Source organism: Ascaphus truei, chromosome 19, assembly GCF_040206685.1.
Source record: "Ascaphus truei isolate aAscTru1 chromosome 19, aAscTru1.hap1, whole genome shotgun sequence".
NCBI lineage: Eukaryota > Metazoa > Chordata > Amphibia > Anura > Ascaphidae > Ascaphus > Ascaphus truei.
The window spans coordinates 13,732,388-13,850,437 of NC_134501.1; the positions used below are offsets into that span (position 1 = coordinate 13,732,388).

General features: G+C 44.0%; 2 protein-coding genes across 8 annotated transcripts; one reads left to right on the forward strand and one right to left on the reverse strand.

Annotated features, from left to right (window-relative positions):
* The first annotated feature begins 31,015 nt into the window (after positions 1 to 31,015).
* On the forward strand, positions 31,016 to 45,122 carry MEAK7 (MTOR associated protein MEAK7). Of its 7 annotated transcripts, none has more exons than XM_075576682.1 (9): positions 31,016 to 31,115; positions 31,585 to 31,650; positions 33,844 to 34,095; positions 35,862 to 36,092; positions 36,986 to 37,130; positions 37,452 to 37,895; positions 42,284 to 42,402; positions 43,623 to 43,802; positions 44,705 to 45,122. In XM_075576682.1, exons 3-9 carry the CDS (start codon positions 33,952 to 33,954, stop codon positions 44,816 to 44,818), a joined length of 1,377 nt encoding a protein of 458 aa, XP_075432797.1. In that variant the 5' UTR covers positions 31,016 to 31,115; positions 31,585 to 31,650; positions 33,844 to 33,951; the 3' UTR covers positions 44,819 to 45,122. The 7 variants fall into 7 exon arrangements, with proteins under 7 accessions (XP_075432797.1, XP_075432796.1, XP_075432798.1 ...); XM_075576681.1 differs by having other exon boundaries at positions 31,017 to 31,115; positions 31,585 to 31,643; XM_075576683.1 differs by lacking the exon at positions 31,585 to 31,650 and having other exon boundaries at positions 31,024 to 31,115.
* Positions 45,123 to 47,713: 2,591 nt separating this feature from the next.
* Positions 47,714 to 109,005, reverse strand: ATP2C2 (ATPase secretory pathway Ca2+ transporting 2). Its single transcript, XM_075577216.1, has 27 exons — positions 108,016 to 109,005; positions 87,806 to 87,916; positions 84,914 to 85,030; positions 79,977 to 80,066; positions 79,268 to 79,303; positions 77,252 to 77,313; positions 76,597 to 76,705; positions 71,363 to 71,512; positions 71,060 to 71,128; positions 70,672 to 70,747; positions 69,590 to 69,656; positions 68,149 to 68,273; positions 67,228 to 67,325; positions 66,850 to 66,951; positions 65,843 to 65,932; positions 64,590 to 64,691; positions 63,839 to 63,995; positions 63,075 to 63,245; positions 61,895 to 61,992; positions 61,756 to 61,806; positions 61,075 to 61,241; positions 60,231 to 60,299; positions 57,600 to 57,716; positions 55,120 to 55,267; positions 54,440 to 54,535; positions 52,040 to 52,181; positions 47,714 to 48,111 (listed from the first exon to the last, which is right to left on the reverse strand). The coding sequence occupies exons 1-27, from the start codon at positions 109,003 to 109,005 to the stop codon at positions 47,993 to 47,995; spliced, it is 3,729 nt and encodes a 1,242-aa protein (XP_075433331.1). The 3' UTR covers positions 47,714 to 47,992.
* Between the last annotated feature and the right edge of the window lie 9,045 nt (positions 109,006 to 118,050).

Genomic DNA, 118,050 nt, shown 5'->3' on the forward strand with positions numbered 1-118,050 from the left:
CTGCCCTAGAGAAACAGCGAGAATGAGACAACTAGGGAATTCTGGGAAAGAAAGTATAATTCTCCCTAATACAATGGCAATCCTTAAAACCTTTTCACAAGTTAGTAGCTTTTGTGATTCTTTGAATACAGCATAGGCTCTTCCTCTCATATGATTTAAGTTGAATTTGGATAAGATCCACATTGAATTGTCTTCTATGTTGTCAAAAAGAATTTGCGGTGAGTAGTTGGTCAATAAATGGGAATGTTTTGTAATAGTGCATCACCCCATTGTTTTGCGTTAAATGCATAAACATGATTAATGTAGTATGTAGGTATACCTTTTATTTATATAGCGCCCAGTGTATTCAGCACTTTACAAAAGACACAATACAGTATAGAGAATTATAATAAATTAAGTACAACAAACAAAATCACACAATAGGATAGGAAATCCCTGCCCCTCCTTACCTTGTCTCCAGCATTTCTGAAGTCACAACGTCATTTGAAGCCACGTTGCCATGGTGACGCGTCCCCAGAAGCTGCCGGAGACAAGGTAAGGGAACTTACAGAGGCCTTGCACGATCCCCTGGCATTTAATATAAATGCTTTGGGGAAGAGCATGGGGCCTCTGTAAGCACTGGGGCTCCCCCCCAGAAAATCTGCCCACCCACCCACCCCCCTTTTTTCACATCCCTGGCCTAACAGAGCATAGTGTATCTGGGCGTGTGTCTGATGTCTCGGTGGCAGCAAAGAGTGTAACTGGCTCATGCTTTATTAGATGTCTTTCTAGAAAAGAATCACAGGCTGCAAACTGATGTCCCCATAATCTTCTCATCTTGTTGCTGAATTGGTCAGCAAACCAAGTTACATATTGTGCTGCGTATGAGGAGGTTAATTGGTTCATTGGATCATGCTTGCAATGTATTGTAAAGTTCAAGCTAAATGCCACCTGTTCATCCACCCGAGAAGTATATCATTTTGCCAATTCACTAGGAGCTGCAAAGTGTTTTTATTAACATTGGATTATCTATACAGCTGCCTTGAGCCCTAATGCAAGGACACCATGACCGTGGGGGGCCAGGCTCCCCTCTTACCTCCTTCTTTGTTCCCTGGCCTCTCCCACCTCCTCTAACTTCGGTGGCGGGGGTGATGTGGTCAGGAGGTGGGGGGGTGGGGATGAAGGGGGAGGTGGGGGGGGGGGATGAAGGGGGAGGAGGTGGGGGGGGGGGGAGAAGGAGGAAGGAGGAGGGGGAGTAGGGGGGAGGAGGCAGGGGAGTTTAGTTCAGCTGGCAGGGGAGTTTAGTTCAGCTGTCAGGGTGCATGGTCAGCCCGCGCCCTGCCAGCAATTCCCACCCATCACTGTGTTGTGTATGTTGCTGATTGATTGTGGTTGTTACCGTTTGAAGTTTATTATTATATATTTAAAAAAACAAAAACAAATAAGAAATATGAGAATAAGGACTGAAGTTCCTTGAAGGACGGGAGATAAGTCTCGGTTGTGTTACTCTTACGGGGTCAACGTTTTGTGATGGTTGTTGCTTCTGTCACTGCGGCAGTTGGGGGATAAGTGTGCTTATCCTTGCCAGTCGGGCTCCGTACTTGGTACAGCCCAGTGGGGCAGGGAGGGGCGAGTGGGCATCGCTCATTTAAACGTGAGTCCACCTCACGTTAACGGCCGGATCACGTGGGTCCGGCTTGGGTGTCACAGGTCATCGGTTCAAGGACCTTTGACCTTGAAGCCCTTGAGTGGAGCTCTCTGGCAGGGGTAGCACTGACCAATTATTTAATGGTTAAATAAAAAGCTGCGGCCTAATCCCTCCAGACCTTGTCTTGTCGTTATTTGTGTGTTTATTTATGTGGGGTTCGGCGTACTTGGGGCAGAGGGGAGGGGAGTCTCCCAGGTCATGCATTCGGAAATTGGTAGCTGCTGGGATGATACATCAAGATTTTTTTCTCTCTATTTATCTAAACAATACAAATCCCACAGGCGTGATTTATTAAAGTCTCCAGCTGTAAAACTGGGGAAAAACAATGCATGAAATTTATCAAGAAAAACATTCTGTGATAAATGGGGTATGGTCATTTTACCCCATACGTGTTGTCGGAAGACCTTAGTGAATAACCCCCAGTGTCTCTGTATTACCACTGTGCTGTATACTACATTGACTAATTCATCTAGATTACGAGTCTTCCTGTCTGCAGGGGGATCAGAGACCTTCACCCCAAAACTGAAACAGACTACCGGAGACTCTCACAGCCGCCACCAGTCTAAGTTCTTTCCAAACTAAAGCTGTCTCACATTTTAATCTGGTCGGTAACTGTTACATACGCCTGTAATATATATTATCTTTAACTGTGCATGCAATGTCTTGTATATAATGTGCTCACTTAATGTAACTATGTATTTGTAACCATGTATTTGTCATCTTAACTGTGTGCCCAGGACATGCTTGAAAACGAGAGGTAACTCTCAATGTATTACTTCCTGGTAAAACATTTTATAAATAAAAATAAATAAATATTCAATATGCTCTGAAGCTGCTTTGCTGTGTTGAAGAATTTAGCTCTTTTCAAATGGATTGAACTACAATCTTCTTTAGTATATAATAATAATAGCATGTTCTTGTATAGCGCTGCTAGTTATACGCAGCGCTTTACAGAGACATTTTTCAGGCACAGGTCCCTGCCCTGTGGAACTTACAATCTATGTAGAGTATATGAAAGCGACTGCATACTGTAGCATATTGAATAAGGGTGATTGAGAGGGAAGGGTCAGTTAGGGTAAGATGAGAGAGAAACTGACTAGTGGTGGAGTAATTGTATGCTACACGTTTCTTTATCCTAAACCGATCTGTCCTCACTTTCTAAAGGAGAATCTAAATACAGCTGAACCCCCTCATAACGCTGTGCTTGGGGTCCAAAGAATCACATCGCGCTATAAGCGGATCACGTTAGAAATAATGTACAATTGTATAATAAAGTATTTAAGATACCAATAATCGTGTTGTAAAGTATTCATAAATAAGAAAAGTGGGAGCCACGCTTCACATCGCGTTATATGCGGATTCGCGTTGTAACGGATCGCGTTACAAAGGGGCTGAGCTGTATACTCTTTCCCTTTCACTTTCTACAGCACAAGCCTTTTAAAATGAGTTACAAATAAATAAATACACAGCTTTAATATGAACCAAGGCAACCCTTTCAGTGCCACAGTGGACTGAAATACCTTCAGTAAAATAGTACTTTAGTATTAGGTGGTACTTTTTTTTTTATTTGGACTAACAATGGATATTATGACAAGCTTTCAATAGCTCTCCGGACTAAACAGACAGGGCTATAAATGGATGAAAGGGACAGTGAGACACAGGACCATCCATCCATCAGCAGTGTGCAGGGGGGAGGGGAGTGTAGGGGGGGGAGGGGAGTGTAGGGGGGGAGGGGGTAAGAGACAGTGAGACACAGGACCATCCATCCCTCAGCAGTGTGCAGGGGGGTGGGGAGTGCAGGGGGGGAGAAGGGGTAAGAGACAGTGAGACACATGACCATCCATCAGCAGTGTGCAGGGGGGTGGGGAGTGCAGAGGGGGAGAGGGGGTAGGGGACAGCGAGACACAGGACCATACAACCAAAATATAAATGCATATAACTCACAGAGTAATGCATTGCACCAGAAGCAAATGAGTTACGTTTTCCTATGTGTTCTGAGCTGTGCAGTGATGAGAATTCAGATGGTTCAGAATAATAGAGCTTAATTAACCTACTTAATCAGAAGCTCATTTCATAACGGAATCATTAAGCACCTGACTATGTCCCTTGATTAAAATACTTAATACAAAGTGAACACGTGTTATATATTAATGAGAATTATTGCTGGGATTATTACTTGCCCTTGCATATGGATGACACTATAATACAATAATACAAGGTAAACTTAAGGGTTAAACATTCTCACTTTTAAAAGTTAACATCATTGCAAATATTTAGTTATTTTTCTGTAGGGTATTTTTGGGGTTGCCAGGTGTCCAGTATTGAACTGGACTATCCTATATTTGGACACTCATAGGGGTACAGGCGGGCTTGACCTTTATTAAAAGCAGCCAAATCTACCCCTACTGTCACAACCAGCCTTACAAAATCCTCAGTGGGGAAATGCAAAGCGAAGCCCATTTTCTTGCACGCATTCTCCATCACTTTGTTCCCCTTTGGGTGTGAAGTCATGTACATGGAAGCTGGCTCTTCAGTTGTTATGTTGTGCAGCAACACTCTCAGAGACAAACGTCCGGTGCTCCATCTCAGAGGTCACTTTGAATCACAGCTACCAACTTCTAGAAAGTCACTTTGAACAAATGTTATCGGTGGGGAATACATGTAGCATTGTGATGGACTTCTGAATATGGTATACTGGCAATGGCAGCATTGTTTTGCATATGTAACCTTCCTTTTGGAATTACTATATTCATGTAAGGAGTTAATGGGAACTAGAAGGGTTAATTGTATGGGTAGCTACAGTGTAACCGTCTCTCATCACATGGTGTAGAGTTGCTGGGCAGAAACCTTAACCACGCCCACTTTCTGGAAGGTGTTTGTCCTGCCCCCTAGTGTAGGATATTATGTATAATTATAGCCACTGCAGGCATGGTGACCTGTGATGTTATCAGTGGGTATATCTGGAACTGTAGAAGCTTCTAGTTGCAGGTTCCCAGTAGTGACAGCTGGGGGGGTTCTCATTGTGTATAGAGTATGTCTAGTGTATATGTGAAACTATATGTGTAGGGATGTAGCGTACCCTTTTATTTTCTTACAGTGAGGGAATGTGTCCCTTAGTAAAGATAGGGCCACATTATGTAGGGTGAGGCGTGTCCTACCCAATACAGGGGATGTGTGTGATACTCAGCGACAGGTCACTTGAATAGGGCCTCAGCGTGTCATTAGGGAGTTGCTTCAAATACAAGTCTTACAAGTAGACTGGCATCTAAGGTAAGGACGGAGGGTCCTGCACAGGGTGACAGCAGGGTTGCCACCTACCCGGGTTTGACACGGAGACTCCGGGTTTCGGGCACTTATCTCCGGGCTACGGGTTGCCGTTGTCAATCTCTGGGGTGCGGTGGGGTACGGTGTGGTGCAGCGGCGTCTCCGGCATTCTCCAGCATCCTGCTGCAATTTCCCCCTCCAACTGCAGTTAGGATGGCTACCGCGGCGCCACGTAGTGTCATGACGGCACGTAGCGTCCGGTTACCATGGCAACGCGGCGTCATTTGACGCCGTGCAGCCATCTTCACTGCAGTTGGAGGGGGAAATTGCAGTAGGATGCCGGGAGACACCACCGCACCACCACGCCACACAAGTAAGGGATTTTTTTTCTCCGGGGGTGTTCGGGGGGGAAGGGAGAGCGCGGCGGTTTCAGAGGCCCCGCTTTCTTCCCCAAGGCATTTAAATGAAATGCCGGGGGATCGCGCGAGGCCTCTGTAAATTCCCTTACCTTGGCTTCGGGCGACGCCATCGCAAAGTGGCGTCAAATGACGTTGCGGGATCGCGTGATTTCGCGTTGCCATGGCGACATGATGTCATATGACCCAGCGGCGTCATTTTTTCTCCGGAGCCAAGGTAAGGGGGTGGGGGGCATGAGCAGGAAGGGAGAGCAGGCCGGGGGTGTGGGGGGGGGCGCAGGGGAAAAGTTTGCACACCCCTGGTATATGTGAAGGAGAGAGAAATGCAGAACATGATGCAAATACAGCTTTATGTAAAAATACACAGGAAGAGCAGTGAAAGGACGCACTCACAGGCTCCCAAACTAATAAAAGCAACTTGACCACTCTGGGTCTGAGGGTACGCCGACGGAGACTCCTTCACTCGTCTAGCACTGGACTCCAGAAACCTTCTACAAAGAAATATAAATAATAAAATAAATTAGAGACGGGCGAATCCGTTTTCTGGATTTTCTCACATTTTCCACCCAAAAAAATTGTTTTGCGGTGTAAAATCTGCAAACGGATTCATCAAAACCCGCCATTGGATACAACCAGTGGTCGGATTGGTAGAATCCAATCCGTGGATTCAACAATTCCATTGGTGGATTCTTAAGATTGTACAAATCCGTCCACGGGTGATCGGAATCCGCGACATGTATTGGTAATAATAATTTTAAAATCCGCCAAACGCGAAATGCGCTTTTTGCAATTGACCCGCTTTAATCAGCGGACCAAAGGAACCGGGCGATCCACTGCGGATCCAAATGCACCAAAACAAATTGCCCATCTCTACTCCTATTGTCCATCTTCTCTCTTCTTTGTTTCTCTTAATTGGTTTCTGCGCTTGTTGAACTCTTTCTCCCCAGGAGGTAGGATGTGGTCCCTGGCTCTTATTTCGCAAGCTCAGGTGTTTGGTGGGTTCCTTTGGGACTCTAATTGATGTTGCTCTGTGGTGCCAGCTACCAGTGGGATGGGTTTGGCTGACTAATGCACTAAACATATGTTGCGTGAAATTACCAGACTCTCCAGCTGAGAAAATTGCCGTGTAGTTTATAGGCGGAAGTTGAAGGGGGGGGTTCTTGTAGGAAGATGGGGCATTACTGATTCTATGAAAAAGGATGCAAGCCCCTCATACATGTCCCCACAGAGCGTTCGGGCACACGACAGCTGCCAGCAATTCTAATTAGAGTGATTAAAACAGTGACAAGTGACAGGCGTCTTCTGGAATAACACTATGGGTTCATGTTGCAGAACATCACAAGTACTATTGTTTGATTTCATTTATTAAAAGATCAGAGTCATCATTTCTTATTTTCACTGGTGGCCGGAAATACCAAAGAACAGCCAAGGTCATTTGACGCCGTTGCCATGGAGACGTTGCCATGTTTGAACCAAGGTAAGTAAAGACGTTACGGAGGCCTCACGCGATCCCCGGCATTTATTTTAAATGCCTTCGGGGGAAGCGCAGGACCTCTGTAACAGCCGCGCCCACCCCACAGAAAATGTAGCGCCCCCCTGAGTTAAACAGTGCAAATCCAACCAATAGTGAATAATGATCTAATCAGACATTAATGTGAATTGTGAAGTGCCAAAAAAAATAAAAAGTAATCAAAAAAAAATATATATATATATATATCCTAGCTGATATACCCAGCGTTGCCCGGAGGCAGGGAGGGGACGGGGGGCGAGAAAGGCAGGGAGGGGGCGTGAAAGGCAGAGAGGGGGCGTGAAAGGCAGGGGGGGGCGTGAAAGGCAGGGGGGGGCGTGAAAGGCAGGGGGGGGCGTGAAAGGCAGGGGGGGGCGTGAAAGGCAGGGGGGGGGGCTTCAAAGGCAGGGGGGGGCATCAAGGAAGGGGGGGGCGTCAAAGGCAGGGGGGCATCAAAGGCAGTGGGGGGCATCAAAGGCAGGGGGGGCGTCAAAGGCAGGGGGGGCATCAAAGGCAGGGGGGCGTCAAAGGCAGGGAGGGCATCAAAGGCAGGGGGGGGCATCAAAGGCAGGGGGGGCGTCAAAGGCAGGGGGGCGCGTCAAAGCCAGGGGGGGTGCATCAATGGCAGGTGGGCGCGAGAAAGGCAGGGGGGGCTCGTCAAAGGCAGGGGGGGGGCGCGTCAAAGGCAGGAGGGAAGCGTCAAAGGTAGGGGGAAGCGTCAAAGGCAGGGGGGAAGCGTCAAAGGCAGGGGGGCGTCAAAGGCAGGGGGGGCGTCAAAGGCAGGGGGGGGCGTCAAAGGCATGGATTCCTCCCCCTGCATTTCCTCACCTGGCAGCATGCCGCGCTCCTCGGGCTGCCACTGGTTCTCTCCCCCCTCATGGCCTCCGCCAACTCCGGGTGACACAAAGGAGCTATTGCGCGGCCGCAACTCACTGCCGCCCTCCTCCTGCTCCTTGGGGATGTTGAGACGGGGTAGCGGCGTGTGGGGGTGGGGGGTGAGCCGTCGAGAGCGTGCTCTGGGGGGTGGGGGGAAGTGGGAGAGCGGGCTTACGCATGTCACCCCCCGGCCACGCGTGCGCCGCCATCTTACCCACTCTGGCGCCATTTTCGTGATCTCCTCAGCACACAAAAAGGCGCCAAAAAAAAACATCTCCTAGTGACGCACTTTCAACCGGAGCCGCAGATTTCAACCGGAGCCGCCAGGGATGGGGATGTGCCGGTGCGAACGTGCAGAGCTGGCTTTGGAGTGACAGGAACAAAGGGAGAGAGAGGGGTGAGCGGTATAGGCGAAGGAGACACCGGGGAGCGGTATAGGAGGGTGGGGGGGGGGGGTCCTTCCGGAGGCTGCCTGAGGGAAGTGAGTGCCGGGGAGGGAGGGAAGTGAGTGCCGGGGAGGGAGGGAAGTGAGCGCCGGTGAGGGAGGGAATTAAGCGCCGGGGAGGGAGGGAAGTGAGCGCCGGGGAGGGAGGGAAGTGAGCGCCGGGGAGGTAGGGAAGTGAGCGTTGGCGGCTGGGGCAGGAGGGCCGCGCCGCGCTTCCCCTCCTTCCGGGAGCCAGTGCAGGGCGCCCGTGAGGGTGAGTGTGATGGGGGGTGGGAGGGGGGGGGACAGAGAGAGTGTGTGTGTGTGTGTGTGTGGCCGAGGGGGAAGAGAGTAGCAGTTGGGTGACGTCAGACCCACCAATCTGATTGGCCAGAGGCTGAGGACCAATCACATTCACCGCAGATAGCACTAACCTTTCGATTTTATATATTAAGATATATATATATATATGTCTTGTGCAATAACAAATAAAGTGAAAAAGGGATCAATGGGCCAAAATGATATGTAAGAAACCTCCACTCAAACCCTTGAACAAGGAATTGTTTCACAAGTTGCTAGGTGTATGCCGTTATCTTCCAAGAGATCGGGGCAGAAAATAACACAACAATGTAACAACACGTTAGCTGTAGAAACCTGTAGGATCTTGTAACTGCTCACATTTCAAAAGATAAAAATCAGGCACAAATATGGAATTAATCCTTGTCAATCCAGGTGGATAGGGAGAATCTCAGAAGAGATGGAAGGAGAGACGAAATAATGTGATTGCATAACACATTTATATATAACTAAGATAAAACCTAAAGATTTCACACTCACAATAAGTGTATTCTTTAACGCAGTGATAACAAAAAACTTTAACAGTGAGTTGGATCTCATGAATCGGGGTCTTTCTGCAGCCTCACCATCTCCATGAATGTCAGCGTTGGTGTATGTATGTATGTATGTACAGGCATACCCCGCATTAACGTACGCAATGGGACCGGAGCATGTATGTAAAGCGAAAATGTACTTAAAGTGAAGCTCTACCTTTTCCCCACTTATCGATGCATGTACTGTACTGCAATCGCCATATACGCGCATAACTGATGTAAATAACACATGTGTAACAGGCTCTAGTCTCCCTGCTTGCGCACAGCTTCGGTACAGGTAGGGAGCCGGTATTGCTGTTCAGGACGTGCTGACAGGCGCATGCGTGAGCTGCCGTTTGCCTATTGGGCGATATGTACTTACTCGCGAGTGTACTTAAAGTGAGTGTCCTTAAAGCGGGGTATGCCTGTATGTATGTCTTTATTTATATAGCGCCATTAATGTACTTACTGCTTCACAGCAGTAATACACGTGACAATCATATAAATAACAAATACTACAAATAACAGATCATGGGAATAAGTGCTTTAGACTTAAAAATGAACATTTAGGAAAAGGAGTCCGTGCTCCGAAGAGCTTACAATCTAATTGGTAGGTAGGAAGGACGTACAGAGACAGTAGGAGGGCATTCTGGTAAGTGCGTCTGCAGGGGGCCAAGGTTAATGTATGAGGTATATAGTATTTGTTATGCAATCTACACTATTGTTTCTCTCCTTCGATTCTCCCTAACAACATGGATTGACTATGTATGTATGTATGTATGTATGTATGTATGTATGTATGTATGTATGTCTTTATTGATATAGCGCCATTAATGTACGTAGCGCTTCACAGCAGTAATACACGTTACATAATAATATAAATAACAAATAATACAAATAACACATAATGGGAAGAAGCGCTTCAGACATAAAAGTAACATTAGGAAAAGAAGCCCCTGCCCCGAAGAGCTTACAATCTAATTGGTAAGTAGGAAAAATGGTCAGAGACAGTAGGAGGGCGTGCTGGTAAGTGCATCTGCAAGGGGGCAAGGTCGGTGTATGAGGTGTATAGTATCAGCCACGGAGCTGCTCATATGCTTTGTTAAAGAGGTGTGTTTTAAGCTGGTTCTTAAAAGTGGATAGAGAGGGTACTAGTCACGTATTGAGGGGAAGGCATTCCAGAGGTGTGGGGCAGTCAGTGAGAAGGGTTTAAGGCAGGAGAGGGCTTTAGATACAAAGGGGGTAGAGAGAAGACATCATTGAGCGGAACGCAAGAGTTGGGATGGTGCATAGTGAGAAATTAGGGCAGAGATGTAAGGAGGGGGAGAAGAGTGTAAAGCTTTAAAAGTGAGGAGGAGAATTGAGTGTGAGATACGGGATTTGATCGGAAGCCAGGAGAGGGATTTCAGCAGTAGAGAAGCTAATATAGATTTAGGAAAGAGTAGAGTGATTCTGGCAGCAACGTTTAGAATAGATTGTAGGGGAGACAGGCTAGAGGCAGGAAGGCCGGACAGCAGGAGGTTACAATAGTGGAGACGGGAGAGAATGAGGGCCTGTGTCAGAGTTTTAGCAGTAGAGCAACAGAGGAAAGGGCGTATCTTTGCAATATTGCGGAGGAAAAAACAACAGGTTTTAAATACATTGTGAATGTGAGAGAGGAGTCGAGTGTGACCCCTAGGCAGCGTGCTTGGGCTACTGGGTGTATGATGGTGCTTCCAACAGTAATGTGGAAGGAGGTAGTAGGGCCAGGTTTGGGAGGAAGTATGAGGAGCTCTGTTTTTGACATGTTCAGTTTGAGTTGGCGGGCGCCACCCAGGATGATCTAGTGGAGAGACATTCAGAGACTTTGGTCTCTAGAGCAGGTGTAAGGTCAGGGGTTGAAAAGTAAAACAACAGTTGGCAAGGATGAATTCCATATTTGTTATATGCCTGATTTTATCTTTGAAATGTGAGCAGTCACTACAAGATCCTGCAAGTTTCTACAGCTAACATGTTGGTACATTATTGCGCTATTTTCTGCAGTTGCTTTTTTATGGTGTGGTCCTACGCTCCCCTGATCTCTTGGAACACAACTGCAACATTGTAGCAAATTTGAACAACTGGTCTATATTCATTCAGCCAATGTACATAGCATGGTTGGGGTGTATGCAAATCTGTGGGTTTGGTATTACCGTTCTGCCTGCGAGCTGTCGGACATGCAGGGCGAGAGTTCTGGGTCTCACACAGATCATTTGGGGGTGGCAGCCGATAATTCAGATAATAAGTAGCCAGATATTGAAACAGTCTCTAAACTGTTAATACTAAGCATCCTCAACACCAGTTTTACTTCTACACTACCAGAAGGGCCCCCATGTATTGCATAGCAAATGCAGTGTCTTTTCTGGTCCTTCTAACAAAGAAAAACTATGATAATACAGAAAGCATTTTCCTCAAACATGAGCATGTTGGTTGGCACAAAAAAAAAATTAATGAAATTTAATTTGTAAAAAAAAAACAAGAATGTTATTTTAATCTATTATAACTTAAGCTATAAAAGGTCAATTATTTACATTTATGTTTCTGTTTATGCATTGATATTTATCTAATGACATACTTTCTGTTATTTGTCCAATAAAATTATATTTAAAAAAAATGTATATGTAGCAGTTTATTTATGTGTTTAATTTTCTGGAACACTCGGTAAAATGGTACATTAAAAAATGAAGGAACCATAGACGGTCTAGGAGATTTGTTGTGGCCGTTCCACCGTGACCAAATAACCGCTGGTGTTTAGCTGCAACTCACCTCACCGCCGGGACACTCAGCCGCCAGATGCTTTGCCACTAAGGTAAGTCCCTTACCCTAACCCTAACCCTTACCTCAACCATTACCCTAACCCTTACCTCAACCATTACCCTAACCCTTACCTCAACCATTACCCTAATCCTTACCTTAGCCCTTACCATAATCCTTACCCTAAAATTTACCTCAACCCTTACCCCAAAATCCCTAATGTTAACACCTAATACCAACGCTACCCCCTACACTAAATATCTTAACCCTTTACCCTAAAACCCCCTAAGTTAGCACCTACCCTAACCATTTAAACCTCTTAGGTAAGTCCCCTACCCTAACCACTAAAGCCCCCTAGGTAAGCCCCCTACCCTAACCACTAAAGCCCCTTAACTTAGCCCCCTACCCTAACCACTAAAGCCCCTTACGTTAGCCCATACCCAGTAAGGCCTCGTCCATGGTTCCGGCGGGCGTGCTGAGGCGGGAGGCGGGAGGCGGGAGCGGGCCAGTGACGTCATGGAGCTCTAATTGCAGCTGTAGGGGCTCACTGCTGAGCGGAAGCGCGCCTCCGCCAGCAAGCAGTAACCCTGGACGAGGCCTAAGACCTACCCTGTTGAAGAAGCGGCCGGTGGTGGAGTTTCCAGCTGCGGATCGGCTGCAGGTCCATCTGCGGCCAAAAGCTGGTGGACATTTGGTCATGGCGGACAGACCGTGACCAAATGGCCTATTCCGCCTTAAGGTGTCTTACAGGATAGCACGGCTTAGTAAATATGGGCTAGTGGTAAATTTAAAAAAAGCATCTAAATGTTCCCATTAGCTTCTGTTTGTATACACATTGAGTTAACCCACTGCAGGTATTCCTCCTTAGCATTCTCGTGTTACATTATTTGTAATATTCGTCTTTGTTACCAAATTCCGCGATCCACACAAATCCGATTCATATAAAATAAACCCTTATTTCCAGAATGGTCACTAATCATCCCTCAAATAGAGAATTCGTCACCAAATGAAATCCTTTGCAGAAGCATTGGAAACTCGAGTAATTGTTTAGTGCTTGTTATTTTAATGAAACAGGTTTCTTGATCAATGCGGTATACACGAGACATTTATCTGCTGGGCTGTCTGAAGCGTTTGCACTGACCTCAGCATGACAGTTATTGCAAATGAAATGTCAGAGTTTGTGTTTTACGTTTATGGGGAAATTGTTTATTCATTTTTATCTCCTCTTCATTTTCTGAATAGAAACCGCGCCTTAACCCCGTGGCTGCCAGTAGGAGATGCAAAGCATTGCAGACGAATGCACTGCAAGACATTCTGGCAGCAGGGTTGTTAATTTCACAAGGCTTAATGATATATAGACCAATAGCTGGCTATGGGTCTGTCCTGTCCAATATTACAGCAATAAAAACAAAGTACAAGCCGCAGCTCTGTTAAAATGGAAATGTCATTGAGCACATTTTGTCCACTGGCCCATGAGCTAAATTTGGTCAGTCCCAATTAAAAAGAGACAGTCACAGATTTGATTGAGACAGCTCGATATAAAAATTAAGAATCAAACAATACTTGCAAAAGAAATCCAAGTGCGAACTGTACACAACAAGAACAGAAACATTGTGTATCCCCAAAAAGTTTGTACAAATGTAATCCAGTCTAGAAGTTGGAAGTGAATGAAATGTAAAGGTGTCTTCCAACGCCGTGAGGAGACTGCCAAGCAAATATGGGACTAAATGCTTAGGGCTTTATTCTATATCTACCAAAGCAGCCGTTCGGACCGTTTTCAGCGGAAAATCCATGCTGAAGTCTATCTATGGGGATGTTTATCTGAAAACGGTGACGGTGGGCATAGAATAAGGCACTTAAAATATGAAACAGAACAAAAAGTCTTTGCAATAAAGTGCTGATCCCATCCATTGGCACTGAAATGGTTAAATACCACTTGTGATTCCTGCATTCGTGGTATTGAGCTAAGCACATGCAGTACAACAGGAGCACAGCACTTCTGTTAGAAAATTCTCTTTCCCTGTTATTTCTGACCGCGGTTCATTCATTTGAAAGTAATTTTTTTTTCTTCTTCGACGAATCTGGTGTTGTTTTTTGTGCCAGTTTTACATCTCATAAACGTTCACCTTGTATGTATGTCATGTACAGAATCTATATGTGTTTGGGTTTGCCAGTGTCCTCATCAGGTTGTCCAGTAACAACATTATAGCCTAACACACATATACAGTATGGTCCTGCACCAATATCTTGATGTTGCAGAGTATTGCTGTAATGTAGGCAGATTTTAGGGCATGTATTGGGAACTAAAAGAAAATATTGGGTACTAATCATTAAAAAGCTGTTAGTATCACAGATAATAAATATGATGCTGGTTGACTCATGTTTATATTATGCATTACTAATTAGATCAGAGGCACATGGTTTATTAACATGACACATCCATGCTAAATCTTTTTAATATGACACAAATAGTTGTAGATGCAGAGAACTGCATGCCCAAGTCACATCCTCACCTTTCATAAATGTTCTGTGTCCCTATTTCCCATATAGGCTTGGTAAGATATATGACACATGCATTTGCTTTGACCGGTCTCCTTATTGCGAGAATAATAGCCTTCGGGACATGGTAATTGAATCAGTAATAAAATCTGTGTTTCAGTGCTGGACAGATGCTCACACGCTTCTGATAAATGACCACTTAAAGTAACTGTAGATTGGAAAATATTAATTAAAGTCAAGAGCCTCTCCAGATGGCCACCAAGCATACCCTTCTAAATTCTACAGAATAAGAAGTGTTTCTGTATATGATGGGGTGTCATGATTTATTCAACTTAGTATGTTTACAGTTTTGTGTTTTGAAATCTGTCATTTACTTTCATTTATCTGCCACCTGCATTGTATATTTCCACTGAAATGATATCATGGTCATCATGAATCATAACTTTCTTACCAGGCTGCAAAGTCTCACCCATTGGATGGAGGCCTTACTCGTTCTCCCACATTGGATAGAGACCTCACTCATTCTGACTCATTGGATGGAGGAAACTAGAAAAAGCAATCCCTATTACAAGCACTCGGTGTATTACGGTTGATATGATTATATGTTTAAAATCAAATTTTAATGATATTTTTTACTTTAATATGTACAACAGAGTGAATAAATCACTATGGTGACCAAACACATACAACAAGGCAAACACTGTGTACATAAATATCAAAAACAAAAACCCAGGGTGTAACTAAATATTGAGTACAAATACTCTTGCTGGTGTGTAGGACAAAAATAGGTCACAGTAAGTTATTACTAGCCCTTGGGTACAGCACTAATAGTGTGAGTTAAACGAAACCTGTATATAGTGAAGACTGAAAATATATATATTTTATTATAAGTCAAATAATTGTTCCTCCAAAAAATCTATCATTACTAAATGTAATAGCTACTCTATAAGGCACACAAAATAGTGTATAATGCCTAGAAGCGCGGATCGGAGTCCGTATCAATTTATAGCCCCTTGTAACACCTAAATTATCAAAATACTAAATTGAGAATGTACCTGTAGAATGACTAAAAGAGAGCCCACGAAATGTGTTTAAGTAGCTCAGAGGCACGGATCGAATCCGTATCAAATTATAGCCTCCTAAATAAACATATAATCATTAACAAGCAGGTAAGTAGCTATCACACATAATATAAGTGTAATCAGGAACAGGGGTATCGCAAGCAGGTAGGGTAGCTTGTGCAGGTAGCCGAGAGTGTGTAAATCAGCACACAATAGCTGCATATAATGCCAAATACAAAGGTAAAACAACACTCTGCAATAAGTGTAAAATAGACAGCCTAACATGTTACCACTGACAACCTTGTGCAGTGGTGTTAGGCATATCCCTTAACGAAATGCGTGGATAGTGCAGCATCAGTGCACCAAAGTAAAAACTTATAGCGAGTTAATCGTCTCAGACCTGCATCTCGGCGACTTGTACGTCCTACCAGCACTCTGATGTGATCAGCCCCTTGCTGCTGCGTACCAACGTCATGACGTCAGTCTAGTCCTGCCTCTACAGGTTTCTTATAACTCACACTATTAGTGCTGTACCCAAGGGCTAGTAATAACTTACTGTGACCCATTTTTGTCCTACACACCAGCAAGAGTATTTGTACTCAATATTTAGTTACACCCTGGGTTTCAGTTTTTGATATTTATGTACACAGTGTTTGTCTTGTTGTGTTTGGTCACCATAGTGATTTATTCGCTCTGTTATACATATTGTTTACTTTAGTATCATTAAAATTTGATTTTAAACATATAATCATATCAACCGTAATACACTGAGTGCTTGTAATAGGGATTGCTTTTTCTAGTTTCTACCATTACCCCTTACTCCCTTTTGCACCTTTGTGTTAAAATATCTATATTTTCATTAGGCTGAAGCGAGAGTTTTTCCCTTCCCTCCTTTCCCCCTCCCCACCCTTTCTCCCCCTACCCTTTCTCCCCCTACCCTTTCTCCCCCTACCCCCCTCCAATTTTCTCATTGGATGGAGGCCTTTCCCATTCTCCCTCATTGGATAGAGATCAAACTCATTCTGACTCATTGGATGGAGGCCTTACTCGTTCTCCCTCATTGGATAGAAATCTCACTCATTCTGACTCATTGGATGGAGACCTCACTCATTCTGACTCATTGGATGGAGGCCTTACTCATTCTCCCTTATTGGATAGAAATCTCACTCATTCTGACTCATTGGATGCAGACGTCACTCATTCTGACTGATTTTGATTTTTGTTTTAGTGGTGTACAGATGTCCAGAGCTAATATGTGGTCCTCTGACCTCCGGTGACCCCCTGGTTCCTGAGCGACAAAAGGCTTTGTCCACCAAGCAAGAATACTTTCCTGGAGCGCACAAAATAGTCTCTGTGACACAGCTCACTCCATCGACCAATAAAAAGCTGCATCTTCATCGGGAGATAATACTGCTGCTTTGTTTTGGTGACGCCCATGTTTCTAGTATTTTTTCAGAAACTATATATTATATATATATATATATATTTAAATTTAAATCCCTTTCAAACCAGAACCAGGGGGCGAAGGGAGGGGGGGGGGGCTCCAGAGATCGGGGGACAGCAGATCAACAGATCAACTCCAGGGGACCCCTGGTTCAGTTAAGGTAAATACAAAATCATTTTGAGGGAGTTGCTGCTTTAAGGTCTCCTAGACTTCAATGTCTTCTCACTCGCAGGTCAAATTATTCATATTAAAAATGTCCCCTTATTGATCCATAATCTCCTAATCTTACTAACCTGGGTTCTTCGATTTTAACTGTGATGCCTCATATGTGTTTTAATATCTGACCTTTTAAAGGTATTTTGAATATCCTTGATGGACTTGTTGCCTTTTATTATTAGTATAAAGCTCATATCTCATCCATTATGATGTCGTTCTGATAGAGGTCTCAGTGTGAGATGGAAATGTTTTTTGATAAATATGTAAATAATGTTTGTATTTATTTTGGTGTCTTTGGCTCTTTAAGTAGTCATTTATCAGAAGCGTAAGAGTGAGCATCTGTCCAGCAATACCTTTATGGTGTGAGTGTATCACTATGGGATCCTTCTGTAAATATATTCTTTACCAGGGGCCTGACTTTAAAGGAAACTTCCCTTCTCTGGAAAAACAATACAGGGGACTCCTACCCCAACTTAACTATTTACAATTGAGATCTCTCCCTGGTGTCTCCTCCAAAGGTCTAACCACTGGAATCCTTCTCCTCTTCTATTTGTCAACTCTCTCCCACCCCCTGCCGCTACTTAGAAAAAGGGGCGGAGCTAGTCCTCACTTTGGAAACACGCTATTTAAAGGGGCAGGTGCTCAATATCTAACTTCTTTAACCCATTACGCCCATATGGTAACCCTAAAAGGGGGTTAAACACAGAAACTCACTGGACTTATATTAGTACTAATATTCATATTTTTGTCACTGCACAGTACCTTATACTTTTCCTTTTTACGCTGTAGCACTCTTGCTGGTAGTTGTTACATTTTGGAAATATGCCACTGACAACACTGGAAATAATGTGATTTCATGTATAAACCAAGTTCCAAGTACAAATGCGAAAATGTTAAAAGGCTGCTGAAAACATTTAGATTATTTTAGACTTTGTTTCCTTTTAAAAATGTTTTGGGAGGAATTGCACTTTTAATTTTGACGGTTTCAGTAATATATTTATTTTTGCTGACATTGCTGGTCATTCTAATTTAACCTCATTCGTTTCTATGATAGTTTTGCAAGTAAACTATTTTTTTTTTTTTTGTAAACAAAAGACATCAGTTACTTAGTTTAAAGGAACTAGAAGGTAATCTACACGAACACAATTGTTCAAGGCCAGCACATATTTATCATGACAATGGTACTAGCAACAATTAGCCTTTGCAGGATATGACATCCTGTATGTGAGTCATAACAGCTGACGGCTTTTATAGCACTTTATGGTCTGTTTCAATATATGTTGGTACTTGAGAAAGTGACTTAGGTCGCATGGAACCAAGGATCTTCCAATTCAATGGCCAGCAAATCTGCTACAAGATTAATATTATTATTATTATTATGTAATATATTTGTTAACAACACTACCATTTTGGGTGTTAGCTCCAATTATTGCCATGGAAATTTTTATTTTTTTGTCTGTTAAAAAGGCCCACATTTAAGGGTAAGCAATGAGGGGTTGAAGGTGGGTATCTGCAGAGCAAAGTAGCTCAGGGCGGCAGAATGGGGAACCAATGTAGCATTTAATATCCAATTCCTCCTTTTATAATATAAATTAATTATTGGATAGGAAGGGTAACCCAATGTCAATATCAAACACAACCAGTTTGGGTTCTAGGTCGCCATCTTCTCTTGGTTTTATTACTGCTCCTTATCCTCCTATCGTGTTGGAGTGTAAGGGGAGAAGGGAGAGGGGGAGTGTAAGGGGGAAAGAGAGGGGGAGAGTGTAAGGGGGAGGGGAAGAGTGTAAGGGGGAGACTGTAAGGGGAGTAGAGAGACGGGGAGAGTAAGGGGGGGGAGAGTGTGAGGGGAGAAGAGAGAGGGGGAGTGTAAGGGGAGAAGAGAGGGGGAGAAGAGAGGGATAAAAGAGAGAGGGGGAGAGTGTAAGGGCGGAGAAGAGAGAGGGGAGAGTGTAAGGGGGCAAGAGAGAGGGGGGGAGTGTAAGGGAGGGATAGTGTGAGGGGGAAGAGATTGTAAAGGGGAAGAGATGGGGAAGACTGTAAGGGGGAGGGAAGGGAGAGGGATAGTGTAAGGGGAGGAAGAGACTGTAAGGGGAGAAGAGGGTGAAAAGGGAAGGGGAGAGTGTAAAGGGAGAAGAGAGAGGAGGGAGAGTGTAAAGGAAAAAGAGAGAGGAGGGAGAGTGTAAGGGGCAAGAGAGAGGGGCGAAGTGTGAGGGGAGGAGAGTGTAAGGGGAAGAGAGAGCGGGAGAGAGTATAAGGGAAGAAGAGAGAGGAGGAGGGTTTAAAGGAAGAAGACAGGAGGAAGAAGAGAGAGGGGAGAGTAAGGGGAGAAGAGAGGGGGAGAGTGTGAGGGGAGGAGAGAGAAGGACTGTAAAGGAGAAGAGGGGTAGAGAGCGAGGGAGAGAGCGTAAGGGGGAGAGAGCGTAAAGGGGGAGAGGGAGAGAGCATAAGGGGGGAGAACATAAGGGGGAGGGAAAAAGCATAAGGGAGGAAGAGGGAGGGAGTGTAAGGGGGGAACGAAGACGGGGGAGTGTGAGAGGGGGAAGAGACACAGACGGGGAGAGAGGAATGGATAGAGGGGAGTGGGAGGGGTGGGGGGGAAGTGATGGACGGAGGGGGAGAGAGGGACGGGGGTGAGAAGAAGGTTGGCGTTCACCGGAATTTCACAATCTAATTCTAGGGTTCCTTAACAACAAAAAAAAAGGTTGAGAACCCGCGCTCTGCATGTTGCATTACGGCATTTCTTTTAATACCGTGTATATTTTAACTCCACTGCTATAAAAAAAAACTACAACACTTTGTAAAGAGGCTACAAATCAATTTTGTATTACGCTACGATGAAAAAAAGAGGTAAAAAGAAATGCCACGCTGTGCACAAAAAGAAAACTTAATGCAAAATACGCCTTTATCACATATGTTGGAAGCGACATGAGCAGACGATGCAAATATAACTGAAAAATAGAGGAAGAAACTATGAATAAAGACCACATGTTGTTTCCCCTTAGCAACATGAGAACAAATACAGTAGGCTTTTTTAAATATATATTATTTCTTTTTTTATATCTATGTTGTTTAACAATTGAAACTGCTATACCGAAAACTGTACGGTTCATTTTATTTATTTAGGAATTTATTTACTTAGCCAGAACACAGGCAACATCAAAGTACAGGCATACCCCACATTAACGTACGCAATGGGACCGGAGCATGTATGTAAAGCAAAAATGTACTTAAAGTGAAGCACTATCTTTTTCCACTTATCGATGCATTTACTGTACAGCAATCGTCATATACGTGCAGAACTGATATAAATAACGCATGTGTAACAGGCTCTATAGTCTCCCCGCTTGCGCACAGCTTCGGTACAGGTAGGGAGCCAATATTACTGTTCAGGACATGTTGACAGGCGCATGCGTGAGCCGCCGTTTGCCTATTGGGCGTTGTGTACTTACTCGCGAGTGTACTTAAAGCGAGTGTCCTTAAACCGGGGTATGCCTGTATTACATTTTAAAGCAATGTTAGTTCTTTCTACGTTCTCCTTTTAATAAATATGAATTCCTTCTGACAAGGTGCGTTCTTACTAAACTGATGCTGTATCTTTTCAACATGAGCTCAAAGGACATCATCAAATTAGCCCTACTACCTCAATAACTGAAGGGGTTAAGAGTGATTAGTAATCGGCAGGAAACCGTTCCAAAATAGGTCATCCCACAGCTGTATATTTAGAGCCAAAAAAGGCAAGAGCTTGGTCTGTATATGATCCATCTGGGATATTATGAGGGGCGTGTGCTGTAACTCAGACTCAGCACTCTGCGTGCCTATGTTCTAGCTTCATGGTGACCTCAGGGCATCTCATGCATGACTCCCCCAGGTGCAGCAGAAAGGCCAGTGAGGCGTATCCTCTTCTAAACTCTGAAGGGTCTGTATCAGACTATGAAAAGTCCTGGGATATTGATTTGCTATGATCAATGTAAAACACAAAGGTCTAATGTCTAGGTCTCCGGGTGCGCTGATTTAATTGGCGCAATCAGGAAAGAAATCCTTGTACTGATAATTACTTGAAGCGAGATAGGAGAGATGAGGGAAAAGTCAGGGACGTGGTTCATGTTTGAGTTGCAGTGTAAAGTGGTGTTGGGTATGATTACACACTCCAAAGCTCCCATATACTTATTGGTCCCAAGGTTCAACAAAATATGCGGCCGCTCCTCCTTCTCTTATCGTGCACCGCACAACTGGAACAGTCTACCAGAGACTCACAGTCACCACCAGTCTAAGGCCGAGTCCATAGAAGGACAGGCCGTGCTGAGCCCCTGCATCCTCAATGAGGATGCCTTGAGAGGGGGCTCACGCGAGCGTCCGCAGGCGTGCTGACGAGTTGGAGTTTTCATCCGAGCGCCAAGCTGTTTTTCAGCACGCTGTCGGCTGAAAACCTCCAATCACAGCACAGCAGTGTCAACGTCAGTGCGTCGCGGGCGATTGGCCCAGCGACGTCACTGTCCCGCCTCCCTCAGTCTCCCCCCACCTCTGATCGCGCCCGCTGGCTCGCCTGCATGGGCATGAAATCGCGCAGATTTCAGCAGGCGAGCCTCAGCGTCAGTGCGGCTCGAATCTCCTCACCCCTCTATGGCCCGGGCCTAAGTTATTTCAAAACTAAAGCTGTCTCACATTTTAATCTGGTCTGTAACTGTTACATACGCATATAACATATCTCTTACTGTGCATGCAATGTCTTGGCCTGTTCACTTAATGTAACTATGTATTTGTAACCATGTATCTGTCATCATAACTCTATGCCCAGGACATGCTTGAAAATGAGAGGTAACTCCCAATACATTACTTCCTGGTAACACATTAAATAAATCTACTGAAAATCACATCTATTTTCCAAACCACTGAGACAAATACAGGGGGTGCAAACCCATTATATAATGGAACATATTAATCCCAAATGGGATGGGGGGAAGGTAGGATGGGATGTGTACTATGATTTCTTAATTCTAAAAACACTGTGTTATCCAGCAGGCAGAAGTTTATAGGGGTCCATGTTAAAATGGACAAGAAGCAAAAAGTGACACTGTGCGCATTTGCATTATTTATGTATGTATATCTTTATTTATATAGCGCCATTAATGTACATAGCGCTTTACAACAGTACTACACGTGACATAATATAAATAACAAACAATACACATAACCCTTAATGGGAAGAAGTGCTACAGTCATAAAAGTAACATTTAGGAAAAGGAGTCCCTGCTCCGAAGAGCTTACAATCTAATTGTTTTACCAGGAATTAATACATAAACACATTGCATGAACAGTTACAGATAATATGCTATAGGTGTACGTAATAGTTACAGACCAGATTAAAATGTGAGACAGCTTTAATTTTGAAAGAATTTAGACTGGTGGCGGCTGTGAGAGTCTCCGGTAGACTGTTCCAGTTGTGAGGTGCACGGTAAGAGAAGGAGCGGCCGGATTCTATGTTGAACCAAGGGACCGTGCACTGTTGGCGTCAGATCTCAGGTCATAAGTGCTGCATGTGTTAGGGGTGAGGAGCTTGTTCAGATAGCCTGGTAGCTTGCCCAGAAAGTATTTGAAAGAAAGACAGGAAAAGTGAACTTTGCGCCTAGACTCAATTGATGACTAATCTAGTCCTTGAAGCATTTTGCCGTGATGTGTGTTTTAGTTACATTGGAGAACAAAGCGGCATATTGAGTTGTAGAGGGTGCCTAGTTTGCCAAGGTGAGTGTGCGATGCTGTACTATATACTATGTCCCCATAGTCTATAATGGGCATTAGCATCTGCTGTGTGATACGCTTTCTGACCCGCTGGCTTTGGCTGCGTCCATAGACACTGCAGCTGTGCGGAGGCGCGTGAAGGCTTCCCTGGCCTTAGTACGCGCGCCATCCGGGGGGCGTGTCTATGGGCGGGCCAGTGACGTCAGGGAGCTGGTTCGCCCTCATTGGGCGAACCGCTCACATGACCGCCCTATCGCGCAAGAAATCAGTTTTGACTGATTTCACGCGCATCGCGCGCCCCCTCCCACTTCGGCGCGCACGCACGCTGTATAAACGCAATCACTGCCTTTAGGCAGTCTGATCGCTCAGCGTGTGGACGCATCCGCGCGGTCTGCCCCTGTATGGACGCAGCCTTAGGGAGTATTTGTTCCTATAAAATAGCAGAGGGAAGCAGGGAGCAGAGGGAAGGAGAGAGCAGAGGGAAGGAGAGAGCAGAGGGAAGGAGAGAGCAGAGGGAAGGAGAGAGCAGAGGGAAGGAGGGAGCAAAGAGAAGCCGGGAGCAGAGGGAAAGAAGGAGCAGAGGGAAGCAAAGAGCAGAGAGAAACAGGAAGCAGAGATAAGCAGAGGGAAGCAGGGAGCAGAGGGAAGCAGGGAGCAGAGGGAAGGAGAGAGCAGGGGGAAGGAGAGAGCAGAGGGAAGGAGGGAGCTAAGAGAAGCCGGGAGCAGAGGGAAAGAGGGAGCAGAGGGAAGCAAAGAGGAGAGAGAAACAGGAAGCAGAGACAAGCAGAGGGAAGCAGGGAGCAGAGGGAAGCAGGGAGCAGAGGGAAAAAGAGAGCAGAGGGAAAAAGAGAGCAGAGGGAAGGAGAGAGCAGGGGGAAGGAGAGAGCAGAGGGAAGGAGGGAGCTAAGAGAAGCCGGGAGCAGAGGGAAAGAGGGAGCAGAGAGAAACAGGAAGCAGAGATAAGCAGAGGGAAGCAGGGAGCAGGAGGAAGCAGGGAGCAGGGAGAAAGAGCAAGAAGAGGGAAAGCAGATGACAAACAGCTAAATATGTGTCATAAAAACCACGCACCCAACACATACGTTTAGAACGCCAGTCACTGATATCACACTGTGTGAGCTGATAGATACATAAAAGCACAGGAAGGTGAGAACTGATGTAACTGGCAGGAAATCAGTGAGGGAACAGGGCAATGTGAGCCGAAGATAACAAGAAGGAAGAAAGCAAGGGGTGAGAGAGAATGAGAACGCGAGGATCCCACTGTGATTCCAGCTGTTCATTCTGTGGTGCTGGGCGTTAAATAAAATCAGACCTATTCCACCCCAAAATGTAAGGCCTGAGGTACAGAGAGAGTGAAATAAAATCCCCACATCAAACTCTGTGTCCTATCAGAGACCAGCATATTTATCATTAGCCTCTGCCCCTCATATTCTTCCATCTCAGCTCAGGCACAGTGGACCATTTCTTTGTCTCATTTGGAAAGGAATGTAAAACACAGGAGTCACAGAATTTTCAGGGAAGTTTGCAATTTTAGAAACCGTTTCAGGGCATCCCCCAAGAGGAACTGTAGTTTTTTTTCCTCTCTGCATTATCTGTACTGACGAGTACAAAGGGTGTTGCAACAATCAAACCATGTGCTTCCTTTACCAGGAAGCTTGTATGGAAATGAGCTGCTGAATCACTGTAATCATTTTGTTACCATATATGGTAATTCCTCAAAATTGCAGCATATTACGTATGTCTCCCCAGTGACCAAGCAAAGGTGTACAGCAAAAAAGCAGAGGAGGTTGAATAAACTGGTGCACAGGATGTGGAATCTTGTTTGACAATAGCTGATACATTTATACCTTATATGGTAAAAAAAAAAAGAGGCCTAGTTCCTATACAAACACTTTACAATACATTCAATACAATACCAGCAGATGGACAACGTCACACAATGATGCGCAGTTTTGTAATGCAATGTATAAGTACTTGTGTTGCACGTGTTTCTTGTGAATATCAACACAACAGAAGTCTATTAGGAGATACGATTACTTCTATAAAACCCTCAATACTATTTCATTTATATAGTACTGTCTGAAATGCATTCCAGAGCACGACGTATTTTAATCTGTTCACTTCAATGCAATATGTCTTTTATATAATGTATATAATGTATAACCCTGTTCACTTGATGTAACTATGTATTTGTAACCATGTATTATTTGTCATCATAGCTCTATGCCCAGGACATGCTTGAAAAAGAGGTGCATGCCACATAGCATAAATCTGTGTTGACATTTATTATCAAAAGTAAAAGCTCTAAAATACCACACTTAGAAGTGTAGCTAGAAATTGGGTATTTAGAGATGTATTATCTCAACAGGATGGTTCTCATCCGGGGCTTCTCACACTCCATAGTAGAGAATAATCAAGTGGAATCCTGGCACCATAATGAGAGCAACAGAGTCCAACAGGAGAGAATGGGTTGAAAATATGTTAGAGACAATCTCTATAAGGGTAACGTCACCAGGTACTGGTCACGGTCCAGAACTGGACAGCTGGGCCCTTGGGGAACCGACTGGTGTCATCCATTGGTTCCTGCCTCAGGTTGATGTGCCTTCCAAGTAGAATCGCGGCTGTGTAGACGGCTCTCTCACTCCTGCAGCAGACAAAGTGTATAAAGCAGCTCGGCGATCCGCTGCTAGCATGCAGGGAGAGGTCAGACCTCCACAACGCGATGACATCACCTCGTCAGCAGCGACCCCCAATTTGCGCCCCAATGGCATACACAGTAGCCGTATGAAAAAGGTGGGGATACGGCGTATCCCTGCGCACCCTCAGAAAAAAGGGGGTGTATATATAGCACTCCAGCTGATTGTTCGTTGTACACAGGCAAGTTTAACTATCAATGCAGAAGTGGGGTAGAAAACAGGCACGCACAGGTCTTGTAGATATTTAATAAGGTCATTTATTAATAGTGATGTTTCGTTCCCCCTTGATAAAGATCCCGGGAGGAACGAAACATCGGTACTAATACATTTCCTTATTATCATCTACAAGCCCTGTGAGTGCCTGTTTTTTTACTCCACTTCTATATACAATATATATGATAGAAGTTGTATTATTCATTTCAGGTGGTTCAAATAGTGTAGATAATTATCTAGCAGTTTCATGCTCTGAATGCAGAATACCCACCCAGTCAGTAACCCACCCACCCAGTCAGTAACCCACCCATCCAGTCAGTAACCTACCCACTCAGTCAGTAACCCACCCACCCAGTCAGTAACCCACCCAACCAGTCAGTAACCCACCCAACCAGTCAGTAACCCACCCAGTCAGTAACCCACCCACCCAGTCAGTAACCCACCCACTCAGTCAGTAACCCACTAGTCAGTAAACCCAGTCAGTAACCCACCCACCCACCAACATTCACACCCCCACCCAATAATTATTAGGGATTCACATCCCCGGCACCGCCGGGTCACTTAGCTAGTTTTTAATAAATAAGCAAACCGTATATTAGGAAAATGCACCAAATGTTTCTGAAAATCTAACTGCTATTAATATGACTATTAAATAATAAATTACCTTACCGATCATGTATTACAGAGAGTAATATGCACTACTGCAATAATACGCTATAACATTGCTCCATCACATACTGAGAAAATATGGTACCAGAATATAACTATTATTTGAATGAGCAATAAAGGCATTAGCACATTTTATTAAAGAGCCGTGAATGGGAAATGCTGTCATGGTTAACAATGGGAAATGTTTGACAGGCTTGTTAAGTGCTTTAAGAAAGAAAAATTTACCACTAAGCTCATATGATCCTGTGGGAGACTGACATGGCTCTTTATAATACCTTCAGGAGGAACAAGCACAGATGACTTGTGTGATGTTGGTGATGAAGGAGCGGGGTAGTTTAAATACATTCTCAAGCAGAAGCAGAAGTGGCATTCATCAGTCTGCTGGCTGCAAAACATCTGGACCTCTTCTGTTAACCCACACATAAAAGGGACAAAGAGAATAGGCTCTCCACTGTTGCCAGAGAAACAACACCAGATGGAACAATAAACAACCCAAGGGCTTTTTTTTGCACCAGTGTTGCAGTCTGGGATCTTTGAGAAATAAAACCCAATAGCACTTTGACATCACACAGTGATTATATATATATATATATATATATATATATATATATATATATATATATATATATATATATATATAAAAATATATATAATCAAAAAATAAATAGATGATACCGTTCTGTGGCTAACGAAATGCTTTTATTTGTGCGAGCTTTCGAGATACACTGATCTCTTCTTCCGGCGGTGTTACATGTATATATATATATATATATATATATATACACACACTGATGAGACCCATCAAGGTCGAAACAGCTGTCTGTGGGTGGTTTTCTGGGTATGCACCTTAACCCTGGCTGCGCTCAAAGCTGTGACCATGCAGCAAGCTTAAGCCTATAGGGAACCATGTTAAAAATGGTTATTGAGGCAAAAAGTGACACTGTGTGCTCATTTGCATGTCATTTCCCAGAATCCCTTGCTGCAGTGGAAGCGCTGTATGCTGGGTTATAATGGGGAAAGGTGGGGTTGCAGACCTGCCTAAGATATGCAGATGAGCATACAGCTATATTTGCATATTTGCTTTCCTGTGGAGGGTTTTTGTCACTTTTTTTACTCACCATAACTTAACTCAGTATTATGGTTTAGCCTATCCCATAGCCTCTCTTGCATTCCCAGTAAAATCAACCCCACACTGATGAGACCCATCAAGGTCGAAACAGCTGTTTGTGGGTGGTTTTCTGGGTATGCACCTTAACCCTGGCTGCGCTCAAAGCTGTGACCATGCAGCAAGCTTAAGCCTATAGGGAACCATGTTAAAAATGGTTATTGAGGCAAAAAGTGACACTGTGTGCTCATTTGCACGTCATTTCCCAGAATCCCTTGCTGCAGTGGAAGTGCTGTATGCTGGGTGATAATGGGGAAAGGCGGGGTTGCAGATCTGCCTAAGACATGCAGATGAGCATACAGCTATATTTGCATATATATATATATATATATATATATATATATATATATATATATATATATATATATATATATATATATATATATATATATAATGCCAGATGCACGATGTGTAAGGCACCTCCACTTTTTCTTAATTCAGAATAAAGTGTGTGGGAATCAAACTAATGAGGTTAAAAACAATGTCATACACTGCAGTAATTTATATTAACTGATTACAACGTTTATAATGCGCATAAGAGCAGGGACTAATTGTATATACAATCTGGGTTATCAGCCTCCGAGGTGCAGGAGTGCAGAGAAAAGCAGTCTCAAGTAACGTAAAAACACTGCTAACTAACATCAACTGATTTGTTCTTTGGCTCGCATGCTGTATTCAACGAGCAGTATCCATAAGGAAAAGGGGATTGTTTTGTATTTACATAGTTATTTCCATCGTTTTACAGTGGTTAAAGCAGCAACCCCCCCTAAATCCTAAAGGAGTTTAAACTCATATAATGTTAATATCTTGCCTCCTAACCATGGTCTTTACAAAAAAATAAAAAATAGAAACAATTAAGAAAAAATGAGTGTTAAAAATCCTGATTTCCTTAATCTCTAGTTTCTGAGATTATGGTGGTGATTTCTAGACTGCTCTGTGCTCTGGATCCATTTTAACCTCCCGGACACTTAATATTTCAGATGCTTATATCTCCTGAACGGAGCATCAGATTAAAAAAAATAAAAACAGCTTTGGAAAGGGCAACAAAAGATCTCTTAGCCCCCTCAATTAGACATACCGGTACGTCTTGAAGGGCAGCACACTCTCCCCTTCTGTGTACATCAATGAAAGCAGGTAGCGATCGCGAGAGCACTAAGGTGAGGAGAGTCATTTTTTGATCGCTAGTGCAGGAGTGTCCTTGGCACCGAAGGGGTTAAATCTCAGTCAGTCATACTGAGCCACTAATTGAGCCAGCTGTGCTGAAGTAGGGATATCCTGAAAACCTGGCCTGTTTGCGGCCCTCGAGGACTGGAGTTGTGCAGGCCTGGGTTAAATGAAAGTAAAAAGAATTAGATAAAATAAATGGCGATTAGCGCGGGCTGCTGCTTTTAATGTATTACTGACCCCTGTCCTGTTGTATTTTTCGGTTAATATATGAACCTGTTTAATGAGCACAGCAATCTGGGTTTCTTTCACGTTTACATTTCAAATTTAAAATGTGTCATAGCAATAGCGGCACCTAGTGGCTAGAACGATGTCACATTTCCGGGGGGTTAACTGGTCAACCTTTTGTATTAAAATAAAACAAAACTTGTTTTTCCTGAGCAAACAATACGTGGGAGAGAAAATGTGACAGGCCGCTATAGAGCAGTGCTTTTCCACCCGGAAATACCTAAAGGGTTCCCTGCAATTTTCTGGTCATTTGAACATTGTATCAAGTACAGAAGAATTTACAATACTTCTGTTCTCAGACTTGCTATTAGAGAGGGTTGGGGTTCCTTATAATGTATCTGATCTCAGACGCGCTATTAGAGAGGGTTGGGGTTCCTTACAATGCATCTGATCTCAGACTTGCTATTAGAGAGGGTTGGGGTTCCTTACAATGCATCTGATCTCAGACACGCTATTAGAGAGGGTTGGGGTTCCTTACAATGCGTCTGATCTCAGACACGCTATTAGAGAGGGTTGGGGTTCCTTACAATGCATCAGATCTCAGACGCGCTATTAGAGAGGGTTGGGGTTCCTTACAATGCGTCTGATCTCAGACGCGCTATTAGAGAGGGTTGGGGTTCCTTACAATGCATCTGATCTCAGACGCGCTATTAGAGAGGGTTGGGGTTCCTTACAATGCATCTGATATCAGACGCACTATTAGAGAGGGTTGGAGGTCCCTAAAAATTTCAGTTGGGGTTCCTTAACCAAAAAAAGGTTGGAAACCACTGGTATAGAGAGAGATTTTATTTCTTGATTTCATTATTAGAAACAGGGCAACTGCTACAGAACTGGCATGTTTCATAACTATGCAATCCTGACGGTTTCCGTGAAATTTCACGAGGGAACCGAGTTTATGCTTTAAAATGCACGAAATTCCACTTTTTTTTTCTTTTCAATGTCACAATTTGAACACAATTTTTTTTCATACATTGCATAAAACAAAACAAAGTCACATGACTAATATGACCTTACATTAGTCATGTGACCCCTGCTCCCAAAATAGTTCAACCTTTTTTTCGCAAAAACGACAAGAGTTCGCACACCTCTCTATTTGTAACAGTATAAATCTAACAACCAAAACGGTGAGATATGGGGGTTCTGGACAAAAAAAGTATTTTCTTTTATAGTCTGATTTATAAATAAGAGTTAAACTCAACTGAATGCCCATTGATAGAAGACACGAGAACGACTATACTGCCTTCCAATGATTTAGGCTGGGGCCATGTAACCGCAGAACGTATGGACGCTAACAGACTGCCTTAAGGCAATGTTCGCATCCATGCGGTGTGCGTGCGCGCTGCCGGGGGCGCGTGTTGTGCAAGAAAACAGTTCAAACTGATTTTTTTCGTCACGGCCGCGCACGCCTCCGCACGGGCGAAGGCGCCATGGACCTTAGTGAAACTGTCCTGAATAATAAATAACACTGCATTATAGTGAATGGTGTAACTGTCCAAAAGTTCTAAATTATGAGAAAAAGTCACTAATATTTAGCTGAAATGTATATATTTTTAATTTTGTTTTCTTTAATCCTGATTTTTTTTTTTTAAATCTTAACCCAATTGCAAACCCATTAATCTTCCTGATGAGAATTTTCATATGTTTCTAATAATAATAATAATAATAATAATAATAATAATAATAATAATAATAATAATTCACTCACATGTGTATGATGTTCTTGATAATTCACTCACATGTGTATGATGTTCTTGATAATTCACTCACATGTGTATGATGTTCTTGAGAGGGAAACATTTAAATGATTTGAGTAAAAGGGAAAGCCTTTAAATGATTTGTTTTTATGCTAGTTTGACAGCTGGTTTATTTCAGCTTGCTATTTTTTTTGTCATACTAATTAACCTGCTACATAGCCATATTGGTATAGCACTAGGACCCATCAACTCGCGACTCGCCGGGACGGGCACGCGACTCCCCGGAACGGGCGCGCGCCCCTCCCCCCCCCCCACAAAGTCACGCCCACTCTCTCTCCCACCCCCTGCTGATTGGCGATGTGTTGTGGGCGTGGTTAAGGGAGATGTTGGTGGGTGCGATTTGGTGACGTCACTCGGAGTGGGCGGTTTCAAGTGTCGGTTACCCGGCCTGTGGTCAGGTGAGTGAGGCTGCAGGGGGTCTGCGGGGTAACCTCTAGGACTATGACATGGGCTATAAACGGGGGACAGGAATAACCTCTAGGGCTATGACATGGGATAGAAACAGGAATTAATTACCTCCAGGACTGTGAAATGGGTTATAAGCAGAGGCATTACTTACCTCTAGGACTGTGACATGGGTTATAAGCAGAGGCATTCATTACCTCTAGGACTGTGACATGGGTTATAAGCAGAGGCATTCATTACCTCTAGGACTGTGACATGGGTTATAAGCAGAGGCATTCATTACCTCTAGGACTGAGACATGGGTTATAAGCAGAGGCATTCATTACCTCTAGGACTATGACATGGGGTTTACACAGGGGCATTATTTACCTCTAGGACTGTGACATGGGGTATAAACAGGGACATTTAAGTTACTCAGGGACTATAACATGGAGTATTAACACGGGCATTATTTACCTCTAGGACTATAACATGGTGTACAAGCTCTGACCTAGCAGGATATCTGATGAGCAGCAGGAAAGGTTGGTAGTAAGTAGAAAGCGCCTGGCAGAGAACGCGGCTCTGTCACCACAATGGCCGCAGCTAGCTGTGTGAAAACTGTCCCTTGTTATTCAAGATTAAAATCCCAAAGCGCTGTTCACATTAGGACTAACCCTATAAAGCACACACCCAGGAGACTTTAATGACAGTAAATATTTATGGATGGAAGTCCTTGAGTGGCCTCTGCACTTTCCATTGAATGACTTATGTGAGGCTGCTTTGTCACCTGTAAATAAAGGTGAATAAAGGCACGTTTTTGCTCCGTCCTGTTCTTTCAGGGCTCATTATGCAAAGTCCATAAATGCAGAAATACTGCTGGGAGTTCAACATTTCCCAACCATTGTGCACACTTCCTAAGTACCAGAGGAGATCCAAAGATATAGTGTGTGACACGTGGCTGTGCTCTGTCACACACTATGGGGGTCATGCACTAAGCAGTGATAAGTGGGTTTTCTAGGTGCTATGCACAAAGCAGTGATAAGTGCTTTTAAGTGAGATACATGCCTTTATAGCGTGATACTGCCTGCTGTGAGATTCACAAAGCAGTGATAACCGTGCATTATCGTGCTATAATGGCTTTTTTTCCCACTTAAAAGCACTTATCACTGCTTTGTGAATCTCATAGCAGACAGTATCACGCTATAAAGGCATTTATCTCACTTAAAAGCACTTATCACTGCTTAGTGCATGACCCCTATATCTTTGGATCTCCTTATATGTCAGACTGCACGGCTTGGATGGTTATGGAAGCTGGCAGGTAACGGGCCATAGTTATATATCCTGTTAACAGCTTCAAATTGTTCTAGATATTGCCTGTCTATGATTGGGTGTTTATTGGTGTCTCAATTTGTGGTTGTCAGGTGGACACCACTCAGCACATATCCCTCTCAGGCCAACACTAATTATTATATATACTGGACATTTTGATAGCATCTGGACATTTATATATTATATCAACAAGTTGCTTATAGAGCCTCGTGATTTTTTTTTGAGCACAACTCTTCACGTTATACATCTAACTACCAGAGGATTCTTCAGTGTATTACATAACCATGTAACCCCCTGAAGCCTGTTAGTAATTTGCCCTTTGAGCATGTCCTGCTCTTTTTATGCCTCTTGTTTATTAACCGTTTGAGATCTGGGGGCCCCTCGGGGTCAGAGTACCACGGCCCCTCTTGCACTCCGATCATGCGATTGCTCCATCACTGATGACGAAACGAAATTGCAGGGAACCTTTTAGCAATGCCCGTGGAACCCCGGTTGAAAAACACTGACCTATTATGATGAAGTCAGCGGCCTAAAATAAGTATTGCCATAGGGTGGCATTTCAATTTTAACGAAGTATTTTGATTTGAAGTAGGGTTAGGGTGAGGGCTGCTAATAGTTTGAAGATTGCCTAGCACAGCAGTACACAAACTGCGGGCACGAAATTTTCTGGAGGGGTGTCGCGGCACTTAGATTTAAATAAAATGCCGGGGGAACGCGCGGGGCCTGTATATGTCTCTTACCTGCTCTCCGGCGTGGAGTCAAATGGCAACGTGATGTCAAATGATGCTGCCACTGCCAGAGGAACGGTAAGGGGGGGGGGGGGAAGAGCAGGGGGTGGAGGGAGGGGCGGGGAGGGTGCAAACAATAAAGTTTGGGCACCCCTGGCCTAGCATATGTCATATTGATGTCTCATTCATTCTGCCTGTTGGCTTTAAAGTCCAGGTTGCATGTCTTCCTTTTTTGTTTGTTGTAGGATTGAAGCAGGAGGATCTCTAGAGCTAAACACCATTCATTTCAGCTCCAGGAACCCCCTGCTTGCAGAGATACTTACCTCTGTAGGGGGTGCTGGTATCTCTGTGCTGTTTATAGGTCCTGTTCACGCTAGCCAATAGGAAGCCGCAAGGGATGACGTCACGTCTTACTATTGACCAGCGTGACATCTAACCCACCGTTTCATTAGGCACACACTGCTTAGCCGGAGCTGCTACCGACGTCCTTACAGAGGTAAGTATCTTGGGAAGCAAGGGGTCCATGGAGATGAAATTAATTGGGATGACACCCCCGGAGACCGCTTGCTTCAATCCTACAAAAAAATAAATAAAAAAAATGCAGGAAATGCAACCTGGACTGCTGCTCCAATGCTTCCCCTCTTGTATTAATGCTTTGTACTTTTGTCTCTAAATATAATTTCAGGCAATACAAGGTCTTGCAGACGGGTCAGATCTTGCAGTTTCCATCCGAAGCAGTTGTAACATTTTTTCATTGGCCTTTACGTCCGGCTTGTTTCCCGCATGAGCAGACATGGGAAACACAGAGAGCACATCCTACCAGAAACGGCTGTCAAGGATCCTTCCTGAAGAACAGTCCGAGTTTGAGCAAGCCTTTGAGAACTTGTGTCGGGCAAAGGATACATCCAAGAATTCTGTGGGCCTACAGGCTTTCAAGGCAAGAGATACGGTTTATTAAGAGGTTAAAGAAGGCTGAATGAATGTAGAATAATAATTGTATGCTATTTTCTTGGAGTTTGGTTACAGTAAAAGCTGAATATATTATCTGTTGCGCATGGTGACAGGTAAATTCTCCTTTGCTGTTCTGTACCCCTGCAGTAGTAGCAGAAGATGGGTCGTACACTGGAGATAGTTACAGGCTGCTTAGCCACTGAATTGCTTACACTGCATCTTCAACGCCCCCTCCCCACTGTCCAAGTAAGCAGGTTTTCTTTTCAAGCAGCTGGTTGTGACGGGTTCAATGCCAGGACCATCCTTCCTCTAATTATAGAGGTAAATAAGGATTTTAATCAGTTATTGTTAGGACCTGCGATATTATGGTCATGCCTTGAAAGTGGCTCGCAGGCTTATACGCTTTGGCCAAATGGTTAACTAAATTACCCCTTTTTCAAGAGATATATACTGTGTATTTTTTTCACATTGGATGTTGTTCTGGACTTCTTTGTTACTTGTTTTATACAATTAGCCGTGCCCAGTAGCACTCCTTTTGACACTTATACATATATATTGTTGTAATTTTGGGGAGTTTGTGAGAGCTTGCTGGGTATCTGTGTGTTTGTTATCTTGAACATTGCCCAGTTTACAATAGATGATATATTTTTCTTTATAATTATATATTTTTTTACTGTCCCAGGCAATTGACTTTTATCAAATATGAGCCTTTTTTCTTTAGATACCCTGTCTGAGTGTTATATACCCGCTTACAGGATTGCTATACTCTAAGGAAGCCACATTCCTAATAAGGAGGGCAAGTAGACAAAATTACACCCAATCCATGGTATTCTGTTTTCAAACACATTTCAATAAAATATACACTATTAAAGTAGAAATGCAAACGATGTAAAGAGAAGCAAGGCGCTGAACAGTTTAACAGTATTTTCTTTTCCTGTGCCTTTCTTAACTTTGGGGGGTGGGGGGGGTTGGGGGTAATGTGGATTTGTACTTTGAAAGTTATTATTTTAATTCAAATTTCTGATAAGATTATTTTAAAAATGTAATTAAAAAGAATAACAATTTCGCCGTTTTTTTGTGTGCAGATTATATATATATATATATATATATATATATATATATATATATATATATATATATAATATATATATATATATATATATATATATATATATAATATATATATTATATATATATATATATATTTAATGTGGTGCTCCGTTCAGGAGATACAAGCGTTTTCAAAATGAAGTGTCTGAAAGTGAATTGAAGCTCTCCCCAGAGCACAGTGCAGTGTAAACATAGAGAGAGAAAATGACAAAACAAATGAACTTAGGGGGCAAGATGCTAACATTTATGGGTTAACTGTTACAGTGCCGGGCTTTCAGCGATCACATGATGTGATTGGCGCCCATATGCCGGAAACAGAAGTGGAGGGTGCTTCACTTCCATGGGGCTGGCGGCTTCATTGGAAGTCACCCCTATTATCCACTGGCAAACTAGCTCGTTCCCATGACTTACCTGGTACATCATAAGGGCCCTGTGAGGTGCCAGATAACCAGGTATGTCATGATGGCACTGCAAGGGTTAAACTCTGAGCCTGGAGGAGATTTGCTGCTTTAAAGTACAGCGGAAATAATGATCTCCTTTTATTAGGGGATACATTTGCCTGCAGGACTCTGGTTATTTAACTGTCTCTTTGCTAAATTCCCTTTACCTGCATTGAAACCTACGAATTTACCTCTGCCCTAGGAGTACCTTGGGAATTCCTTACCAGAGAGTATGACCATGCGGATTTTCAGCAGCATACAAAGTGTTAATGTGAATGGAAAGGGCTCTGCCCCTCCTGAAGAGATCAATAAGGAGCAATTTGGCCTGTTCCTCGCAGATCTACTAAGGGGAACGGCAGAAGAAAAAAGTTGTATTATCTTTCAAATGCTGAATTCTGAGAGCGAGCAAGTGAAAGGGAGTCAGCTCCAGCAGGTGAATTTTGGATGGTTTGTTTTATTCTTATTGTTTTTATTCTGGGTTTTCTCTGTACTGAATATTTGTAGTACAGTATCAGGATTGCACATTTGGAACCCGGGAACGTTTGCTCAGTCTTTGAGCTATTCCACTAGCAGGAGACTCCCTCTGCCCAGTTTTCATTCATTTGAATGGGTCCTAAAACTTCCCAAGGCAAATGGAAGATGGCTTTGCAGCATACAGTGTGTGTTCTCCGTTATCCTGTCTTCACATTCTATGAATCAAGTCCTTTTTAGAATATACTCAAAATACGTTTATCCTCAAATCCTAAAATAGATTTTTTTTTCTAAAGACTTCTTGCATGTATAAAGCATCCCTCAAAATTTCTGTTCAGGTTTTTTTCCAACAACATATATTTTTTAATAAAGTGTGTGTGTGTGTGTGTGTGTGTGTGTGTGTGTGTGTGTGTGTGTGTGTGTGTGTGTGTGTGTGTGTGTGTGTGTGTGTGTGTGTGTGTGTGTGTGTGTGTGTGTGTGTGTGTGTGTGTGTGTGTAATAGTGAAAGGCAGGGGTACAGACAATGTGAATGTGCTCACAAGTGATCTTTTTATTTGATATATATATATATTACACACGCGCACACACACTTTGTAAAGAGATTGAGAATAGTATTTTACCATGTTACAGTTATTTATTATTATTTTTTTTTAATCCGTATGCCTGTGTGAAATCAGAATCACATTCCTTCTGTAGTGTAATTATTGAATGAACTAGCTGGACTCTTGCTCTTCCATATTTACTATCTAGACTCGCACACATCAAAATCCTTCTTTAAAGCAGCTTACTTTCCCTCTCCATTTCTGTATATACTGAGCGTAAGAGACCATTTCTGCCTTTCATTTCCTATGCCAGTTTTCAGAGGATCTGATAGCTTCAGTGGTGCATGTGGTGAAGAACAGAAACCTCCTGAATGGCTGGGCCTTGGAGAACATGCAAGCCAGTGATTCAGGAGCTAGGACCCTGGCCTCACAGTTACTGTCACAGTTAAAACCTACAGGTAACTTTCTGCACATCAAAACTGCTCCTTTAGAGGGGTCTCAGTAACACTGTGTTAATGTCTTGGATGTGCGTCTGGCAGTTAAGTGGTTAATTGGCAGACCAGAGACACGACCAGTATTTCTTTGTTCACTGTTTATCCACAATTCATTGCAATTCGACTTCTAAATAAGACCCCTATTCAGTATGTGAAGTTGCTTCCCAGGACTGGAAGATTTCGGCTCTATTCAAATGAATGGGACTTAAATCTTCTCCACCACAGGGAAGTGACGTCTCAGCTTATTGAATACTATTGTTTGTATTGTTTTTGCTCCTTTTTCAGATGGGCAAAGCCTTGAAGAACCTGAGTTTATAGATTCTTCCTGGTCAAGAGCATCCATTGAAGATTGGTTGTATAAAGTCCCAATTATATCCACATTTGTCAGGGTCGTGGTGATTTTGGGCTTATCCATCATAAAACACCAAACAGAGCTTCAAAAAGACATCAGCCATTTGGTCCCAAAATGCAAGAGGATGGCCAAGAAGACATCCTTTGTCACTCTTTTAGATCTTCCATCGGTCATGTACCTGAACTCTCACCTCCCCTTCGAGATGCAGCACATGTGGCGCCTCCTCTTCTCCTCCCAGGTTCATGGGGAGAGCTTCTCACAGCTATGTGGGCACATAGAGGCGCAGGGTCAATGTGTGTTGGTCTTAAAGGACTCTGATGGGTTTATTTTTGGAGGTTTTGCATCGCAGACTTGGGAGGTGAAACCACAGTTTCAAGGTAAGCGTTTTTTTCCCCCTTGTTTCCCAACCTCTGGAAAGCAATAGTCTGAGGTCAGTTTGGTTTCTGAAATGAAAGAGCTTGTTCATGCGTTGGTGGTAACATCAAGGCTTGCTGTTAGGACATACTATTCCTTACAGTTGGCATGGACGTGAGCTACTTCTGTCTGTTTTAGCAGGAAATAGGTTATGAACCCGTCCGTGTGAAGAGCTTGTGTGTAGGTGGTGTGGGATTACTAAAAATGCTTTATCACTACAAAAAAAATTCTCTTTTTTTAAAACGCTTGTATCTCCCGAATCGAGCATCACATAGAAAAATTAAAAACAGTGTTGCAAAAGGCAAGAAAAGATATATAAAAAAATAATGTGCAAAAACAAAAATCAGCCCAGATTGCTGCTTTCAAGTTTTATTTGATTACAAGTGTGTGTGTGTGTGTGTGTGTGTGTGTGTGTGTGTGTGTATGTGTGATATATATATATATATATATATATATGCATCTACTATATATTTTTGAAAGCTTTGTATGTATGTATGTTTCCCTGGTGTGTTCCCTGTCCCTAGCGGCAATCTCATTGGTCCTTTGCCCCGCCCGCCCCCACACACCTCTCATTGGCCTCACACACTCACACCACTGTTTCAAGGCCCCCTTGGCCCGCCCCCGCACACCTCACCACTGCCTCACTCTCCCAGCCCTCACTGAGCTTTGGGAACGCACCTAACTCTCACTGCTCTGGGAGACGACGCTTCACAGTTCTCATCTCTGAACGCACTTAAACCCTCTCACCTCCCAACACACTAAACCCTCACCGGCTGCTACCACCAAAAGGAATCTCTATATATATATTGTGTAAGTACCTGAAAACCGCAGGACACAACACAACTCACCTTCAGCCTCATGCGACACACTGCTTCACCGGAAAAATAAAGCCTTCCTGTCTGCACCAAATTAATTCATATACCTTGCAACACAACACTCCAAAAACACTCCGGTGCCACACAAACCCACCCCACCCCCCCACAAACCCCCCCCCCACAAACCCACCCCCCACAAACACCCCCCCCCGACAAACACCCCCCCCCCGACTCACCTTCAGCCTCATGCGACACACTGCTTAACCGTTAAAATAAAGCCTTCCTGTCGTAAACCCCGTTATAACGCGGTCGCGGAAAATACAAAATGGCCGCTGCATCAGCGCATCTTCACCCCTTCACCCCGCGGGACAGGAGATGGGAGGGGGGATGCCCCTCCGGTCCCGGCTACCCCCTGTCACCGCGTGACAGCCCGCGGGACAGGAGATGGGAGGGGGGATGCCCCTCCGTTCCCGGCTTCCCCCTGTCACCGCGTGACAGCCCGCGGGACAGGAGATGGGAGGGGGGATGCCCCGGTCCCGGCTTCCCCCTGTCACCGCGGGACAGCCCGCGGGACAGGAGATGGGAGGGGGGATGCCCCGGTCCCGGCTTCCCCCTGTCACCGCGGGACAGCCCGCGGGACAGGAGATGGGAGGGGGGATGCCCCTCCGGTCCCGGCTTCCCCCTGTCAGCCTGCGCAGGAGGAGGGGGGGGGGAGCGGGTGTTGGTGCTGGTGTGTGACAGTGTGTGACAGTGTGTGACAGTGTGTGACAGTGTGTGACAGTGTGTGACAGTGTGTGGGAGTGTGTGGGAGTGTGTGGGAGTGTGTGGGTGTGTAAGTGTGTAAGTGTCTGTGACTGTCATAACATTCACATGACATTAATAGTTTACAATACAACATTTACACATACTTATTCACGGTTCACATCCCGGGCAACGCCGGGTCTCTCAGCTAGTATATATATATATATATATACAGGCATACCCCGCATTAACGTACGCAATGGGACCGGAGCATGTATGTAAAGCGAAAATGTACTTAAAGTGAAGCACTCCCTTTTTCCCACTTATCGATGCATGTTCTGTACTGCAATCGTCATATACGTGCATTACTGATGTAAATAACGCATGTGTAACAGGCTCTATAGTCTCCCCGCTTGCGCACAGCTTCAGTACTGGTAGGGAGCTGGTATTGCTGTTCAGGACGTGCTGACAGGCGCATGCGCGAGCTGCCGTTTGCCTATTGAGCGATATGTACTTACTCGCGAGTGTACTTAAAGTGAGTGTCCTTAAACTGGGGTATTCCTGTATATATGTATGTGTATATATATAAATATATATGTGTACACATACACATTCACATACAGTTCCACGTGCGCTAGACTACTTTTATATGAGAAATATTAATGTTCCAACACCGTTTTTTAGGGAAAAAACTTGCCCCAATCTGCTGCAAGTGTTTTTGTGCGAGTGCTCCGCTCACTCACCAAGGAGAACCAGCTGGATCTGAAGACATCAAGAAGAAAAGAGAAATTGCACCAAGGGTAAGTAGGAGTCATTGTAATATGAAACACAAAGTATCTTAAAAGTATCTAAAACTTACAATTCCGAACTTGACAAGCCGCTCGACACCAAAGAGGTTACTGGCCCGAATAATGTCTGCCACAGCTTCAATTGCTAAAATTGCAAAGCTTGCGGATCACAATTATGAATTCTAAGGAAATGTTCACGCAAATAGATAAGGGGGTTTACCCTTCTCCACAAAATTCTTTTTGATGTTTTTAATGTTTCTATGATGCCCGAAAATCCTAATCTTAAGACCTTCTAATGGGTTTATCAATATACTGCAAGAAGTAGTCAAATTGAAGTAAATTAAACAACCAGTTTGGTATTGCAATTGATAAATGTGTTAATCTCCAATGTGTCAGCAGTAACCTGTTCGAAACTTTTTGGGAGTATTTATAAATCCGCAAGCTGTACAATGTGAACACTTCTAGCATTCCTTAGGTCTAACAGAAACCAATGGATGCAGACGTGGATTCCAATGCTTCCCCGGAACCTCCAACCGTACTACTGTAGGTGTCTACTGTGCAAACAATTACTGTGGCAGACAATATTCGGGCCAATGACAAAGAGGTGAGGTTATTGTAGCGAAAACAGTGTTGTATCTTCAGGTTGCAAACTAAGCCCCCTGAAGGTTTCAATGATCTTGTAGACGTCACCTCTTTTCTTTAAATCCATCAATATGGGAGTTCATTCCTTGCATCATTTTGTTGTCTTTAATTTGTTTGTGTTTTTAGACAACTGTTTAATCTTGTTTATCATGGTTTTTATTTAGACTTGTTTTTTTGTTTTGTTTTTTTTTTTTAAATCTTTTGACTTTTTTTTTTTTCATTGTGATTTGTTGTGTACATCATCACACTTGACCTATGGATCTGAATTGGACCTTATGTATACGTATATTTTCCAGTCCGTATGCCTCCTCACTTATCTATATTCATCACCCGATTTACACTGATCACAATTTATTCTCTCTCCTTAGAGTGAAGTATCTATTACATCTATTTATTTCTCACAATTAATCACTGACTTATGATTCCATAATTTAATCATACACCTTACACATTTCTTATTATTTTTACAGATTAATACATTACTCATCACTTTATTATCAGTGGTTTATTGTGTCTGCTCTGTCACTTGGTCTGTATGTCCATTCATATGCATTGCCATGATGTTAAGTGTAATGAAATTATTAGGAGTATGTGTGGTTTTCAATTAAGTAATGAAACAATTGTGGGTATATAGAGGGGCGGGATATCATGTTTGACGTTACGTCCCTCACGTCTTGCATCAGAACTGACGTAATCCACATAAGACCAGAGGCACACGTGGGTTTCCCGGTGACCCAGTGCACAGGGTCTCCGTTGTATCACCTTACATACAGTGGAACCTCTTGTGTCGAGTGGCTTGTCAAGTTATGAATTATAAGTGTTAGATACTTTGTTTTTCATATTACAATTACGCCTACTTACCGTTGGTACGCTGTCTCCCTTCTACTCGATAGATATAGCTGTACATACGTACACATTTGTACAAATAAAGAATTGGTCAGATCCTGGAGTTTGTTTTCGTGTTTTGGTCCCACCTAGTAATTACAGCAGTTTGGTATCATATATGTTCGTTTCCCTTAATAGATAGCTTGGAGTTGTCTGTTCTGGTCTTTGCACGTGTCCTTATGAAACAAACCTTGCCAAAACAATAGATAATGGAATGAAACACTTAATGGCTTCAGGATTATATATGAATCCCTGCAACAAAGGTGTTAGAAGTGTACGGAAGAGATGCTGCCTAATTACTAAGGCGATACTTTGTGATTTCCGATTGGCAGAGGAGCTCAGCGTTGCTTTGCTTCTCCCACCCATCACATGCCTGTTTCCTAACGCCTTTAGTTTTATAATCTCGCCCTTTGCAGAGTAAAGGGATTGTGTTTTCTTTGCATGTGGGACATCTATTTATTTCACTGTTGTAATTAACAGGAGACAGCAGATGCTTCTTGTTCTCCATCTCGCCGCGTCTTGATGTGCACACGTACACGGGGTACAACGATCACTACATGTACCTGAACTACGGCCAGCAAACTATGCCAAACGGACTGGTGAGTACGTAGATGTGTATGTAAGAATGTCGTTTTGGTAAATATGATGCGGAGGCAAAGTGTTTACATTGTGTGCGGTATACATGCTCAGACCTATTGGTAGAACATGTTGATAAACCCATGAGCCCTCTCAGTAATAGAAACATTGTCATTATCTGAGCACAATGACACACTGGTGTAAGAAGCCTCCAGAATGGATAGTTTGACACATAAGTATGCAGATATATTTGCCCTTCATTGCCAAGGTCAGGAAGCTCAAGGAGTTTTATTGAGCTCCTAGTTGATGTTTTTGTTTTGTAATAAAATTGTAATAAAGCGGCAATTACGCGTCAACGATGATTTTTTCCAGCATTGGAACAGGAGGGGCCTCTGCAGGGGAACTGTTCTGTTTTTAAGTCCAGGGCCCCATGGTTTCTGAGATACTTACAGTGTAATTACAGGCGTCTCTGTTCCCTTCAGGGGAAACAAGATGGCTGCCAAATCTTACGGGCCAATAGGAAACCGCAACATCAGCTCTTGTAGCTTCCTATTGGACGGCCATTTAAATCCTCTCAGGAAACACCAGTAATTACACCGGTAAGTGTCTCCGGAACCAGCGGGTCCTAAAAAATAGTCCATTTTAGACTTTTGTCGCTCCATTGTCACTCATTCAATAACGAACTTGTTGATATTAATACCCTATCGGTGTGATGATATAGGGAAATAGCTGCCCTTTGCTTATATTTCCTTAAAGGCGTGAAACATTTGCAACACACTCAATCCATGAAGTTTGATGCCAAATTACTGTACATACCCCAGCGTCTCTATGCTTTCTTATCTTTGCTAATAATCTAGTGATTTCATTGATCTGAAAATGTGGAGACCACAAGTATTATTGTTTGAATGTGTTTAAAAATATAGGTCTAGAATTGTGAAATGTGAACAAAGCGCAGAATAACACTCTACTGCAAGATCGGTTTAGTCACAGAAAAAGTATTTCTATGCCCCACAAAATAGCCAATGCTGGTACCAATTACTGGCAATGAATTTAGAATGGGAGAACATTCACTTTGCACAACAGTCAGAATCATGAGAACAGCAATCTGTGCTGCTGTACATAGGTCCTTCCACATATCTGCTACATTAGATGCAGTGCTTATAATGTGGATGGCGATGGTGCGAGTTACTGTTATAACATTATATATGTAATGTTGATGATCTCATAGACTACTAATTTGCAGGGAATGGGAGGTCAGCATGATTACTTTGGACTTTGGATAGACAGTGACTTTGGAAGAGGACATAGCAAGGCCAAACCCAGGTGTACTACATACAATAGTCCCCAGCTCTCAGCCAAAGAGGACTTCACCATAGATGCCATAGAAGTCTGGGCAGTTGGAGACCTCCCAGAACATCTGCTGGTAAGTGGGAAGCAATGTCAGCATTGCTACTGGAAATATTCTTATTGCCCAAACCTACTTTCACTGTGTATTGTACATGCAGATGGGGTTCACACTTTGCAGGTCCTTGCAGTGTTGACAGAATTTACCTGGCTACAAGTAGTTCGTCCTGATGTTTCTTCTTTGCCTGCCACCTTCCAATCATGATCTTATGTTATCCCACTCCTCCTGTACCTTGCTGAGAATACATTTTATTGATATACCTACTCTTTCTTGGATGGCTAAGAAAAGGTCTTTTCCATAATAAAATATTTACTGCTCCTGGAACGGTCTAAGGTGGTGCAAGGAACATTCAGTAGCACATGTAAGTAGAATCGGAATGGGTAAAGTCATGGGCTAGGTCAGGGGTGCGCGCGCATGATTTTGCAGGGGGGGGGGGGGGCGGGCGCGGTGGTTGCAGAGGCACCGCGCTCTTCCCCAAGTCATTGTTAATTAATGTCGGTGGATCACGTGAGGCCTCTGCAACTTCACTTACCTTGTCTTCGTTGACGCGGCGTCATTTGACGCAGAGAACCGGAGACAAGGTAAGGGAGGGCGGCGCGAGAAGGGAGGGAAGCAGGCAGGGAAAGATTGCACACCCCTGGGCTAGGTGACCCATGGTTGAAAAGATGCCCCAAAATATTCCTGCCTAGATCTGTTGTAGACACCAATAATCAAGCTTGGCTTCTCTAGGTATGTAAAAGAGCACACCGTATACATGTAGACTTAGTGGCAGAGCTAGTGGATACTATATCGGGTGTATTTCTGCTGCCTACAATTAGTCATTTATCTCCATATGTCTCAGCTACCAGAGTCAGATTGAGCAAGTGCGCCTGTTCTCTCTAAAAACAGTTTTTACTTAATGAGGTTTTTTTTTTTTTCAGTCCACAAATAAAAAAAGCGTCTTGGATGCAGACCCTGAGGCCACGGCATTGCTTGAAATGATGGGCAGAACACGCCAGAGCGAAGGACTGAGAGATAAAGATGAAGATGATTAAAATATAGTTGCGCGTTTCGCACACACCGAAAACATGCAAGGCGCAGACTTTACAGTACGCTCGTTTTATTGTAACCCCTCCAGAGTTATGGATCTTACATTTTCTTACATTAAGTAACCCCGACTAGGTTTTAGTTGTTGAACATGAATGAAAAAAGTCAGTTCCATGCAGTTTTTTAATGCCTTTTTATTGCACCAGCACAAAAACTACCGACCTTGCAATTAACCTTCAATAAGCTGTGTTTAAGAGTTAATTCTGGCAAGTGCCTCCCCAGTTTAAATAAACAGCTGACCAAATAATGAAATCTTCATTGCTCACTTACTTGATAATTCACTTTTAAATAGTGGTACCTGATCTCTGGTGCTTCTGGGTCTTAGGCCGCGTATATACTCCTCGCGTTGTTGCTCGCGGGTGCGACAAGGATATACTTGCCAATCCCTATGAGAGCTCCCCTGGTGCGCGCACGACGCAGAGCGATGGCACGAGCGTGTTTTGAAAAGACCAAGCATTTTCTTTTCAAGCGACGGCTGCGCCACGTGAGCAGTTCAGCCAATGAGATGTGACCCGCTAACATGATGCCACGCCTGAACATTGCTGAAACCACAGCTCACACATCGTGGCAGCGGCAGGAGTGCGCCATGTGCACGCACGCTGTGAGTAATCTCAGCCTTACAGCTGTCCTCTTACTCTCTCACGATTGTAATCCCAAATTTACCAGCAGGAGATGCTCTGAGGACCTTCTACTGAGTAATTGCGCTAAACAGTTGCTGGATGTGTTGAAGTCTCTCTCCATCAGACTAAAGATTAGGAGCGTATGACCACCGGTATACACCGATAGTTGGAAGCTACCAGTATTGTTGGCATCTATAGATCCACCAACTCGGCCACTTACCTGGAGTAAGCGGCGTCATTGGCACAAGCACACTTTGTCTAATCCCTGTGCATTATATACACTGATGAACAGTTAGCTGCATTCAGAACAGTGACATAAGTATTCATGATTCAACAAAAGCAGCATTGGTATTGTATTTAAAATACGTCACTGTCCTGCATAATAGGCAGCCTCATGACTTATTGCTAACATTATACTTTAGAATATCTGTTTTGCGTAATAGTTGTACAGATATTGTATTAACGTAGTACTCATTCAAAAATAGACTCTTAAGAATTGGGTTGAGAAATACTTCCAAATATTTAACAAATAATGCCATATACTGTATATATTTATTTAATAGTAACTGGTATACATGATCCAGGAAGATAGTTGCTGAATGTTTTGGAAACAAAATTCCATTTGTTGTATATTGACATTTGGTGAAAATCTGCCGTCTCATGTGGCAAAGTGATTTTTCTGACATTTTTGCTCGTTAACTCTTGCTGTTGCAGGACTTTGATATTAGAGCAGCACGCTGTGTTTTAGGAATAGAAATAACAGCCAGTAGCGGATTGTTGCTTTTCTAGAACTCTAAGATATCGTCCATACTGCCTGCTGTCCATTCGATCAATTAGGATCCTCCACCCCTCCCCCGCTCTGAATTCTCAATGATTATGGGGGTTTGGGTACTGGTGTTACTCTGAAAGATTTGGTGTTTGTTCTCTTAGAACCCACGTAAGCCAGGACAGGACATACTGTACGGGGTATATAGTGCACCAGCAGAATCTATTTACTTGTCAATTAAAGTGATATAAGCAAAGTGCACCAAAGTTACTAAATGGTGCTATTCTCCCTGTGGAAAGAACATTTTTCAATGATTAATGGCACATTTTGATGGCGCAAAGTGCTTCTAAGTATATTTTTGTTTGCTCACTGCGGAGCAGGTGTCATCCAGGGAACATAGCCTCGCCCAACAGAAAATGCACATAGGCAGAAAAAGATAACATTTGAAGCATTTTTAAACTTTAACCCTTCGGCTTTCCCCAGGATTGACCCAAAATCTAACCCGATAAAGGTCTTAGCGGACTGAAACGTTTGTCCATGAGTTTGCCTGAATTCATTTCAAATGGACAATTTTTGCTTATTGTGAGTACTCAGGATTTTAGTATTGATACATTTTGGGGGTAGGCTGATGACACCTCCATGAAGCATCTAGAGGTACAGTAACCCCTACTTTTTTCTTTATTTAAGCTGTTTGAATGACATGCATACACGGTGTGCTTTGCTACACAAATGGTGCCCCAGGGCTGTCTGTACGCCAGGTGGTTTGGCAATCTAGGGGCCCCATCGGTGTATTGGCTGCTGCATGCCCATCCTGGACGCATTTCCCAGGGACATCAGGTTCTGCGCTTCATTTGACACGCAGGAAAATGGAAGCGGAGAACTTCCGTTTCCAGATGAAGCGATATCACGATTGCTCTGAGGAGTGGCCACGTGATTTGTTGGAGGGGTAGTTGCCACGGCCCCTCCATCACCCAAAAGGTTGAACTTAAAAGGGGCCCTCCCATTTTTTTTTTACATGGATGAGGAGCAGAATCCCTGGAACTGAGCAGCATTAATTTCAGCCCCTGGGAACCCTTAGATCCCGATATACAGAACTGTAAAGGTAGCTCTGGTGCCGTTCCCATCTGGGGAAACAAAATGGGAGTTTTAAATCTCACGCTTCACACTGGGCATTAGGAAATCACAATGTCATCCGTTGTGGCTTCCTATTGACCTGCATAACCAGGGTGATTGTAATATGCGGAAATACCGGTGCTACCTTTCCCGGCATGTATTGCGTTAACCAGGGCGTCTTCTGAGATAAAATCAGCACGATCCTGCTCCCGGGACCCTCTGCTTTCCTTTTACAGGGAGGGGAAAGCAGGTGGGGGTAGCTCCTGCCTCTTCTGAACATGGTATCCTGTTCTGTGTTGCAGGGACTTTGAAGCACACTTGCACAATAAGCTCCAGAGTAGATATTATTATTTAAAAAATAAATGATTAGTCTTTATTTTTAAGTGAATTATGTAAAGTACAAAAAAAAAAAGAATGTTTTCGTGAGTGATCAAAAAATGCTGCATCTCGCAGGTCTTTCCGATGATCATGCCAGGTAATGTTTTTTTTTCCCTTCCATAAAACACAACGTCAACTTTAACATAAATAAGAAACGTGGCATTTGCCGAGTGACACATTAGAAATCACGTCGTGGGGTCACAGTGTCGGGAAGAACAGGTGCCAAGGATACACCAGTAGCTCGTTTATATTTCTTCCTCGAGAACTTTCACAGTCTTTTTTCTGCAGCAGTGCCTCTCACAGACTTTTATTAGTTCTGACACTACGAAGACCGAAGATGCAAGTCCAGTTAAAAACAGCAGGTCTGCAGAGAGAGAGAGAGAGAGACACAATGCATGTGTGAGTAGACTTTTATCTCGTCAGAGATCCTATTTACAATTAGGATTTCTTAGCCCTCTTACACCAACAACTTTTGCTGGCTTCTCTAGCACTGAAAAGGCGAAAAGGTACAGGAAGGAGTTGTGATCATTGAGCGGAGTATATAAGCTTGTGAGAACAGTCCCCGTCTTGCACACAAAATCGCTATCACCTTTTCTTTTTTGTCCTAATCATATACATTAAAAAAAAAAGTGTTAACATCCACCAGCAGCCTCCTGTTCAAAAGAACTATTTCTCCAAAATATGATGGAAGTGTTTTGAAATTAGAGAAGGTATGAAATGCCTTTCCTTGTTATATACACATCTTACTTTTTTTTTTTTAAAGAATGGAGTTGCATTAAAGGATCAATCCTTTTCTGTTCCTACATCTTGGATTCAGAATATTCAAGTTCTGGCTCAGCGCTATGTACCTTGTATTTAGGAGAATCAGGCAATCATTCAATTAGACACAGGATTACTACTTTTTTGTTTCCCTAACAGTGCAAATCAAAGTAATTAGTGTGAAGGCTTCTTAAACGTTGTGACATTTCCAATAGCCGGTCCATCTGGCAGTCCTGGTTCACTGCATCTTTGTAAATATCAGAATGGAACGCAAGTAAACTACACATACTATGAGCTTTAGCCTGAAGTTGGGAGAATTTAATATGACTCATAACCAAAATCGAACTTATGTACAAGACTTTGAGAGGGATAAAGGAATAAATGATATGGGGAGAGTGGAAACTATGACCGCACTAAAGGATGATGTAGGCACTCAATCAAAAAGGGATCAGAGAGCGCAAACATACTGGTGCTTCATACTATAAGCGATATCTAGCAGAGTGTCTCCCTCCCTACCAAAAAAAAACAAATAACCAGTGAGTATAACTACAGGCTCAATGGACTTCCAAATCGGAATATATTTAATAAGCATAGAAGATCCAACATTTCGGCTGCTGTAATCGGCCTTTGTGAAGATGAGCTACATGCACGATGGGTGACGCCTCGCGTTTGCTCCGGTCGCCATGTCAACCACAAACTGATGCCTTCACCACGTGTGAGGCAGCGCTTTCATTCTGACATCATACTCGATGGCCTCTGGAGGCAAATACTGGTGGCATGGCAGGTAATTAGGTTGTGTATTGGTGTTTATTATGTAGTTATGGGGTGCGCAAAATTTCCTGGGGGGGGGGAGGCGGTGCGGAGCTTAAAGGCCTTGCGCTCTTCCCCACAACATTTAAATTAAATGCCGGGGGAGTGTGCGAGGTCTCTGTAAGTCCCTGGTCTCCGGCGGCGCGTCACATGGCAACGCAGCAGGACGTCAGAACACACCAGAGAAAAGGTAAGGGGGGAGAGCAGGCAGGGGGCACACAAAAGTTTGGGCACACAAAAGTTTGCGCACCCCTGATATAGTTCACTTTGACAAAGGCTGATTATAGCAGCCAAAAGTGTTGGATCTTCTTGGCTCATTACATTTATTCTGATTTGGAAGACCATTGTGCCTGCACGTTATCTACTTCGAGTGGAAACTAAAACATGTTTTGGCAAAGTTTCAGGGTCAAAATTCTCAAATCCAACAATTTTTTTATCTGAAAAGAACTCTTAAGAGTTTTCAATCTATGTATAACATGACTAAGTAACAAAGCAGTTATAGGATATTTATTTATTTATAAAACATTTTACCAGGAAGTAATACATTGAGAGTTACCTCTCGTTTTCAAGTATGTCCTGGGCACAGAGTTAAGACAAATAATACATGGTTACAAATAGTTACATAAATGAACAGGGTATACATTATATACAAGACATTGCATGCACAGTTAAAGATAATAAATATTATGGGCGTATGAAAGTTACAGACCAGATTAAAATGTGTGACAGCCTTAGATTTGAAAGAACGTAAACTGGTTGTGGATGAGAGTCTCTGGTAGGTCGTTCCAGTTTTGGGGTGCACGGTAAGAGAAGGAGGAACGTCCGGATACTTTGTTGAGCCTTGGGACCATGAACAGTCTTTTGGAGTCTGCTCTCAGATGATAGGTGCTGCATGTGGTAGGGGTGAGGAGCTTGTTCAGGTAGCTGGGTAGCTTGCCCATAAAGAATTTGAAGGCAAGACAGGAAAGGTGAACTTTGCGCCTAGACTCAAGTGATGACCAATCTAGTTCTTTGAGCATTTCGCAGTGATGTGTGTTATAGTTGCATTGGAGAACAAAACGACAAATTGAATTGTAGAGGGTGTCAAGTTTGCGAAGGTGGGTTTGAGGTGCCGAGCCATATACTATGTCTCCATAGTCAATAATTGGCATTAACATCTCCTGTGCGATACGCTTTCTGACCAGGAGACTTAGGGAGGATTTGTTCCTGTAAAGTACCCCTAGTTTGGCATAGGTCTTGGTTGCCAGGGTATCAATGTGCATTCCAAATGTTAAGTGGGAGTCCAACCACATGCCCAGGTATTTAAAACTAGTACCAGGAGTTAGGGTGGTGTTAGTGTTGGTTCTAATCTGGAGCTCAGTCGCTGGAAGCTTTAAAAATTTAGTCTTGGTCCCAAATACCATTGTTACAGTCTTGTCAGTGTTTAAAAACAGTTTGTTTTGGGAAACCCAGTTTTCGAGTTTCAAAAAGTCAGACTGAAGTACGTGTTCAAGGTCGGAGAGGCTATGGCTGTGTGCATATAGGATTGTGTCATCTGCATACATGTGTATTGAAGCTTCCTTACAAGCTGTGGGAAGATCATTGATGAACACTGAGAAGAGTAGGGGCCCCAGAACAGAGTCTTGCGGGACGCCACAGGTGATATCCAGGGGGTTGGAGTTAGAGCCTGAGATGGACACATGCTGGGATCTACCTGATAGGTAGGACTGAAACCAGTTTAAAGCATGCTTCCCTATTCCAGAGCTCTGGAGTTTGTTAAGCAGGATAGCATGATCAACTGTGTCAAAAGCCTTTGCAAAATCTAGGAATATTGCACCAGTGAGTTGTCCCCGTTCCATTCCACACTGGATTTCATTGCAAACTTTTAGCAGGGTAGTTACGGCGGAGTGTTTGGGGCGAAAGCCAGATTGGAATTGGCTAGGGAAATTTGTCTTGATATAGCGTGATGACACCTGTGAATTATGTGTGTAAAGATTCTACCTTATTTTCTATATTATTTATGATCTGGCAACTATTCCTTAAAGGAAACTGTATTGTACGTGTCGCTGGACTTGAACCCTGGTCCCCGTTGCTCCCAGCTTGGAGTTCTCCCCGTCTATTACCAGGGCTGCTGTTACGTGCTGCTGATTCCTGCACACAACACTCCGAGGATTCTGATTACTTCCCTACCAGAACCTATTCCTCATCAGCAGACAGCCCTTTGTAAACCTCCCCTTCCTGTTCCTCTGTGCCTGTTTATTGTGCTTATCCCAGTACTCGAGCTTGCTGCATCTTGCCTAGTCTATTTTGCTATTGCTGTGTACCAGACCCTGCTCTGAGCCTTCCTCGCATGCCTCTCTCCAGTCCTGACATCTGCCTGTAGCTGACCACCGTTGGCTGCTTGCCTCGACCACTCTGACTGATTCTCTGCCGCTTACCTTTGTCTTCGGCCTGTTCACGGACTCTCGCTACCCGCCTGCTGGTCTGTCCCAGCAACAGGACCTCCAACCCCACAGAGGCTCCCCGTGACAGTATGATTGAACGTGGTTGAGCTTATGAAGCAAAATTCAAACAGTTGCATGCAATTATATGGTTGGGTTACTGATACATTCTTCGGACTAAAATGTCGGCTAGGACTGCTTCCTACTAGAAAACGTAAATGATCAATATGTAGAGATTTGTGAACACCCATTATGTGAACACCCACAGTGTTTGTGCTTCTATGAAGGTGTTCAGAAGCTTACCTAATGCATGTAGATTCTGCGTTAGGAAAACTTTCTGTAAAGGAGGAATGTATATTACAGCCATCTGTCCCAGGATGGATCCCAGCACCGAATACCAGAACATGCGGTTCTTGAAAATGCCGATCTCAAATATAGTTTTATTCTGAAAGGCAATAAGAGCTGCATAAAGGTTGTGTTCAGATTAGTACTTGGCTGGTTGTACTGTGTGTGGATTACAGTCGTTTCTAGCAGCAAAGGAGTTTAAATCTGTAGGGAGGAAAAAAAAGCGTCTCTCAAATATAGAAATATTTATTTGCCAAAAAATTAGACGGAGCCTTAAATGCTTGTAATGTTCCTGGTCCCACTGGAAGCTCTGAATTATTACAGGGAAAAAATCTTATAGAATCTTTTCTGGGGGCAAAAACAAACGTAAGCATAGAATTGCTTTTTCGGGTCATGCTAAAATAAAATATTTTGCCTTATAATTTGAAATCTTGGAACGTGTGTGTGTGTGTGTATACAGAGGCAAGAAAAACTTTGAACCATAATGATAATTACAGAAATTCCATAGTTTTACCATGATAACCTTCTTGAATCAAAACAAGTCTTTTCTTAAATATCCAATAGGGTTTATATTAACCAATTCCATGTTTTTTACAATAAAATTATGGATGAATTAGACAAACAATGAGTAATGAAGAGTCCGGGCATGTGAAAAATGAAGTGAAACGCTGGTTTAATCTGCTAAATTAAAGGGGATAATTAGAATCAGGTGTTTAAATAATTAGGTAGATATTCAGGTGTGAGTTTGGGAGGCCCCACGCTACACAAAGATCAGAAACTTTGTGAGTTTGGTCTTCACTATATCGGTGTGTGGAAACATGTCATGCCACGATCAAAAGAAATCTCTGTGTGTGTGTGGTGTAAGAGAAGCAGTTATTGATGCTCGCCAATCTAGAATGGGTTACAAAACCATTTCTAAGAATTTGGGGCTCTACCAATTCACTGTTAGCCTACAAATGGAGAAAGTTGAAGACCACAGTCACTCTAACCAGGAGTGGTCGTCTTATCAAAATTTCTCCAAGAACAAACCAGCAAATCATCCAGGAAGTCACAAAGAACCCCAGAGTAACATCCAAGGATCTGCAGGCCACTCTCGCTTTGGCTAATGTGAGTGTTCATGACTCAACTATCGGAAAAAACTAAACAAGAATGGTGTTCATGGAAAGATAGCCAGGAGGAAACTACTGCTCTCTAAAAAGAACATTGCTGCCCGTCTGAAGTTCGCCAAAGAGCATAAGATTTCTGCAACAATGTTCTGTGGACAGATGAGTCAAATGTAGAACTTTTTGGCCTCAATGAGAAATGTTATGTTTGGCGAAAACCAAAACTGCAGAAGAACCTCATCCCTACTGTGAGTCTAATGGTTTTGGTCTGCTTTGTTGCCTCATGACATGGATGACTTGACATCATTGACACAAACATGAATTCTGCATTTTATCAGAAGATTCTAGGGGAGAAGGTCAGGCCGTCTGTCCTGCAGCTGAAGCGAAACTGGGTCACTCAGCAAGACGATGATCCTAAACACACAAGCAGATCTACAAAAGAATGGCTGCAGAAGAAGAAATTCCACGTTTTAGAATGACCTAGTAAAAGTCTGGACCTAAATCCCATCAAAAACGTTGTGGCAGGACCTGAAGCGAGCTGTCAATGCAAGGAAGCCCTCAAATATGACTGAGTTGGAGCAGTTTTGTAAGGAGGAATGGGACAAAATTCCTCACACCCGATGTGAGAGACTGACCAGCAGTTACAGGACATGCGCAGTTGAAGTAACTGCTGCTCAAGGGGGCGCCACCAGCTACTGAATCTAAAGGTTCACATACTTTTTCACACATGGATAGTGAATGTATAATCGTGTGGATCAAGAAATGTTGAAAAAGTATCATATTTTTGTGTCATTTGATTGACCATGTTATCTGCATCCATTATTAGGACTTAGATGAAGATCTAATAACATTTTAGGTTTGAAATATGTGAAAATAATAAGGGGTTCACAAACTTTTTCTCGCCCCTGTGTGGTGTGTGTGGTGTGTGTGGTGTGTGGTGTGTGGTGTGTGGTGTGTGGTGTGTGGTGTGTGGTGTGTGGTGGTGTGGGGGTGTGTGTGGGTGTGTGGTGTGTGTGGTGTGTGTGTGTGTGGTGTGTGTGTGTGTGGTGTGTGTGTGTGTGGTGTGTGTGTGTGTGTGGTGTGTGTGTGTGTGTGGTGTGTGTGTGTGTGGTGTGTGTGTGTGTGGTGTGTGTGTGTGTGGTGTGTGTGTGTGTGGTGTGTGTGTGTGTGGTGTGTGTGTGTGTGGTGTGTGTGGTGTGTGTGTGTGTATTTAGTTTGTATGTAACATTATAGCCAAACCCAGGGGTTCTCTTACCAAAGACCGACACGACAATGCGTTGAACATGTCAAAAAACACAAAGCAGGTGAACGTCATTGTTGTGGTCCTTGGGGTTACTTTTCCATCAGGAATCTGTATGTTTGCAAAAGAAACAATGCATTATTTTCTTCTTGTTACATAATGACCAGTGTTTTATGATATGTCTACATCTAATGTTAAATACACAGGTACTAGATACAATACACGAATATGAGCCAAAGACATGAAAAGTAAACTGCAGGAAAGCAGAGCAGTCCAACCTTGCAATCTTTATAGAAGTCAAGAACAAAGCAATCTTGAGTGCACTATCCCTCTTACAAGATGAGAATGTAGGGCAACAGTTTACTGTACTGCTAAGAATGTACTACACATTTTTCTATCCCTCCGTTGCGATATACAAAAGGTCCAAGCTCTAAACTGTAGCCTTTGCCAGAACAATCCTATATGTTTTGGAAGCATCAATGAGCAAATCTGTTGGGTTTAATATCTTCATCCTAGAGTGGTGATGGGTTGTTGAGCCCCTAATTGCTTTTAACCACAGAATTTAGTGTTTCTAGTTTGATGGCCTGCTTTGTTTCCCGTGACCTGCATTGTAAGGTTCAGTCACTATACAGATGCACACATCATTATCCCCCAGCTTTTCCCTCGGAAATAATTAGGTATAACTGATATCTGACCTCCTTCCAGAAAACAAAGAGGGTGCCACTAATGATAATAGCAGCTGAGAGTAAGATCTTCAGAATCAAGGCTTTGCTGAGAATTGCTTCCTTGGCATTCCTGGGTGGTTGTTTGATGGCATCTTTATCAACGGGTTCGACTCCCAAACTGGGGAAAGGAAAATGGCAGGTGTTGCAAAAAAAACAAACAGAACAGCTCATAAGATATGACATTTACATCAGAACTGGCAAAGCAGAAACAAGTTTGAACTCCTGTGTGTGAAATCACTGATGTATTAGCACAAGCATAATCAGTTCTACTTGTATAGCATTAAAAGCACAGTATAACACAGTATGCTGTTCTCCTGTACGAAGACACTGAACGATGCATTCAAAACAACGGCTGTGCTGTGTTGTAAGGAATTGCTTGACACGCAAAAAAAAGAAACAATTCCTATGCAGTGGAATATGGGCTAGAAGGTACCTTTTCTTTTTCTAAATATAATTTTTATACTTTTGTTGACAAATAAGAGTTCCAGCTTTGATGAACGAATACGTCAAAAAAATGAGAGAGACGAGCGCAACCTCAATGCAGAGAACGGGGAGAGAAAAAGGAAAAAAACTACAGTATAGTGAAGTAAGTTTAAACAAAAATAGAACTCAAAGAGATGGGGGCTACGAGAGGCACTCACAGTGTGGTTATCCGTTAAAGCTTTTTGTTTAAAACGTAGGAGCCAACTGGAACAGCAAAATTCTCCCATCTCACATATAGCTGCCTCCAAGTTGACAGTCTCTGCGGGAGTGCGGCCTCTTCCGGTCTGTCCCTGGCTCTTATCCTCCATCACCCGATGCGTTTCACAGGCAGTTCCTGCTTCCTCAGGGGTTCAATGTTCTCTTGTTCTTCAACCAGCTTTAAATAGCTCTATTAATTAACCCTATCGTTCCTAACATGACATCTTTAAACCTAAAAAAAATCCTTAATGTGACTATATCACATGGATCTTGACAAATTCTACAAACAATACAAATGTTTATTTAAAGACATTTAATTATTTAAAAAAAAATGTCTTTAAACATTTATGAAACGCGTAGGGTGACGGAGGATAGGAGACGGAAAGGATAGACCGGTAGTGACATCAGACACCGGCACTCCCGCAGAGGTTTTAGCTTGGAGGCAGCTATATGTGGGACGAGAGAATTTTGCTGTGCCAGTTGGCTCCTAAACAAAAAGCTATAAAGAATCACAAAATCCTAAACCCAATGGCAACTTCTAAAGGAAGCACATTTAACACCTATGAATACCTTTTTATGTTACAGACGTGCAAACCTTTTGCTGAAGTTCGCGAACCAGTTGTGATTTTTTTTTTTTTCCTATTAAAAAATTTGCAAGATTTTTCAAAGTTTGTAAAAATAAAACAAAAATTGAACTGGCAAATGGCATTAACAGTCAATGTACAGGTCACAGGACCTACATTCAAATCACACGATACTTTGGCTAAAAAAAAGTGTAGAAATTGGCAACATTTATCCGAAAAGGAGAAATTCACACACAAAAATTGCGATCCACATTTGAAGACATTCGCCCATGTCAAGACTATATATATTTGTTAGAAATGTATTTTTTAATTGCAATATTATCACACTTTGACTTTGACAAGAGTCATTTTCTTTGCATCTGTCATGCGGACACTTTTTGTGTCACGGACAAACCTGATACTGCAACACTGGGCAGGGCCACCTGCAGAAATGGTTTAGCCCAGGACAAATTTAAGAAGCAGACCCCCTCCCCTACCCCTTTTCCCCCCACCCTACCCTTTGTCTTCCCCCTTGGGGAGGAGGAAAAAGCAGGTATAAGCAGCATGGGGGGGGGGGGGAGGGGTTATAAGGAGGTAATGAACCTGGGGGGGATATAAGGAAGTAACGGGCCTGAGGAATGTTGAGAGGTCCTGGAGAAGTGATGGGGGGGGGGGGGTATAGGGAGTTAATGGGCTAGGGAGGGTATCAGGAGGTCTTAGATGGTATATAAGGGTTAATGGTCCTGAAGGGGGGTTAAGAGGGTAATGCGCCTGGGAAGGTATAAGGGGATAATTGGCCCGGGGGAAGGAAGGCGGGTGTAAGAGGGCAATGGGCCTGGGGGGAGGTAAGCAGGTAATGGGCCTTGGAATCAGGGAGCATAGTGGACAGAGACTTGTGGGCTTACCTGGGGCCCCCAGATGGGCCTGCTGGAGGAACGATAGCCAATGAACAGAAGAGCTGAGTCCCGCAGCAGGAGGGCCTGGGGTAGCCCCCCTTCCAGAAGGGCATCGGCCAGCAAAGGGGAGGGCTCGTGAGGCCTGCCGATTGTCCCGCAGAGGGATGGCCGGGTGGAGGTGCAAGCCATAAACTGTAAGGGCCTCAATTCACAGGGCCCGGGACAGTAGTCTCGTTCCTCCCGCCCACCCCCCATGTCGGTGGCTGATTCAGTGCCTCTGGTACTAAAATAAATGCTCTTATCTGATTACCTCTGAGCTGGGGGCCCATCCATAATGATGTTGATCCAGAGAATCTGCATGGCATTCAGGGGGTTTGGCAAGTTCAGGACCGTTGATAAAGTGATTAGACTCAAGGCAGAAATGCTCCTGTAAAGGCATCAAGTAGCACAATTCAATGTAACAATGGGTGTGTTATTGGTAGTCATTGTCATTAAAACCGTACAGCCCAATTTTCCATTAATTTTTTCATTTAGATATTTGAACAAGAAAGGTGCAGTGAGATAACATACATCCCATCACTGATATAAATGAATGTTCCCAGGAAGTATGTGTATTGTAAACCAATACCTTAACCACTACACTACATCTACTGAACAATTGTCCTAAAAATTAACATGTATGTATATCTTTATTTATATAGCGCTTTACAATACACGTGACATAATATTAGAACACAAATGGGAATAAGTGCTTCAGACAAAACAAAAAGAGGGGTCTCTGCCTGAAGAGCTTACAATCCAAGTGGTAAGTGGGGAGAACTTACAGAGGCATTAGGAGGGTGTTCTGGTAAGTGCGTCTGCAAGGGGCCACGGTCAGTACATATGAAATGTACAGTATCAGCCACCGCAGCTGCCCAGATGCTTTGTTAAAGAGGTGTGTTTTAAGAAAGGTTCTAAAGGGGGAGAGAGAGGGTGCTAGTCGGATATTGAGGGGAAGGGCATTCCAGAGGTGTGGAGGAGCGAGTGAGAAGGGTTTTAGGCGGGAGTTGGCTTTAGCTACAAAAGGGGGTAGAGAGAAGACATCTTTGAGCAGAACGCAAACGTCGACCACGCGTATAGCGAGAAATTAGGGCTGAGATGTAAGGAGGAGCAGAACAGTGTATAGCCTTAAAAGAGAGGAGACTTTTGTAAGTAACACAGAGTTTAATAGGAAGCCAGAAGAGGGATTTTGCCAGGAGAAATGCTGGGACAGATGTAGGAAAGTCAAGTGATTCTAGCAGCAGCATTTAGGATAGATTGTAGGGGAGACAAGAGGCAAGAATGCCGGTCAGTAGAAGGTTACAATAGTTGAGACGGGAAAGAATAATGTCCTGCGTTAACATTTTAGCAGTAGAATAACAGAAAATGGCGTATCTTTGCAATGATACGGGAGGAAAAAACGACAGGTTTTAGCATCATTGTGAATGTGAGAGGAGAATGGGGGGGTAGGGGGAGTCAAATGTGACACCTTGGCAGCTTGTTTGTGATACCGGGTGTATGATAGTGCTGCCAACAGTAATGTAGAAGAGGCTAGTAGGGCCAGGCTTGGGAGGTAGTATGAGGAGCTCTGTATTTGACATGTTAAGTTTGAGTCAGCGGACGCCATCCAGGATGCTATAGCGGAGAGACATTCAGACTTTGGTTTATACAGCAGGTCTAAGGTCAGGGGATGAAAGGTAAATTTGTGTGTCATCAAAATAGAGGTGATATTTGAACCCAAGAGATGTAATAAGGTCACCTAGAGAGAGTGTGCAAAGAGAGAAACGAGAAGAGATTAGACTTGTGAGTGTTGATTAGTGCCGAAAAGTAGTTTTGTTTAGCCTGAGAGAGGGCAGAAGTGAAACAGAATAGGATAGATTTGTAGTGTATGAAGTCATTGAGAGTATGAGATTTCCTCCAGAGGAGCTTGTGCAGGAACGCAGCATGCGTGTGTGGCAGTTTAACCAGGGGCTGGGGTTAGAAGGGCGAGAACGGCAGAGAAAATGAGGGGCATGTAAATCAAGAGAGGAAATAGGGCAGAGTTGTAGTTCATGACCAGGTTGTCAGAGTCTGGAGTAGAGCAGAGGGAGGAGCGCAAATCAAGAGCCGGTAGATTAATAGGCCACAGGTCTCAGCAGATCCAAGGGGTAGATGGAGGTGGAGAAGGGGAAAAGTAAGAGAGAATATGAGATGATGGTCACAGAAAGGAAAGCGTGAAATGGAGAAATCAGAGAGAGAGGTTTTTAATGAAAACCAGGTCTAGGTAGTGGCCATCCTTGTGGGTGCTGGCTGCAGTCCACTGTTGAAGGCCAAAAGAAGAGGTTAGAGAGAGAGAAAGCTGCAAGCCCAAGGGAGAGAGGGGTCATCAATGTGGCAGTTGAAGTTCCTAAGGAGAAGAACAGGGGCGTCTGAGGAGAGAAAGAAGGAGAGCCAGGGTTCAAAGTGAGAGAGAAAACCAGAAGGCTACAAAATAACTTTTTGTTCAGCAAACAAAGGGTTAGTTTGCAAACATTACATACTCCATGCAACCACATCTGTGTGAATCTGTTAGGTGATTAAAATGAATGTGCAGGTTGACAACAGGATGTTTCAGGTGACAAAGAGAACTTTGACATGATCCCATAAACCCAGTTAGAAAAATTCCTCTTCTTGTTCTGTGTCAGCCATAGTCACATTCTCTGACAATAGACTCTTCGTCATTTTCCTCTCTCTCATCTTAGAAGGTTTCAAGGTAAGAACAGGGGTACGCTACCAGAACTACAAACGGATTTACTTTCTGTCTCAGACATCAGGCTGAATTACCTGTTTATACTGTGTTCTACCCAGATCTAGCTTACAAAGAGATCATGTTGGCTGGTTTCCTGGTCTGACACTGCCAAGAAGTAATAATTAGGAGAGAGTCTGATATTTCATCCACACTTACGTGCTTAGTTGGAATCGGACAAAGTTTTTGATATTGTAAAATATCCCTTTTCCTTCCTCAATGGCATTCCTAAAATAGGAAATATTATTATTTGTTTACTCTTGTATTCACATGAAGAATTAAGTATTAATGCAGTATTATGCCTTCATTCTTACATAGAGCAAAAAGGTGTACAGGCATACCCCGCATTAACGTACGCAATGGGACCGGAGCATGTATGTAAAGCGAAAATGTACTTAAACTGAAGCACTACCTTTTTCTCACTTATCGATGCATGTTCTGTACAGCAATCATCATATACGTGCATAACTGATGTAAAAAACACATTTGTAACAGGATCTATAGTCTCCCCGCTTACGCACAGCTTGTGCACAGCTTCGGTACAGGTAGGGAGCCAGTATTGCTGTTCAGGACGTGCTGACAGGCGCATGCGTGAGCTGCCGTTTTCCTATTGAGCGATATGTACTTACTCGCGAGTGTACTTAAAGTGAGTGTCCTTAAACCGGGGTATGCCTGTACTTGGTGTTCTATAAAGTGTAAATATTCCTTTTATAGGGATCCAAAATAAATAACATGCTGGCTTCAAATTGCATCTTGAAATGTTTATTAATGGCATAGAAATGTAACTTTTTGCAATAGTGCTACATTCTGAAATATAGCCAAGTAAGAAGATCAACATAGAGGTTGGTGCTTCAGACATAAATGCAAACAGTATGAAAGGGTTATACCTGCAGTGAGGATGCTGTAATAACAAGAACAGGTCTCACTAACATGAAACAAACAGAAAATATTATAGATCAGTAGTTTTGTGCCATTTATTGTCATTATCCTATTAGAAACTTACATAATTGTAGAGAAATCATCATCCACCAAAATCATGTCTGCCGCCTCTTTGCTGACGTCTGTGCCGGATTTCCCCATCGCCACACCAATATCTGCCGATTTCAGAGCGACTGCGTCGTTCACACCATCCCCTGTCATTCCTACTATGGCCCCGGTACGCTGCAAAGCCTGCACGTGGCGGAGATATACGTTTGTAGTTACACAACTCATGTCTTTTCAACTCCTTGGGTAACAGAAGGGCCAGCAACGCATTGCCCTGGCCCTCAAGGAGTTAAAATGTAAGGTGTAGCATTAAAAAGTAACTCTTTAAAAAAAAAAAAAAAGGCGTTTAAATAATGTGTAAGTACGTGTGTGTGTGTGTGTGTGTGTGTGTGTGTGTGTGTGTGTGTGTGTGTGTGTGTGTGTGTGTGTGTGTGTGTGTGTGTGTGTGCGTCTGTGTAGAAATATCTGAATGTGTGCTTAAGTTCTTGGTCTTACAGATCCTCTCTCAAGTGTTGGTGTGTTTAATATTAAAGATGTAACATCCATTAAACAATATAATACAATTTGTAGTCTCGGATGGTTAACAAAAAAAAATCTTGCTTTAAGACTTAAGTTCTGATGCTTAACTTCCTTACTGTTAGAAGTACACAGTGTTTGTAACATTCTTGGTAAGAGTTTATAGGTGTACAAAAGTAAATACCTTAATGATTTTCAGTTTATGCTTTGGGCTTGTGCGGTAGAACACAGACACCTGGGAAACGTATCAGAAAAACAAACGTCAGTCTGTAGCACACCAAAAAACGCAATCGCATGAATGGGATCATTAGCAATATAGGAACCTTTGTGACAACCGATGTCAATGTGGATTCATCCATCCGATCCAGCTCTTCCCCTGACATGGCTTTCAGGTGTCCATTGGAAAGGCCGATGCTCCTTCCTGAAAGGGAAATGTGATACGAGGTTAGCAGACCGCAAAGATCCAGAACACATTATAGGAGACCCCCCCCCCCCGCCCGAATGTATCACTCATTATGGGCGTCCCTAAATGGTGATTACTACAAACCCTACCCAACCATATTCAAACCGTAATCTACATTTGAGACATGTTAGTGCCCCAGTGGTGGATTTTTGTTTACACTAGCAAAAGAAGTGCAAAGATGATGCATTCTGATACAGAATTTGATGTATCTTATAACTGGCATGTAACTTGTCTCCAACTTCTGTTGACGCTCCAAATCATAAGATAACACCCTGGGCAAAAAGGAAACAAAAGTACTTTGATACCTGGAGCGTAAGGGACACAAGATAAGAATCATGCTACTTGCATCAATTTTGCTTCAAAGTTGTCTTGACACATCTTTGTTTTTTCATTTTTCGCAATTTTACACTACAGTTGCATTTACAATTATTAGTTACAATAAAACGAGCAAGATTAAGTACAAGTACAACTAAGGTTCTCATAGGTAAAGTGTAATTGTAAATTCCTATGTCAGATATTATTCATGTAGGTTGGACATCTTTTTAGGAAGGAAAGGTATACAGGGATATACCAAATAAGTAAACATGAGAAGGATGTTGATCCAGGGATTAATCTGATTGCCAATTCTTGGAGTTGGGAAGGAATGTATTTTCCCCTTATGAGATATCATTGCATGATATGACTCAGAGGTTTTTTGTTTGTCTTCCTCTGGATCAATAAGTATAGATATAAGATAAAGTATCTGTTGTCTAAATTTAGCATAGGTTGAACTTGATGGACGTACGTCTTTTTTCAACCTCATCTACTATGTAACTATGTATGTAGAGTAAAATAATTTGTCAATATTAAAATCACATCACAATTTCTCACTCTGGATTGACACAGACACCTTCTTGAGAACCAATATTCATGAAAGCATAACCCCTTCGCAGGCAGAGGGGCCAGCAATGCTCGCTCTGGGAGCAATTTGGTTCAGTTTGATTGTTTGTTTCTCTTTGGTGATGGGAGAGGACTCGCAGAACAGGCAGTGTTTTCCTTACCAATAGCCTGTGCTGTCTCCAAAGCATCTCCAGTGATCATTTTCACGGCCACACCAGATTCCAGGAGTATCTGGACTGCTTCGCTCACACCACTTCGTGGAGGGTCAATTATACCAACCAGGCCCAGGAACATGAGTTTGCCCAGCTCCGTGCCAGAGGCCAGAGCAAGAACTGGAAGAATTGGGAAGAGGAAAGCATGTCATATCTTGCATGGGACTCTTTACGGAGGGGAGGGAGGGGGGATTTGGGAAGGGGAAGGGGGGGTTGGCAGACTAGCAATAAAGGCATGATGAATCTCTGGGCTATAAGGATCAATCTAAGGGAGATAGCACGAGTACAAAGAATCTCAGAGCACCAGCACTAGGTATCAAACAGTGGCCTCTGGATGAGCTGATCACCTTATCCACACTTATTCTTGCTACAAACTATTCAAGATGTATCCATAGTTTGAGAACTCTAATCGTTACAATTGTTTATTCCCACAACGCGCCCCCCATGTATGACACATAAGTACAGCAGGTGAAGCAAAACACCAGAAATACTGTAGTTTGTTTTGCGATTCATAGGTGAGGAGTATCTGCCAGAAATGTCACGGTAACTCCGCAGTTCATTCCGCCGCTAACAATGTGTTCTAGGCCAGTTTCCCCTACCGAGAAATCGCACGACATCTCAGACGGCAAAGAAAAGAATCTCACAGGGTTCAGCATCAGAGAAAGAGAATAGTCCTACCATACAGGTGTCTATAAATAGCTGTTTTAATATACCTCTTAACCCTTGGGATCCCATGCCTTTCTCTTCCTGAACATACACAGATTTCAGCTGTGGAGTGAGTGGCACAGACATCCCGCCGCTGTTATATGTGGTGCAATACTGAATAACTTCCTCTAAGGCTCCTTTCATAAAGTAAACTTCTTCTGGTTTCTTCAACAATAAAAACAACATGCGCAAAACAGTATGTTAGGGTTGTGTATACAAGACTGTATAATTATGATTTATTAAATGTATTCATTACACTATTCATCCCTTGAGTAATTTTGTACTTCAGGAGTTTGGTTACCATCAGGCAGTCTATTTTTTTTTTAACACAGCTCAACCCCCTTGTAACGCGGTGCTTGGGGCCCAGAGAATCACATCGCGCTATAAGCGGATCGCGTTAGAAATAATGTACAATTGTATGCATTGTACAATAAAGTATTTAAGATACCAATAAACATGTTGTAAAGGATTCATAAATACAAAAATTGGGAGCCGCTCTTGCATCGCGTTATAAGCGGATTCGCGTTGTAACGGGGCTGAGCTGTATTTATCCATTGAGCGATTTTCAGGAGCTGTGTGTCCATCTTCCGGTTCCTACAGGCGAATGCTTGCCGTACACTGATCGGTTGTGCCATTTATCGGTTTTAAAATAGATAGATTTCTTCCTCCAATGAAGTATTAGGTACAATAGATGCTACGCGTTGCCTGCCGACCGGTTTTACTTTTCCCTTCTACGAGTACAGAAGAAGCAGTTTTTACCTCGGTTTTCTCCACGCACTTTACCGCCATCCACCTTTGTTCTGAACTAAACGGAATTTCTTTCTTCCTTATGTAGCTCTCGCTTGCATTGCCCAACCCCATCTGGAATATAAAAGAAGTGGCATCTTTTACCAGGTCACATTGGCAGAAGACAGGGGGGAAAGTGCTCTGTGGCGGTGCCCTGCTGAAAAACAGGGCTGGACTGTCGGTGTATTGAACACACAAAATATTAATGGCACATACAGGAACAAACAAAGAGTCACCAACGCGTTTCACGCTACCAAAATAGCGCTTTGTCAAAGACTATGTCAAAGAGTCAACACAGTATTCATCATTGAAAGGCAACATTTCAATATTATATGCTTGCCTTTTATCTTGATACATTGTTGTGGAGTTTCTCCAATACTTTTGTACATTTGCAGAAGAGACTTTGCAGGTTTCAAACGCTCAAATAAAACAACATTTAGGAGGAATGTGTGTTTGGCTTAATACAATAAGCTACTTTTGTCCAGAACCAGTTGTTCTGCTAGAACCCTCTATTCCAATGTACGTCACACTATGTGCGCAGTTTGAAGGTTTGTTAACAGTCACCACGCACCTATAGAAAGGCCCAAGGAATCTGTGGTCTTGTTCCATTGTTGCATGTGGTTCTACAGAACAATGACTCGCTTAATGAAAGGGACAGGTAAGAAAGGTTTCCGGTCTCTTGGCACTGTGTGCAATTCTAGGATAGTTTGTGTCTCAGCTCTCTGCTGATGTGTTAACTGTGCTACATCAAAGGCCTCCGCAATGCTGCAGGGCGTACAGCGACAAAACGGACAAAGAACAAAAAGACATTCTGACTGTCAAGAGGTCAGTTTACATCAAGTTTCCGTGACGTTTTTACAGCTCTCATAAAGAAAAGGCCCTGCCTTTAAAATATTTGATGACTGATTCATATCTAAACATACAGTATGTATACGTGCACTCACCACATTCAGACAAAACATGGTATACAGTAGGTAATGGTGGACTATGGAATTAGTAAACAGTGCTATTTTATTGTGGAAAATGTCATTCTGGGCTAGACAGGGCAAACAAAAAACACCCAGATTTGTCCTTCCTCCCCTCCCACAGTGAGATAACATCTAATGTATATATTTGTTGATACAAGAAAATATACATCTTGTTTTCAAGTATCCTGGGACGGTAAAGAGAAATAGTCATTTTCTGCAGATTGCATGGAGTGTAAAAACACTTCTAAGAAGCCTTACCTTCATTGCCAGGACAATTAATGCTCCCTCGGTTGGCTGACCCACAAGTGTACTCTTCCTAACGACTGCATTGTTGGCTACACATCCAGCCTACATGGTAATAAAATAGCATTCGTTACATCCTTCAGACTAGCATACAATGTATAGACTTAGTTTCATCACATTACTTTACTTCTCCAAATAAATGTGCTGTAGGCCCCTTGGGCAGAAAAGTAGTTAATTTACCTGTGCTGAATATGCAAAGAATTTCAAACAACAGAGAAGGGCACCCAGTTGCTAATATAATTCAGGATGGACAGGGAATAGTTCCGTGGGCGCCTATAAAATTTTACCGCCTATAAAATTTTTACCACTATAAAGGATATACGAAAACCAAGCCTGTTGGTTGTGAAGATTGTTGATCCTCACGGTGGGCTTGAAAACAAAGAGAAATCAACAATCTTCACAACCAACAGGCTTGGTTTTCGTATATCCTTTATAGTGGTAAAATTTTATAGGCGCCCACGGAACTATTCCCTGTCCATACTGTTTTCCTGACCAGGGGGTCAGGCTTTGTGTCCTAGGCAGCCCCTTATGTATAGTTTTAATTAATATATAAGGTAATAGTTACTACACCACACACATTGCGGTTAGCGCTACCTGTTTTGTTGTTAATATAATTCAGGAGTTATTGCTATGCTACAGCCAGAAGCTCAGAATTTCCAGCCACTGCACCCTTGAACTTGATGGGATTAGAGCAGACCTGCACAACTCCATTCCTCGAAGGCCGCAAACAGGCCAGGTTTTCAGGATATCCCTAAATCAGCACAGCTGACTCAATTAGTGGCTCAGTCATACTGAGCCACTAATTGAGCCAGCTGTACTGAAGTAGGGATATCCTAAAAACCGGCCTGTTTGCGGCCCTCGAGGACTGGAGTTGTGCAGGCCTGGATTAGAGTCTCTCTCCTCTGAATTGTGAAAGGTTTGAGGGTTAAGTACACAACTTTTTTGTACTCGGTTGTCCTTACCTCCACTAGTTTTCCTACAGACACATTGGAGAACTCCTGGATCTCTTCATTTGATGGCAACAGGTTGACGGTTCCTTTTCCATCATAGCCGATGCCTGTCACCTAAGGTGCAACCAGACATTATTCATTCACTGGGTGAGTTCTGATGGTAATGGGGATGTAGTGTTTGCTAAATTGGTGATTCTGTATTGAAAATACAAAGTACCGCTAGATCCTGGATCTTTAAATTCATATAAAATAGATGCGTGTGCAAATATATATATGCATATATATGTGTAGGATCTATACCTATAGATAAACAGACAGAGGGAGAATAAAATTGAGAGGAAGGGAGAGACTAATGGGTGTAAAGTAAGACAGACCAACCAAAGGATATACCTCTGCGTGAAAGCCATCTGAAGTTACTAATTTTGTGGCTGTCATCTCATTGGCGGTCAGAGTCCCCGTCTTATCCGAACAGATGACATTGCAGCAACCTGTCACCAAAACCAAAACCATTTATGTGATCTAAAGAGTTACCTAGGGTGAAGGTCTTTCTGATCCCGCTCTATCCTTACACCATGAAATCCAGGTGATTAGTCTGGGCACAGGTCTTTGGTTACCCATAATATTGTATTTTTCATGTCATAATAATTATTTAAGGCTGGTGGTAAGCGTCATTGTAACTAAATTTGGGCTGTAAAACGTGTCCCAAAAACTCCCACTAAACAGGATGCTTGAAGGCCTTAAATGACCTCTTACTTTGACATATTTTTATTGTTAACGCAGCATTCCTCCCCAAAAGCCTATAGGAGTTTAACACACACATACACAAACACACACACACACACAGTTAGCATTTTGCCCTCTGACCATGTCCTGCTCTAAACACACACAAACAAACAAACGTAATGTTAAAAATCATGATTTTCTTCATTTCTAACTTCTGAGGTTACCATAGTAAACTTCAGACTGGACGGGGCTCTGGGGAGAGCTGCATTTTACCCTTCCGGACACGTAATATTTCAAACGCTTACATCTCCCAAACAAAGCATCAGATTTAAAAAAAAAAAAAAATTAAAACAGCATTGGAAAGTGCAAGAAGACACGTCAAAGTAAGTAAGGGGGGGGGTGATCAATGCGACTGCTGTGCAAACGTAGGCTTGTTAGAAAAACTGATGCAAAAACAGCCCCAGATTTATCGGAAGGATAAAAATCCCCACAGAGAGAATTATAAACCTGATGTTTTTTTGCTCCTGTTTTATGATCCGGAGACTTTGATAAATCCCACCAAATCTTCTAATGCTCTCCGGGTCTTACCCAAGGTCTCAACTATTGGCAGCTTCTTAACTATGACTCTTTTTTTGGCCATCCTCATTACACCCAGGGCGAGGGTGACAGTGACAACAATGGGAAGACCTTCTGGAATCGCAGCTACTGCCAAGCTGAAAGGAGAACACAAGGCTGGTATTAACGCTGGTAACATGTAGGATTTCACCGAGAACACAAGCTGGTATTAACGCTGGTAACATGTAGGATTTCACCGAGAACACAGGGCTGGTATTAACGCTGGTAACATGTAGGATTTCACCGAGAACACAGGGCTGGTATTAGTGCTGGTAACATGTAGGACAGTGTTTTTCAAACAGGGTTCCCAGGAACCCTTGGGTTCCCCGGGCGTCCCTAAAGGAATCCCTGCAAAATATTATCAAATATAGAAGAATTTACAATGCATTTGATCACAGAGTTGCTATTAGAGAGGGTCGGGGTTCCTTACAATGCATTTGATCACAGGGTTGGTATTAGAGAGGGTCGGGAGTTCCTCAGAATTTCACTTAGGGTTCCTTAACCAAAAAAAGGTTGGAAACCACTGATACAGTATAAGGTTTCACCGAGAACACGAGGCTGGTATTAGGGTTGGTAATATGTATGGGTTTCACTGAACACGAGGCTGGTATTAGGGTTGGTAATATGTATGGGTTTCACTGAGAACACGAGGCTGGTATTAGTACTGTATTGGTAATATGTAGGGTTTCCCCCATTTTTTACTATTTGGCCATTAACCTGTTACTCTGTTGCTGCTAATAGGCCTCCATCCCCCACCCCAGCAGTGAAGGGTTAAAAGCTTCATTTATTTATCACAATGAGGATTGACATAAAAACAATGTATATTTCAACGGTGTCTCCATTTTCATGTTCCTTTCCCCCAACAAAATGACTAGGAACAAATAGGAGCATTCTGGCAGTCAGTATTTAAAATATATCACTAATATTTGTAATATAAGCACTGAAAGATGCAGAGAATGGGTTAAGTTTGGTCAAATTAGCATTGCCGTTTCCACAGTACTAATTATGCAAATCAGCTCTTGTATCAAACCATCAGGTCAAAGGGTCACTGGGTTATCTTTTCCCTGGATTCATGGCCAATAAAGGTATAATGAGATTATTATATAAACGGCCTGCATTTATAAAGCTTGTATAATAAGAAAAGTGCCCTTAAGGCTGAAAGGCTAGATGTTTATTATCTTAATAGTAAATGACAGAGACTTTAAAGAGAGCGGCAGCATGTAGAACCAGAAGCTCACAGAAATAGTCCTACGAGGATTAAATATAGTGAGAAGCAGGTTGATGTACAGCCAGTGTTGTGTACACTTGCAGTACACTTGCAGCCAGTGATGTGTACAGGGATTCGTTATGGCTGTAAATTGTGTTACCTGCATAACCCGTGAGTGTTATATAAGATAGTGAGATAGAAACTTACCTTACTCCGATAGTAAACATGCTAAGAATTGGCTTTCCCTGGAGCCAGCCAATTAGCATAATTAAACCTAGAAAGACAGACGAACAGCTAAATGTTTTTATCTCAGAACCTTGATATAACACCATCACTGTCACTTTGGGATGGGTCTGGCAATTAGTAGAGATTATTAGGCAGACATCCTGTACGTCCCGATTCCAAATAACATATACCACCCAGTGATCTGGTTCCAGAAGGAACACAGAAAGACTGGCACATCACAGGGATGGGAGTTCAGAGTATGTTGGATGTATTTACTCAGTTGAGATCTAAGGCTGTGCCTATAGTGCCGTCGATGGCGACACGACGGGTGACGTCGCCGTCGCCACCGGCGAAAGTTATGTTTCGCCGGGTGTCGACGTCGCGGGATTCCGGCAATTTGATTTGTTCAAGGGCCGTCACGTGACACGACGGCCTTTGAAAAATCAAATTTTGCCGGCTTCAGGTTTTCGCACTATCAGCGCACGCGGCGGCGGCAATGTATTTATTTTCGGGTGACGTCGCCGGCACTATAAGCGCGGCCTAAGCTTCAGTCCTTAGTTGGAGTACAATTTTTGTGAATATGTTATACATTGTTTGAGGTTGGAAAGCTTGCACACAGTTAACTTTTGTTGGTTCAATAAAAGGTATCATACTACCTATTTCTTCCCCCCCCCCCCCTTTTCTTAATATATAGTAATCTTCCAATTGCCACAATGTTCACAGAGTCTCAAAACAAGCATTTACAGTTCAATAACTTTATTTGCAGAGTTTAGAACGCCCTAGGAGCTCTGCATGGGTGCGTTTTAAACTCTGCAAATAAAGTTATTCAACTGTAAATGTCTTCTTATGAGACTTAGTGAACAGTGCAGCAATTAAAAGATCACTATCGCTCAGAACTTCCATATATGACAGATGTGAGATTCTGACCATTCTTCAAACGCGGCACCCACAGAAAAAATACATCTACTCAGCCCTACGGAAAGTAGTGGGGCAAGACCACCAATAACTTCACAGATCAACACCACCACAATGAGTATCTAAAGAACATTATTCCGTAACCTCACCTATGATCCCAAATGAGAATAGGGACAGCTGTTTTCCCAGTTTATCCATACTTTTCTGCAAGGGAGTTTTTGGAGTCTGCACGAGAAAAAGAAAAGTTTATTTTTATGATGGGAGGTTGTGGAGGTGTCCAACAAACTGTACTCTGCAGTGAGAAATGACATGGCATACAAAGCTTTACAATAGGTAGCTACATGGGAAGATTTTCTGGCCGAGCTGGTTCTTATTTACCCACTGTTTATAACTTTATAATCCTGGTTGAGAGAAAATAACAATAGTGTATTATGCTGAAGAGAATGGGTATGCGCTGGATATTGCACAAGTTCTTCAGAACATACCATTATGCAATCACTTCTACAGAACGTTTCATACGGCAGCGTGGTTACACACCTCTTCTGCTTGCATCATCTTGAACACCTCTCCAAACTGAGAATTTTCGCCAACTCCAATGACTAGTCCCTACATTTACCAAAAACAGATGGAGGTTGTCAGTGTATTGTTTCAATCTTCAGAGAATTGCACTCATAGGAAGAACTAGACATTAATTGGGCTGTTTTAACACTATGCAGCCTACTGCTTAAAGTTTGCTGCACTGTCATACAAAGCTGCTCAATTGAGGCCCAATTGTACAATCAATGCTTCCCCTTGTGCTGCTACATTACAGCTACTGTTATTCTTTTATACTGGACATACCTTCCCTTTCCCATATCGAACCAGCGTCCCCATGAACACAATGTTGCTGAGTGTCGTAATGCCACTAGCTTCATCCACAGGACTGTGACTCTTGATGCATGGCTCAGTTTCACCCGTAAAGCTGGATTCATCCACCAATAGATCTGTCGTCTAACATGGGGACACAGTTTGTTTTTAATGTGAATCAATGTGACAAACCACTATCTTTTGAATAACAAATCGGAACACAGTGATTCTCTGCATCATAGAGCCTGTACAGGTGGTCCTCGCTATCCAACGTTTCACTTTACAACAAATTGTCATATCCAACGCTTTACAATGCAACCCTATGGGCCGTTATTCGGCGCCGGAATGCGTTACCCAACGCTCACCGCCACTGATTAACATGGGACTCACTTTACAGCGGTTTCACTATCCAACGCTACTTCCAGAACGGGTTCCGGTGGATAACCGACGACTGCCTGTTATGCGATATTTTCTAGGGAGATTAAGTTATTTGTCCATGGCCTTAAAGAGCTCTCAATGGTTCCACTTCAAATACAGAGCCTTTTAGGGGTTTCCCGTACAGAGACAGTAGGAGGGCGTTCTGGTAAGTGTATCTTTTTTTTTTTTCACAACATTTTTTATTAGGCATTAATACATTAATACAGTTTATATGGTTACATACATATCTTGGCCTAATACAGATTTTTCTTTTGTTTACACCTTTCTTCCCTTGTGTTGCAAGCGGGGGAAGAAACAGATAGAGAGAGGGGGGGATAGAGAGAGAGGAGTGGAGGGGGGGAAAGGGGGGGAGTCCCGTCTGACTCAGTTTCCCATGGGGGGGAGGGGAGGGGGGGCGAGGGGGTATTTTGATCTTTGTCTCCTCTTTCGGTAAGGGCCATTTTATTCTACCATTTGTGTCAGCCAAGGTTCCCATGTCTTATAGAAGGTTGCTGTCGTCCTTTTCAGAAAGGCTGATAGTTGCTCCATCAGCATTACTTCCTGTATTATTTTCTTAACCGTTTGCTTGGGGGGGGGGGAGAGACACCTTCTTCCACGCAGCAGCCACCGCACATCTGGCCGCCGTGAGTATGGTAAGTGTATGTTTAAGGGGCCAAGGTTTATGTATCAGGTGTGAATTATCAGCCATGGAGCTACTCCGTAAGCAGTTGTGTTTTGAGGTGGGTCTAATGGTGGGTTTTGAGGTGGGTCTAATGCAGGAATATGCAAGTAAAGGGGGTGTTGAAGGGGAAAAGAAAAACGAGGAAACAAGACAGAACTGAAAAAAAGGTTTGGCATGAGAGTGTTAAAGATAAGAAGTGGGAGGAGGGGGAGGATCCTGATGGTCTTGTAAAACAAGGACTCCGTCAGCGGCGATAACTGAACAGTAACAGCGATAGATCTGTCTCCTTAACGTTCACGTGGGGATAAAGACATAGCAAGCACCGATCATATCATCATTCTTACACATACTGTAACCATGGAACACACAAAACACATACATATTCAGGAAAGCTGAAGGAAAATGCACAAAGATTATAGCAGAGTCTTGTTTTAGTATGTTCTGAGCTAAGCAAGTCTGTATTCTCAGGTTTGCTGTGTCCTTGGGGGTTATTCATTAAACTGCAATAGTGCCGAATGGGCCACAACTGCACTGCAACGGCACACAAACTCAATGTAACTGCACACAAACTCAATGTAACTGCACACAAACTGCACTGCAACTGCACACAAACTGCACTGCAACGGCACACAAACTCAATGTAACTGCACACAAACTGCACTGCAACGGCACACAAACTCAATGTAACTGCACACAAACTGCACTGCAACGGCACACAAACTCAATGTAACTGTACACAAACTGCACTGCAACTGTACACAAACTCAATGTAACTTCAAAGTGAGTTTCTATGCGATAATGCCTCGATCTGCATTATTATTTTTCACACACACGCGCACGCACACACACGCACACGCGTTTTGCTTTTGCAAAACAAGTGTTAGTACTGCCTCTTAAAAGTACCCAGCAGCTACCATTAGATGTACAATAGGAGCAGAGAGAAGAAGCAGATGTCAGGACAGTTGTTTAATTTATCTAGGCTTGAGAACTGTTGGCATATACTTTTTGAATGTTACGTTCTATAAAATAAAACAATTTGAAGTTGAAAGAGAGGAGAATTAAGTGCCGTGGGAGAATGATAATGATTGTAGCACTGCTTCCCAATCCTTTCTAAACTGCTCCTCTCAGCAACCGTCTTGGCTGTGGGTCACTCATTCTATATTCGGTGCCCATTGGAACTAATAATTATTCCACACAGTGGAATATATTAGCTTGGGTTATGGATGCAAAGGATCTGCCTCTGTCTCTCAATCTCCCCATGGGAATGTCCCACCTGTCCCATGTAGCGTCTCCTGGCCAGAACCCTCCAGGTCGGGAAATCCGGCACTATTTGATGTGTAGCTCGTTTTCTGCCTAGTCGGTCCTTGCCACCTACTGTTACAAACTTTAAATTCTATAAAGACGGAGGAGCACGTGACTTTCTGCGTGATTTGTGATGTTAACCCTTTCACTGCTGAACAATGTGACCCTGGCCCACCTGGAAGAAAAATGATTAATCCCTCTTTAACCCCTTTACTTCCAGAATGGTTTGCACATAGAAAAAGGTGATTATGTTTACTTCCCTTCCATCCATTGCCCGTTTAATTCAAGATAAGATCTTGTTTGCCTTTGCAGCTACTGCCTGACTTTGGGTACTATTGAAATAACTTTTTAGGGTTGATCTTACTTTCTATTGCAATCCTTTTTTCATTATCCATTTTTGCTAATTTGATTGCCCTTTTGCAATTTTTGTTACATTCCTTATAATTCTGATACGATGTCTCTGTCCGTTCTGAGTTAAAGAATCTAAACGCCTTCCTCTTCTTGTCCATTTCCTCCCCTACCTGTTTATTTAGCCACATTGGTTTTGACTTATTTATTTTATATTTATTATTTATAAGTGTGCTTTTCTAACAATGTTTTAAAGACTGGCCATTTATCTTCTACATTTTTCCCTGCAAAAGCATCGTCCCAATGTATTCCTTGTAGATTAGTCCTCAGTTTATTATTAAAATCTGCCGTTCTAAAGTTTAAGGTCTTTGTTGAACCCAAGTATCTGTTTTTTTGATAATTTATTTCAAATGAGACCATGTTATGATCCCTGTTACCCAAATGTTACAGGACTTGAATATTTGCTATTACTTCTACATTGTTTGATATGACCAAATCCAGTATAGCCCCTCTCCTGGTTGGTTCCTCAGAAATTTGGGTCATGTAATTATCTTTAAGCACCCCTCAAAAACCTGTTTCCTTTTGTTGTAATGCTAATCTCTTGGCCACAGTCAATGGCTGGATAATTAAAATCACCCATTATGCAAACATGACCTAGTTTTGATGCCTTCTCTATTTGCAAAAGTTTTTTAGCTTCCTCAATCTCACAGATATTTGGTGGCTTATAACCTATCCCTACAAACATTTTCTTTATACTTTTACCTCCACTGCTAATTTATATCCACAAGGTCTCTACATTTTCATCATTCCCTTCATAAACATCATCCCGTATACTAGGTTTTAGATCCGGTTTAACATATAAACATACTCCACCTCCCCTTCTATTTGGCCGATCCTTCCGAAAAAGGGAATAACCCTCTAACTAAACTGCGCAGTCATGAGCTTCATCCCACCATGTTTCAGTAATGCCTATGATATCATACTGCTCCCTTGCAGCTATTAATTCAAGCTCCCCCATTTTATCTGTCAGGCTTCTTGCATTAGCAAGCATTTAAGTTTTTTTCAGCCTGCACTATTATCTTATCTGCTCCTTCCTTTCTGCGCCAACTTGGTTCAGTCTTTAGAAGTTATTTTTAGTATTATCTGTATTTACTATGGGTGTCTCGCTACTTGTCAAACCCGCACTTGCCCCCATTCTACCTCCCCATACCCACTTGTTTCCTCCTCTAGCCTGTTTAGTTCGTTATCTGTTTCATTCCCCTCCCCCCTCCATCCTAGTTTAAAATCTCCTCCAACCTTTTTAACATTCTCCCCCCTAAATTATTTTGGGACGTGTATATAGGCGCCCTGCCTTGATCCTGGAATTGTTTAGGATCTGCTCTGTTTGTGATTACTATGAAAGTGCTTTTCAGCATGTCCAAAGATGGATGATCTTCAAGCACAAAAAGGGGAAGGGTGTTCAAGTCATTCCACAAATAGTTGTGTGCTGTAGCGGAGAGTCCGCTTCTGAGCTGAAGGCATTCTGCTTTGTTTCACATCTCATAATTGTTTGTGACCACAGGAGCTGAGCTTCACTCTCCAGGTAAAATCGGGTCACTTTGGCATATCCCATTGATTGATACATTTGACACTGTAATTGGATCCACGGAGCGTCAGACACAAACTGTACTGTAGCTAGGTGACTGATCGAAGAGAAGTGGTAGGAATGGAATTAAAAAGAAGTGGTAATGGAGGCGCATGCGTGGTGTCATCGGGTATGGCGGCTTAGGCTACGCTTATAATGCCGGCGACGTCAGGCTACGGTTGCTGAAAAAAATCAAATTGACATGACTTCCAGCGATCGCACCAAGCCGTCGCTCTATCACGTTGCGCTTACTATAAGCGCACGCAATGGCGTCAATGCATTTGTTTTGACACGACGTTGCGTCGCTGTGGGTGAAGGCTCCAGGACACCCGGACTATTTGCTCTTTTTAGCCGACTTCACGACAACCCAGGAGAAACAGACGCGCTATTGGAGAGGGTTGGGGTTCCTTACAATGCATCTGATCTCAGACGCGCTATTAAAGAGGGTTGGGGTTCCTTACAATGCATCTGATCTCAGACGCGCTATTAAAGAGGGTTGGGGTTCCTTACAATGCATCTGATCTCAGACGCGCTATTAAAGAGGGTTGGGGTTCCTTACAATGCATCTGATCTCAGATGCGCTATTAGAGAGGGTTGGGGTTCCTTACAATGCATCTGATCTCAGACGCGCTATTAAAGAGGGTTGGGGTTCCTTACAATGCATCTGATCTCAGATGCGCTATTAGAGAGGGTTGGGGTTTCCGTTGAATTTCACAATATAATTAAAGGGTTCCTTAACCGAAAAAGATTGGAAACACTGTTCTAGACCTTGGACATAAGCAACAATTAGATTGATTTTGATCGTCAACCGTTGACATTGATTGCGTACATATAAGTTATGTATCCACTGATTACCTCGATTAGTCTGATGTCTGCAGGGACCCGGTCACCGACTGACAAACACACCAAGTCCCCGGGAACCAGCTCCCGTGCCAGGAGGTGCTGGAGGTTTCCATCCCGGACACTGTTACGCGTGGAAGAGAATCATTCATGTAGCGTCAGGTATTCAGATAACACGGGACAGAAATATCCCCCCCGAGGGAGGGCAAACAAGAGGAAATGTGACAAGAACAGCTAGACTAACCCCTCGAGTTCCACAAGGGCCTGCCACACATGGATTTGCTGCGGTGAGTGAGCCCATTAAAACTAAAAAGAGGATTGCAGCCGGTTACAGAAAACTGGGAAAGTAGCATCTGCGGGAAATATTGTTGCTACTGCGTCATGTATTTAAGGAAAAGAAATGGAAATAAGATGAGAAGTAGAGCAAAATAGATTTTTACAAAGGGATAAGCCAATGCTTCAAAACGCCCACTGACAATTGTTTGAACCTATCAATCTCACCCGATAACATGGACAATCTGGAGACAAACTCTCCCACGTTCGCTGCTTCAACTGTGTAAGGGTTCATTGTAAATAGGAGCTGCGGCATCTTGAAGCTGTTTTGACATTACTGCTGCTTGTCACTATTCCTTGCTGAAAAGATGGTGCAGGATATTAAATGTATATTTACCAGTTACATTCTGGAGGCACCAACTTATTCAGCTCTTCCAGAGACTTTTCTGAGCGATATTCCTGGTAAACAAGACAGATGAATGCCGTTAGAACGCTGTAATCCGAGTAGCAACTTTCAGATCCCTACCTGAGTTTCCCCCCTATGAGTAGTGACATCCGAAACTGTCCAAGACGCGTTCACAACAGTTTCATTGGTTTTAATTTCTATTTTGCGTTATTGTGAAATGTTTCGCCAAGACTCAACGCCCTAATGTCACAAAATGAGTCTTCGGTTTTGCAATTTTTGCCAGCGTTCAGTGAGAAAATGGTCAAGAAGTATATAATGGGTCACGTGACCGGCTGCAGTTACTTAGCAAAGCAACGCAAACGCTGATTTTTCACGGAAAGAAAAAAGCACATTTGACATGGTTCGCAAACTCCTGGTAACGTTTTGCACAACTCTGCCTAGGAGATCACATAATTTCTGTACACAAATGTAATCTTTCTCAAAGGGAAAATGTTAATTTTCAGTGGGATCCCCTTATTCTGCCTTCGTCAATCTCTTCATTCCTCCACCCTTGGCCCGTTTGGCTAAGCACTGAAACGATGTCTTCAGAAGATGTATCTTAACAGACATATCGCTGCCATAAATTGTATCTGGTGTGAGGTTGGACAGCACCTTAAAATAATTTTGACCAAAAAACCCCAATTCTCCATAAATTATTCCTTTATGGGTCAAAATGAAAGAACAGATCAATCAAACACTAAGGATTGATATCCTGAGTGACCCTTTAATAATGGTCCTGGGTAAACCAATACCAGATATCCCACCCAACACTAATACATTAGTTGCACGATGTACTACAGCGTTTCAGTGGAAGCAAACAAACCCGCCATCGCCTCAACATTTCATGGAGAAGGCGAGACATGGTTTAGACATGGAAAAACTCACTGCAACATTAAACAATTCCATGACCAAGTTTGAGAGGATAGGGTTCCCCTGGGTAGCAGCCTTCCCTGCAGACATTTCATCCATGTAGGATATATGAGTTTAGCCCTGTATAACAGCAGTTTTAAGGTTACCCCTGCTTAAGCACAGGTGACTCAATCATTATGACTGAACCACCTGTGCTCAAGCAGGGGTATCCTTAAAACCGGCACTGTTAGTGGTCCTTGAAGACTGGGGACCACTGCTGTATAAGGTGCCTCTCAGTCCAGGTCCTGACTACTGATTTCTTAATAGATTTGTAGCAAGAATCTTGTTTGATTGAACTATTCTGTACATTCAAATGTAATTCCTCTGGTCTTCACCCCTACATTATTTGCTTCTCAATTCGCCTGAAAAAAATAAAAGAGCTAAAAAGGCAGCATTCAATACACAAAATTCCCCCGTTTTAGAGTACATCCGTGCAAGGAACAATGTGACCTCACGCACCGGCGCAGAAACACTGCATTCCCTGCATGCTTCTTGACAAATAAAAAGCAGAACCTGCATTGAAATTATCTCAGTTTGCTTAGCTTTATTCCTAGCAAGGATCTGCTCTAAAGCAGTGAGTTTGGGGGATTGAGCGATGCCATTTTTCATGTAATATTTTTGTGTGGCCACACATTTTGAGGGGCAAGCACATAACTGTTCTACATGTTACCATTTAATCAGCATCTCTTCTCTTTCCCAATTCTCCCCAAGCCTCCCCCGCCCCCTTTTCTTATTTCTGTTCCCATATAACACACTATGAAAGCTAAGAGCAGCTGCTTTTACATCTGACCAATCACAAATTCAAGTCTCTGGATTACAGGATAACAACGAAAGGTTCAAATCTATTCACCAAGCCAAAAATTAAAAGGTTAAATCAACAAAACAAATGTTTATGTCAAAATCGAGTAGATGGGCTTTTAAAATAAATGACACTTTATTCCTGTAAGAAAATGTCAATTCTTTGAAAACCTCCTCTTGTCATCCAACCCAAAATTCCTTTTAGACAGCTGCACCCTTGTCTTGCACCTTGAGCTATGTAGACATTTGGTGATGACATACCTGCACAAAGGCCACTGTAACCACGATTAGTATGGCCTAAAAAAAAAAAAGGCAGAAAAAAAACAGATTAACAGTTTGCATGAATGCAACGTTACCTCAGCGACAGATAATTACTACTGATATTTTAACAGGTATATTTAGAACAATGGGTGGGTGGGTGAGTGGGTGGGTGCGGGGTGTATGTGGAATGAAAGGCATGTAAGGTGCCTTTGGGTGAAATCTGGGAGTGACCTAAGTGAATTGACTATAGGAGAGGAGAGAGCCATCCCAAAGCAGTGATATTGCAGAAACACCACCATCAGAGTCCTCTCTGGTGGATCTAGAACTTGGCTCCATTTCAGTATTGCATTTTGGTTCATGATAGGCCTGGATCTCTATGGATAAAGGAGACTTGTTAAAACCAGAACTGTCTCATGATAACGCGGACCTTACTGTGAATGTGGAGGCGCATGTAACATATTGTATAGCCTCACTGAAGGAATTAACTTTCGCTGCCCAAGATGCTTGCAAACACTGCATTGCTGGCAGTGAAGATGTTAAGTGAGCATGCCGTCCACTTCTGCCTGGAAATCTTTTAACAGATTACGATCACGGCGACTCTCAAACGTTGTATTTCAGTGGTAAATATGAAAATATCAACATAACATGAGAACCCACAAACACAGCTTACTCTTACAGCTCAAAACGTGTTTTAGCGACTTGCCCTTACCACAGTAATGCTCACTGCGTCTTCGTACTCCTTGGTTAGGACGCTGACCAGCGCTGACCCGAGAAGCAACAAAATTAGGGGATTTGTAAACTAAAGATAAATAAAAAAGTTGTCACTGAAATTCCAGATACATACTGTATGAAACAATAAACATAGATTGATCTTGTCTCAGGTCTCCTGCACTCTGGGTTCTACACACAACCCGTGGTGGATTTCCCATTAGGCCCAGGCCGGCAAAATTTTGGGGCGGCAAAAATGTCCACCCCCGTATACTTTTGCCGTGCTCACGGGCCTATCGGGCCTGACGGGAAGTAATTTTATCTGTTGCGGTCAGCTCCTTACCTGCCGCCCCGATTCTCCTGAACCGCAGCGTCAAATGACGCCGTGGATGTCACGCCATGAGATGTCAAATTACGTCATGGTGTCGCATCATTTGATGCTGCGGTTCAGAAGGGGGAGGGGGGCGGCAGGTAAGGAAGCGGCTGCAACAGATGTTACTACGGGCAGCGCTGCACATAACCCATCAACCAACTCATACAACGTCTAGGTGAGGAGCCGATCAACTTGGGTTTTGCCTGCCTGCACTACACTCACACCGCCTGCCTACACTACACTCACACCGCCTGCCAACACTACAATCCCTCACACCGCCTGCCTGCACTACACTCCCTCACACTGCCTGCCTGCACTACACTCCCTCACACCGCCTGCCTGCACTACACTCCCTCACACCGCCTGCCTGCACTACACTCCCTCACACCGCCTGCCTGCACTACACTCCCTCACACCGCCTGCCTGCACTACACTCACACCGCCTGCCTACACTACACTCACACTGCCTGCCAACACTACAATCCCTCACACCGCCTGCCTGCACTACACTCCCTCACACCACCTGCCTGCACTACACTCCCTCACACCACCTGCCTGCATTACACTCCCTCACACCGCCTGCCTGCACTACACTCCCTCACACCACCTGCCTGCACTACACTCCCTCACACCACCTGCCTGCACTACACTCACACCGCTGCCTGCACTACACTCACACGGCTGCCTGCACTACACTCACACCACCTGCCTGCATTACACTCCCTCACACCGCCTGCCTGCACTACACTCCCTCACACCACCTGCCTGCACTACACTCACACCGCTGCCTGCACTACACTCACACCGCTGCCTGCACTACACTCACACCGCTGCCTGCACTACACTCACACCGCTGCCTGCACTACACTCACACTGCCTGCACTACACTCACACCGCCTGCCTGCACTACACTCAACGCCTGTCTGCACTACACTCACACCGAATACCTACGCTGCACTCCCCCACACTGCCTGCCTGCACTACACATTCATACCCCCTGCCTGCACTACACTCACACCGCCTGCCTGCACTACACTCACACCGCCTGCCTGCACTACACTCATTCATACCCCCTGCCTGCACTACACTCCCTCACACCGCCTGCCTCCACTACACTCCCTCACACCGCCTGCCTGCACTACACTCCCTCACACCGCCTGCCTGCACTACACTCCCTCACACCGCCTGCCTACACTACACTCCCTCACACCGCCTGCCTGCACTCCTTCACACTGCCTGCCTGCACTACACTCCACTCCACTCCCTCACACCTCCTGCCTGCACTAAACTCCCTCACACCGCCTGCCTGCACTACACTCCCTCACACCACCTGCCTCCACTACACTCATTCATACCCCCTGCCTGCACTACACTCCCTCACACCGCCTGCCTGCACTACACTCCCTCACACCACCTGCCTGCACTACACTCACACCGCCTGCCTGCACTACACTCCCTCACACCGCCTGCCTGCACTACACTCCCTCACACCACCTGCCTGCACTACTCTCACACCACCTGCCTGCACTACACTCCCTCACACCGCCTGCCTGCACTACACTCATTCATACCCCCTGCCTGCACTACACTCCCTCACACCACCTGCCTGCACTACACTCATTCATACCCCCTGCCTACACTATACTCACTGTAAATACAAGCTGTGTGCAATTATGTATGTTCAAAGAGAAACCAGATACCTGAAAGTAATCTTGGCAGTCACATCCTGCAGCTATGAGTCTGCAACTAATCTCAGCGCTATACACTGACAATTATTTATAATAGATTTAGAAATTAATCTTTAGGGTAAATGTCGATTAGGTTTCTAATTTGTCACGAGTCTCTGGCTTCTAAGCGTGAAGCATTTTTCAGCAGCATCAGGTCATACACACAAAGGTTCTTAGCATGTAGCATTGTCAGCAGCATCATGTAATGCACACAGGTTCTCGTGTGTAGTATTGTCAGCAGAACCATGGAATGCATACATAGGCTCTTAACGTGTAGCATTGCCAGCAGCATCATGTAATACACACAAAGCTTCTTAGCGTGTAGCATTGCCAGCAGCAGCAGCATATAATACACACAAAGCTTCTTAGCGTGTAGCATTGCCAGCAGCATCATGTAATACACACAAAGCTTCTTAGCGTGTAGCATTTCCAGCAGCATCATGTAATGCACACATATGTTCTTAGCGTGTAGCATTGCCAGCAGCATTCCTGCTGTGTACCAGAAACATGGAAAAATTCAAAGCCACCAAAACTAGATAAATATGAAATCCGTACAAACGTATTGTTGTCACAATCAGGAGATTCTCTTTTACGATATTGTCACAAGAATAATAAATATGCATGTTTTTGAGATTTTTTCAAATGTTGGTTTGACTTGACTTCTTGTATATTACACCCTGCTGTGTATTGGGCAGTATACACAGGACTAAACACCCTTCTTGTATATTACACTTGGCTGTGTACTGGGCAATATACACAGGACTAAACACCCTTCTTGTATATTCCATCCTGCTGTGTACTGGGCAGTATACACAGGACTAAACACCCTTCTTGTATATTGCATCCTGCTGTGTACTGGGCAGTATACACAGGACTAAACACCCTTCTTGTATATTACACCCGGCTGTGTACTGGGCAATATACACAGGACTAAACACCCTTCTTGTATATTCCATCCTGCTGTGTACTGGGCAGTATACACAGGACTAAACACCCTTCTTGTATATTACACCCTGCTGTGTACTGGGCAGTATACACAGGACTAAACACCCTTCTTGTATATTGCATCCTGCTGTGTACTGGGCAGTATACACAGGACTAAACACCCTTCTTGTATATTACACCCGGCTGTGTACTGGGCAGTATACACAGGACTAAACACCCTTCTTGTATATTACACCCGCTGTGTACTGGGCAGTATACACAGGACTAAACACCCTTTCTATCTTTTCTTTCTCTTTGTTGATTTTTCACCTCCATTTTTTGATTAGCGTGCTGGATTTTTTCCTTTACACACATTATATGGCCATTAATATGACTACCTATTCAACTACTTATCCAATAGGGGATCCAATAGGGAACACTATTGTTTTAACCCTTTCACTACCAGGAGGGCTCACCTCCCACGATGCATTGGCTGCAGGTACCCCCGCCGATGCATTGGCTGCAGGTACCCCCGCCGATGCATTGGCTGCAGGTACCCCCGCCGATGCATTGGCTGCAGGTATCCCCGCTGATGCATTGGCTGCAGGTACCCCCGCCGATGCATTGGCTGCAGGTACCTTCCCCAATACATTGGCTGCAGGTGCCCCCGCCAATGCATTGGCTGTAGGTACCCCCGCCGATGCATCGGCTGCAGGTACCCCCGCCGATGCATTGGCTGCAGGTACCCCCGCCGATGCATTGGCTGCAGGTACCCCCGCCGATGCATTGGCTGCAGGTGCCCCCGCCGATGCATTGGCTGCAGGTACCCCCGCCGATGCATTGGCTGCAGGTACCCCCGCCGATGCATTGGCTGCAGGTACCCCCGCCGATGCATTGGCTGCAGGTACCCCCGCCGATGCATTGGCTGCAGGTACCCCCACCGATGCATTGGCTGCATGTACCCCCGCCGATGCATTGGCTGTAGGTACCCCCGCCGATGCATTGGCTGTAGGTACCCCCGCCGATGCATTGGCTGCAGGTACCCCCGCCGATGCATTGGCTGTAGGTACCCCCGCCGATGCATTGGCAGCAGGTACCCCCGCCGATGCATTGGCTGCAGGTACCCCCGCCGATGCATTGGCTGTAGGTACCCCCGCCGATGCATTGGCTGCAGGTACCCCCACCGATGCATTGGCTGCAGGTACCCCCGCCGATGCATTGGCTGCAGGTACCCCCGCCGATGCATTGGCTGTAGGTACCCCCGCCGATGCATTGGCTGCAGGTACCCCCGCCGATGCATTGGCTGCAGGTATCCCCGCCGATGCATTGCCTGCAGGTACCCCCGCCGGTGCATTGGCTGCAGGTATCCCCGCCGATGCATTGGCTGCAGGTACCCCCGCCGATGCATTGGCTGCAGGTATCCCCGCCGATGCATTGGCTGCAGGTACCCCCGCCGGTGCATTGGCTGCAGGTATCCCCGCCGATGCATTCGCAGCTCTGCCCTGGCCTGTTTTTTTTTTTTGCTGTTTCGTGTGACTCACAGACACTGATGTTATTCCCTTTGGAAGATTGTAAGTGTTTTCTCCTCTGATTTACCAGGAGCTTTTTGTAATTTGGCAGTGTTCACTTCATTTATATTTTAACACATTCACAGCTTCCTGTAGTGCCGGGGGTTACGCATCCTGCCTGCAAGGATTAACCCTGTCGGTGCCATTATAGGCCCCTCTGCCACCGCTGGGGCACTGCCAATGGGACAATCTTTCAGGAATAGTGCAATTTGTGAACTATTTAAGACACACACACACACACACACACACACACACACACACACACACACACACTTGTCTGTTTCTAAATTAAAGCAACAAACCTAGAGGGTTTCTAAGTAGCTGTACATATAATATAATCTCTTACCTGTCCCAGGTACTTCTTCCACACTGGGTCTGCGTTATCCACTTTAAACTCGTTCCAGCCATGTTTTACTCTACGCTGAAGCACGGAGCACTCCGAAAGGCCACTTTGTACGTCCACCTAGAGAGTTGATACAATGTTGTCAGTCTCCTACTTGGAGCTGTTTTAAATGTAGTGTCAGCAGTCTCCTGGTTCAGTGTGCATAGACCTTAGTATTTGGTTACTTATTCCAGTTTCTACAGTCAGTGAGCTTGCCATCCCTGCTATCCGTGACATGTGTCTTCACAGAGCTTATGCTGTGAACTCACCAACAATATTGCTGTGAGTGTCAGTTGACCACTCACAGTACTTGCACCTCACTATACTGACATTCACTACTGAAGTGCTCAATGGTAGAAATTCTAGCAGGCAGGTTGGATATTCATTCCTTTATTTGTTCGCTGACCTGTATATATATATATATATATATACCTACCATCGGGTCTCACAGTTGTTCCAGAGGGGTTAATACCCTGACTTACAGCATCTTATGTCTTCTATACCCCACCAACATTAGGTTGTCAATTGGGGTAGCATAATCATATATTTGTTGACATGGATGCTTGATAGTGTTGATTTAATTCATTTTTAATTCACGTTACACAATTCTTTGGTAATATATGTTTTAAGTAAATCTATTAAAAGTTAATTTTTACACTTAGTGGTGTGCAGTTTAGTGAATTCTTTTAGGGGCACAATCATTTCGTGTTTCCCTTCCCCTTTTTGCCGATTCACTTTTCAGTTCACAGTTTGCACCCACAATTTGATTACCTCATACACGTATTTAATTACATTATTCAATTAGTATGGTCCTGTGATCACTCCCTATCCCTTTCCTGGTGTTTCTCAATTTTACAATACAGCTGTAAATGCAACGCATCCATATATACAGGGTGTGCTTGTGTCAAACTGTGTACTGAGCGTCCTGTTAGTGAAGCCGCTTATGACGCATTCGTGAGAGAGCACACAGCTGAACAGCATGCCAAAGCAGGAGGCCAGGAGCAATTATTTTGTTAGCTCAAATCTGTACTTTGGTTTTAAATTACAAACACCAATTTGGCAGAAGAGATTGCACACGTCTTTCTGCGACGTTCCTATTTGGATAAGATGCTGAGAATGTGATATATATTGGTCTAAAACATTGGCGTCGTGCATCTAAAAAGATTGTAACACAAAGTTACTAAATGGTGCCTTTTAGAGATGTGCAAAACCGTACAAAATGTTCCTTTTTTGAGTCCCGAAAAAAGCCGCAGCCGAGTCAGAATTTGCCAGCGATTCGCCAAGTATTAAGCCAACGTACATTGCAATTTAGTTAAATACGCTACCTTGCAAAATTCACTAAAATTCGCCAGATTCACTTAATTCTGGGATTTTAATAGGGCGCGCACACACCGTGTGGCCGGCGATACTGCGCTGAAAGATGACTCATTTGGCGACATTACTAGCCCTTTGAGGCTCGGCAAAACTTTTTGCAAGGAATCCAATTTGGGTATATTTTGGCCAATTTTATACATCTTTGGTGCCTTCGTGTTCCTGAAGTTCTGTTAATCTGAATGGGACCCAAGGGGCACAAAGGCTTAGCATCACCCAGCACATTTAGGAATTGCTTTCTTACTGTGCAAGTTGGCAGATGGATCCCTTGAAATGCAGTTTGAATCACATGACAGTAGCTGATTTACGACGGGGGCGGGACTTGTGTGTGTTTCAATGCAAAAAGGTCTGGGCATAAATGATGGCATGTTTGGATAGAAAATCAGAATTCAACAAGGTGTGTTTTGGGATCAGACACGTGTGATCTTATTTTTCCTACGCCTGTGACCACTCTGGGAAAAGCCTGTGACATATGGTAATGCAGGGGCGCGCAAACGTCTTGTGCTGCGCCCCCCCTTCTTGCTCTCCCGTGTCGCGTCCCCCTTGTGGCGTCAAATGAAGCTTCGGGGTCTCGTGACAGCATGTCACATGACCCACAGCGTCATTTGACGCCACGTCTCCATGGCAACGGGCATCAAACGACGCCACGGGTAATGTGACGTCACATGGCCCCACGGCGTCATTTGACGCCACGTTGTCATGGAAGCTGGGTAAGTGAGCCTTGCCCCCCCAAAAAAGTCTCGCACCCCCAGTTTGCACACGGCTGTGGTAATGAACTGTATAGGGATTTCTGTTTGTTTTATCCTTTTATTTTAAGAAACTGTTCTGCATTTATGTAACTGTATGTTCTTGTAATAATCTTTCTCTGTAATCAAGAGCACTGTATTTTTTATATATATATTAAAACCATCTTTAATAATTAATGCTTTCGACTCCGAAGGAATTGTTCCAAGGTTTGTAGAGAGCAACTTCCATTTTTTGACACATTTTGCTACAACAGGTTTTTGTGTGTTAAGTGCGTAGTTTTTCATTAATAAACAGGGACCTGAGACTCTGGCAGATATATATAATTACATATTTTATCTGCATATTTCTTTGGTGGAGGCAGTGGATAGATCTGATTGCAATCGAGTAAGGGGTTAATATTTACTCATTGAAAGTACCTTGTGCAGGCGAAAAGTGAGTTGGCTAGAGTAGCCGTGTGTATTAACCCTTGTTGCATATCTAAGTCACGTGCTCACAAGTGTGCTGTTCGTGACAGGTGGTATATGGGGACGGAGTGAGGGGAGATATTAATCATTTGAGGGACCTTTGCGGAATGTGAAAAGTGGGTCCTCTAGGTAGCTTTGTATTGACCCTCGTCCCATATGTAGGTAATGTTTTTATACATCTACAGTACAATGTACCCCAAAAATTGCTATAAAGGGTTCTCAAATTGGCACAAAGAGGCAACGCTTATCAATGTACTGCTACAGAAATGCTCACGTGTAAGTATTTTATCAGCTCTTCTTCTCTTAGCCTGCTGGCTTCCTTGGCAGGTAAAGTTGTGGCATCTTCTTCATGTTCCACGGATTTCAGTTCACAATGTTCATCTGCCTGTTTTATTGGAAAAGAGGAATGATCTTTATGGAGAAAAGTATACAGTTTATTCCCCGCCTCCCCCCCCCTAATCCTGAGCAACAGGTGAGTCATGCCATGTGGTACAGCATGGAACGTGGTGCCTACAAGTGCATGTGGTACAGCATGGAACGTGGTGCCTACAAGTGCATGTGGTGCAGCATGGAACGTGGTGCCTACAAGTGCATGTGGTACAGCATGGAACGTGGTGCAGCATGGAACGTGGTGCCTACAAGTGCATGTGGTACAGCATGGAACGTGGTGCCTACAAGTGCATGTGATACAGAATGGAACGTGGTGCCTACAAGTGCATGTGGTACAGCATGGAACGTGGTGCATACAAGTGCATGTGGTACAGCATGGAACGTGATGCATACAAGTGCATGTGGTACAGCATGGAACGTGGTGCATACAAGTGCATGTGGTACAGCATGGAACGTGATGCATACAAGTGCATGTGGTACAGCATGGAACGTGATGCATACAAGTGCATGTGGTACAGCATGGAACGTGATGCATACAAGTGCATGTGGTACAGCATGGAACGTGGTGCCTACAAGTGCATGTGGTACAGCATGGAACGTGGTGCATACAAGTGCATGTGGTACAGCATGGAACGTGATGCATACAAGTGCATGTGGTACAGCATGGAACGTGGTGCCTACAAGTGCATGTGGTACAGCATGGAACGTGATGCATACAAGTGCATGTGGTACAGCATGGAACGTGATGCATACAAGTGCATGTGGTACAGCATGGAACGTGGTGCATACAAGTGCATGTGATACAGAATGGAACGTGATGCATACAAGTGCATGTGGTACAGCATGGAACGTGGAGCATACAAGTGCATGTGGTACAGCATGGAACGTGGTGCCTACAAGTGCATGTGATACAGAATGGAACGTGGTGCCTACAAGTACATGTGGTGCAGCATGGAACGTGGTGCATACAAGTGCATGTGGTACAGCATGGAACGTGATGCATACAAGTGCATGTGGTACAGCATGGAACGTGGTGCCTACAAGTGCATGTGGTACAGCATGAAACGTGGAGCATACAAGTGCATGTGGTACAGCTTGGAACGTGGTGCAGCATGGAACGTGGTGCATACAAGTGCATGTGGTACATCTTGGAACGTGGTGCATACAAGTGCATGTGGTACAGCATGGAACGTGGTGCATACAAGTGCATGTGGTACAGCATGGAACGTGGTGCATACAAGTGCATGTGGTACAGCTTGGAACGTGGTGCATACAAGTGCATGTGGTACAGCTTGGAACGTGGTGCATACAAGTGCATGTGGTACAGCATGGAACGTGGTGCATACAAGTGCATGTGGTACAGCATGGAACGTGGTGCATACAAGTGCATGTGGTACAGCATGGAACGTGGTGCATACAAGTGCATGTGGTACAGCTTGGAACGTGGTGCAGCATGGAACGTGGTGCATACAAGTGCATGTGGTACAGCATGGAACGTGGTGCCTACACTTGTATGTAAGAGAGAAGAAATATGTTCAATGCAAAACACGGCAGTACCATTATTAGACTATTAAAAATCACAAACATTTTCTTCACTCCTGCTCCACCATTCGGCACACCACTGTGGAACCCCAATCCCCTCTAAATAGCATGTCTGCGATCAGATACATTGTAAGGAACCCCAACCCTCTCTAATAGCGCATCTGAGATCAGATGCATTGTAAGGAACCCCAACCCTCTCTAATAGCGTGTCTGAGATCAGATGCATTGTAAGGAACCCCAACCCTCTCTAATAGCGTGTCTGAGATCAGATGCATTGTAAGGAACCCCAACCCTCTCTAATAGCGTGTCTGAGATCAGATGCATTGTAAGGAACCCCAACCCTCTCTAATAGCGCATCTGAGATCAGATGCATTGTAAATTCGTCTGTATTTAGTACAATTGTCTAATGACCTGAAAATTTCATGGAGTCCTTTTAGGGATGCCCGGGTAATCCAATGTTCCCCAAGAACCCCTGTTCAAAAACACTGACCATGCAGTATGACGGACAACTTGTATTTATACTATGCAGTATGAAGGACACCTTGCTCATACCATATGCCTGGATTTATTTATTTTATTTATTATTTATTTATAAAATATTTTACCAGGAAGTAATACATTGAGAGTTACCTCTCGTTTTCAAGTATGTCCTGGGCACAGAGTTAAGACAAATAATACATGGTTACAAGTACAGTTACATAAATGAACAGGGTATACATTATATACAAGACATTGCATGCACAGTTAAAGATAATTTGTATTATGGGCGTATGAAACAGTTACAGACCACATTAAAATGTGTGACAGCCTTAGATTTGAAAGAACTTAAACTGGTGGTGGATGTGAGAGTCTCTGGTAGGTTATTCCAGTTTTGGGGTGCACGGTAGGAGAAGGAGGAACGGCCGGATACATTGTTGAGCCTTGGGACCATGAACAGTCTTTTAGAGTCAGATCTCAGGTGATAGGTGCTGCATGTGGTAGGGGTGAGGAGCTTGTTCAGGTAGCTGGGTACTCGGCCCATAAAGAATTTAAAGGCAAGACAGGAAAGGTGAACTTTGCGCCTAGACTCTAGTGATGACCAATCTAGTTCTTTGAGCATTTCGCAGTGATGTGTGTTGTAGTTGCATTGGAGAACAAAACGACAAATTGAATTGTAGAGGGTGTCAAGTTTGCTAAGGTGGGTTTGAGGTGCCGTGCCATATACTATGTCTCCATAGTCAATAATTGGCATTAGCATCTGCTGTGCGATACGCTTTCTGACCAGGAGACTTAGGGAGGATTTGTTCCTGTAAAGTACCCCTAGTTTGGCATAGGTCCTGGTTGTCAGGGTATCAATGTGCATTCCGAATGTTAAGTGGGAGTCAAACCATAAGCCCAGGTATTTAAAACTAGTGACAGGGGTTAGGGTGGTGTTAGTTCTAATATGGAGCTCAGTCGCTGGAAGCTTTAAGAATTTAGTCTTGGTCCCAAATACCATTGTTACCGTCTTGTCAGTGGATGGAACACAAGCACTTAATAACATACTCTAACTGCAATTAATCTGTAGAACAAACTGTAATTGCCCTTTACAGGTAACTAGTTAATCTCCCCATTAATGTTAAAGCTTATAAGAGAATGGCTGGTGACTCGGCCTTAAAGTTATGACCTGTTACAGGCGTGAGGAGAATAAACTGAGAGAATGTGTGGAGTTTATTTAAGGTGTGTGGGACACGATTCAGAAAACCTTGATAAAGACCGTCAACTTTGAATATAAATAAGACACTATAACCATTTTATCTCCAGATGGTCTGTTGGGGGTTCAAAATAAAGTACAGTATCTGTTATTTTGAACTGGTTGTTTATAATATGATTTACTGTTAAATTATTTTTAATACTATTATTAGTGGACATGGTACTGTTGACAGAGCTACAAATGTTACACATTCCCTAGTATATTGCATTATTGTATTGTATGTCTTTATTTATATAGCGCCAAAAGTGTACACAGCGCTATACAAAGAATACAGTACAGGGAATAATAATAATAATACAGTAAGTGCAGTAAAATCAGACAATAAGAAAGGAAATCCCTGCCCCGAAGAGCTTACAATCTGTTTGATGGGAGACTTACAGCGACAGCAGGTGAGGAAATAAGTGCTGTGTATGGCAGTGCTGGGTCACAATGGGTGGTAGGAGTGGCCGAATATGGGATAGTAACCATGAGTGCAGGCTGTTGGGATGCGTAACTTGTGGGGTGAGTTTTAAGGTTAGTGAGTATTAGATCAGAAGGTTAACACTGTCCTCAACGTGGTGTGTGAATTTCTATCAAATGTATGAAACTTATTTGAGTTTCTTACACCGTACACTTATCTCTTATGCCCAGTGGTTAACAGCACCTCAGACTATAACATAAAACTAATTTATAGGCACAATCTTCAATACGTTCCATTATAATATTGCACCTCCTCCCCTAGATGCTTTTATACCTAAACTGAGAATCCCGCAATAACGTTCATGCAAATTATTTCTATACATTGATGCGAGGACGATAAAGCCCGAAACTGCCGCTCTTAGCATGAAATGAATGTGGGGATGTGCGTTTGAGACCTCTGATACAATCTACCTTTGTGTTCCCAAGAAAACATGTCTTAAATTACAAAACAGGTGTGTAACACTAGTGAATGTTGGTGGAGAACTCAGAAAACCAGTACACCAACTACCACTCATTATAATGGCAAACATCACAAATGTACAACTTGCAAACAGCTTCTCGGATTTCTATTTATACGGTTGCTCTCTTTAGCAGGTGATACTGAATTTAACCTGGGCCCTCCCTTTTCAACTATGTCCCATACCCCTGAGAATACCCTTTTCAAATTCAAAAACAGTCTATTGCCCATATAAATATCCAGAGCCTGGTGCAAAAACTGGATGAACTAAGGGTATGGTGCCTTGGGCATTAACCGAAAGCCATCATTCTCACAGAAACATGGCTAGCTCCTAAAACTCTCGATGCAACTATCGCCATTCAGGGATACTCCATTTCCAGGAGAGATAGGTCAAAGAGAGGAGGAGGGGTGTTATTTTATATTGCAGACACCTTACAATTTTAATTAAATTGTCCCCCCAAGCCCACCCTCTTTTGAAATCCTAGTTGGCGAAATCTGCCTCCCCTTTTCTAAGCCCATTCTTATTGCTGGCATCTACCGCCCCCCCCCCCCCCCTAAAGCTGCTCTACAGTCTCTAACTGAGATCGCCCATTTCTTGGCCCAATTTCCTCTCTTAATTAGAAGAGAGAGATGCTAGTTCTTAGGAATTTCAACTACAATTGGCTGAACCCTAAAAACAAGAACATCCAGATACAACTCAAGTCACTTAAGCAAACGCAACTAATTTCCCTACCCACACGGACAAACCTGAAATCTCGCAACCATTCCTTGTTAGACTGGATCCTCTCCTCTAGTCCCAGCAGAATCCAGTCCTCTGGCATCATACCTGACATTTTCAGTGACCATGCAATAGTGTACTGTGTAAGGAAAATCAGAACACCTCAATCAAGCCCTAAAGTTCTCCTCACTAGAACATTTAGAAACTTTAACCCACAACAGTTTTTGGCTAATCTTACCAGCTGCCCTTGGTACAGAATCGACTTAATTCCCGACCTCGATTCCGCACACGACTATTTCCAATCCGAGTTCTTAAATCTCTGTGATACCCATGCTCCACAACGTAGAATAAGAGTACGGGGGAGGGGGGGGGGTCACCTTCCGTGGGTAACAACCAACCTTATATTGCTCTAACATCTTAGGGATGCCTTGTAGAAAAGCTACAAAGTAACTGGCACTACTAAGGATCTTAATAACTACAGAGGCGTGTGGACTATGTGCACAAGGCAAAGAAGACACGCAAAAGAACAATATTATGCTGACAATCTTCACCATAATACATCCAATCCAGCTAACTTCTGGATGGTAATCAACAATATATTCCAGCCTTCTAGCCACCAACAAGCATGTAATATCATTAAGGAGGATATGACCCTGGCAAATCTCACTGACATTGCAAATGCATTCAATGAATACTTTGTGGGGTGTGCAACTAACTTATTAGCGAAACGCAAGCAGAACTACAAACATGAAGCTCATTCTGGGGGTACCCTCTCCCAAAACTGGTCACAATTTTCAATTTCTCCCAGTATCTGAGGAGGAGATTACACAAATCCTGACCTACTGCAATCTAAGTTCCTAAAACTTGGTGCCCCAGCCTTTGCCAAACCGCTTGCCTCTCTAATCAACTCTATTCTATCTGCAGGCCATATCCCCAAGACCTGGAAAACTGCCAGAGTTGTCCCAATCTTCAAAAGTGGGGACAAAAACACTGTCTTAAACTAAAGGCCAATCTCTCTTCTCTCAATACTATCCAAAGTCATGGAAAAATGTGTTCACTACCAATTAAGCGATTACTATACCAAGACAAATTTCCCTAGCCAATTCCAATCTGGCTTTCGCCCCAAACACTCCACAGTAACTACCCTCCTAAAAGTTTGCAACGAGATCCAGTGTGGAATGGAACTGGGACAACATACTAGTGCAGTATTCCTGGATTTTGCAAAGGCTTTTGATACTGTTGATCTTGTTATCTTGCTAAACAAACTCCAGTGCTCTGGAATAGGGAAGCGTGCTTTAGTTTCATTACTACCTATCAGGTAGATCCCAACATGTGTCTATCTCGGGCACTAACTCTAACCCCTTGGATATCACCTGTGGTGTCTCGCAAGGCTCTGTTCTGGGGCCCCTACTCTTCTCAGTGTTCATCAATGATCTTCCTACAGCTTGCAAGGGAGCTTCAATACACATATATGCGGATGAGACTCATATGCACACAGCCCTAGCCTCTCCAACGTTGGACATGTACTTCAATCTGACCTTTTGAGACTTGAAAATTGAATTTTCCAAACCAAACTGTTTTTAAACACTGACAAGACTGTAAAAATGGTATCTAGGACCAAGGCTACATTTCTAAAACTACCAATGAATGAACTCCAGATCAGAACCAACTCGAATACCATCCTAGTCACTGTTACTAGTTTCAAATATTTGGGCATATGGTTTGACTCATTTAACATTTGGGTTGCATATTGATACCCCGACATCCAAAACCTATGCCAAACTAGGTGTAATTTAGAGGAACAAATCCTCCCTAATTCTGCAGGTCAGAAAGCGTATCACACAGCAGATGCTAATGTCAATTATAGGCTATGGGGACGTAGTATATGGCACGGCAACCCAAACTCATATTAGCAAACTTGATATCCTCTACAATTCAATATGCCGCTTTGTCCCCAATGCAACTACAACACACATCACTGCGAAATGCTCAAGGATCTAGATTGGCCATCACTTGAGTCTTGCGCAAAGTTCACCTTTCCTGTCTTGCCTTCAAATACTTTCTGGACAAGCTACCCAGCTATCTGAACAAGCTCCTCACCCCTACCACATGCAGCACTTATCATCTGAGATCAGACTCCAAAAGACTGTTCAAGGTCCCAAGGTTCAACAAAGTATCCGACCGCTCCTCCTTCTCTTACCATGCACCCCACAACTGGAACAACCTACCGGAGACTCTCACAGCCGCTAGCAGTCTAAGTTCTTTCAAAACTAAAGCCATCTCACATTATAACCTGGTCTGTAACTGTTACATACGTCTATAACATATATTATCTTTAACTTGTATTTAATGTATAACCCTGTTCACTTAATGTAACTAAGTATTTGTAACCATGTAGCCGTCATCATAACTCTATGCCCAGGACATACTTGAAAACGAGAGGTAACTCTCAATGTATTACTTCCTGGTAACACATTTGATAAATAAATATAGGAGAAGGAGCGGCTCTGAGTAAAGACACGGACTGGCACTGAGTTTGAAGCAGGGGGACTTGGTTCAATTCCTGGTGTCGGCTCCTTGTGACCTTGGGCAAGTCACTTTATCTCCCTGTGCCTCAGGCACCAAAAACATAGATTGTAAGCTCCACGGGGCAGGGACCTGTGCCTGCAAAATGTCTCTGTAAAGCGCTATGTAAAACTAGCAGCGCTATACAAGAACATGCTATTATTATTAAATGTCCATTTTCCTTTCACTGCTCAGTGAGCACCCAGATCTGTTAATGATTTGCAATACCCTGCAGGACCTGTATGACTGTGTGGGTTAAATATGTAAAGTCATAGGCACTGCCTTAAGTTTTCTGAGTCACTATTTTAAGGCAAAGTTTCTGCTTTCTTCCTCCTGGCCGCAGGCTAAGCAACTGTACAAAGAGATTTTTTTCGAAAGGAAGGTTTGCTATGTAATGATTTATTTTTTGTGATTTACATTTGTTTGATTCTTATAATAGAAACAGTAGATAAAATCAGCGTCAATCTTTTTTCTTCTGTCTTATGGACAGCTGCTGATGAACACTACCTGTTATTAACCCCTTTTTTGCTCTTTATCTTATGCCAAGATTTGCTAAGTTTATATTCAGCTTTTCATCTTTAAGTGACACACAAGAAATAGAGGATTTTGGTTGATGCATTTCTACAATAATGTTCACATCTTTAGTAACTCCATTTATATCATAAAACAGGTGCAAACGCCATTTTTCCTGGAAATGTACAACTTCTGATAAATGCTACCTGTGATTACACACTTTTTTTGCTCTTTAACTTATGCCAAGTTGCAGCGTCGGCATTAAAAATTGGCTGCCCCATGGCCCTTAGCTGTTGCAGCCGCCCTCTTTGCTGCCGCCCTCCTCCTTCCTCCTCCTGAACCGCAGCATCAAATGACACCGAGGAAGCCATGCGATGACGCATTGGTGACGTCACGTTGCCATGGTAGCGTGACGTCATGACAGGAGGGAGGCAGCAAGGAGGCGACCGCTACAGCGAAGTGCCTTCCCATCAGGCCCGATACGCCCGAGAGCGCGGCAAATGTACTGTATATGTGGGCGGGCTTTTTTGACGCCCCCCAAATTTTGCCGCCCTAGGCCTAATGGAAAGTCCATCACTGCCAAAATGGATTAAATAGAAGTAGCCATGTTAGTCCAGTTGCGATAGTGACAAATAAGTGAGTACTTCAGTATTAGGTGATACCTTTTTTATTGGGACTAACAAGACAGAGACATTCATCTAGTGGCAAAAAAACATTGGACAAAAGGGCCCGAAGTGACACAATCGCTCACATTTAAGCAGTTACCCTAGGAAAACAGAATATTAGGTGTCAGCTGTGTGCAGAGGGGGTGCCGGCACAAAACTCTATTAGGGGGTCAAGTGTTTCAAAGCCAGGTTTGCACTAAAATCTCCGAATGATGCGCCTGAAAGGGGAGTTGCGAGACACACAACGGAAGGAACCACAGCCCCATTGCATACTGCAGGCTGATCTACTTAAAGCTTTTTGCACATTGACAGCTGTATCTGTTTTCGGACTCAAGGGACCAGGAATGCAAATATATTTGTAGCACTCTCCAGCCTGTGATTGCACAAACTTTCAGCCATCACCATGGTCTTCAACCTTATCCCCTCACAGAGGGGCCGGGCACACACTGCATTGTAATGAGTGGCTGTGCGCATGTGGCAGAGTATAGAAAAATATATCACCACTGTACAGTGCAACGTGTACATTTTCAAGGTGAATGTGTTAAACGTTGGTCCCCCAAACAAGCGCCTCAACCTTAATCTCTATGCTACTTCCACCCCCCAAATCTTTCCCTTTCCTTCCAGAAGGCTTTTTCCTCCTTCCCCCAATTGACCTACTTCTCTACAGTTATACAATGTAACAACATCCTTGTGTAAAGACAGGATGCGTGACGGTGTGAATGGCAGCCTTGGTTAGGCAGCCAGACACATGTAATTCTCCCCACTCGGAGGCGAAGTCGGATTCCCAAAACAAAATGACTGGCATTGAACGCTATGGGGCTTATGTATTGAGATCAAATGTGAATTGTTATTGTTCGTCCAGTGTATGAAGATTGCTAGTTGACTTCGTACATATGACGCTGAAGGAGTGCACAGGGCATATAGGAGAATAGGTGGTGACAGGGTTAATCCCTTTCACTTTTGTGAGGCCCAGGAAACCACACCCAAGTCTCAGGTTCTGCCTAGAATGCAAGGATTGCTCCCAATCAAGTCCTGATTAGGACTTGGGTTTAGGACTTGGGTTTAAAAAGGCAGCAAGCAGACAACGTGGAAAAGAGATCTGCAGCCTGCAACAGAGCAGGTGCCAAAAGGGCTTATCTGGGGGGAGGAAAAGCGGAGGACGTTTCGTTAGTTTGGCAGAGTTTTGATGCTGTTTTTGTTTGCTTGTATTGCACTGATGATATAACTGTATTGCAGCCTACTTTCCCCCATCTGGGAAATAAAGAACGATCTTTAAACAGAAGTGTGGAACTCCTTACTGACCTAGGGGGTCGCTCCACCACAGTTCAGGGGTCTCCAAACTCAGTCCTCAAGCCGCCAACAGGCTGGCTTTAATGGATATCCCTGTTTCAGCGCAGGTGGCTCAGTCTTTGAGCCAATGATTGAGCCACCTGTGCTGAAACAGGGATATCCATAAAAGCTGGCCTGTTGGCGGCTCTTGAAGACTGAGTTTGGAGACCCCTGGCATAGTTCATTGTTTGAAATAAAGTTTGCCCCATTGCGTCACGTTAAATAACTGATTAATACAATTTAAACTAAAACAGAATTGGGTGTAATTTTTTTTATTTATAACTGGTGTTAGTAAATATAAATTATTTAGTGTAATATGATTTGTAATAGCCAAATAATATATTTTGTTAAGTAGTATAATGAAACATCCGTGCTGCATCAAATTATTTTTGGTTGATACAATAGCAACTTAATTCTGCGTAACTATATAAACAGACATTTTAGGGTTTACACCAGGTTCAAGTTAGCGGTCAATTTTGACGCACTTTCTACTTTTTTTTTGCGGGTGCACAGAAAGATTCTTTTTAGTACATACCATTTACATCAGTAACCCCCGACGCAGAATATCTCTGCGCGCCAAGACAAAATGAAAAAACATGTTTTGATGCTGAAGGTGCAGATTAAGAAATTTCAGATTAGTACAAAAAACATGATGTTTCTGTGCACCAATTTTGCACCGAAAAAAAGCCATTTGCGTGGCTTAGAACATAAACCTCTTTATGTTAGCAAGAGAGATCTCTATACACTGTTAGTTGCAGGTATAAAGTGCTGAGTCACAGTTCGAGATTGTTCCTCCACCTGCAAAATTTGACAAGAAGTTTCACTTTGGCTGAGTCCCTGGTGACTGCAGCCGTGCGGAGGCGCGCGGAGGCTGAGGGAAAGCGGGTGCTTTCCCTGGCCTTAGAGCGCGCGCCGTCCGGGGGCGTGTCGGGGAGCGGGCCAGTGACGTCACGGAGCTGGTTTGCCCTCATTGGGCGAACCGCTCCCGTGAGCGCCAAAACTAAAAAAAATTTAAGTGGTACGCCTCCGCACGCCTGCGGAAGCGTGCGCGAGCCCCTGCTAAAGCCGCTTTCATTGCGGTTGCAGGGGCTCACTGACAAGCGTCAGCGCGCCTCAGCACGGGTCAGCGCCTCAGCGCCTAAGCGCTGACCATGGACTCAGCCTAAGGCATTTAATCTACTTCTGCCTTCTGGAATATACCTCATTTATTCTGCTTTATGATGGATTTAGAAGTGAAATCCCTTCAAACAGTTCTCTGGGAAAGTCCCTATTAAAAAGAATTAGCACCCTATTTTTTATTTTATTTTTTTTCCAAAGGAAACTCTACTATATTATTACCGCCTTAAACTATATCCGCCCATGAAATGTCTGTGAATTGACTGTATAACCTCTGTTCATTTAATGTAACCATGTATTTTGTATAACTCTCTGCCCAGGACATACTTGAAAACGAGAGGTTACTCTCAATGTATTACTTCCTGGTAAAACATTTGTAACAATAAAAAATTAAATCTAGTCTAGCACTCTCTGGGGGGGTTATTTATTAAACCCTGACATTTATGGTCATTAACAAATATTAAAGGTGATCATCAATAAATGCATAATCCCCTCGTCTTTAAAGTGTAACCCCATTATCTGGGGGTCCACGTGTTCATTGCATTAAACATACTGTCAGAATGGCAAGTTCCAGTATTTGACTTTCCAAGTAGAAAAATACTGTGAAGCAGCTGTCAGGGAATCCTGCTGTCATTGCTGATATATAAAGAGAAATGATATGTAATCTACAGAACCCATAAAACTGGCAAACATGGGCGGAATAACAGGATGCCGTTTACAATATAGTAGAGCCAAGTCATCCATCTGTGATCTGTGTCATTATCCAAAGAGTATGTAGGAATAAAGTCATTTCCACAAACTAACTATATGGCCTTTTACCTTTTTTCACTTTGGTATTCACACTTTTGTAACATTAAAAATCGGGACAAATGGTGCAGATTTCATTCATAGAAAGCGTAAAACTTTAGCACACATGTAACCCTTACTTAAACCACATTTGCCTAGAAATATGAGATATAAAATCAGATAAAAAACATATTTTTCATGCTTTTCCAATTTTGGAAGCCGGGAGTAATAGCCCATATTCACTAAATCGTGCTGTCCCATAAAACCACTTCATGCACCAGAAGACTCCTAAATAGATAGGTACATGATACTATTACAATGTTATCAAGAGGCTAAATATCACAGGGTTATGCCCATGCGCTAACATTAACTGAGGTCTGGGGATCTGCGTTGTTGGGTAAGCTGCTCATCACCATATGATTTGTATATGAGCAAGCCAGCTGCCTGTTAAAAATGTAAGGATCCATTATTTCTTTTAGGAAAGTTCCAGGATCTCGTTGTGCTAAGCACCATTTGTGATACGCGTTACGGAAATGGATACATTAAATTAAGATAACGGAACGATAAGAAATCAGCGACCTCCTAAGGATCCCCCCCCCTCCCCGGTCTCTAAACCCATTGTCGGAAGCTTCCACGTTTACAAAGACCAAAATCTGGTAGAAAAAGGTCTAATGAAACAACAAAACCACTGGGTTACTTATCTGTACTTAAGCCTAATTGTTTAGTTACATGGCCTGAAAAACTGTATTCATCTTAAATAATTTAGGTATTAGTTCTACTTGGTTCCTTCACTGCCAGTAACATGTTGGAAAAAGACCAAGGGATACATGAATCCAATAACCCAACTCAATACTAAAGTTCCTATTTATTTATTTTTAAATCTTTTTATCTGTTACGTTTTCCATATTTAAATGGCTACAACATCATATTTATGACACATCATGTCAGAAGAACATTTAGTATCAGTACCCGAAATGTGACACACAGTGTGGTGGGAAAACAAGGGCGGTAGGGGGTTATTGCTGTAATACAGCATTTTTTATCATATAGGCTCTCCATCAGCATTACCTGGGTTGACCTGCCTCCAACATCTGGCAACATTAAGGATACGCACAATCAATTTTGGCTCACCTTTATTTGTGTACCTTTGAGTGGCTTGTTCAGGAGTAAGAACCATGGGTCTCCTGGCACTTTGAGCACAGTTGAATCTAATGCTGCGCTTATAGTGCCGGCGACGGCGACAAAACAAATGCATTGCCGTCATCGCGGGCGCTTATAGCAAGCGTGACGCGACGGAGCGACGGGAGCGACGTGAATTTCTGAAGCCTGTCAAATTTGATTTTTCAGAGGCTGTCGCCGCCACATGTGACAGCCTCTGAACCAATCAAAGACTTGGTTGCCTGCGACGTCGCCGGAAAGTGAATTACAACTTTTGCTAGTGGCGACAGGTGACGTCATCCGTCGCGCACACTAGAAGCGCGGCCTAAGGTAAAATTAGAAAGTTGTTCTCTCCCTTGAGAGAACAATTTTTGATATTTACCTTACTTACAAAGGCCCTTTTAGGTCTAAATAAAGACCTCTGTCAACATACATACATACATACAGGCATACCCCGCATTAACGTACGCAATGGGACCGGAGCATGTATGGAAAGCGAAAATGTACTTAAAGTGAAGCACTGCCTTTATCCCACTTATCGATGCATGTTCTGTACTGCAATCGTCTTATACGTGCATAACTGATGTAAATAACGCATGTGTAACAGGCTCTATAGTCTCCCCGCTTGCGCACAGCTTCGTTACAGGTAGGGAGCCAGTATTGCTGTTCAGGACGTGCTGACAGGCGCATGCGTGAGCTGCCGTTTGCCTATTGGGCGCTATGTCCTTACTCGCGAGTGTACTTAAAGTGAGTGTCCTTAAACCGGGGTATGCCTGTACACCTTTATTGTAGATTGATATATACAATGAAACAATGCAGCATGTTAACGAGACACGTGTTTACAGCATATACATGGAAAGCTATTCAATATATTGAGTCCAAATGTTTAGACCAGTTGTCAGATCTGTGAGATCCTGTGTCCCTATGTAATAGAATCTGCTGCTTGTTCATGACCATTTCAGCCACATTCATAGGAGATTATCTTAAATATTCCCAAGCAAGGGAAATATGAATTTAAAACATATTAAAAGGGCCTTAGAAGCTAAAATACTAGTAAGAGGTTATGTACGACGGTGCTGTAAAGTGTAAGGAACATATTATAGAACTATAGGATGCTGATGTGCACCACTAAAGGATTCAAAGGTGTTTCCAGTGAAAAGTTCACCAACCCTAGCATTTAGCTTGTAATAAAACTTATTGTACTACTATTTAAAAAGATGAGAATGGAGCTTTTTTGTGAACCTCCAGGAATATCTCAAGCTCAATAATGCAGAAAAAAATACAAATTTTTGGCAGTGAATTTGAACTTTGGTGAACAATATGCCCATCTCTAGAAACTAGAGTCGTTATTCAATAGGTTTCCATATGCTGGAGAATATTTCAGCTCTGTTAATTTGAATACGAGTGGGAAGTGGCTGCACAGTACATCGAGTGGGGGTAGGAAAAGATTCCCTTCCTATTATCTATAGGCAAGACAACTAAAATGTATTTTGGGTGACTTTGAGAGTACGGTACATATTCAGCCCCATTATACACAAAACAATCTGTTTAGTTTTTCCTGGTCAGCCACCTCACACAACCACATTATCTTATAACACCTATTTTGACTTGGCAGGGAAAAAAACCTATTTAACAACCACTTAGCCACTGCAATTTCAATCACACGTCTTTCACATTGCCTAATAATGCACTGCCAGATGCAAACATCTGTAACATGTTCTGGCATAGTAGCAGGTCCATGTGAAGCTGGCGAGCTACAAAGACAACAAATGGTGCATTAGCACAAGTACTTCCACTTTATCGCCTTATAAATATAACAACATGTGATTGGAAGACAGCTGGGAAGACCAGCTTGTTGTACCTGTAATATGCTACCATACATTACTCTCCAATACATTTTGGCCCCTCTGCCAGCTAAGGGGTAAAGTCTGATAGTAAATGTACAGTATATTTCAAGTTAATCCGTGGGATACTTTGTTGCCTTCATGTGTAACCTGGTTTTAGTCAGCCTGTGGTTTTGAAAGTTACTGATGTTCTGACCCCTTTTCAGCAGCATTTAGTAGTCCCTTAGTGCTTTTGACCCAGCTGTATTTAGAGTCCCTTTTAAAAGCGCCTCCTAACCAGACCATTTTAGATGAGTGGCCAAGTAAATAGCATTATAGCAGTGCCATTACACCCATGGGAACATGGGCATATTATCTGCAGACTTGGGGTCTTGCAGTTTGGGGACTCTGTCAGACTCCTTGTTGTTACTACAATATGTTTCCTACATACTCTACATACTAACTGCTCTTTCCTCTTCAAAGCCTTCATCTCATTTCTCTGCAACGCACCACTGGTCCTTCGGGCAGGTGATTAAAAAGGTTGAATATCACATCTTCATAGTTAGGAGAGATTTCTAAAGGTTCAAAAACCCTACGGTAATTACAGATCATTTCTAAAACGGACAAATACTCTTGGGACATTTAGTGATTAACCACGATTCCCCATTTGTAGCAATCAGGGTTATCTGGCCCTCATTGTACTTTTGAAATGTATCCGCTAGTGAGGGTGAGATGGAATTTAAAAGAAATGCCCTGCTTATATATGCAATGACAGGAGCAAAGACTGGGCAGGATGGAGAGGACACAATGATTTAGGAGCCTTGTTTCCAGGGGAAATCACTCTAGCAATAAAGCAGTGTTAACATGTTGTAGCTATGGTTCACCAACAGCTTCCAGAGAGGCCGTGCAGTGCCTTAAAGATAAATTAACCTACCGTATCTAATAATGCACGAGTGCTCTTTAATCCAAGTGTACTGGAATGAGCTCAACAAAACCACAATGGAACAGTGTCTTAGTAACAAGAAGTACAGAGCCTATCATTGTTTCATTCTGTAATCCCAATTGGTATCAGAAGGGCTTCAGCTGCTCTGCTCTGTCTCAGGGTCAATTAAAAGCAAATACTAATACGCACTTTATTATTGCAATGTGTTGGCATACTCTCTGACAGTGAAAGTGTTAAAATGGAAAGTTCTACAAAGTAACGTTATTACAAATTGATAGCACTTAACCACCTCTCTCTGCTGTAACTTAAGTGCCATAGTTTAGGATATATTGCATACAATGTAGGATTGGAAGTCTAACTGTATATCAGAATACTAAATTAGAAATTAAGTTTTAAAAAAATGCTGTAAAGCATAGGTGCGCAAAAGGCGATCTGGGGTTCACATGCGGCGCTTGGGTGGGGGGGAGGGGCTTTATTTGTGGCCCCCAACCACTGACCAGCTCAGCAGTCCACTCTCCCTTTGTCTCCAATACAGACGGCGTGGAGATGTTGCTGGTGTGGATTGTAGCTTCTTCCCCACTCCCTGTGCTGCCTAATGGCCTTGCTAATAACTAATTCCCAGTGTAAGGAGAGGGGTGGGATGGTATTCATCAGTGTGTCAGCATTAAGAAGCTGACTGGAGGGGGCGGGGAGAAGCTGCTACCCAGGGCTGTGCCTGTGCACCATATACTCATGTACATGAGTAATGTGCAGACTTTTCAGGTCTCCATGTTGCCTACCACTGCTGTGAAGTATCGAGATCAGAGCTGGTTTACTTCCCAGTTCCCAGATCAGATTGGTGGGCATATTTTACCAGATCCTCAACATTCCTCACACTAATATTTCTCTAAAATAAAAATCTCTGGGATCATTTTACAGAGATACGTTATCGGGAAAATGAGGACCGGTCATTTTACAGGGTTTAGACAATAAGCTTTTCCATGGGTACATTTGTGTCTTTGATGTTTTTACTCAAAAATGCAGCAATTCACCTGCTAAAATTGGGATATTTGCTTTCTCCTTGAACATTTTCTTTATACAATGTGGCTGAATACACCTTCAAAAAGCGATTCTTATCAAGAACAAACTTTTGTTCCACTCCGTAGTGAATGGTCTTTTGTTCTGTTTCCAGTAACAAAAAAGTTTTTTTTTTTCTATGCATATTTATATCACCTGACGGAATTTAATATTAAACAAAGACAATGAATTCTTTGATTTTTTTTTTTTTTTTAATATAAAAAAAAACAAAAAAAAAAAACAACTTACCAAGGTCATTAATAAAAAATACACTGTTTTGTTTTTTTCTGACCATGCAGGTATATAGGAGGTCACAGTTTGGTATAATGTAGTGATGATTCAAAATAAGTATAATTAGCCCCTTCACTTTTTGGAGAAGAGAGAAAACGAAAATAAACTTTTCCAGTTTGAGTCAAAATTGACAGTATGTGCCTCAATGTTGGCGTTGATAACAAGTGTGAGCTGCTTGCCACATTAATTTATGTGCAATAAAATCAATTGTTTAGTATTGCTGCATATGTATTATTATTATTATTATTAATATAGGTTTTTACTGTCATATGTTTAGGTTGCAGCTTATTCTGCACAATAAAATCATACAGTATATCTGCTAATAATGATGGAAAGCAAGATGGAGACATCATTATACATCAAGGAAATAAACATGACATTAATACAGATTTTAGCTTCCAAACAGTGATCAAGAAATATGAAACATTGTCGCACTGATCAAATATTTCTGCCCTTGAATGATTAGAAATCCAAGTATCTGTAACTGCTGTGTCTATATTTGACATGCTATTAAATACTATCTAATATTTGATCTTATAGGCTTTGTTTGTTTAGTTTTTTTTCTCAGAGGTTATCAATGTATGGACAGATGCTTCAATATAAGCCAGTCTGATTAAACGTGTTTTGTCAGGATCAACATATCCCAACATGCCATCCCTTTCCCAGCAAGATAACACACACACACACATGCTCACCCATTACACAGAGACACAACAAAAACATCTCACCATCACCAACCACGAACATAGGAATCAAACACTCCTTTCTCACAATGCGCTGATCAGGGACTCTCCATTTTAATCACCCATACGGAAAAGGCCAAGATGTGTGTCACTAAACTGAAGTGACACTTGCAGAAGCTGTCATCACAAGACACACACTGGGAGGTGGGTTTAATCACTTCATTGCGCCCCTCCATGCAGACCCCCCACATGTTATGTGGCCCTCATAAATCCCATTCAATGTACCTGCCCCTTATCAGACATTCCCCAATGTTACAAGCCACTGTACACACCATCAATGTTACTACTGTACTAACATACTGTAAATACTCTCAATGTTACCTAGCCTTCATTATATGCCCAATCGTATCTGCTCCCATAGATATCCCCTCTATAATACACCCTCAATGTTACCTGCCACCCACAGATACCAATATTGTCACTTTAATTCCATGTGCTGTACAGTATATCTTTATTTATATAGCGCCATTAATGTACATAGCGCTTCACAGCAATAATACACGTGACAATCATATAAATCAGGGGTGGGCAAACTGGGGGGCGCGGGGTTTACAGAGGCCCCCCACACTTCCCGAAGGCACTTCAATTAAATGCCGGGGAAGCAGCGGAAAAGCCTCTGCAGACTTCACTTACCTTGGTTCAGATGGCTTCTTAAGACGCGGCGTTAAAAGGCACCGCGGGGTCATGTGATGTCGCGTTGCTACTGCAACATCGTGACGCCAACAGAACGTTGGAATCAAGGTAAAGGGGGGAGGCGCGGAGAGGGGGGCAGCTGGCAGGGGGGCGCAGGAGAAAAAGATTGTGCTCCCCTGATACGTATAACACATAATGGGAAGAAGCGCTTCAGACATAAAAGTGACACGTAGGAAAAGGAGACCCTGCCCCGAAGAGCTCACCATCTAAATGGTAAACACCACCTACCCCTCTCTCATAGACACCGCAATGTTACCTGTCTACCAAAGATTACCCCAATGTTACTTGCCCCCAATTTCACCAACACTCACTGCTACTCCCCCCACCTCTCTCTCTCTGCGACTCACCACCCACCTCTCTCTCTGCGACTAATCCCCCCCCCCATTTACCTGCCTGTGCCCCGCACTCACCCCCCCCCATTTACCTGCCTGTGCCCCGCACTCACTCCCCCCCCATTTACCTGCCTGTGCCCCGCACTCACACCCCCCTCCATTTACCTGCCTGTGCCCCGCACTCACACCCCCCCCCCATTTACCTGCCTGTGCCCCGCACTCACACCCCCCCATTTACCTGCCTGTGCCCCGCACTCACCCCCCCCCATTTACCTGCCTGTGCCCCGCACTCACCCTCCCCCCCCTATTTACCTGCCTGTGCCCGGCACTCATCCTCCCCCCTCCATTTACCTGCCTGTGCCCCGCACTCACCCCCCCCCCATTTACCTGCCTGTGCCCCGCACTCACCCCCCCCCCATTTACCTGCCTGTGCCCCGCACTCACCCTCCCCCCCCATTTACCTGCCTGTGCCCGGCACTCATCCTCCCCCCCTCCATTTACCTGCCTGTGCCCCGCACTCACACACCCCCCATTTACCTGCCTGTGCCCCGCACTCACCCCCCCCCCCCATTTACCTGCCTGCATCCCCCACACACACCCCCCTCCACTTACCTGCCTGTGCCCCGCACTCACCCCCCCCATTTACCTGCCTGTGCCCCGCACTCACCCTCCCCCCCCTATTTACCTGCCTGTGCCCGGCACTCATCCTCCCCCCTCCATTTACCTGCCTGTGCCCCGCACTCACCCCCCCCCATTTACCTGCCTGTGCCCCGCACTCACCCTCCCCCCCCATTTACCTGCCTGTGCCCGGCACTCATCCTCCCCCCCTCCATTTACCTGCCTGTGCCCCGCACTCACACCCCCCCCATTTACCTGCCTGTGCCCCGCACTCACCCCCCCCCCCATTTACCTGCCTGCATCCCCCACACACACCCCCCTCCACTTACCTGCCTGTGCCCCGCACTCACACACCCCCCATTTACCTGCCTGTGCCCCGCACTCACCCCCCCCCCATTTACCTGCCTGCATCCCCCACACACACCCCCCTCCATTTACCTGCCTGTGCCCCGCACTCACCCCCCCCATTTACCTGCCTGTGCCCCGCACTCACCCCCCCCCCCATTTACCTGCCTGTGCCCCGCACTCACCCCCCTCTCCCTCTCCCCCACTCACCTCCGCCTTGAGCTCGCTGCTCCCCAGCAGGTGGTATTTATGGGGCAGCCTTCGCACATGGGACAGCAGTTTGGAGAAGCGTTTCGCCCCCATTGCGCCCGGTAGGAGGGTGACCCGGGGCTGGAGCGGAGGGTCCTGTAGGGGGAGGGCTGCGGGGGGCTCCGGAGAGGACGGGGAGGGGGGCGCAGGGAGCTCCGGTATCGGCGGGATCCTGTACCTGTGGCAGGTAACTGAGGCCCCGCCCTCCTCCTCCTGCAGGTGCCTCCCCATCCCGCAGCCCGGACACTGGCAGGAGGATGCCATGGGGGGGGGGGGGGAGTGCACAGGGGGTGAGAGAGTGGGGGAGGGTGCCCCCGGGATGGGGGAGCACAGGCAGGGGATGGGGGAGCACAGGCAGGGGAGGGGGAGCACAGGCAGGGGAGGGGGAGCACAGGCAGGGGAGGGGGAGCACAGGCAGGGGAGAGGGTGCAGGGTGGGTGAGGGAGGATGCCCCCGGAATGGGGGAGCACAGGCGGGGGAGCACAGGCAGGGGAGGGGGTGCGGGGTGGGTGAGGGAGGATGCCCCCGGAATGGGGGAGCACAGGCAGGGGAGGGGGTGCGGGGTGGGTGAGGGAGGATGCCCCCGTGATGGGGGAGCACAGGCAGGGGAGGGGGTGCGGGGTGGGTGAGGGAGGATGCCCCCGTGATGGGGGAGCACAGGCAGGGGAGGGGGTGCGGGGTGGGTGAGGGAGGATGCCCCCGGGATGGGGGAGCACAGGCAGGGGAGGGGGTGCGGGGTGGGTGAGGGAGGATGCCCCCGGGATGGGGGAGCACAGGCAGGGGAGGGGGTGCGGGGTGGGTGAGGGAGGATGCCCCCAGGATGGGGGGGCGCTGCTCCGGGAGGAGGCTGCACTCTGGTCCTCGGCGCTGCACCTGTTGGAGCTGCGCATGTGCGACCCCCGGACACTGAGTGAGACTGCGCAGGGAGCTGTGAGAGGGGGAGGGTATCATGTACTGGGAGAGGGGGGCATAGTATCATGTGCAGGGAGAGGGGGGCATAGTATCATGTACTGGGAGAGGGGGGCATAGTATCATGTACTGGGAGAGGGGGGCATAGTATCATGTGCAGGGAGAGGGGGGCATAGTATCATGAACTGGGAGAGGGGGGCATAGTATCATGTACTGGGGAGGGGGGCATAGTATCATGTACTGGGAGAGGGGGGCGTAGTATCATGGGCAGGAAGATGGGTGGGGGGGCAGATTATCATGTGCAGGAAAATGGGAGGGGGAGCAGATTATTATGTGCAGGAAAATGGGAGAGGGGGGGGATAGATTATCATGTGCAGGAAGATGGGAGGGGGGGGGGCAGATTATCATGTGCAGGAAGATGGGAGGGGGGGGCAGATTATCATGTGCAGGAAGATGGGTGGGGGGGCATATTATCATGTGCAGGAAGATGGGAGGGGGGGCAGATTATCATGTGCAGGAAGATGGGAGGGGGGGGGATAGATTATCATGTGCAGGAAGATGGGAGGGGGGGGCAGATTATCATGTGCAGGAAGATGGGAGGGGGGGCAGATTATCATGTGCAGGAAGATGGGAGGGGGGCCAGATTATCATGTGCAGGAAGATGGGAGGGGGGGGGGCAGATTATCATGTGCAGGAAGATGGGAGGGGGGGGCAGATTATCATATGCAGGAAGATGGGAGGGGGGGGCAGATTATCATGTGCAGGAAGATAGGAGGGGGGGGCAGATTATCATGTGCAGGAAGATGGGAGGGGGGGCAGATTATCATGTGCAGGAAGATGGGAGGGGGGGGCAGATTATCATGTGCAGGAAGATAGGAGGGGGGTAGATTATCATGTGCAGGAAGATGGGAGGGGCATATTATCATGTGCAGGAAGATGGGAGGGGGGGGGCAGATTATCATGTGCAGGAAGATGGGAGGGGGGGGGGGCAGATTATCATGTGCAGGAAGATGGGAGGGGGGGGGGCAGATTATCATGTGCAGGAAGATGGGAGGGGGGGCATATTATCATGTGCAGGAGGGGGGGGCATATTATCATGTGCAGGAAGATGGGAGGGGGGGGCATATTATCATGTGCAGGAGGGGGGGGCATATTATCATGTGCAGGAAGATGGGAGGGGGGGCATATTATCATGTGCAGGAAGATGGGAGGGGGGGGCATATTATCATGTGCAGGAAGATGGGAGGGGGGGGCATATTATCATGTGCAGGAAGATGGGAGGGGGGGGGCATATTATCATGTGCAGGAAGATGGGAGGGGGGGGGCATATTATCATGTGCAGGAAGATGGGAGGGGGGGGCATATTATCATGTGCAGGAAGATGGGAGGGGGGGCATATTATCATGTGCAGGAGGGGGGGGGCATATTATCATGTGCAGGAAGATGGGAGGGGGGGGCATATTATCATGTGCAGGAGGGGGGGGCATATTATCATGTGCAGGAAGATGGGAGGGGGGGGCATATTATCATGTGCAGGAAGATGGGAGGGGGGGGGCATATTATCATGTGCAGGAAGATGGGAGGGGGGGGGCATATTATCATGTGCAGGAAGATGGGAGGGGGGGGGGCATATTATCATGTGCAGGAAGATGGGAGGGGGGGCATATTATCATGTGCAGGAAGATGGGAGGAGGGGGCAGATTATCATGTGCAGGAAGATGGGAGAGGGGGGGGGGCATATTATCATGTGCAGGAAGATGGGAGGGGGGGGCATATTATCATGTGCAGGAAGATGGGAGGGGGGGGCATATTATCATGTGCAGGAAGATGGGGGGGGGCATATTATCATGTGCAGGAAGATGGGGGGGGCATATTATCATGTGCAGGAAGATGGGAGGGGGGGGCATATTATCATGTGCAGGAAGATGGGAGGGGGGGCATATTATCATGTGCAGGAAGATGGGAGGGGGGGGCATATTATCATGTGCAGGAAGATGGGAGGGGGGGGCATATTATCATGTGCAGGAAGATGGGAGGGGGGGCATATTATCCTGTGCAGGAAGATGGGAGGGGGGGCATATTATCATGTGCAGGAAGATGGGAGGGGGGGGGCATATTATCATGTGCAGGAAGATGGGAGGGGGGGGGGCATATTATCATGTGCAGGAAGATGGGAGGGGGGGGCATATTATCATGTGCAGGAAGATGGGAGGGGGGGCATATTATCATGTGCAGGAAGATGGGGGGAAATTGTCATGTGCAGGAAGATGGGAGGGGGCATATTATCATGTGCAGGAAGATGGGAGGGGGCATATTATCATGTGCAGGAAGATGGGGGGAAATTGTCATGTGCAGGAAGATGGGGGGGGGGAGATTGTCATGTGCAGGAAGATGGGAGGGGGGGCATATTATCATGTGCAGGAAGATGGGAGTGGGGGGGGGAGATTGTCATGTGCAGGAAGATGGGAGGGGGGGGAGATTGTCATGTGCAGGGAGATGGGAGGGGGGGAGATTGTCATGTGCAGGGAGATGGGGGGAAGATTGTCATGTGCAGGGAGATGAGGGGGAGGGGAGATTGTCATGTGCAGGGAGATGGGGGGAAGATTGTCATGTGCAGGGAGATGGGGGGAAGATTGTCATGTGCAGGGAGATGGGGGGAAGATTGTCATGTGCAGGGCGATGGGGGGGGGAGATTGTCATGTGCAGGGAGATGGGGGGAAGATTGTCATGTGCAGGGAGATGGGGGGAAGATTGTCATGTGCAGGGAGATGGGGGGAAGATTGTCATGTGCAGGGAGATGGGGGGAAGATTGTCATGTGCAGGGAGATGGGGGGAAGATTGCCATGTGCAGGGTTTAAGCCTACTGTCCTTTTTCAATTCCCTAATAGAACTCGCAAAGCAAGGGGTCTGGTGGTATCCTAAGCGAACAGAAGTGATAATATCCATTGTGGCCCCAAATCTCTATTGTAGTAATGAACAAGAGCACTGGGATCCATGCATACACTCTATGTCAGAGAAACCTGTCCCCATATATCATCTGTCACAGCACACAAGTGAGCACATGACTTGCAACCAAGGTTAATACGGCTACACTAGCCTTTCTCCTGCAGAAAAGTACTTTCAATTAGTTAATATTAACCCCTTACTCAATTGAAATCATATCTATCCACCGCCATCACCCAAGAAATATGCAAAATATGTAAATTAATATATCTGCCAGGGTCTCGGGTCCCTGTTTTATTATAGAAAAAACTATGCACTTAACACACACAAATCTGTGTCAGAAAATGTAAATACTCTCCAGAGCGTGCAATAGTTCTTTCAGAGACCAAAAGCATTACTTATTAAAGAATTTTTAATACAGTCAGGGCTGCCAACAGAAATCTTGTGTCCCAGGACAAATGCAAGGAGCAGATAGCACAACTACCATGATGTTTTTAGGGCGCATTTTTTACTTAAATGGCAGTGTTGCGAGCCCCCTCTATTTCCCTCCCTTTTCCCATGTATTTCTCTCCCCTCCGTCTCACCTCTCACTCTCCCCCCTCCATCAATTACCCCACTCTTCCTCAATCCCTGCCCCCCACCTCACATGTATTTTTCTCCCCTACTCCCTCTTTTCCTCACTCCCTCTCCCCCCTCTCTCCTCTCCCCCTCTCTCTCCTCTCCCCCTTCCGTCAATTACACCACTCTCACTCAATTCCCTCCCCCTCACATAATTCCCCCCACAAAATATATACCAAAAAAAACCACCCCCAATGCAAAAAAATTCCCACCCCCAAATACGTACAAAAAATTCCCACCCCCAAATGCATACAAAGAAATTTCCAACACCCAAATATATACAACCACCCCCCCACCTCCCCAAATATGTACAACCCCCCCAAATACATACAAAAAAAACCACCTCCCCAATACATATAAAAAAGACTGCCAATACATATTAAAAGAAAAAACAATACATACCGGTATATAAAAATAAACAATATATATATATATATACAACCCCTCCAATGCATATAATATAAAAAAGCCACAAGACACAAGAAGCCCCCACTCCCCCAATACATATAAAAAGACCCCCACTTCCCCAATATATATATAAAAAGACCCCCACTCCCCCCAATACATATAAAAAGACCCCCACTCCCCCCAATACATATAGAAAGACCCCCACTCCCCCCCAATACATATAACAGGACCCCACTCCGCCCAATACATATAAAAAGCCCCCAACTCCCCCCCAATACATATAACAGGACCCCACTCCCCCCAATACATATAAAAAGACCCCACTCCCCCCAATACATATAAAAAGACCCCACTCCCCCAACTACATATAGAAAGACCCCCACTCCCCCCCAATACATATAGAAAGACCCCCACTCCCCCCCAATACATATAACAGGACCCCACTCCCCCCAATACATATAGAAAGACCCCCACTCCCCCCCAATACATATAACAGGACCCCACTCCCCCCAATACATATAAAAAGACCCCCACTCCCCCCAATACATATAAAAAGACCCCACTCCCCCCCAATACATATAAAAAGAAGACATACCTTGGGGATGGTCGGGACCGGTGGCTGCGGGGTCCGGCGGCCGGTGGGGGTCTGAGGAACCGCCTGGCTGGGGGGGGGAGGGGCGGGGTCACGTGGGCCCGCCCGGAACTGGAGCCGGCGGTAGAAAGATGGCGGACTGCGGAGGATGGTGGATGCCGGGTCTTCAAATTAGGTAAATACAACCTCAGATGAACAACAACACATGACATATTACACCGCGTCATGGTTTATTTAACAAAAATAAAGCCAAAATGGAGAAGCTATGTGTGAAAAACTAAGTACGCCCTTACTGCTTCCATAGGAATTAAGATGCTAAGTAGCAGACAGGTGCTGCTAATCAAATGCCCTTGCTTAATTGATCATCGGCAAGTGTGACCACCTCTATAAAAGCCAAAGTTTTAACAGTTTGCTGGTCTGGAGCATTCAGGTGTGTGTTAACACAATGCCAAGGAGGAAAGACATCAGCAATGATCTTAGAGAAGCAATTGTTGCTGCCCATCAATCTGGGAAGGGTTATAAGGCCATTTCCAAACAATTTAAAGTCCATCATTCTACAGTGAGAATGATTATTCAAAAGTGGAAAACATTCAAGACAGTTGCCAATCTTCCGAGGAGTGGATGTCCCAGCAAATTCACCCCAAGGTCAGACCGTGCAATGCTCAGAGAAATTGCAAAAAACCCAAGAGTTACATCTCAGACTCTACAGGCCTCAGTTAGCATGTTAAATGTTAAAGTTCATGACAGTACAATTAGAAAAAGACTGAACAAGTATGGTTTGTTGTGAAGGGTTGCCAGGAGAAAGCCTCTTCTCTCTAAAAGAACATGGCAGCACGGCTTAGGTTTGCAAAGTTGCATCTGAACAAGCCACAAGACTTCTGTAACAATGTCCTTTGGACAGACGAGACCAAAGTGGAGATGTTTGGCCATAATGCACAGCGCCACATTTGGCAAAAACCAAACACAGCATATCAGCACAAACACCTCATACCAACTGTCAACCACGGTGGTGGAGGGGTGATGATTTGGGCTTGTTTTGCAGCCACAGGACCTGGGAACCTTGCAGTCATTGAGTCAACCATGAACTCCTCTGTATACCAAAGTATTCTAGAGTCAAATGTGAGGCCATCTGTCCGACAGCTAAAGCTTGGCTGAAATTGGGTTATGCAACAGGACAATGATCCCAAGCACACCAGCAAATCTACAACAGAATGGCTGAAAAAGAAAAATATCAAGGTGTTGCAATGGCCCTATCAAAGTCCAGACCTCAACACGATTGAAATGCTGTGGCTGGACCTTAAGAGAGCTGTGCATAAACAAATGCCCGCAAACCTCAATGAACTGAAGCAACGTTGTAAAGAAGAGTGGGCCAAAATTCCTCCACAACGATGTGAGAGACTGATAAAGTCATACAGAAAACGATTACTTCAAGTTAATGCTGCTAAAGGTGGTTCTACAAGCTATTGATTCATAACGTATACTTAGTTTTTCACACATAGCTTCTCCATTTTGGCTTTATTTTTGTTAAATAAATCACGACACGGTGCAATATGTCCATGTGTTGTTGTTCATCTGAGGTTGTATTTACCTCATTTTAAGACCTGCTAAGGAACAGATGATTGTTATTATGTCCTGATATGTAAAACCATAGAATTCAAAGAGGGTGTACTTTCTTTTCACACCACTGTATATATGCTATTCTTATGTTACTCCAACAAATAGCATTAAAACCCACAAACAATGGTGTCCTGGAACAGGATTTTACATTTCTCTGTCTCCCTTTGCAGCTCATGGGATTCATGTCTCCCTAGTTTAGCTGCCTGTTATTTTCCCTGTCACAGCAGCTAGCTGCATGTGAAAAGGCAACATTATTGTTACATGTTGTTTACACAGCCCTAGCCAGTGTTGGTTGCCTGCAATCTCTTATTCTCCTAGCTGAGAGTGGGCTATTCCTACCCCCCTGTCCTTGCTGACAGTTAGTACTGTCACGGCCCCTATTATTCTCCTACATCTCCGATTTTGTTTGGGTATTTTTTCCGAATGCCACGCACTTCACCGCGTTCATGCCGAGACAGCGCTAATACAATGCACTAGGATAAAGGTGGCCGCGGCTTAAAATACCGGAACATACCGCATCAAATACTGCATCTGCCCGCGTTTTTCAGAGTTGCGCCGATACGGCAGCACGTGGATAAAAGGCGGCTGCCACTGTATAGTCTTACTTCATTTCTAGTGTGACCCTTGCCCCTCACTTCCTTTTCACTCTGAGTGAGTACCTGCCTGCTATTTGCCCCAGAAGGCCTTTCTGTTTTTACACTGCCTTACCTTGATACACTGCACTTCAGACAGAGAAGCACTCTCTCCCCACACTACATCTGCAAGCACCTTTCTTCCTGTGATTGTCCCTCAATAAAACTAAGAAAGACAAAAGGACTTGTTGTGCTTTGGAAGAGGGAAGGCATGAGTTAAGCTAACTGGAATTATTCAAACATCATTCGTGACCCTGGTTCCAGGATAAATGGCGTTCTCCATGTTACATAAATGGTTTGTTGCTTTGAATACAGAGGCGGGCACAGCAGTCTTTGCCAAAGATCATTAGCCAAAAATCCAACGTTTCGTTTGCACCATGCAACCTTTATCCAGGTCAGGGCTACCCCCACTCAATGATTATTGGTGAATAAATGATTTTTGGCCAAGATCTCTGTGGCTTCCTCTGTGTCCTTCCTTGCATATGACTTGGGCCGTTCAGAACGACCTTTCTGAGCAGGAGCACGACATTACTTTTCATGGACTAGGTGTGCCGGGGGAACCACAATCTTTCCACTTTTGCTTTGAATAGACAAAGAAAAGCTTGTTATGTTTAATAAGCCAGTATCTGCTGAAGTATTTAGGAACAGTACCCTTTAACTCCCTCCCTGCTGAAGGGTTCATTGATGCATATAGACCATATACTGGCAGAGTACATAAACCCCCTCTTTTCTGTATCTCACCGACATTTAAAAAGATAAGAAAATCCTCATTAGTCTGAAGGAGAAGCTCAGGGGTAATGTCAGCCTTTGAAGTGGGTGAACGAGAAGCTATGGGGTAATGTCAGTCTTTGAAGTGGGTGAAGGAGAAGCTCAATGGTAATATCTTTGAAGTCTTTGAACTTGGTTTGGGTCCCGGTGTCCTCTCCTTGTGACTTTGGACAGGTCCCTCTATCACCCTGTGCCTCCGGCACCAAGATTAGAGTGTAAAGTTTACGGGGCAGCAATTTATTGTGCCTGCAAGTACAACCCTGTGTACACTGGCAGGCCTCTATAAGAAAACATATTATTATGTTAGAAAATGATGAGGTTTTAGTGAAGAATAAAATGGGAAGATTGTCTACAGAAAAAAAGCATTCTAACAACCTAAAGAAAATGTGTTTGTTTTAGCACCATTAATGATGAATAATATGTTTATAAAGTTCCTTTGGAACGTAAATAAACCCTGTGATGTTAATTTCAGGGGATTATACGTTTCTGTCTAATCTATGATAATAGACCGTCCCACACAATCTGTCCCTGTTTAAATCTGAGATCAGTGAGAGTCAGCGGAAAAATGTGCTTATAATAAACTATTTAAATGATGAATGCTATTTTTCAATTATATAGACCCTTGCTAAGTACTTATTTAATAAAAAAAAAAAATATATATATATATACAGTCAATTATGCTTTTATCTGAAATAATTTAGCTGTATGCATAATTTAAAACAAATAAATACTTAATATGAAAATATACCTTTTAAAGACTAAATTAACCAAATGCACAGTCTGTTTATTTTATGTAAGACTGATTTAAATGAATTGTGTATTATGTATTTTTATAATAGACCACACGCATTATAGTGCAGAAAACAATTACCAATTGCCCCTTTTCTACCTTCTCTAAAGTTTGTTTTTATAAAGAAAGGCATTATTAGGAATGTTGCTAATTTTTGACTGAAAAGCCGAAATCTGCAAAACGCAGAACATTCTATGGCCTCATTTTGAGGAAATATTGGTGTAAATATAAAGAAAATGTAAAGATCACAGCTTTCCTACACTTGTCAATCACTGTCTCCAGGGCAGACTTAACCCTGTCATTTCCACGGAGGCCTGCACCGAGACCACCCTGACAGCGAAAAGGTTAAATGAATGCCTGTGATCAGCAAATACACATAAGGTAACTCACCAAATCCTAGTATTGTTCCACACAACGGCTTCTTTTATTGTTCTAGCTACAAAACCTTGTCACCCCAAGACGAATGTTCTAATTTGAGTGTTTAAGAGCCATTCTGTTCATTGTTTTGTGTGAGTTTGATATATGGACCCAATGTTTTATATGGGTGCAGTTCTGCACAAAGAAATATGATATTACTGCGATTACTGATCCAAAGCACTTACGTGGCTTTCTTTGGCGGAACCATCAGTTGTCCGCACAAGTGGCTGCATTTGAAATGTTAAATGTGGTCACCCGAATCATGGTGCTTCCATATCGTTAGCGGCCCAGTAAATTATAGT

What these genes read in the sequence shown, in the direction of transcription:
- MEAK7 (XM_075576679.1), top strand. Translation starts at nt 34,269, where the DNA reads ATGGGTCGTACACTGGAGATAGTTACAGGCTGCTTAGCCACTGAATTG. An exon ending in TCCTTCCTCTAATTATAGAG is followed by an intron (nt 34,431 to 35,861) that starts GTAAATAAGGAT and finishes CCTCTGCCCTAG; the next exon opens with GAGTACCTTGGGAATTCCTT. An exon ending in AAACTATGCCAAACGGACTG is followed by an intron (nt 42,403 to 43,622) that starts GTGAGTACGTAG and finishes ACTAATTTGCAG; the next exon opens with GGAATGGGAGGTCAGCATGA.
- ATP2C2 (XM_075577216.1), bottom strand. Translation starts at nt 109,005, where the DNA reads ATGATACCCTCCCCCTCTCACAGCTCCCTGCGCAGTCTCACTCAGTGT. An exon ending in GCCAATAGTTGAGACCTTGG is followed by an intron (nt 67,326 to 68,148) that starts GTAAGACCCGGA and finishes TTTTGGTGACAG; the next exon opens with GTTGCTGCAATGTCATCTGT. An exon ending in AGTGCGTGGAGAAAACCGAG is followed by an intron (nt 63,996 to 64,589) that starts GTAAAAACTGCT and finishes TTATTGTTGAAG; the next exon opens with AAACCAGAAGAAGTTTACTT.